This window comes from Panthera uncia, chromosome X (genome assembly GCF_023721935.1).
Source record: "Panthera uncia isolate 11264 chromosome X, Puncia_PCG_1.0, whole genome shotgun sequence".
In the NCBI taxonomy this organism is placed as follows: domain Eukaryota; kingdom Metazoa; phylum Chordata; class Mammalia; order Carnivora; family Felidae; genus Panthera; species Panthera uncia.
In genome coordinates this window covers 32,166,902-32,311,080 of record NC_064817.1, presented here as the reverse complement: position 1 = coordinate 32,311,080, position 144,179 = coordinate 32,166,902, and the positions used below count along the sequence as shown (strand labels likewise).

Genomic DNA, 144,179 nt, shown 5'->3' with positions numbered 1-144,179 from the left:
TTGTAAGTTGAACACCCCTCCTTGAAACTGTTTTTCATAGACACAACTACACTATGGGAAAATAAATTAACTTCTTTCTCTTTATTACAAATATTCATAAAGGAATAACATTATCACACACTTTTCTTTCCTTAAGTTAAAAGCAGAGATAAACTAAAATTTCTCCCAACGTTGGAGATTTGTAGCAAAACTTTAGCATCAATATTTTGCCTGCTCTCGACCCTTGCCATTCAGTGTGGTCCACTAGTAGACCAGTAGTATCAGCCGCACCTGGGAACTGGAAATGCAGACTCCCAGGCCCCACCCCAGACCTTTTGAATCAGAATCAGCATGTTACCAAGTTATCCAGAGGAGTTTGGATGTGCTTTAAATTTGAGAATCCCTGTTTTAAACCCTCAGTGTAACCCAAATTATTCAAGAAATTGCTAGAGTGACCAGCTATCCCCTTCTACTCTGTACTGAGACATTACTCTGGACTTAGGGCTTTTGGTGCTAAAACCAAGAAAGTCCAGGCAAATTGAGACAAATTAGGAACCCTAAAATTGACCTAGGTTCAACGTTAGAATTGACAAGGAAAAAAAATGGATGTGGAGAAATTACACTGTGAGTCTATTACTATGTTCCCACTCACTCATTTTAAGCTTTAAGAAAATAGATGAAACTAGGAACAGCTCTCTGCTCTCTGCGATGTTGAGACCTCACAGCTCTTTATATCCTCCTGCAAATCAAAACCTGGAGTCCAGCGTCAGAGTCCTAATAGGTAAACTCTGTTTGCTTTGTCAGTAAACTTCTTGCCACATGTTAATACACTAGATAGTGTCAAGCAAGACATTTTGTTCTATTCCTTTTCTGGTTTCTCTTCTCATTCAGGATTGTTGAACTGTACCTCTGGCCTGTGTACGATTATCATACAGTTGCAAAACCTCTAAGGAAGGCCACCTGGGATAGAGCTGTTTGCTCTCATTAGCTTGGAAAACAAGGCTCTGTTTATTTCTCATGCTATTGTCAGGGGGACCCTGGTTTAATTCCAACACAGGTCTAAGTGTTGATTTCACACAAAGGGATTAGCTTAGGTGTCTGTGGAAGTTCTAAGGCAGCCTCACAGGAGCCACCTGACTCAACACTGTGTGACTAGGGAAAACTGGGTGTACAAAATACACTGTGTTTTTCTTTTACCACATGTTATTAGCCAACAGTTATGAAGGCAAATCAAGTAAATAAAATGCCAGCAATGCTCTCTCATTTATCATAGGCACCAGTGTTGATTTTGAAATCATGCCTGATAAGTGTCCCTTTTGTACACTGCTCACCCCCCCGAATGTGGGATGGGTGATCATTCACTGAAGCAGATACTTCCCGTGCTCTGCCCATAATTCCTCCAATCCATTTACGATTTTCATGCTTTCTGTCCCTATGTAGTCTTTTGTTCCCAGCACTTGCAGCTAACACTCTTATTTGGCGGACTACCCTTAGGCAGCTGGAGCTAGATATGCTTGGAGACATGGAAAGCTGGAAGTGCCTGGGAATCTATATCCCCTGAGTGTAGCACTTACCCAGTAACTAACAGTGAGGAGAATTAATATTATAGCAACCTTGCCCCCAGATGGGGACAATTCTTAGATGTGTTTTATACTGTCTCCATAACTCCCCTCTGAGATTGACCCAAAGAAATATTCCTTGGAATTTTGCTTGCTATCACACCCTGGCTTGGCCTCCTTTCCTTCCTTGTCCTATTTCTCCATGTGTCTAATGGAAATACCTCCTAACAATTCACTTACACATGAATCCTTGTCTCAAGGTCTACCTCTGGGCAACCTAACTTAAGACACACGTGTTATGTAATTTAAAGAGCATCCATATCTCTCCTCTCTCAAAAAGACATATATGTGTGTGTGTGTGTGTGTGTGTGCGCGCGCACACACACACACACACACACACAAATAGATATGCAAATGCCCCCGAGTGTATGCAAAGATGCTCTACCTTGATCATATAAGAGAAATGAAAATTAAAACTACACTGAGATACTATTTTCACCTGTGAGAGGGGCAAAAACTTTCAGGATTTGACAACATACTCCATTGGTGTGGCTGTGGGGAAACAGACACTCTCATTATGGAGCTATTGGAAATGCAGTTCCTTTGGAGAAGAATTTCTAACATCTCTAAAAAATTACATATGCACTTACCCTTTGTACAAGCAGTCCCACTTCTAGATCTAACAAAAACACAAGTTGACATGATTAAAAAAAAGTGCTCCTTTTATCACTCTATGCAATAGCAAAAAGAATGGAAATAACCCAAATGTCCCTCAGTGAAGGGACTAATGAAGAGTTTTGCTTACAGAAGGAGGGAAGGAATATATGAGCAAGAACCACGAAGGAAGCTAGAACTCTCTGAATGTACCTTATTCTATCATTTTGACTTTGGGATCATAGATTTTTTTTTATACAAAGAAAAACAAAAATTAAATTAAAATAAAAAGCAAGCACCTCAAAAATATAAAACAAACTTTAATGATGGAACTTAGTTATAGATTAATATGGTAGCTTAACCGCAGAAATATTTCAAGTGACTTAAAATGCATTTCTTCTACATTCCTTGAGGGATATATTATAAAGACCAAATAACCCCCCAAAGAAATCTTATACTGCACTCAATAGACTTATTTTTTAAACTATTGTTGTTTGGGGGACAATGATATGTGAAATAGTGTAAGTCAAATTATTAATTATGTTAATTACAAAGAAATACTTTCACTGTAAGAGAAAAGGGATACAAATATAAAATCAAGTTAAGACCCCTGTAACCTTAGATTTTACTCGGAAATGGCAGTATAAACTCATGATTTGTGTTTCGCTTTCTGAAAATGCATCTATTTCTTAATTCTGTTCACTGAAAAAGTATAGGAGCAATGAAAACCCAGTAGGAATGAGGACCCCTAAAATTCCATTTATGATCTCTAAATAGCATTTTCCACAAAAAGGAATCAGAGTTCCTTAGAGTAATGTTTAGTTCCAAGTCTGGGGCAGGAATGTATAAAAGGAGTCAGAGACATCATGTTGTTCTAGAAAGCAAAGAAGCTATCAAAGTATATTGGAGTCATGACAAAAAGGTTCCTGCTGGTGAAATATGGGACAATTTGAGCATCGGAAAGAATAATGAAGCACACCAAATATATAATTACCCACGATCTTACAAAGTTGTAAGAAATCATTAGGTGGAAGTCGACAGGGACCTTGACAATGGAAGGCTCAGGCTGACAGCACCTGAACCCACTGTCATCAATCAAGTCACAGAAGGAAACAATATGACCTTATTGTCATACAGGCCAAAAAAGATAATGAGGATAATTTAATGAAAGGACTATTTACTGAGGTGTGGGCATGGTTAAAGAAAACCAACACAGGGACACCTAGGTGGCTCAGTCAGTTAAACATCCAGCTCTTGATTTCAGCTCAGGTCATGATCTCACAGTTCGTGGGTTCAAGCCCTGCGTCTGATTCCACACTAACAGTGGGAGACTGCTTAGGATTCTCTCTATCCTCTCTCTCTGCCCCTCTCCTGCTCTAGTGTGTGTGCATGTGCTCTCTCTTTCTCTCTCTCTCTCTTTCTCAAAATAAATAAAAACTTTAAAAAATTTAAAGAAAAGCAACACAGAATAATGAAGTACTCAAGAATTTGTATGAGCAGGGGACCATTAACCCTAGGCCTAGAGGGGTAAAGAGAGCAGTTCCTGGAACCTAAAAAGAGAGCTGGAGCTGCAAGAGAAGGCCACCTAATGGCAGCCGTGCCCTTTGGATAATGAAATGTAACCACTGTCAACCTGGGGCAACACAGCAGGGAAGCCATCAGAGGGATAAATACCTTGACTTTACTCCCTTACCATTCTACGATCTATGGGTGCCTATCATTGGATAACCAGGACCCAGAGGACAAAGGAGATTGTTGATGCAGTCTATAAAAGTTGGCTCCTAGGGCAGACAGCAGGATGGAGAAAAGTGGAGAGTAGAACCAGAGGCACCAGTCTAATTCTTTAATAGACCTGAACAAAAGATCAGACTTCATAAGGATGCTCCCAGAATTCAGGATTTCTCAAGTTCTCCCTCATTTTGAAAACCAGTAAGAAGCAGGTTCATGTTGCAGTGAATTCCAATAAAGTCTTCAGAATGAAGGCTGTAGTGACCCTGTTGTTCATCCCATCTGCCAACTGGCAGACTAAAACATCTATGGTAAGAGTCAAGATTTGGTTAGAATCCTGAGCTCCTGGGGCTCTAGAGAAAGATAAACCCTGTAACAAATCTAATTTGTCTGGCCCCTTGCAGTTCCTTTAAGTTGATTTTAAACAATCTTCTTCAACAAAATCTTGTCCAACTTCCAAATCTTTTTTCCTCTCCAACTAATTCTTCCAGAGCTCTTGCTCTTACTATCCATGAAAAGACCTAATTATTTTTGTCACTTAATAACTAGTGTGACCATAATATATAGTTGATATTCATGATTCACAAATGGATTCATGATTCCACATTTAGGAATTTGCCTGCTCATGGGGCGCCTGGGCGGCTCAGTCGGTTAAGGGTCTGACTTCGGCTCAGGTCATGATTTCACAGTTTGTGAGTTCAAGCCCCCATCGGGTTCTGTGCTGACAGCTCAGAGCCTGGAGCCTGCTTTGGATTCTGGGTCTCCTTCTCTCTCTGTCTCTCTCTCTCTCTCTCAAAAACAAATAAACATTAAAAAATTTAAAGAAGTTGCCTACTCACTAAAATTTATTTGTAACACCAAAATGAATTCTGGTGGTGCATTTGCTGTCTTTCACAGACATGTGCAGAGCAGTGAAAATATTAAGTTGCTCTCTCGGCGTGCATGTTCCTAGCTGAGGTTGAACATGGCAATGCTCTGCCTTCTTGTTTCAGATCTCATACTATAAAGAGACATCCTCATTTCAGCCTATGTAATGCCATGTTTTCCCCATTTCTGTGCTTCTGTCAGTGATTTTGTGGTTTAAAATAGCCCTCAAGCATAGTGTTGAAGTTCTGGCTAGTGTTTCTAAGTGCAAGAAGGCTGTGATGTGCTTTATGGGGAAAATATCCGTGTTGGATAAATTTCATTCAGGCATGAGTTACAGTGCTTTGGCCATTAGTTCAATGTTAATGAACCAACAATGTACATGAAATCAGGTAACACTGACTGTCGCACTGGAGAGAATAATTCTCAGGTGGATGACTGGAAGCGTGGCAGAATCCTATGCTTACTGCATCTGTTGATACCCATGTGCCTGCTGCCTGCTGTTAGGGAATAATAGCTCCTCCTTAGTTCCACCTTCAATTTCTGTAATAGCAAAATCTAACTGGGACAAAGGAATTGGGAAAATAGTTTCCAGGCTTTGCATCCTGTGGTACGAGGGAGAACTTAGAAGTTGGAGATCCTACCAAATATCAGTAAACCCGATATGACCTGGAGGAAAAATAACTCTGATATGAGTAAATACCAATGAACTATTCAGTAAATATTTTCTATGTGCCATCTTTGTGCCAGGCACGTGCTATGGGATTTCAAGCAGTAATTTTCAAATTATGGGTGAAAATCTATAATGGGTTGTATTATTAATTTGTTATGTGCATCCAGTGTTTTTAAAATAAAATAGAGCAGAGGCAACTGGATGGCTCAGTCACTTATGCATCTGACTCTTGAGTTTGGCTCAGGTCATGATCTCCTGGTTTGTGAGATCAAGCCCTATGTCAAGCTCTGTGCTGACAACGTGGAGCCTGCTTGGGATTCTCTCTCTCCCTTTCTCTCTGCCCCTCCCTTGCTTGTGTGCTTGCTGTCTCTCTCTCAGAATAAATAAACATTTAAAAATAGAGCAAAGCAGAACAGAATACACATATAAGACTGCATCAAATGTAGTGTGAGTGAATATTGTTTGTAAAACTTTTGTCTCAGATACGTAGATATATATATGTCTACTTGTTTCTGTAGTAAAATGCATTTCTTTGTGTTGATTATAGTCAAATAAAATTCAAGAAAATATAGCTTTAGAGGAAGGATCAGTGAACCTTTTCTTTAAAGGATCATATAGCAAATTTGTTAAGCTTTGACGGCCATGATTCTATGCTACAAGTACTCAAGTCTGCCTCTGTAGGATGAAAGCAGCATAAATAATAAGTAAACGAATGGACAAGGCTTGTTCAATAACGGTTATATAAACCAGGTAGATGACCAGTAGCTTTTGACTCACAGACCTTAGTTTGCCAACTCCTGATTTAGAGCAGTGCTTCTCAAACCCTCTATGGTAAGATGTCAGCTTTTTATTTTTGTGTATTGCTGCCCAGCACAAGTATACAGTTCATACTATATACGACTCATCCCAGCAAGCTCAGCACCCAGTCTGGTCTTTCCCTGTTCAACAAGATGAGTACAGTGGTCATGAGCTTAAAAAATATGGCAATGATGGGATGCCTGGGTGGCTCAGTCGGTTAAGTGTCTGGCTTTGGCTCAGGTCATGATCTCACAGTTCGTGAGTTCGAGCCCGCATTGGGCTCTGTGCTGACAGCTCAGAGCCTGGAGCCTGCTTTGGATTCTGTGTCTCCCTCTCTCTACCCCACCCCTCTTGCACTCTGTCTCTCTCTGTCTCTCAAAAATTAATAAACGTTAGCAATTTAAAAAATATGGCAATGTTAAATTTCTATAAAAGATTATAAATACATATTCTCAGTTTGTGTACTTGTTGCAGACTGGTTACAAAAGAGTTCACAGGCCAGGGACCAATTCTGGTCCATAAAGCACATTTTCAGTAGCACTGCTTTATTGTGCGTGCGTGTGTATGTGTATTTCAAGTATAATTAACATACAGTGTTATAGTAAGGTGTAATAATTTCAGGTGTACAATATAATGATTTGACAATTCTATACATTAGTGTTCACCACAGTAATGGTACTCTTAATCTCCTTCACCTATTTCACCTATCCCTCCACCAACCTCCCTCTGGCAACTACCAGTTTGTTCTCTATACTTAAGAGTCTGGTTTTTTGTCTCTTTTTTGCTTTGTTCATTTGTTTTGTTTAAATTCCACATATAGGTGAAATCATATGGTATTTGTCTTTCTCTGACTTATTTCATTTAGCATTATACCCTGTAGATCCACCCATGTTGTTGCAAAAAGGCAAGCTTTTATTCTTTCTTATGGCTAAGTAATGTTCCATTGTGTATATACACCACGTCTTCTTTATCCATTTATTTATCTGTGGACACTTGGGTTGCTTCCATATCTTGGCTGTTGTAAATAATGCTACATAGGGGTGCATATACTGCTTTGAATTAGTGCTTTCATTTTATTTGGGTAAATACCCAGTAGTGGAATTGCTGGATTATATGGTAATTCTAGTTTTAGCTCTTAGAGGAAACTTCATACTGTTTTCCATAATGGTCGCACCAATTTGCATACCTATCAACAGTACACAAGGGTTTGTTTTTTTCCACACCCTTGCCAACACTTGTTATTTCTTGCATTTTTTACTTTAACCATTCTGACAGGTCTGAGGTCATAGCTCATTGTGGTTTTGATTTGCATTTCACTGATGATTAGTGATGCTGAGCATCTTGTCATGTGTCTATTGGCCATCCGCATGTCTTCTTTGGAAAAATGTCTATTCAGGTCCTCTGCCCTCTTTTAAATTAGATTATTTGGGGTTCTTTTAGTGTTGAGGTGTATGAGTTCTTTATATATTTTGGATATTAATGCCTTAGCAGATATATCATTTGCAACTATCTTCTCCCATTGAGCAGGTTGCCTTTTGGTTTTGTTGATAGTTTCCTTCACTGTGCAAAAGCTTTTTATTTTGGTTGAGTCCTAATAGTTTATTATTGCCTTTATTCCCTTGTTTGAGGAGACATAACTAGAAAAATGTTGCTGATGTCAAAGAGACTACTGCCTATGTTTTCTTTGAAGAGTTTTATGGTTTTTGGTCTCACATTTAGATATTTAATTTATTTTGAGTTTATTTTGTGTATATAGTAAGAAAATGGTCCAGTTTTATTCTTTTGCATGTAGCTGTCCAGTTTTTCAAACACCATTTATTGAAGAGATATTTTTTCCTCCTTTGTCACAGATTAATTGACAATATAAGTATGAGTTTGTTTCTGGGTTTTCTATTCTGTTCCATTGATCTTTGCATCTATTTTTGTGCCAGTATCATTACTGTTCTGGTAACTACCCCTTTGTAATATCTGGGATTGTAATACATGCAGTTTTGTTCTTCTTTCTTAAGATTGCTTTGGCTATTCAAGGTCTTCTGTGGTTTCATGCAAATTTTAGGCTTATTTTCTCTAATTCTGTGAAAAATACTAGTAGTATTTTGATAGGGATACTAAGTTTGCTTTTGGTGAATACAAAGCCAACATAGTTAATGTTGAACGACTCCCATGAATCATGTTTGACACTTTGTTTTGGCCATTATAACCTGATTGAATTAAAATCAAGGTATCTTTCCTTTTCATGAGAAACTATGAAATAAGGAAGAGATAAGTAACACCATCTTAGTCTACAAATGGATGATCTTAGGTGCCAGAGACTGGATGCTCCCACTAGGGTCACTTGGTGAATTGGGTCTTCTGATTAATTAAATTGCAGAGATGGCACGTACCTCCGGTGTGTTTTTGTGCCTAAGAGAATGCCCAGATGATTTTGGCAACTAGATCAGCTATGGATCAAGCTACTGACACTCCAGCAGTCTCTTCATCCTAATATCCTTCTGTGAACCCCAGGATGCTCCCCCACCCCCCGCGGTGACATTACTCTTGAGGAAGGGTCGTTTGGGACTTTTTGTGCTTTGTGGAATGTTTTTCTTTTTAAGTTTATTGACAGAGAGAGAGAGAGAGAATGAATGAACAGGACAGGGGCGGGCGGGGGGAGAGAGAGAGAGAGAGAGAGAGAGAGAGAGAGAGAGAGAATCCCAAGCAGGCTGCACGCTGTCAGCGCAGAGCTTGACACAGGGCTTGAACTCACGAACCATGAGATCATGAAGTGAGCTGAAACCAAGAGTCAGATGTTTAACCAACTGAGCCACCTGGGCACTCCGGGACTTTTTGTGCTTTGAAAAAGATTCCACTCCACCTATGTCCTAGACCCCATCTTCAGCCTCTCCTCTCCTCCACGTTACCCTAGAAGAGTCATACTCTCAGCTACTTTAAGTTGGACTGACATCCGAAGAGATTTCAGACTGAAATCTTTGAAAATAAAGTTTTTATTTTGCTGTTTTGAGGAGCAAAGACCCAGGAAATATTAGCAGGACAAGAGTGGGACAGAAATCAGACAGAGTATGAATCTTGCTTGGGTTCATTTGTTTTTTATTATGCTGTGAACTAGAAAGCTTAAGATTATTCTTGATAACATACCCATGAATAAATGGGTCAGGGAAGCATACTCTGAATCAGTCTTGTCACAAATAAGAGAAGAGGATGTTGCCAGACTGTGAAAGACTCCCCCATGGGTAACAGATCTATTAAGTAGACATTGTCCCCCTCCCTGCCAGCAAAACACAATTAATGTCATGGAGAAAGCTCAAGTATGGTTGGGGAGCACACGTTTTATAAAAAAGCTAACTGTCTAGGGGCGCCTGGGTGGCGCAGTCGGTTAAGCGTCCGACTTCAGCCAGGTCACGATCTCGCGGTCCGTGAGTTCGAGCCCCGCGTCAGGCTCTGGGCTGATGGCTCGGAGCCTGGAGCCTGTTTCCGATTCTGTGTCTCCCTCTCTCTCTGCCCCTCCCCCGTTCATGCTCTGTCTCTCTCTGTCCCAAAAATAAATAAAAAACGTTGAAAAAAAAAAAAAAAAAAGCTAACTGTCTAAAACCTAAAATGTATGTATTTAATTTTCTCCGGAAATGGTTTGTGATCATCTTCCCTCATCACTGCATTTTTCAAGATGGAGAAAGCCATTGTGTTCGTAGTACATTTCAAGTTCTTGGAATGACTGATAGCATTGCTAGTTGGATGATTTGGGAAGGATTTTATTCTCTTTAATATATTATTTTAATAAGTAAATTTAAAGCAGACTATTTCTCTAGTTTAATTGCTTTTGTGACATTCCACTGAATCCCTGTAGTTTATACAATAAGGCTGACTCTGTTGGAAGGGTGACCTGCCCAGCCAAAGAGAAGAGAAATCACTCTTGGGCCTAAATTTATTCCTAGTGTTGACTCATCTTCCCAGATGCATCAGCACAATCTTACTCACCTTGACATGGCAAGAATGAGACCATTGATCTGAGTCAAGGACTCTTCCAAATGCTGTTCCTGGTTCTTCCAAGGCCAGAATGCAAACTCATCATCAGACATATGGGTCATAACCTTTTTTAGGTCACAAAAATTTTGAGTATCTGATGAAAGCTATGTTGATTCAAGTTCTCTAAGGTGGGATTAGCTGTGTAAGAGACTTATTGAGAGAAAGGCCTGTGAGGGAATATGAGTGCGGAGAGCAGAAAAAGGGAGGCTAGGAGAGCTGTCAGACTGAGGATATCTGATCTGACCCCCTATCGAGGAGAGAGGAAGGGAAGGAAGGTTAGGTGAAAGTGTCTTAGACTTCAGTGCAGTTTTCAGAGAGTTCAACAAGGCTCTCCAGGAGTCCTTGAGCCAAAGTTGGCCTGTCATAGGAATCCTACATCTGCCAGGAATATGCATGCCTTTGTATTCCTACTATACTCATTCACTGGCTGGGAGCCACTGGGCTATAGGGTCAATTACACTCCCGACAGTCAGAGGTCTAAAAGGGGCATTCTTATGGCTGCTTGTCTACTTCTTGTGCTGCACAGATCTACCTCCCACAAATTCAGGGAACAGACCCTCCATGGTTATCATGGGCTTCTTTTCCTGAGGGGAAAACACAGAAAAATAGGGTTAGTGGGGCAAATTGTAACCGCCGTTGTTACAGTTGGTCTTGGAGCTCCAATTAGAATTCATCATGTCTCTCCTTTACTGTCTACTCTAAATTTCTCTCACCCTCAATTATCTCTCTAGGTCTTTGGCTTTACTTGACAGTATAACTAAAACTTTCACTCCTGAGATATCTATGCCTTTGGGAATCATACTTTTCTGAAGCTAGAATTGCTACACTTGCCCGTTCATAGTTATACTTGAGTAAGAGCATACCAAGAGGTACCCAAGTGGGAAGTACTCTTCCCTACTGCCATTATGTAGAAGCAGCCCTGCTTCCTCCTGATGATCAGCATCAATTACTCTTGCCGTGATTGTGACTTCTCTTCTTGCTTTCTGATCCCTGGGCACAAGAAGTCCAAAGTGTCCTGGTGTTAGCCATAGCTTATAGTTCAGTGGGACTCTTCCTGCATCCTCTGTAAAAAATGTACTCTTTTTGAGGACCATGACCACCAACCCTGTCATGCCCAGAGTTGATGGGACTGGAAGCAGAGTCCTCCAGTATTAAGTGGAGCCACTCATATTTTTATTCCTTAGTCTCTGGATCCATTTGTTCTTTCTACTGGGGACACAACACCGGATAGAGGTCTCTGATTTAATATATACACTGTGTCCTGAAGGGCACCCTCTTCTTTGGGAATGTTGCCTCAAAACTGGTACTTTATTTATTCCTTTCAAAAGCCAATCCAGTGTTCTGTGAGGCTGATTGCTTCTGGATAGTGTGGTGCATGATACAACCAGTGGATCCCATGGTCATGGGTTCACTTCCACCCCTCCTTTGCTATAAACTGAGTCCCCTGGTCAGTTGCTATGTTGCATGCTTATGGATCAGGCCTTCCTTAATCCCCTGGATAGTGATACTGACTGAAGCTCTACGGGCAGAAAAGATGAACCCACACCAATCCTTTCAAGATGGGTTGACTTAACACCAAATAACCAAGGGATAGTGCCACATCTGGGAGTTCAGTATGGGTCTCTGTTGCCAACAGGATGGACATTCAGAGGCAGCAGTAACTAGATCAGCTTTGGTAAGTGGGAATCCATATTATTGGCCTATATCTTGGTCACCATGGCCACTTCATGAATATGTCTATCATGCCAATTATGAGATGGCTAATGACAAAGGCTAGCTGATGTCAGGTAGCTGAGTCATTTTGCCTCCTTGGTTGTTTGGTGCCTCTTCTGTGGCGTGTGCTTTCTGGTGGACATTTCCACGTGATACAAAGATCTTCACATTTTGTACCTACTCCTCTATTTCCATCCACATTCCTCTACCCTAGAACTTCTGGTGTCTGATCTTTGAGTCTTCCTCCCAGGTCATTGGCCACTGCCCATGAATCTAAATATTCTCATCTCAGACCATCAGTCCTTCCACACAAAGTGGATGACCAAATGCAACACTTACTTTCCACTCATTGGGAACATTTTTCTTCTCATTGTCATTCATGGATACTCCCGAGCATAGCATAATATAGCCACCATCCATTTTCAGCTTTCGTTCACACACTGAACCAAACGATCTGTAAACCAAGCAAGAGCCTTATTCTTTTCCTTCAGCTGTTCGTATAACTTTCCCCCATGTGGCTATAGGTTCAAGCCTTGGTGGGGCACTGGTGCAACTCATATGGGTGACGTGGGGATCTGGGATGACTGCTCATGCAGTTTATTTGTGTCCTCTGGTCTTGCTCAGGTCCCATCCTGGATGTACCATTTCCATATTATTATGGACTGATGCTAGGATTATCTGACTTTATAGCTTGACAGTTCAGAAAGAACTCAACTGAATGGACAGTTCCAGCTACATGGTCACTTAGTACTTATAGTCAAACATTTTGTCTCTACTGGAGCCCAGTGACATACCAGGACTTGTTTCTCAAAAGGCATATCAGTTTCTGCTCTGGATGGCCCTTGCTTCTGATTCCCAGGGCCTGCGTGGCTTTTCTCTTGCTAGAGTTTGCCATAAGTTCCATACTGTATCTTTTCCCACCACTGACACCTATAACACCATAAGGATTGGGCCATACAATCCAGCAGACCTTATGGTGTTACAATAACCTGGACCTGCTGCAGAACGCTTTCCTGCTCTGGACCCTACTTAAAGCTGGCAGTCTTCCATGGCAGAGGAATATTCCTAGGAGGGCATTGTGCTGCCTCCAGAACCCGAAGAGGCCTACCAGATGCTGTGATTCTCTGTGGTAAGGGACATAAGATTCAGCACTCTTTTTTACTTTGGAAAGAGTGTTCCAGCATGCCCCTGACCCTTGGTTACTGGAATAACCACCTGTGAAATCTTTAGCAATTAAGTCACTACTTGGTGCCAAGGACTGGCTATGCCCCATCTACCAACCAGGACAGCGTCATCTTCACCTGCAGGGCAGTGAAGGACCAAGTTTCAATTGCATATCTTACCGCCTATATTCTCAGACTCTCAGTACTACTTATGTAGTCCAGATCTAATGAGAAGTAGATGCCACAATGGAACTAGCCATATAAGAGATTTGTTAGGGACTATGCCTGTGAGAGGTATAGGGAGGGAGCCAGAAGGGGCTGGGAACCTCAAAGCAGATCTGACTCTGGGTGAAAGAGAGAGAGAGGGGAGGAGGAAGATAGGAAGGTTAGGTGGAAGCATCTTAGACTGCATTGTGGTTCTGAAGGCATTCTGTAAAGCTATCAGAGAGCCCTTGAGCCAGGGGTGCCATTGGAGAAGTCCTGCATTGTTGGCTTGGAGCAGGCTGTGGGAAGTATGGCCTTGGCATCAAAACAATGATAAATTTCAGAGTACAACAGCTGGGACCACCAGTCACTTATGGTCCTTGCAGTGGATTTGAGAGGTCCATTTTCATGGCTACCACAAAAACTTTGTAACCCTTCACTGAAAAATACTAATATACACATGGGGAAATGTGTGTTATTTCATGGGGTTCACAGACCCCTTCAAGTCCGTTTCTTGGACCACATGGATGGTTAAGACCACCTGTTTACAGAATTTATGGCTGACCTCATTTAACAAGAATCTTCTGTGGGCCTTTATCTGAAACAACACATCTTCAAAAAACGCTGTAAATTTCTTAAGGATGTATTATAACCTCTTCATTAAAAAGGAAAGAGCCAGGGAGCCTGGGTGACTCAGTTGGTTAAGCTTCCGACTTCGGCTCAGGTTATGATATGGTTTGCGAGTTCAAGCCCTGCATCAGGCTTTGTGCTGATGGCTCAGAGCCTGGAGCCTGCTTCAGATTCTTTGTCTCCCTCTTTCTCAACCTCTCCCCTGCTCATGCTTTCTGTCTCTCTCAAAAATAAATAAGCATTTTTTAAAAAAAGGAAAGAGCCTATATCCTCCTTAATATATAGGTACAGTACTAAATACATTATAGATAATCTGAATATGTTGGATGGGTACCCAATAAAGATCCCAGCCAAAATAGTCCCATTTTGGGGATAGGTTTAGCCCTAGGGTTGGGAAGCAGCAGCGGCTTTTCCATCTTGAAGCCCTCTCTTGTTCCGTGGTTTGAAAGAGCAGAAAGTTGGTGACTCTACCAATTGCAGAAGGTTCAGGCTTTCATTCTAATGAAGACAATGCCCAAATTCTGTAATCAAATAAAATGTTTGCAAAATGTAATTCCACTTTGGTAAGCAGTGTAGTTGAAGCAACGCAGTGAAATATGTGTCTAAATCCAGACAAAGGATGACCTTGGGCAACTCATTTAATTCCTGTGCTTTGGATTCCCCTACCTTTTTTAATGTTTAAAAATATAAATACTGTACATTTATTTATTTTTTTATTGTTGTAATTGAGATAAAATTTATATGCTTCAAAGTACACGAATATCAAAGGAATGGCTCAGTGAGTTTCTACATACACCTAGGTAACCACCAATCAGATCAAGATATAGAACATTTCCAAAACCCCCAAGGCTCCCTCATGCTCCTCCCCAGTCAGTACCCATCCATGTAAAATAACCACTATTCTGACTTCTGTAACCATAGATTAACTTTGCCTGTCCTTTAATTTTATGAGCTCTTTAGTGCCTGCATTCTTTTACTCTGCATTACGTCTGTGAGTTTCATCTAAGTTTCTATAGGTGACTGTACTTCATCTATTTTCATCGTTGTGTAGTATTCCATTGCATGAGTATACTATCATCTTACTGTTGATGGGCATTAGGATTGTTGCCAGTTTGGGGCTATTATGAAAAAAGCTGCTATGGATTGCTGAACATGTCTTTTGATGGACACGAACATTCATTTCTCTTGAGTGCATATCCAGAAGTGAAATTGCTGGGTCATGGGACATATGTATGTTCAGCTTTGCTAGATATTGTCAAATAGTTCTGTAATGCGGTTGCACAAACTTACACTCCCATCAGCGAGGTATGAGAGTTTTAGTTATTCCTTCTCCTACCCTAGCCTCATAGAAAATAGGTATTGTAATTCTTTTAAATTTTAGTCATTCCGGTAGAGATAGTCCACTTTTAAGTAAGACTAACTGGGCTATTACCTAGCAAGAAAAAGGCATATCAGTGCTCTCAGAACCTCTTAGACAGTTTGGCACGGATTTACCCTGGTAGATACACAGGGTTTTGACGTGGACTTATTTTCTTGACTATTTATGACAGTATTCTTGGTCCTTCGGAAGCAGACCTCTAGAAATAACAGTTTTACAATGACAAAGGCTCTTAGAAAAGCCAATGGAAATGATTCCTGGAAACTGAAAGTCGAGTCTATGGTCCAAATAGAAGTGGGATGAGGGGAAAATGGCCACTTCAGGGATCAGAGAAGTGGTTGTCTTCCAAGGAAGGAATGGATCCTGTATTTTATTACTGAGAATAACTGTCTACTCTTACTTAAGTATGTACAACTTCTTCTCAATGGCAATTAAAGGATTAATAATTTAATTATCAAAGAAATTAGACTTTGTTAGGTCAGAGCAACAGATGTTTACATCCATAAGGTTCTGCTGTTACTGAGCTTTTAATGATAAAGGGGAAGGACTGGGAAGCCATTAATAATTATAACTAAGTAGTTTCTCTACCTTATTGTACTCTTAGGCCCGTGGGCAGGAAATATGTTTGTTTAATCTATTAATCTGTAAATCACGACTTGAAGACAAGAAATACAGATCCGGCACCTCCTTTAACCCTTTCCCTTATCTAGTGTTACTTTATAAAACTTCCTTGATTTGCCTATGGGGCTCTATTTCCAAGGTATCAGCATAATTAAAAATGAACAAGTGTTTATTAATTGCTTTCCTTGTGATAGGTAAGGGGCTACGGATCTTTGCATCTATTATTATTATATTCATACTTCACACTGAGTATCTCACTTAAGTTCTTCTCATCCTGAGTAGCTAAGAGATTATATGTTATCAACACTGCTTTAAATATAGAATTACAGAGACACAGAGGTAAAGTGACCTGCTTGTATATGTTTCATAACAATTTCAAGTTCAAACTGTTTATTCTTCTTCTTTAACTTTTAGATTTGATTACCAAGTCCTGTCAGTTTTCTCCTGGATCAAATCGCCAATTTCCCCAGCTCCTACTCCAGTTTAGGGCGTAAAATAGCCATGAAACTAGTTTCTTAAGTAAATCTATACAATATCATCAAATCCTTATTGATGAAAGACTGCTTTCATGATGTCTGTCTCTCATGTCAAACTGTTCAATGGCTCTCCAAAGTCTACAGACAAATTTTTCAGACTTAGTACTTTATTGATGAAGGTGCTCTTCAGTTTTGTACCAACATACTTTTCCAAATACGTCCACACACAAATCCTCCATTTCTGACAATATGGACTATTCATGGACCATCAAATAAGAATTCTCATCTCACACATTCCCATCTCACACATTCAATCACAATCCTGCCAACTTGAATGCCTTTTTTTTTTTTTTGTCTGTCCAAATGTTGCCAGTCCTTCAGTGGATGGAATCATATCCATCCACTGACCTGAACGTTTTCTGATCAGTCCTAAGGGAGGTATTTTTTCCCTTCTCTGAAGTCTTGTGGCATTGCACAGTTGTATTAAGCAGACGGCAAATTATTTCCAGAGTAACAACAAAATGAAAGGTGGCATGGTAGATCTGAAAATAAATTATATACTCCTTGAACAGAAAGAGCTCCAAATGTGAGGTGACAATATAGATGGAAAATGTAATTAAACAATTAAAGATACATTAGTAACATTTTTGAGTATGTGCTATGCAGCAGACCATACACTATTTTCCCTGAATTTGCACATTTGTATCTATAAGTAGGCACTATTATCATAATCTATTTACAGATGAGGAATCTGAGGTTAGAGATGTTATAGGACTTAGCCAAGGTCATCCAGCTAATAAGAGGGGAGGTAGGATTTGAATAGCCCATATTTTATCCCTCAGGCTATGGTGCACTTAAGATGTGTTCTCAGGGAGGAAGAAAGGGAGATTGGGGGAAGTGACCCATTGAAACACTAATGGGAAGATGAATACAGAGAAGCAGAGGAGGGCAAGAATTAACAATGGAGAAATAAAAAGATGGAGTGACCCATAAGCCAATAAAATGAAGTTTAGGACCCTGGAGCGGTTCTGTCAACATTTGTCTTCCAGGGTCCTCCTTTTAGAAGCAGATCTGTTGTAGATTCTTCAATGGCTCGAATTCAGACAGATATTTAGTTCTTAGCTTTGAAGCTGTAGATTGCCATTTTATTGGTTTGTCAATAGTTGAGTAGACTTTTAAGGACTAACTCATACCTACCAAATATCTAAGAGATTGGTGGCTAAACCAGGTAACAGTGTATTCATGTACAATGACACTGTTTTACAATACGTTCAACTCACAGCTGTCATCACAGAACACTCTCAATGGATGTGTCCTGCCATTGGCATTTAGAATAAAAACCAAAATCCTTGCCTTGGCCTCAAGGGCCTACATGGGCTAACCCCTGTTAAACTTTCCAGACTTTTCTTGTGCTCTCTCCCTTGCTCACTCCACTCTAGCTATACTCCTCCTTTTCCAGTTCCTTGAAGAAGCCAAGCCCTCCTTCCCCTCAGGGCCAAACCTGTGTACTATTCCCTCTAGCTAGAATACTCTTATCCTCCATTTTTCCCTTAATTATATGAGGATCAGAAATTAAATACTTTAATTTCTTTTACTGATTTTAGTTAAAGAAATGTAATTTTTACAATTATATTTAATGAAAAGCCTTGAGGGGAGATAATCTTATTAGCATAAGTACTTTGAGAATTAATTCCAAGTGTCATGATGATTGTGCAAGTCTCAGGAAGATAACAAAGAGAAGTCAGAGGACATTTACATTCCAGTGACCACGTCAAAAGGCACTGTTGGAAAATAGCCAGTAGGGGCATAAATTATTGAAATTAGGATATGTGCTCTGTCCCTTGTTAATGGGATAAGATCTTCAGTGAGATGTTCTATGACAAGGCTTGTAAATACAAAATGTCTAGTGCAACCACTTCTGCTCATAAAACTGTTATAGGAACTTGTAGTTCACTAAAGTGATCACATATTTTTGTAATAAGAAATGCAATGCGCTCATTTAAGCAATAAATGAACTTACCAGCCCTAATGCTCAACTTACAGCTATAGAACTGGCATCACCTCAGACAAATCTGATTCAAATCCAAAGAAAAGCCTGTGCCCCCTCCCCCCCGCGGCCAATTATTCTCCTCAGTCAGGGCTCAGTTTTAACATCACGTTCTCTGAGAGGCTGTCTCTGGGCATTGTATTTAAAGCAGCACTGCTCAAATTTTAGAAAGCCACTTGGTAAAACTACAGGGGCCCAGCCTCTCCCTACTTCAATAAGTCAGGGCCTCTGTATTCTTACTAGCTAGCTCTCCAGGTCATTCTGATTCTCACCAAAGCTTGAGAACTACTGATTCAAATGTGTATCCATCCTTTCATACGTTTATTCTCTGTTAGAGCATCCCATTTGTTTCTTTCAGCTCTTATCACAATATCTACTTACACGTGGTGGTCTGTGTCCCCTGCTAGACCATTAGCACTATGTGGGCAGACACCATGTCCTTCTTGTCAATTACTGTATCCCCAGTGCCCAACACAGTGCCTGCCACAAAGCTGGGGGGATCATAACAATAGATGGCTTGTTATGCACAAGATTAATAAAAAGAGATTTCAATGTGGATTTTATCCATAGTTAGCACAACCCAGACTTGCTTTACAGAAGTGAGTCATAAACTTTTTATTTTCCACCAGAATCTTTTTCGGGATGCTACTAATTACAGATAAAATCAGACCACAGTCAGCTGTTCTGATTTAATCAGGAGCGAGTGTTCCAGAGTTCTTCCCACTTGGGCTCCCTTGGATCCCCAAAGGCAGTATAGGACCTTGCTTCACAATGGGTGGTCTCTGGACCGGCAGCATCAATGGATGGTACAAAAGGAATGCTGGGTAAAACTGCTGACACCTTAGCACAAATCAAAGCAGCAGAACTACAAGTCATTTTATTCTTCACTAGCACATTCATGCGGTTTTTTTAAAGGCCAGATTCACTTATGAAGGTCCTTGGTGAATCAGTAAATATTATTAATATTAAATGTCAACCCTTGAGAACATGTCTCTTTAATATTCTGTGTGATGTCATGAGACAAACACATTATGAAATATTGTAACTGTCTGAGGAAAAGCACCTGTGCAATTCCTTGAGTTGTGTGTTAAACTAGTTGCCTTTTGAATGGTACACCAGTTTTAATTGGGGGAAAAAAAAACAACAACTGACAAACTATGGTCACTAGGTCTTGGATATTTGGCAGATGCCTTGAAAATGAATGAGATAAACCTGTCACTTCAAGGAAACTAAGTGACAGTACTTATTGCCAAAGAAAAAATGTGAGCTTTCAAGAGAAAATTAGATTTGTGTAAAGTCTGTATCTGCTTTGCAATTCTTAAAAATTTTTCTAATGAGAGAGGGGGTTATCTTAGTCCATTTGGGCTGCTGTAACCAACCACCACACAACTGGGTAAGCTTATACACAGCAGACATGTACTTTTCACAGTCCTGGAAGTTGGGAAGTCCAAGATTAAGATGCTGGCAGATTCAGTGTCTGGTGAGGGCCCACTTTCTGATTCATAGAAAGCTGACTTCTGGCTGTGCCCTAATGGTAGAAGGGGCTAGGGAGCTCTGTGGGGTCTCTTTTTATAAGACACCTAATTCCACGAGGGTAGCACCCTCATGACTTAAACACCTCCCAAGGGCCCCACCTCCTAATACCATAATCTGGGGGTTAGGACTTCAACATGAAATTTGTGGGGACACATTAAGCCCATAGTAGTGTTGATATTAACAAATGTGATTTTTTTTATTAGTTTTATTTTTAAAATATTTATTAATTTTGAGAGAGAGAGAGAGAGAGAGAGAGTACACGCAACCAGGGGAGGGGCAGAGAGAGAAGGAGAGAGAGAGTCCCAAGCAGGCTTCATGCTCAGCATGGAGCCGGACGCCAGGCTCAATCTCATGATGGTGAGATCATGACCTGAGCCAAAATCGAGAGTTGGACCCTTGACTGAGCCACCCAGGCACCCCAACAAATGTGATTTTTTATATTTTATGTAATATAATATACCATCATTGGGAAGAGCTATATAATTCAGTAAACTGATATTTTCCAAATGACCAATGCGGAATCACATATGGGTAAAAACCTATTTAAAGTGCAAGATAGGCATGCAGTGTAATGTAACAGTGTAGAAAAGTTCACTGATGTGGTTTTAGATTCCAAATTGCAATTAATCTTTAAGGAGCTATCACTTGAAGAGTTTCAGAGTAACATCAAAGAATACCCATGATTATTTGAAAATGCTATTAAGATAGCCCTCCCTTTCCAACTACTTATCTGCATGAGGCTGGATGTTCTTCCTGTACTTCAAACCAACATAGCACCACAGATGGAATGCAGAAGCAGATATGAGAATTCAGCTGGCTTTCATTAAGGCAGGCATCAGAGACATGTGCAGAAGTACAACACAGCGTCGGCCGTTCTATTTGTTAACTTGGTTTTGGAAAACATGTTTTTTTTTTTAATAAAAATACATTGTTTATGGTAACCTGTAATGGGTTTACTATTGTTATTTTAAAACGAATTGCTAAATAATTGTTTCTAAAATTTCTGCTTCTGTTTCTACTGTATATATGGGATACGTGTATCCCACATAAACAAAGGCTCTTTAATATCTTCATGATTTATGAGAGCATAAAGAGGGCTTACACCAAAATGTTCAAGAACTGCTGACTTAACAGGTTTGCAAACTTGTTTCTTTGAGGAATTTTAGCCTCAGAGATGGATAAACCCTGATGAGTTCTTCCTAGTCCCTTTCTCCTTTTATCACCTAGCCCCCAAGTCCAACGATCGCCAAATGACTCTGGTTTATTTCACATAAATGTACATTCCCATTGTGCTTTCCTAAGCAAAGAGTTTAGTTACTTTGATTAGATGTTTGAACTTGTGGGCGTCAATGATTTGGTTTGGCAAAGAGCCAGGTCGCTCATCTGGGTAACATATTCACAAACTGGCTCCTAGAGATACATAGCTCAGTTGAAGCATCCTCTGCTGCGCTCTGCCAAGTTCACGAGGCAAGCTCACTCCTTGCAATTTGTTTTGGACACCAACTTTTCTACTCAATATATTTCTGATAGTGGAATATAATTTTATTGTGAAGGGCCAAAGAAAAATACAAAGTATTAGAAAAAATAGATCAAAAAAAGGGGGCTAATATTTATTTAGCACTTGCTCTCAGCCAAATACTCTTACATATTTTACTTCATCTAATCCTCCCAGTGACTATGAGGTGGGCATTATTATTCCCATTTTACAGATAAGGAGATCAGGGAGATAACTGTTATATAGCAGAGGAGGGATGAAACCCAGGCTGCGGTGGCTCCAAAGACAGTTTAACAGAGGATCAGGGTTGTGTCAAATGCTTTATGGTGGCGCTTTATCGATGTGGTGATGAAAACACCTCAAATAAGTCTTTATGATAGCTTCAGGCCAATGATTCTCAAAGTGTGGTCCCTGGACCAGCAGCATCGGCATCTCTGGGAACTTGTTAAAAACAGATTCTCAGGCCCCAATCCAGACCTGCTGAATAAGCTTTGGGGGAAGTCCAGAAGCAAACGCAAAGGGCAACCAACTAAACTCAATCTATAAAGAGACTAAAATGTGACAGAAATAAACCAGAAATATCATGTCCATTAGCTCGGCTCCACTCTTCTCTGGGGAAGGCAAATTGGTCTCCTATTCCGTGCAGCTAATAAATTCCTTATTATGAATTTGAACATGTGGCAGAAAAAGAATATTTACTATGTATAATGTTCTGTTTCCTTCTAAGGAAGGCTGATCCGGATAACCAGAAAAGTTTTTGCTTGCTAAGCATGACCTCTTCACTATTTTTCCAACGGCTTCTTAACTCTCTACTTGTCCCTTGATGCCTGAAGGATGAGCAGTATAGTACAGACCTCTGCGAAACCTTCTTTGGGGATTATCTTAGATCAGATTCCCTAGAAGCAGAGCCTGAGATGGGGATTCTTGTGCAAGTAATTTATTGAGGAAGCATTATCAGGAGAAGGGACACAGGTTACATAGCAGGGGAAGCTGCCTAAGGATGTGTTCTTAAGCGGATACTAGCCTCAGCCTGATCCCATGGGGAGCTCTGGAGCATGAGTTTTACCAGAGTTGGTCCTACCTGGAGGGAGGGGAGCCAAGTCTTTGTACACCCCTCTGTCAGCCACTCGCTGTGGGCTGCTGGTGGGATGAGGGTTAGAGCCTAATCTCCCAAGCTAAGTGGTTGCTCGTAGCTGAGGATGACGCTTCAGAAAAAGGGGCAGCTGTGAGCCATTAGCAGCCACCCCTGACAGCAGCCGAGGGGTGGTAAAAGGGCCTGGATGGGGCACCAACAGCATTTACTACATCAATATTTTTGGGTCTCTGTTCACATCCCTGGGTATCTATATCCATGCCTGCCTCAAGTGTGAACTCTCCTCTCTATCCCTTGACCTCACAGAACCATAATCCTGGACCGGCCAGCTTTCTATTCCCCACTCAGCCTAAAAGGTAAATCAAGTCAAGTGGCTACATTTGTGGGATCCCTGACAATTTTCAGAGGGAGTCGAATACATGTATTATCCCTCCTTATAGGATATATTTCTATCCTAGGAACATTTTTGTTGTTATTTCCTATTTTCTTCCTCTGCAAAATGAAAGAATAATCTGGCTTATTTCTCAACCTCCTTCCAATTGAAAAATTCATTTGCCTGGGGATACCTGGGTGGCTCGGTCGGTTAAGTGTCTGACTCCTGGTTTTGGCTCAGGTCATGATCTCACTGTTCGTGAATTCATTTTTTGTTATTATTATTTTTTTACCATTCATTTTTGAGAGACAGAGTGTGAGTGCGGGAGGGGCAGAGAGAGAGGGAGACACAGAATCGGAAGCAGGCTCCAGGCTCTAAGCTGTCAGCATAGAGCCCAATGCGGGGCTCGAACTCATGAACCATGAGATCATGACCTGAGCCAAGGTCGGACGCTTAACTGACTGAGCCACCCAGGTGCCCCTCATGGTTTGGGAGTTCAAGCCCTACAACAGGCTCTGTGCTGCCAGTGTAGACTTTGCTTGGGATTTTCTCTCTCCCTCTCTCTCTGTCCTCCCCTGCTCATTTTCTCTCTCTCTATCTCAAAATAAACATAAATACATACATACATACATACATACATACATAAATATTCATTTGCCTGATGGTTTTGCTCCCGAAGGCAGTTGTTGTTTAGGAATGAATTTTACAAAAACATTAATTAAAAATTAAGACTGGTGTCATTGATATAATTCAGGCACTTTTAAAACCGTAAAAAGATTTCATCCTTATTAGGAATTCCCTTCCATTTGCTCCAACCAAGATTTTTTTTCTGATTAATTGACTGACAATAACTGACTGGATAATTATTAGGGATGAATTTTTTTCAAAAGATTAAAGAACTGCAGAGTTGATTTCAAACTCCTGCTTCAGTGATCTCTGTCATGTATTTGCCACACAAAGATAAACAGACACTTTCACTTCCATTGTGAAGTCATCAGGAAACTGGGGCAGAAACCCAGGCAAGATACCAAAACCATCACCAAAACGTCCCTAGGTGTCTTATTTCAATCAAGTCCAAGGTGATATCGAAAAAAAAAATTTAATGTAAATAGTTGATGGTAGGGCCACCCCTACCAGATACTGGCCCTTTGTGTGATTTAAAATAAAACACCTGTTCAGGCTTATGAAATGCGGAGAAGTGTCCCCTCTGGGTGAACAACTTATTAAAAAGTCACTCCTTTCTCCTGGCTCTCCAGCCTGTAAAGAAGCACAAGACTCGGTAACTGAAGTGCAAATCATATTTCAGCACTACTCACACCTTTCACCGGAGACCTTTGCACAGAACGTAACTTTCACGTCAGTATATGGTGTTCCTAGTTGTAGGAGTCTGACGATTGTGACTGAAGCGGTTTTCTGTTCTTTGATGTGACCTTTTATATTTGTCAAAAGACATCAAAATTCCTGAGTGGTGCCTCAACCATCTCTGTAATCTAGGCATTGATGAGAGCTTCCAAAACAGAAAGGCCCAAAGAAAGAATATATTCTGGACACCTTTTCTATATGTATTATTCATTCATTTTTATCACCCGAGGAGATTTGCCTGGAAACTTTGGCACTGGTGCTCTTGCCATTTTAACTGAGGTTCTAAGGTCACTTGCTTGTGCCATCTGCCTGGTGGTTTTACAATAGTCAAATCATTCATGCACTATCCATTAGAAATATCTGATACTGAATTACTTGTCTAAAGGAATTCACCCAGGGGTGCCTGAGTGGCTCAGTTGGTTAAATGTCCGACTTTGGCTCAAGGTCATGACCTCACAGCTCGTGGGATCAAGCCCTGCATTGGGCTCTGTGCTGACAGCTCAGAGCCTGGAGCCTGCTTCTGATTCTGTGTCTCCCTCTCTCTCTGCCCCACTCCCACTCATGCTCTGAGAAATAAATAAACATTAGAAATAAAAGTTCCTAGAAACTTCTCATTGGGAAAAAAAACCTGTTGATTCTTCCTGACACTGAAATTACTGCTGTACAATTACTTCTTGTTTTACTTCCAATGTTACAGTGAAGAAAGACTGGAAGAAAGGAACTCTTTGGCTAGTTATATTTGATAGATAGGATCTATTATGTACACCAGAGACCCAAGGATCATTGCTGGAGTTTTTGTTATTCTTTGTTGAGGTGGTAGTTACATAGGAAAGGTGAACAAGGAGGAAAGTGTAAAAAGAGAAAGGAGGTAAAAAAAAATGGCTTTGGAATCCTTTCTTAATAAAAACCCTTGAGAAAGTCGGGATAGAAGGAACATACTTAAACATCATAAAAGCCATTTATGAAAAGCCCACAGCTAACATCATCCTCAACGGGGAAAAACTGAGAGCTTTCCCTCTGAGATCAGGAACACAACAGGGATGTCCACTCTCACCGCTGTTGTTTAACACAGTGTTGGAAGTCCTAGCATCAGCAATCAGACAGCAAAAATGAAATCAAAGGCATCAAAATGGGCAAAGATGAAGTCAAACTTTCACTTTTTGCAGATGACATGATACTCTACATGGGAAACCTGACAGACTCCACCAAAAGTCTGCTAGAACTGATACATGAATTCAGCAAAGTTGCAGGGTACAAAATTAATCTACAGAAATCGGTTGCATTTTTATACACCAATAATGAAGCAACAGAAAGAGAAATAAAGAAACTGATCCCATTCACAATTGCACCAAGAATCATAAAATACCTAGGAATAAACCTAACCAAAGATGTAAAAGATCTGTGTGCTAAAAACTATTGAAAGCTTATGAAGGAAATTGAAGAAGATACAGAGAAATGGAAAAACATTCCGTGCTCATGGATTGGAAGAATAAATATTGTTGAAATGTCAATACTACCCAAAGCAATCTACACATTCAATGCAATCCCAATCAAAATTGCACCAGCATTCTTCTCAAAGCTAGAACAAGCAATCCTAAAATTTGTATGGAACCACAAAAGACCCTGAATAGCCAAAGTAATATTAAAGAAGAAAACCAAAGCAGGAGTCATCACAATCCCAGAGTTTAACCTCTACTACAAAGTTGTAATCATCAAGACAGTGTGGTATTGGCACAAAAACAGACACATAGACCAATGGAATAGAATATAGACTCCAGAATTAGACCCACAAATGGCCAATTAATCTTTGACAAAGTATGGCCAATTAATCTTTGACAAAGCAGGAAAGAATATCCAATGGAAAAAAAGCCAGTCTAACAAATGGTGCTGGGAGAACAGGACAACAACATGCAGAAGAATGAAACTAGACCACTTCTTACACCATTCACAAAAATAAACTCAAAATGGATGAAGGACCTGAATGTGAGACAGGAAACCATCAAAACCCTAGAGGAGAAAGCAGGAAAAAACCTCTCTGACCTCAGCCACAGCAATTTCTTACTCGACATATCTCCAAAAGCAAGGGAATTAAAAGCAAAAATTAACTATTGGGACCTCATGAAGATAAAAAGCTTCTGCACTGCAAAGGAAACAATCAACAAAACTAAAAGGCAACCGACGGATTGGGAAAAGATATTTGCAAATGACATATTGGATAAAGGGCTAGTATCTAAAATCTGTAAAGAACTCACCAAACTCCACACCCAAAAAACAAATAATCCAGGGAAGAAATGGGCAGAAAACATGAATAGACACTTCTCTAAAGAAGACATCCCGATGGCCAACAGGCACATGAAAAGATGCTCAACGTCGCTCCTCATCAGGGAAATACAAATCAAAACCACACTTAGATACCACCTCACACCGGTCAGAGTGGCTAAAATGAACAAATCAGGAGACTATAGATGCTGGAGAGGATGTGGAGAAACGGGAACCCTCTTGCACTGTTGGTGGGAATGCAAATTGGTGCAGCCACTCTGGAAAACAGTGTGGAGCTTCCTCAAAAAATTAAAAATAGATCTACCCTATGACCCAGCAATAGCACTGCTAGGAATTTACCCAGGGGATACAGGAGTGCTGATGCATAGGGGCACTTGTACCCCAATGTTTATAGCAGCACTCTCAACAATAGCCAAATTATGGAAAGAGCCTAAATGTCCATCAACTGACAAATGGATAAAGAAGATGTGGTTTATATATACAATGGAATACTACCTGACAATGAGAAAGAATGAAATCTGGCCATTTGTAGCAACATGGATGGAACTGGAGGGTATTATGCTAAGTGAAATAAGTCAGGCAGAGAAAGATACCATATGTTTTCACTCATATGTGGATCCTGAGAAACTTAACAGAAGACCATGGTGGGGGAGAGAAGGGGGAAAAAGTTACAGAGAGGGAGGGAGGAAAACTATAAGAGACTCTTAAATACTGAGAACAAACTGAGGGTTGGTGGGGGGTAGGGGAGAGGGGAAAGCGGGTGATGGGCATTGAGGAGGGCACCTGTTGGGATGAGCACTGGGTGTTGTATGGAAATCAATTTGACAATAAATTATATTTAATATGAAAAAATAAAAATAAAATAAAAATAAACACATCAATGGCAGTCATAATAAATGACCAATACAGGGAGAAAAATAAAGAGAAGTTCCTTGAAATACCAGAATTTACTTTCCTTAGAAGGCAGTGGGAAATAAAATATGACAAATTTGCTGTGAGGAAAAAAAAGTGGCTTTGGAAAAATTAAGGCTAGATCAACCTTCCCTGTTTTCATTATTCTTAATATTATAAATTATGTCTTCTTAAGATTAAAAGGTAAGAAAGCAAATAAATTCCTACCAGTTTGGGTTGAGAAAGATGTTAAATCGTGTGTACACACAAAAAAAGAATGCTTTGGGGCTCTTTGAGGTAAAGTGACTACATTTTGACAAGAAAATGATTAGAAGTTCTGATTGAGGGAAGAAGATTATACCTTCCATGTAGTTCAGAGAGTAGCTAGTAAAGAGAAGTCATTACCATGGGCTACCATTTAGAGAGTGGAAGGATACTCAGGATTATGGCCTTTGTATGTAGGCAGTTTGAGGGAGAGCCTCCACAGTCCACATGGCAGCTTCTGGTTAAATCATTCCTATACCCTGCTGAAAGAAGATAGTCCATGAAACTCCACTCTTTCTTTCTTAAGTGTTCCCAAGAAATTACCATAGACGAGAAAGTCAACCTTGACGTTTATTAGAAAATTTGATTTTTCCCTTGTAACATTACCAGGCTTCTTTTCCCTGAAAATGTTTTATTGCATCTTCATTGCAAATCTAATTTGTAATTCATCTCTTACTCATTTAAGTCATAGCTCTCTGCTGAAGAGTATCTGTCAACCAGCCTGGAAGCATTCTTCTAATAGTGGAGGTGGAATGTAAAGATAGTTACTTTTTTTTTTTTTTTCGTCTTCTGCAAAATACATTATTTTCTTACAGTTCCATTTACATTGTTTAGCATTTTAAGTAAAAATTTTCCATTTGTATCATAATAATTGGACAATACATATTCGGGTCACCCACAAAAGCATGTAGCTTTAATTACGTTATAATAATCCAGTGATGCAAATTTTTATTATCTAGAACAGAAATTGGGGAGAAAAGAATGGACTAAGATGTGGCAAGCAGTGGGTTTATAGACCTATCCAGTGTATGGTGTGAGTAGATGCATGATAAGCAGAAACATGAAAAAATTAAATCGCTCCTGCTGGGGAATTTGAACCTACGAAAATATCACTCTCTAATGGATCTTGTGTTCCTAGCTAGGTTTCCATGGTTTTACCACTTGTTCACAAAGGCTTCTTCAGACTTTTGACATTAAGTATTTGTTACAGAGAAGAAATGTGTTCTCTTGAGAAATCCTCCTTCCTACAAATGCCTGGAAAAAACTCCAGAGTTTGGGCACTGTTATCACTGTTTTCTGAGAATTTCATCATTTGCCTCCATAAGTGAATGTCTGTCTACTTCATTTGCCTGAAAATTGTACTACATCGGCAAGATTGATCATTTGGCTTCCTTGTTGGTCCTGAGGGATATAAACACAGCCCACAGATCTACCAGCGGCTGACTGCCTGGTAAATGTTTACTTATAAATTAGCATGGGTGATAATTTATTAAGGTAATAAGCATAGATTACATTTAATGGCTTAGACATTATGCATTATGAACATAGTATTTTATATTTAGTTGAAGCAAATGTATATGACTATTAATATGATACTCAATGTAACTCAGAAATTGTGAATTAGAGAGTTTAAACCAAGTCAATCCATGTATTATAGTGCACTGGCCCTTAAATTAAGGCCTTCAGGAAGGTTTCACGATGGCAGAGCAATATCATATCATTCACCTATACTGTGAATCAAGATTTGTTTATTTCTTAGATTCTCTTCTCCTTCCTCCATATAAACGGACTCATTTGGTCACTGAAGAACGTTGCTTCTCTTTTGACAAACGTCACTGCATCAAAACTTTGGTTTCTGGAGCTGAGGTGAATAATCTGTCAGCAGGGACACCATGACAGCCTGGGAAGACACAACAAAGGAAGAGAAAGAAAGAAATGGGCAAACATTAGCAAGAATCTGTTTAGGGACCTGGCGAAGAGGAACTGGATTGCAGCTTTGAAGACCTGTGGTTAAAATGTGTTTTCCCAAGAAAATGATAAAGGGACAGTTCAGAACTAATATTTATTTTTATTTGGAAGGTCAGGAGGGATCAGGCTGACCCAAGTATATGCACAAACACCATGCTTACTTGGGCCTCATTCCAAGACTGCTGGGTAAGAGAGTTGGAATGAGATACCATGGTGGTAGCCATGATTGGATTTTCCAGTTATAAGTGAAACCTAGATATTGGCTGGTTTTAGAGCAATATAATTCCTCTCATCCTAGTGTTTACACTGTGGTTTGGTCACTTGTAACCTAGAGAAGTTTAGAATCAATCAGATGTAGAGTAATCAAAGTAAATCGTTTCAGCTAACAAATAATGTCTCCCTGAATCTGGGTCCTCATAAAAGAATATTGATGACCAAGGGTAGAGCTTCCCATTAAGCTGTCACCCACAAATGGTAATTTTCACTTTTACTCTCCCCAACTTCCACAATGACTGTAGTAATAGTATCAGAAACAACCATGACAAATGCTTATCGAGTGCTTACCATGTACCAGACTAAGTGCCTTATCACGTGTTAGTCAGTTAAGAAATATTTGCCAGGCACTGTGCTAGGTGCTGCTAGGTGAGTTAGAGAGAAATGTCGATGCATTACCTCATTTAATACCACAGTCTTCTAAGGTAGCTTCTGTTGTTATAATTTATGGATGGGAAAATCCATCCTGGAAACAGCAGGTAGTACACAACTGGGTTCGGATCCAGGTTTCTCTGACTCCACCCTTAGGAGGTAGTTTTACTGCCTTATAGGTACTTACTATCTCCTGTTGACCATAGTGTCCACGTGTCCCTAGCCTATACCAGAAGTGCAAGCCTTATATTTTAAAGGTGTTCATTGAGCAGTTACCATGTGTCAGGCCCTGTACTGAGTACTTTATGTTGGCATCATACCATTTAATATCCTTCCCTACTGCATGAGGTGGTAAGACATATAAAATACAGATGAGGAAGGTGTAGGTTTTTCCTGAGTGATGCAATTAGGTCTGTTTTCATCTCCATTTCCATACGAACAAACTGGACTTAGAGAAGTTGTGGTACTTGTCCAAGATCACACAGAGAGCCAGAATTTTAATTTGATCTTCAAAGTCTGTTCTAGAAGCAATACCCTGTACTGCCTTTAGTCTACAAAAATGTATTGAACACATATTTAGGCTGTCAGGCACCATTCTAGGTATAATGAAGAATATAGATAAGAAAAAATCTCTTACGAAGGACTTTCATTAGGGGGACAGGCAACAAACAAATAAGAAAATATCAAGTCATGATAAATGTCATTAGAAAATAAAATAAAAAATGGGATAAAAGAGGCTGGAGAACCTCTTAAGAGTGGGTGGCCAGGGGGCACCTGGGTGGCTCAGTCGGTTGAGCGGCCGACTTCGGCTCAGGTTATGATCTCGCGGTCCGTGAGTTCGAGCCCCACGTCGGGCTCTGTGCTGACAGCTCAGAGCCTGGAGCCTGTTTCGGATTCTGTGTCTCCCTCTCTCTGACCCTCTCCTGTTCATGCTCTGTCTCTCCCTCTCTCAAAAATAAATAAAACGTTAAAAAAAAATTAAAAAAAAAAAGAGTGGGTGGCCAGGAAAGGCCTTGTAAAATGAATGACATTGGGATCTGAATGACAAGAAGAAACTAGGAAGGCCAAACCCTGGGATAAAAACATCTTCCAGGTAAAATATTTTACACTTTTCTATGGCTTTCTAGGAACACATCTCAGGTTTTGTTTTATTGTTAATGGTAATTGCACGTGTCAAATTTCTTTTCACATGTCAAACTTTAGAAAGTCAACTTGGAGTAGAGTTGGCAGATTTGGTTAAATAAATAAATACTATTAAATAGGCATTTCAGAAAATAGCATTTTTTAAAACTATAAGTATGTGCCAAATATTACACGGGATATACCCATACTAAAAAGTTATTGGTTGCTTACCTAAAATTCCAATTTAACTGGGTGTCCTGTATTTGATCTGGCACCCCGAATGTGGAAATAAAGGACTAAAATACTGTGAACTACATTTGCAAGGGTGTTGTGCATCTAAGGACCGTCCTGATGGCAGTGCTTTGAAGCATCAACTCTGTTGCCTGGTCCCTTTAGGTTACTTTAGCTCCACAGTAAAAGCTGTAGGCAGAGGAAGAAAGCTACCTGACGTTTTATGAGTCCTACAGCCTTACTAATTATTGAAAAATACAAAAGCTTTGTGGGAAGGAGGGGGTGTATTTCAAAACAAAACAAAACAAAGGGATTCAAAGGCCTGTGCACTATGGAGAGAACAATGTGATTACTGGAGTGTTCTGAACAGCATGGCTGGAAATCACCCAGCATGGGGACCTTGAAAAGCTCCTCTAAGTAAGTAGTGAAAGAGTATGCATTTGCTTTAAAAATGCTGTGTGCTTTTAGGACAAGCCCCCCCCCCCCCACCCTGTTTAGTTATATACCTGCCATCAGTCATTGTGGACATGTTAGAACTTGAGGCTAGATTGTACTTTTCCTTTCTTCTTCCATCCTGATTTTAAATGAAATTGTGTGTGGAAATCATTATCTAGACAGGAGTCCTGTCCAGCAGAATGTTCTGCAATGATGGAAATGTTCTATATCTGTGCTGTCAAATACAGATATTATAGCCGCCAGCCCTGTGTGGCTATTGAGCACAAATGTGATTAGTATTTCTGAGGAATTGACTCTTACATTGTATTATATTTTATTTTTATTTTTTATATTTACATCTTTATTATTTATTTTTTTAAGTTTATTTATTTATTTTGAGAGAGACAGAAAGAGCACAAGTGGGGGAGGGGCAGAGAGTGTAAGAGAGAGAGAATCCCAAGCAGGCTCTGCACAGTCAGCATGAAGAGCCCGACTCGGGGCTCGAACTCACTGAACCGTGAGTTCATAACCTGAGCAGAAATCAAGAGTCAGGCGCTTAACCGACTTAGCCACCCGGGCAACCCTATTATTTATTTTTTAGAGAGAGAGAGAGGGGGAGAGGGGCAGAGGAGGAGGAAAAGAGAGAGAGAGAGAGAGAGAATATCTTAAGCAGGCTCCATGCTAAGTAAGCATGGAGCCCAAAATGGGGTTCATTCCCACAACCCTGGGATCATGACCTGAGCTAAAATTAAGAGTCTGGTGCTCAATTGACTGAGCCACCCAGGTACCCACATTGTATTATATTGTAATTAGTTTAAATTTAAATTGAGATAGCCATCTGTGCCTAGTGGTTACTGCTTAGGATATGGACGTTCTAGAGGAAAACAAGTATTGTGCCTTTAGAACATCCCAGAGAAATCTATCTCAGCAGTGTTGAGCCCAAACACCATTCTAAATAAGCTATCTAAGAATAATTTCTTTGCATGTAGACTAGACAATCTCTAGGATCTCCTCTCTCTTGAACATGGCATACTACTATGAACTATACAGGCTGAGTGGGGGCTGCCCACTATTCATTTTTGAAACAATCTCCAGTGCGCAGCGGAGGGACTGGCACACACAATAGGTGTCCAGTATATGATTGCTGAAATGAACTTCACTCAGTGGGGCCCGCAATCATCTAGTTCAGAGGCATGAAGAGTGCAGCATGTGTATCACTACCTCCCTTCCAGATTCCGTGTCAAGTTTCACTAGTCAGTTACGCCCCTTTCTTTCTGAGACCACAGGCAGGCTTAGAATCTTCTGAACATAGGACTCCAAGTAGCCTGTTGGTGAGATTAAGGACCTAATATTAAAAACCAGTTGCCATCTGTATAGCTTGATTTATTTATCTCATACGTGAGGAAACCATGACCTACAGAAGTAATACTTATCCAAGCTGGCACAGCTGACTAGTATGAAAGACTATATAAAGTATATAAAGTATGTGGTATATAAGGAATGCAACCAGGGTGCAAGTCTTCTCACTCCCAGGTGAGTATTCTTTCTATTTTAGATGCTCTGTGTTCATTTTAACATGGCTATGCCTCTTGTTTGCTTTAAAATGTATTTTCCCAGCGGGTGATGGGCATTGAGGAGGGCACTTGTTGGGATGAGCACTGGGTGTTGTATGGAAACCAATTTGACAATAAACTATATTTAAAAAAATAAAATAAAATTTATTTTCCCCTAATGATAGTGGCACTTCAGGAAGGTGGGATATGGAGAGATGGTGGTAGCACTTAGATGGATGGAAAATAGGTAGGCATGAGATTTCACTTTGTGTGTGTGTGTGTGTGTGTGTGTGTGTGTGTATGTCCTTGTAAGCATTTCAACCATGTGAATACAGACGTATTTAATTTTTTTTAAGTAAATTCAATTTAGGGGCACCTGGGTGGCTCTGTTGGTTAAGCATCTGACTTTAGCTCAGGTCATGATCTCACGGTTCGAGAGTTTTAGCCCCATGTTGGGCTCTGTGCTGACAGCTCGGAGCCTGGATCCTGCTTCGGATTCTGTGTCTCCCTCTCTCTCTGCTCTTCCCCTACTCATGTTCTGTCTCTCAATCTCTCTCAAAAATAAATAAACATTAAAAATTTTTAAACAAAAGCTTTAAAGTGAATTCAATTTCAAGATGCGGTTTAATAAGCTCTTCAAAAATGCAGAAGTGCAGAGCATCTCCATAAATGATATTTTAGAAACCTTTCTTTTAGTTTTTTTTTCCCACTGAATTTCTACAGAGGTCATATTTTAACAGATTTAGGTTGATTTATCTTTGTAACTTCAATCATCTTCTGAGAAAGACTAGAGCTTGGAAAACATTTCTTGCCATGTCTCTTCCTGACGTGTACGGTTGGAGAGCTCACATTTTCTTTTGTGTAGTTCTTTGCTACTTGAAATGTGGGCCCCAGGACAGCAGCATCTGCATGACCTTGGAGCTTGTTAGGAATGCTGAATCTTGGGCCCCATCTCAGGCTGGCTGAATCTGAATCTGCACTTTAACGAGATCCCTAGGTGATTCAAATAGATATTAAAGCTTTAAAAGCACTGGTCTAGATTACATAGCAATTGCCGTTTTGGCCAAAGCTAGTGTCCTGAGGTGGCAAGCTGGAAGGTACAGTAAAAAAAAAAATCATCCCTCTTATTAGATATGACAAATTTAGGCCTGATCCATAACTTTCCATTGCAAAGGGAGTCATAATTGGTTTTTAAGCAGCCACAGTGGAGCTTGAATCTCTGCTGGTCACTGTATTAGGTCAACAATGAGGATGATGTTGACGATAATAATTACAATAAATTTATAGTGTATTAGATATGATACTAAATGCTTTACAGGTGTTATTTTAATGCTCACAATAACCCTATCTATTCCCATTGATAGATCAGTTAAAAAATTACCGGGTAGTCTTTTCCAGCCTGTTTTTCTCTACTCCAGAGGTTAAAGGCTAAAAACTACATTTCCCAATGGCCCTTTGTAGCAACATGGATGGAACTGGAGAGCGTGATGCTAAGTGAAATAAGCCATACAGAGAAAGACAGATACCATATGGTTTCACTCTTATGTGGATCCTGAGAAACTTAACAGAAACCCATGGGGGAGGGGAAGGGGAAAAAAAAAGAGGTTAGAGTGGAAGAGAGCCAAAGCATAAGAGACTCTTAAAAACTGAGAACAAACCGAGGGCTGATGGGGGGTGGGTGATGGGTACTGAGGAGGGCACCTTTTGGGATGAGCGCTGGGTGTTGTATGGAAACCAATTTGACAATAAACTTCATATATTGAAAAAAATAAAAAATAAAAAAAAATAAAAACTACATTTCCCAGAAACTAAGGTGCAGGCATGCCACCCAACTGTATCTACTCGAGTCTTAGAGCCATAAGGGTGCAATGTGCAATGGAAGCCATCCTCTGGGACATTGGATCTTCTGCTCTGTATGCAGGTGGGGGTATCTGGTTCAGCCGGGGCGGCTATAATGGAGTGTTTGGCATTTCGTTTCAGGGCCCTTAGGTGCCCCGCTTTGGGGTGGCTGTGTCAGTGGTGGTTAGCTACTAAAAAACCACAATGTTGCTGGGCAGTTGTCTTGCCTGTGTTGTTTCTGAATAAGTGGTATCTGAGAATGATTCACTGCACCTTCTTTCCCCAGAGCTTCTGGGCACTGCTAAATGTCTTTTAATAAATTCCTGTATTACCTTTTTATCTTTCCTAAAGTGGACTCTATTTGCCAGTGAGACCCCAGTAATTGAGATCAGTTAAATTGCTAAAAACTAACAAGCGGTACGAAATTATGGCCCTTGGATATTCAGTTTTCCAGAGAAGAAGGTGATGTTTATAGTATTGTAATGCAGAGATGTGGGGTTAATATTTCCTTGAATAGCAGTAATGAAGATGAAACTTATGTTAAAGGGACCAGTGTTTTCTAAGATTAGTTTTGTTGCAATTCGAGAAAAGTTCAATACCTAAAACAAATATATCCATGTGGCCAAGTCAAGTAGAGAACCAAAACAATTACCTAGGTAACTCATGAAAGGAAGAAAGAGAAGAGGAAGGAAATAAGATTTCTTTGAATGCCCATTTTGTGCCAAGGACTGAATTAGAGGCTTCTGTAAACATTAACAAGGGGATTGTAAAATAAGAATTATACAGTATAATGGTTGGCAGGCAATGGTGGCTGGTGTTCAGGCTGATCAAGAGCAGTCAGAATTTTTATTAAAATCTGTTTGGAAGGGGATCAATTGTACACCATTAAAAATGCAATATAAATGCTAATAAGCAATAATAATCTATTATGAACTTCCTGGGGAAAAAAAAATAGATGCCATATGAGCAAGTCAGGTAGGTGGATAATCTTGGTTGCAAATTACTTACCAAAAGGCATGAATGACCAAGTTAGGGCCGCACAGAGAACCCCTTCTTAGCTTCTGTTCCCTATTGCTTGCTTACCATGATTGTCCACTTCCTGTTTTCAGCCTCTGGGAATACTAGTGATCGTGGAGAATAAAACACTTCATCATCCACTTCTTCTGGCTTTCTGGGCAAGCAGTGTAAAAATGTCCAGTCAGAGGCAGCAACTTTAGCAGTCTAAAAGAAGAGATGGGATAAGACCATGTTTTGACTATAATACGTGGCTACCAAATTTGTCTTGTCATTTATTTATTTTAAAGTTTATTTATTTATTTTGAGAGAGGGGGAGAGAACACGAGCAGGGGAAGGGCAGAGAGAGAGGGAGAGTGAGAGAATCCCAAGCAGGCTCCGCGCCGCCAGCACAGAGCTCGATGCGGGGCTGGAACTCAGGAACTGTGAGATCATGACCTGAGCCAAAATCAAGACTCATACACTTAACCAACTGAGCCACCCAGGTGCCCCTGTCTTCTTCAGTATTTAGATATACATATGGCACTGAGTCAGAGACCAAATGCAAAGGCAGAGACAAAGGGGCAGAGTGATGGTTTAACCTCAAGGCACGGAAGGGAAATGTAAATGGTACTTTCAACGTAGGGAATTTTGTCGTCATTTTCTTTGATTTGGGAGATCATCACTCCAAATTAAACCACTCACTCATTTTATGGTTCTCTGTCTAGAGGGATTGCGGACATTTCACTAAAGAGCCCTGTTGGTACAGTATGTGGCTGATAGCAAAAGTCACCCATTACACTCCCAATATATTTTAAAAGTCGCCCTTAAGGGACTGTGTTCTATTTTGAGCTCATCTCCAAGTTATGGATTTTAGCAGCTGAAGCATACTTCATCATTAATTAAAACACCTTTGAAAAAGAATGCTGAGATAGGAGTGCACAAAGCAGGATTATGGGTAGTATGCACTAGATGTTTCCTTAATGCAAAAGTCCTAACAGTTTTAATTTTCTCCAGCTACTAATTCCTGAAAGCTGCATTTCCTCAGCCATTTCCATTGTTCACGTACAGATTCAAAACTGCATTCCCTCATAATTTCTTACCTCAAAATTACTGCCTATATACTAAAATTTTGTTTTACTTCCCATACTTATTCTAGGTTCAGAACCTTCTGAATTTCTAAAGTAATGGCAGAGGAACATGGAAAACGAGTAACATTTGAACCAGTCATACATCAGTGGGATGAATGTTCTTCAAGCCTGCAGTCCCAGCACCACAAAAATGCCTAAGGCTGGTCAAGGCAAGTGCGAGGTAAACCACAAAGAATTTAGAATTTCTCCATGAACCTGTTTACCTGTTTGCCACATATATGACAAAGGATTCACCATAATATATGAATAATTCCTATAACCAATAATAAAATGGTAAAAACAAATAGGAAATGGGCAAAGGGTATGATAACAGTTTATAGGAAAACACATGGAAATGGCCAATAAACGTGAAAAGATGTTTAACTTCATTAGTAATCAGGGAAATGCAAAATTCTAAAAGCATGAGATATAGATTGTAAAAATGAAAAAATGTATGTAACAACTAAGGATGGAAAGAGTGCAGAGAGAGTATAAATTATCGATTCTTCTTGGATGGCTATTTAGCAGCATTTATCATATTTTTTAAAGTATATACCTCTTTACCTAGAAATTCTTTTTCCAGGGATCTATTCTCCAATAATACCTGAACGAAGAAATCTGTATAAGGATATACATTGCAGCATTGTTTGTAGTTGGGATAATTGGAAATAGCCTAGTTTATCAACATAAATCATGGTCCACTCATACTTTGGAATTTTATGCAGCCACTAAAAAGAATGAGAATTGTTTAAATAAATGGACAAGAAAATCTAAGATTTGTCAAGTGGAAAAAGTAAGAATAATATATCTAATATGCCTTTTATGAGAAATCAGTAGGGGTGTGTGTGTGTGTGTGTGTGTGTGTGTGTGTGTAGGCATATATAAATACGCAGGAAAAAAATTTTTTTTTTAATTTTTAAAAGCCTGGATGACTCGGTTAAGCATCCAACTTTTTTTTTTTTAATGTTTATTTATTTTTGAAGGAGAGAGAGAGACAGAGTGTGAGCCAGTGAAGGGGGCAGACAGAGAGGGAGACACAGAATCCGAATCAGGCTCCAGGCTCTGAGCTGTCAGCACAGAGCCCGACACGGGGCTCAAACTCACGAGCCGTGAGAACATGACCTGAGCCAAAATCGGACACTTAACCAGCTGGGCCACCCAGACACCCCTTAAGCATCCAACTCTTGATCTCAGCTCAGGTCTTGATCTCAGAGTTGTGAGTTCAAGCCCCTCATTGATTGGGCCCTGTGCTGGGTGTGGAGCCTACTTAAAAAATATATTTTTTAAATGCACAGGAAAGGTTTGCAAAGAGGCACATGAAACTGTTGAACAGCGGCTACCTCTGAAAATAGTCACTTAAAGGAATGAAGGAAAGACGTTTTCACTTTTTATTTTTCAAATTTCATTCTATTGACATGGATAAATAAGGAGCTTCTATATTTATATATTGCTGGGGCGCCTGGGTGGTTCAGTCAGTTAAGTGTCTGACTTCAGCTCAGGTCATGATCTCACAGTCTGTGAGTTCGAGCCCTGCGTCAGGCTCTGTGCTGTCAGCTCAGAACCTGGAGTCTGCTTCAGATTCTGTGTCTCCCTCTCTCTCTGCCCCTCCCCTGCTCATGCTCTGTCTCTCTCTGTCTCAAAAATAAATAAAAACATCAAAAAAATTATATTTATATATTGCTTTATCAATAAAATACCTATTGCAACTGCTCAACCCCTTTCTCCACCAAAACAGACTAGTTGCTCTGCTGACAAAATCCCAATGTCCACTTGCCTTGTAGAGTATTCCTCCAAAACAGTGGTTCGCAAAGTATGACCCTGGAGCAGTATCACGGGGGAACTTGGTCCAGATGCCAGTTCTTGGGTCCCAACTCTGACCTACTAACGCAGAACCCCCTGGGGAATGGGGTCCTGCTCTCTCTGTATTAACAGCTCCAGGCAATTCTGAGGCATTTTCAAGATTGAGAAGGCTTGCTTCAGATATTAATGAAAGGCATCAGATTAGATAGGATCCCCCTGGGAATGCCCTGGAAGGAGTAAGCAAAACCAAACTGGACTTGAGAGTCCTTAACTACTAGAGGCAAGGACTAGCCTGAAGAACATAATTATGCCGCTTCTCTTAGAGGAGAAATCCGAAGAAACTGCATGCGACAAGAAGTAACAGTGTCTCTAGAGAAAATGCCTCCGTGCCTCCGTTGCTGTGAGAGGGAAAAGCTTGCTTCTTCCTTCTGCCTGGGTTTCAGATTCCTTCACCCAGGACAGAAGTGTCTTTCCAAAGGACATAGCTAATCTTCAGGAGGAGAGAAATCCCTGGAGGATACAGTCAGCGAGTCCTTTACAGGGAATGAAAGAACAGTCTGCCCTCCCCAGAGTGAATGAGTGATTAGATGGTGCTGGCCTTTCTGAATGGAATTAATGAACCTTCCGAGAGGCATCAATCTGTACCTTCATTGTAACCTGGTAACCTTGGAAAGCCTGGAGCCGCTTTTTCTTCTCCTCTTCTTGTCCCATGCTTATCCAAGTGTCTGTAATTAACACGTTGCCTCCACGAGCCGCTTCCAAGGGATCGTGCGTCAGCGACATCTTGGTGCCGTTCTAGCATACACAAGCGTGCCAGTTAAACAACTGGGGCAGAGAAAGGCGATTGTAACTTTACATATAAGGACCATACCTCCTTGGCATACTGCTCTGCCAGCTTGGTTACACTGGGATCCGGCTCATAACCCTGCAGGGGGAAGAATTCAACCGTTTGTTAGGCAATTGTAATGTATTAGGCTGTCTTATATATGTGTTATTTTCCTTTCGACAATATTCTCGCTCTCCTTCCCTTTGTTGCTTTAAGTTGTAGCTCAATGCGCATTCGGCAGAATTTACATCTAGAATGTAAAGCTTAATAGTGCTTTTTGGAATTTAAAAAAATTGGTAAACTGAATAGGTAACCCATCTTTCTTTTATTATCTTTGACAGCTTTAATTATCAAGATAAACAGGGCGTGGCGCTTTCCAGCTCTTGGTAGTGCCTCTTCTTGTCCCTCTAATAGCCTAAGAGGATCGTATACATAATTCTACTAATTATGCTAATGAAATTTTATCTCAGTCTTTCCACTTTGAGCTGTGTGGGTTTTTTTTTTTTAATGCTTTTTCGTCTGGAGTGCTTTTCCCCACTCATTTCTTACGGATAAACGCTTTCGGGTCTCAGCTCAAATACTTCCACCTCAGAAGAACATTCCCAGAGCACCCCAGCGAGGCACTAACAGGCCAAGTGCACACCCCTTATTCTTCTGTACTCACTAGCAAGTGTTCTGAGTGCAGGGCGCGTGCTTAGAAGTGGCATTTACACAGCAAGTACACTACTTTTGCTCAAATATATGTGAATGGGACGGTTTGGTGAGAGCAGGGTCGGGGCTTGGGTGAGACAAGCGAGGTGCCTGGGACACAAAGTCTGAGCAGGCCTGTCAGGGTCTTTGCGGGGACAAATGGTGCACCCTAAGAGCTTTGCTTACTTAGCCTAGTCCCAACTCCAGGTGAGGGGACGTTGCGGGGGCGCTAAAGCCCCCCAGGCTATTCTAGACCCCACAGATACTCTGCTTCCTCCCTCCTCACCCTCCCATCTGCTTTGTACACAGCAGCAAGAATTGTTTTCTCTGAAGCCTGCAGTGTTTACTACTTGTTTCTGAACTCAAAGCTGATTAAGAGTATCAAGGCTCCCCCCACCCCAACCCCAACATTCCCTGTTTCTGTCTCTTTTAATTCTCCTCAACATCTTGCTGCAGGAAAGCCAATCTTATTGTTATCCCTGTACATGTCTTGCCCTTTTCTGCCATCTCAGCCTTTCACCCTTGAACACCCCCCGCCCCCGTCCCCTCCTGGGTGTCTTCATTGGAACATGTCAGCTACTCTTTCATCAAACCTCTAGCCCAGCCTCACCTCTAGACCCTCCGTATGGAGGTCTTTTCAGTCCGAACACCACAATTATTCTCACCGCCCCCTCCATCCTCATTTTCCTCAAATCTTAGCACTTCTTATGAGCTGGTTTTTATAAATTCTCAGCAGAGCATTGTGGTGCACACTGTGATATGCCACTCGGATCCCCGCTTCATGAATAAAGGACCTATTCCCCCAGCTGCTGGGTGTGCTGCCAGAAGGTGGCTTTCAGCCGTCAGCCCTCTTGGGGCACCGCCTCAGCTGCAGATAGCGGACTCATCCAAGGTCACATACCCTTCAGGGGCGACCTTCATTCAATGACTGATTGACAGGAGGGGATGGAAACCCTCCTCCCTCCTCCCAACTTCAGAGCAGCTCTAAATGGCCATCTCAGATCTAGAAGTCTCAGTAAGGCCAGAGGAGGCTGCTGTTGGGCCTGCCCTGCAGCTCGGCTTCTTCCCCTGCCCATTCCTGCTTCCTTCCCTGCCCTTCAGCAGGTGTTGATCTCCAGAGCATGTCCTAATAAATACCCTGTACACCAAACTCTGTCTGAGACTCTGTCTCAGAGTCTACTCCTGAGTACCTCAACCTGCAGCAGGCACGTTAAGGTTTATTCATTTGAAACCAGTTTCTATTTGCACATAATTGTCTACCATAGTTCCTTCTCTCATTACAGAATTCGTGAAAGCAGCTACGCATGATGTTGATGATGATGGCTGCAGACATTTTAGAAGCTATTAACCTCCTCAATACCCATAAATTCTGGAGGTTTTTCTTATCAGGATTTGAGGAAGGTAATTAATAAGGCTTGGCTGATTTAGTAACTAATATCGTGACCATTCATACTGGTAAACATAAATGAAGAGACTTAGCCAATACCCTGTGTGCCTCCTGCCCTGAAAATTTAGCCTTCCCTTTAGACAGCAGGTTTTATACTCCTTACATATAATCATTCTTACAGAAGGAATCAATAAGTACTTAGAGAACCAACAGAGAGGTTTGGGAATTAGAAAATCACCCAACCTTGCACGCACTGGGCTATGACTGAGAATACAAAGAAGAATTCTTTACTCACAGCTCAGCCTTCAATACGAAATCACTCATTGGCTTTTACATAAATCTTAAAACCAGAGAAGAAGGTGATTAACAAACCCAGTTCAGTCTAAAATTCACTTAGAACAATGTTAAAATCATTACCATCAATAGTTTATGGAGCAATTTTACAATCAAGGACAAAATTATGTTTTCTCGAACATGTAAGTTATTCTAGGCTGAAGAATGGGGAAATAGATTAATTATGGCCTTGGGAACTTCAGGGCTTCTTTTTAAAAAAAAAATTTTTTATGTTTATTTATTTTTGAGACAGAGAGAAACAGAGCATGAGCGGGGGAGGGGCAGAGACAGAGAGAGAGACACAGAATCTGAAGCAGGCTCCAGGCTCTGGGCTGTCAGCACAGAACCCAACGTGGGGCTCGAACCCATGAACCGTGAGTTCGTGACCTGAGCTGAAGTTAGACGCCCAAGGGGCTGAGCCACCCAGGCACCTCAAGGGCTTCTTAAATTTACAATAAATCTCCTAGCTTTATCTTTAAAGGAAATAGGCCTACTTATAAATTAATGGAACAACTTCTGTACTATCAGACTTTCCTGAAGGTTTTTTAAAACTCTTACTCCCACCGAAATTTAGCCAAGTTTTAGTACTCTTTATCATTTAAATGAGTTTCTGCATGAGAACAATACTGAAATCACTTTGTAATATTAGAATTTTTTCCTTTGGTGTTAATAAAACATCTTTGACATGCAATGAAATGTTTAAATCATATAGTTCTCTGACAGAATAAAGCCTTTCCAGAAACATCTTCTAGCAGGGAACAATTATTGTTAATATACGTTTTATCTGTAAAAACTAAATACAATAATAGTTTGCATTAATACAGAGCCTTTCTTCAAATTAGAATTATAGCCAGAGTGTGTGCTCTTTCCATAATGTGAAGAGGAACCGCCTTAAGCCCGTGTCAGATCTGACCCTTTATTTCAGTTTACGCTGAAGGAAAGAGAGTGATCTCTCTGAGTCCCCAGAGTTGACTATAAGAGGGCAGCTTCTAATACATGCCATTGTCCATGCCTGACATTGCTTCTATGGCAAGTGTATTAGGTAGAACAATATCCTCCAAAAATTCATCCTCAGTCAGAACCTCAGAATGTGACCTTTTTGAGGAGGGTCTTTGCAGATGGATTAGGGTGGACCTAAATTTAACATGACTGACGTCCTCATAAGAAGAGGGGCATCCGTACGGAGAACATAAAGGAAAGAACGTGGAGGCAGAGACTGGAGGGATGCAGCCACAAGCCAAGGAGGCCTGGGGCTGTGGGGAGAGAGACTAGGAAGGATCGTCTCCTGGAGGCTTCAGAGAGCATGGCACTGCCACCATCTTGCTTTTGGACTTCTAGCCTCCAGAACTGTGAAATAATACATTTGTGTTGTTGTAAGCCCCCCAGTTTGTGGCAATTTGTCATGGCAGCCCTTGCAAATGAAGGCAGTGGGGCGCATTGACTCAAACTGGTTCAGCAAGAACACTGGGGAAAAGCATCTTGTTTTCTTTTTCTTTGGCAGGATGCAGCAGACGATGCTGGTGCTGTACCCAAATGCCATCCTAGGATCCCTTTTTACAGCTTTCCCCCCTCTCCCCATTTCAGTAGGCTTGGAACAGCACTTGCAGCCCTTCTTTGGAAGACAGCGCTCTGGCTTCTCGGCTGCGTGTCCTGCCAAAATCACCAGGGCATTTGCCACTCTACCTCCCCCTGCTGCCCTTGACCAGTGACTGATTCAAAGGATGAAGGCCCACCTTCCTTGCTGGGGTTGAGACAATGCTGGGGCATAAGTTACACTCCCGAGCTCACCCATGGGATCAGGCGGAAGCTTCCTTCTGTGGGATAGTGCCCAACATGGCATTAGAGTGAGCAAATCGTATAGTTTGCCTGGCAGTCTCCCACTTTTAGCAATGATGGTCCAATGTCCCTGGAAAGTCCTCAGTCTTAGGCAAACGGGATAGGTTAGTCACTATAAATGGCCCTCTTGCTTAGATTCTTCCCTTTCTCTGTCCGTCTCCCTTTGGAGTACTTCTTTAATAAGTCCCCTGTACCCAAATCCTCATCACAGGGTCGCCTCGTGGGGAACCTGGCCCAAGACAGTGGTGCAGGAAGGGGTGAAGAGGGCAAAAAAACCTTGGGGATTTGGATATGCCCTATTGGAGAAATTCAGCCATTAATCCACATTGTGTAACTCATGTTCCTGGTGATTGGCAAATAAACATCTCAAACTCAAAAAGAGAAGCAGGGAGTAATTTTTAGGCCTCACACATTCCCCTCTGGATACCTTAGCTTATCCAAGTGAACCCTCACACTGAGTACAAACAGCAAACACATGCCTGGTTAGAAGCACACTAGTGCACATTAAGTGTGAATACTCATCTCTTAATAAGAGGGCCAGTTCTATCTTTTACTTTGTTTCTGAAATGGTTTCTGTTTTGGAGAGTTTTCCCTTCCAAGACTCCTGATAGGATATTAGTAGCCAATCAGAAATATTATGGGGGAAATATCCAGTAGCAATGGGGTATTTAACAGGTTCTGTGGGGATCCTTCAGGACTGGTTTGTGTATGAGTCTCTTGTAGGGTTATTTTTTACCCTCTAAAAGGCCTATTTATTTTGTATGAGGCTGGGGGTATCTTAACAGAGGGCTTCTCCTGGGAGATCTACACTTTTTTATTTGGGTGTATTTACTTATAGATTTATGTCATTATGTAGGTAAAACATTTGCACGTTAAGAAATTCAAACCATGTTAAAAAAAAAAAGAAATTCAAACCATGTTAAAAAAAAAAAGAAATTCAAACCATGTAAAACGATATACCATGAAAATAAAGTCTCCCTCCTTTCTCTGTCCTTGAACCTCCCAGTTCCCCTTCTCAGAGGCAGCTACTGTTACAAGCTTCTTACATATCAAAAGGGTTACTTTGGACCTATGAAAGAAGTCATGCTTCCCCTGCGTTCTGTGTGAGATTAGCAGCAGGGTAGGAAGTATATGGAGGGCACTGTCACAGCCATGAAGGACTCAGATTTAAAAAGCTAAAGGGCTCCTGGAGTTGAGTTTGAAACACTAAACTGATGTAGATGCCATCATTGTGACCTTCACATTAGATTGACATTTTTCTACTAAATTGCAGTATTAGAAAATGACAACATCCTCTCCATGCCTTGGAAGTTGTATGCTGTCTGGATTTCATTGCTTTCTTCAGTCTTTGTGGTAGCAATGCACAAGGATGCCAGTCATCATAATGGCTGGTTTTAGGGCATTCAAAGGGATAATTCAGACAGGCTTTTAAAAAAGACTCACAGGATGAAAGGCATGAGCCAAGATTATCTCTTAGTGTAGAGATGGGAAATTGGGCACTCAAGAGGCCAGATAGCTGTAATAGTAAGGTTGGTAACGTAAACTAAATTTCGTGGCCTCACCTGTGCTTGCCTTGAATGGAAGAGAGGTTTGCTTTCACTGGGTAATTGCATCTGGGATGATTTAAGAGAGAGTCTTAACAAAGAGATTTTCCCTACCTTTGGAGTAGCTGCCTGAAGGTGCATCCCAAATTTTGCGGCACTCATCATGATAGAATGCAAAATGTTGTTCCCATCCCCAATCCAGCTGAGGGTAAGGCCTTTCAGAGAGCCATAGTGTTCCTAAAAGGCAAGCGAGAAGATTATATCCAGGAGGAAATTCACTTATGTGAAACAATTATTAGGGCTAAAATGAAGGAAACATAGCTTTTAATACTTTGTTGGAATGAATAAACTTTTTTTTTTTGCATTATACAGGGCCATTCAATAACATGAATGTGCAATCCCAAAAAATAGCAAAACAACTTAATATCTTAAACCAAGACATCATATGAACTTGTACAGAGACTCTTATACATTTCAAATCTGAATCTTTGTTGTATTTTTTTATTCATTCATTCAACAAATTGAGTGCCATCAATGTCTAGAGGCTTTCCTTGGTCCTGGAGATAGAACAATGAAGAAAGGAGACAAAAAAATATCACTGCCTTTGTGGAGCTTACATTCATTGGTATTAAAAAGGGGAAATACAATGCACCTGGAACAGTGGAACATGGTGGCTGTGTTCCCATTTATACGAAGTTAAAAAACATGCTCATCGATATTCTTGGTTGTTTATGGATACAGATGTGTAAAGTATAAACACATGCCTGGGAATTATAAAAACAAACACCAGGATAATAATTTCTCTGTGGGGTGAGAGGAAATGGGATCAGGGAGAGTTACACAGTAGGCTTCAACTCTACCTGAAATATTTTATTTAAAAACAAAAAAATTCTGGGGCGCCTGGGTGGCTCAGTCGGTTAAGCGTCCGACTTCGGCTCAGGTCACGATCTCGCAGTCTGCGAGTTCGAGCCCCGCGTCCGGCTCTGGGCTGATGGCTCAGAGCCTGGAGCCTGCTTCCGATTCTGTGTTTCCCTCTCTCTGCCCCTCCCCCGTTCATGCTGTGTCTCTCTCTGTCTCAAAAATAAATAAACGTTAAAAAAAATTTAAAAAAAACATTAAAAATTAAAAAATTCTGAAGTTACATTTGACAAAACTATGTAATGGGCCCAAAGGTGTTTGTTTGCTTTTTTTGAAGTGTCTGTAGGTTTCACATATTTTATATATTTATAAAGATAATATTTAAAAAAGAGAAAGGCAAAGCAATTTGGAGTCTGCAGAACTATTAGATGGCTAAGCTAGGATTTAAATTCGAGCCCATCTGATTTAGATTGTGTTCTTAATAAGCTGCTGTTTATTCGTTCAACTCCTGCTTTGAGTATCTTCTATATGAAGGCATCGCACCAGGTTCTACAGGGGACAGTGTGATGGATAGGACATTTGTAATCTAGTAATGATAAAGCCCCAGGCGGAAGCATTAAATTATCTGGCATATATGTAAAGACACACCTGCAAACAGCCACTTGGTATCCTACATTGTTGTATCATCTTTGGATGAATTTTATCCCCATCACCAAAGAGTTTCGAGTTTAACTTCACATTCATATGTGCGTTGCTTATCCAAATAAGGAGGAATATGGACCTATCCAGTTTTCCCTGTCTTCCCAGAATAGTCCATCAACACGGAAACCATGGTTGTCAGGATTCCTGGTGGCAAGCCCATGTAGATTGGCTGTGGCAACCCAAAAGAGATGAATCTTTCCAGGTTATTCAAGTTTCTAATTTAAGGAGACATAGCTGAATTCGCCTCAGTTCTCTAAATTCTACATGTTCTTAACTCCTAAACAATCAGTATATTAAAATGATAGAAAATGGCCTCCTTCTCAGAAAGTGATTTAGTAGTTGACCACTTTGAATATTCAAAGCATACTCTACCAGTCTTCATTCCCAAGCCACAGAGCCTGATGTATGCTGGATTACATAAAGCTTTTCCATTCTGCATGCTCCAGCCTTCCCTGTTCATCCATTGTGTTAAATATGTCACCAAAAAGCAAAGTAATTGAGAGAACAGGGGATGAAAGGGGGGCTAAAAGAGGTTGGGAGTTGGGTTGAGAACAGAAGGATCTTCGGATCTGTTTTTAACAATGTCCTGTCATCCTTGGATATTTGGTATGCACACATATGCTATAATTCTTTGCCAAGATGATATTTGAAAACAAAACATCAATACCATGATTTAAATGGCTCTATTTAGAACTAGTCAGGAACAATTTGATGATTTTGCTCTTGTGGAAGGCAAAGAATGAGCCAACCTGGAGTGTGAGGTAATCAGCCAGGATCTGGATAGGGTGGTACAAATCGGACAGCCCATTGATGATTGGGATGGATGCTTCTTTAGCCAGGATATCCAGATCTGATTGTTTATACACTCGAGCCAGCACTGCATCTGTCATGCTTGACAACACGCTGTAGCAAACCAAGAAAAGATAATCTAAGTTAATTATGCTTATTAATTCCTTCTTTAATACATGGTCTTAAACAGGAATAAGAAACGCTAATAAATTAGAATTTCTACTAAGTTACAGCTACCTATCAACGTGACAGGTTTAAAAGCTAATAGTAAACATGTAGTCATTACAGAAGCCAGATGGTGTTCCAAAGGTCTTATCCAGTGACCGCTAATTTTACTATTTTTTACAAAGCAATTGTGGGCCTAACAGTCATGATGATGAATTATAATTGGTAAGTGGCAGTTGGTAAAGTTTTAAGGGACAAGGCTAAAAACAAGGTACATGAATGACCTTGCATGTGGCTAATTTTCTTTTGCATTATCCCAGAGACAAATACACATATTCACTATAAAATTGAAAGTACCAGTGTGGCAGCCATGAAGGTGCACACACACATTGTCCCACAAGAGAGAACCTTCTGGGAGGAGTCCCATTAGCTGACAAACTCCAGCTGCTGTACTTTTGGGATACACTGCAGTGTTCCCACTAAGGCCTCACTCCCCCCAGGCTGTTCCCAGTGGGGGCACCAGAGTTGAGCTCCAATGGGCACTCTTTGCTCCAAGGTCCCCCACTGGCCTGGCTGAGACTTTCTCAGAGCTGTGCTGCAGTCTCTGGTTCTTTATACCCTACTCCCTCCTTCCTCTTCTTTCACTGGGGTCAGACCTGCGTCGTGCTCTGAAGGCTCTCCCTGCCTACTCCTGCTTCCTCCCTCCTTGATCCTTCACAATTGTTTCCCCCTACAGATCTCTTGCATGTCTCATTCCATCTTGCAGTCTGCTCCTCCATGAACTTGAACTGACACAGCCCACAATAAATTCCTGCAGGGGCTGAGCCTGAGGAGGTATTCAGCCCTTGTCCCTGCACTCTGCATAGCTATCGGCATCTCTGAAAATATCAGAAAGCGCTCAATATCGTAAACACAAAAATCCACCAAGAAAGCAAGACAATCCAAATTGTAGCCATGAATTCAAACAACACACAGAAAAATAGATGTTATTATTCTCATTTTATAGTAGAAGAACCTAAGACACAAAGAGGTAAAGTAACTTGCCCGTTATCATGCAGCTAATCAAGTTGGAGGAGCTCATATTCAAATTAAAGTCAGTTTAACTCTGAAGTCCATTACAACACATTGCCTCAATTTTGCACATGAAAACATCTGGAAGGAGAGCCTTGGATCCAGATTTTAACTTTTTTCCATGTGTCAGAGTGATGGTGGTTCCTCAGCTAAAGCTAACAAACTAGCAAGGATAGCCTTTGGCTTAAAATCTTGGTTTCTTATTATTTAAAGGGAAACCCGCACAATAAAGGCTTCTAACCAGGGGTGCTTGGGTGGCTCAGTCGGTTAAACATCTGACTTCAGCTAAGGTCATGATCTCACAGTTAGTGAGTTTGAGACCCACGACAGGCTCTGTGCTGACAGCTCCCAGCCTGGAGCCTGCTTCAGATCCTGTGTCTCCCTCTCTCTCTGCCCCTCCCTAGTTCACACTCTGTCTCTTTCTCTCTCAAAAATAAATAAACATTTAACAAAATCCAAAGGTTTCTAACCATTTGAATTTTAAAGAATTCTTTTTAATGGCAAAAAAAATTGGAAAACCTCTCATGATAGTAGTTAGAGTAAATATAGTCATAATTATAGAGTATCTGGTTTGGGGTTCCTATTCTGGTTCTATAACTTACTAGCTATGTGACCTTGGACATGTTATTTCATTTCTCTGTGACTTGGTTTCTTCATCTGTAAAACCATAATAATATCTATCCTATTGAGTTATTCTGAGAATTACATTAGATTACCTATTTAAAGTATGTAGTATGATGGCTTATTCATGGTAAGAGATCAAAAAGTGGTAGATATTATTACCATGTCAAAAGAAACTGCAACTCAACACAGTTGAAAAATCAAATAGTCCAATTTAAAAGTGGACAGAGACCTGAAGAGACATTTTTCCAAAGACATACAGATGGCCAACAGACACGGGAAAAATGCTCAAATCACTCATCATCAGGGAAATGCAAATAAAAACCACAATGAGGTATCACTGTACACCTGTCCAAATAGCTAAAATGAAAAACATGAGAAACAGTAAGTGTTGGCAAGGATGTGGAGAAAAAAGAACCCTCACGCACTGTTTGCAGGAATGCAAATTGGTGCGACCACTATGGAAAATAGTATGGAAGTTCCTCAAAAAGAATTAAAAATAGAATTACTATATGATCCAGTAATTCTATTGGGTATTTACCCCAAAAACTTTAAAACACGAATTCAAAAATACATATGTACCCCTGTGTTTATTGCAGCATTATTTACAATAGCCAAGATATGGAAGCAACCCAAGTATCTATCCATAGATGAGTGGATAAAGAAGATGTGGTATACACATACACAATGGGATATTACTCAGCCATAAAAAAGAATGAGATCAAGGGGCACCTGGGTGGCTCAGTTGGTTAAGCATCCGACTTTTGATTTGGGTTCAGGTCATGATCTCCCAGTTTGGTTTGTGAGTTTGAGCCCCATGTCAGGCTCTGTGCTGACAGTGTGGAGCCTGCTTGGGATTCTCTCTCCCTCTCTGTTCACCACCCCCACTCCATTCTCTCTCTCTCTCAAAAAAAAAAAAAAAAAGAATGAAATCTTGCCATTTGCAACAACATGGATGGACCTAGTGGTTTAACACTAAATGAAATAAATCAGAAAAAGATAAATACCATATGACTTCATTCATATGTGGAATTTGAGAAACAAAACAAATGAACAAATGAAAAAAAGAGACAAGTAATAAAACAGACTCTTAAAATACAGAGAACAAACTAGTGGCTGCCAGAAGGGGATGTGGGTGGAGGGATAGGTGAAATAGATAAAGGGGATAAGAGTACACTTATCTTGATGAGGACTGAGAAATGTATAGAATTGTTGAATCATTATATTGTACACCTGAAAGTAATATAACACTATTAATTATACTTGAATAAAAAAATTAAAAACAAAACTTTTTAAATGCGTAAAAACTAAAGCTAGTATATATTCAGTATGGTCTTCATAAATTTGTATTTTTAATTATCACATATATTTGGGAAATTAGTCCCTCTTATATATCTGAGACATTTTTGCTCAATCTTTAGAAAATTATTGGTGCTTGTAAAATTCAAGGGCCACAAAAAACTTCCTTGACCCCAGAGATTAGAGAGTCAAATACTGAAAATCATATTCCTATAACAATATCTCCTAGACTCAGATTTTTTTCAAATTTTCATGGATTTCTCATATCCATAATTCCCAGATTTTCAGATTTCATGGATCAGCAAAATTTCCAAAGCAATATGGAGATCAACATAAGATTCCCAACTTTTTGTTTAGTAAATTAGGGGCATGAAACAGGAAGCAAATATATACATATAATATGTTAATATCTTCATTTAATTAAAGAAAGGACATTTTAACACCCAAAAAGGTGTGAATGACCTAATCTCAAAGAATGATCCTTGGAACTGAATTAATTTAGCTTATGAAATTCACTATATTGTCTTTATTTTTCCTATTTTACCACTTCTGATAAAAACTTCTCATGGCAGGGCATCAGTGGAGGGGTCAAGTTTGGAAACCAGTGCTCTGAACTATCTAATCACATTGTATGTTGTAACATGAAAGAGGTAAATGAAAGAGCCACTTTAGAGTTTTCTCTTGCAAAATAGGTGATAGTTGATGGTTGACTTGAGATGCAGGTTTTCAAATATTTGCTGCATATAAAAGTCACCTGGAAAATTTTTAAAATTCTTGGTGCCCAGACCATAATCTTTATCAATTTTGTCAGAAAAATAGAATCTCTAGGGATAGGTATTTTTTAAAACTTTCCAGGAGATTCCAGTGCGCATCCAAGGTTGACAACCAAAGCTAGCACCTCACTCCTCAGATCAACAACATCACCCTCACCTGGGAACTTGTTAAAACTGCAGAGTCACAGGCCCCACTCAGTTTCACTGAATCAGAATCCGCATTTTAGCAAGGTTTCCAGGTGGTTAATTTGCATATTAAAGTTTGAGATGCCTAATAAAGACAGAATTGAGGCCACCATATTTTTAAAAGTACCATTCTTTTCTTGGAACCCTAACCAGGCCAAAAAAAAAAAAAAATCAAGAGATGGCAGCTCACAGAAACAGAGAATTTTGTCCATAATCTTGCGGCAGGGAGTGCTTTCTAGTTCAACTGAAGGAAAAAGAGCATCTCAAATCCTGAGAAATGAATAATCCACTCCACTAAAGCCTCCTCATTAGAATAACCAGCTGCCCTTTCCCATCGGATGCCCTAAGGCAATGGTCCCCAAACTTTGGTGTGTATCAGAACTAAATCAAGAACTAATAAACTACAGAGACCCACGTTCCTGAAATAGGGGAGAATCTGGGTCTTTGTACTATTACCAAGTTTCCTGGGTAACACAGATAACCTTAAAAACGTTGAGAACCACTCTTCTAAGGCATAGGCTTCTATTTAAAATAGAAGAGTTTTAGGTCTTCTTCCTTTTCTTCAAGATCTTAATACAAATTTCTTCCACAGTACAGATATACTGATGCTTCATACTATAGAATACAGGCTTTTAACGCTATCATGATGGAGTAAGTTAGATGGAGATAGATATCCCACTAAGGTCTATAACTATAATTATTAATTCCTTATTTCAGATGAATTAGTTAATTTTATTATACCTAAAATCCTATGAGAGAGAGAGGTAGCAGAGTGTTTGACTGGAAAAGACTTCTTTAAATATACATCACTTCCTAAAAAGTGTATGCAAATAGGATAAAAAAAAATCTGGATTAACCATTGCAGTTTACCTTCTGGAATCTCATGGAAGGAAAATGGGATTTTACTTCTATTGTAGCTTCTCAAATAATTTTGGGGAGCTAGAACCATGGGTCTCCAACCTCTTATGGTTTCAAGAACTTTACAGTGTATTGTTGAGTTTTGTTAGATTTAGTGTGGTATTGCATGTAACTGTTACCTTAAACATATAGATGAGGAAACCAAGTCCTGGCAAACCTCAAGGTAGTTAGAGCAAGGTTAGAAAAGAATGAAGAAAGATGAGGCTAAAAGAGGGAGACATGAGGGGGCAATTGGAGGAGTCAATGCCCTATAGATACGAATTTTTCAAGAAGATCAAAAAAGGGCTGTTGTAGTTCCCTCCCTTGAACAATCCCAAGAGCTCTCGAAGCAAAGCAGCCAAAAGGGAAACATGAATTTACTTGCCCTGTTTATAATGCAGAGTTGGTATCCCTGGAAACCGTATGGCCTAATATTATGGGAAAGCACCTGGTCTGCTTTATTGAGGTTGCCCAACACCTCCTAGAAAAGAGGTTCTTGACCTTGGCTACCTGTCAGTACTCCCTATGGAGCTGTAAAAATCCTGATGCCACCTTCTGTCCTTTGAAAAGTTAAAGCAGAAGATGAGGTGGGGGATTCACATGAATATTCTTGAAGGTTTCCAAGTCATTCCGGTATGAAGATAAGACTAAGAACCAATGTCCTCAAAGAGAGAAGGAGGGGGACGGTGGGATATCCTGCTGCTGGATGGAACTATGGATCAATGTGGAGGAGGAAAGTCTTAGTAGTTGCTGAAATCTCAAACTATAAGATAAGTAACGGGTAACAGCATGGTATGCTATACTGGAAAGAACAAGATCTCATACACTTATAGAAGTATTTTCCTTTTAGCCCAGTCACTATCAAGAACAGTCCCGTGGCAGCAGCAGTGGCTATAATCTTTTCCCTCTCAACACTTGTAAGTATCCCTAGTGCCTAGAATTTGGTCTTAATATTGTTCTATTAAAAAAAAAAAAAAAAAGGAACCAGAAACTATTACAAGATAGTCAATTCTATGTCCTTGCACTGGACAAAAATCAATATATGTCTGTAACACCCTGTTGTTTCCAGGAAGCAAAAGCAATTTTATTTATTTTTATGTCTTTTATATTTCTTTCTCTTTTTAAAGTTTATTTATTTATTTTGAGAGAGAGAGCAAGAGAGAGAATCCCAAGCATGCCCCACGCTGTCAACCCAGAGACTGATGCAGGGCTCAAACTCATGAACTGGGAGATCATGACCTGAGCCAAAACCAAGAGTCGGACACTTAACCAATTGAACCACCCAGGTGCCCCCCAAAAGCAGTTGTAAAATTGCAGAGGCAGTGCTAAAAGGGAAAAGAATCTACTTAAAGGAGCTCCTATTTGTCAAGTTGTGATCACTAATAGTAATAAAAATCATCAAATACAACAAGTTGTGCTTGTAGAAGTCCATGATGCTTAAGAAAAGGGTTAATATAAAGAAAATGTACAAAAATATAATTGTAGTATCAATGAACAATGAGTATTACCACGTACGCTTCAATTTATTTACTTAAGAAAGTACTTCTATATAACTTCTATATAACTATAGATAGATAGAAAGATAGATATTTTGTGGGCTATTGTTAAGTATATTTCTGTTTATAAAGCATAGATGCATATCATTTTTAATATGTGTAAATCACAAAGAATTGCATTAACTTATAAAGCAAATTCCTAGAGACAGTAGAAACTGTACAATAAATGGACAGATGCCCTCAGCATTTGTGGTTTTATATAAAGTGAGGAAGAGCCCAACAGTTAACTAGCACCAGTTACAATATTCAATTTCCAATTAGAAAGATGATACAACCATTTATTCCAAAATAACTTAGTTAACTGTCCTAAAGAAGAGTCTAAATTTTCAGACACCTCCTGTGTCTCTGGGAATAAAACTTCTTGATGACCCAACTAATTCTAAAACAGTGTCATTAAGAAAGGCATATACTTTAAAATACCACAACCAGGCTAGGTTAATATGTCATAAAAACATTACAGTGGGTCTGCCAGAGATTAAAAACAAAGAAAATCAAATTTAAAGGATACTTTATTTTTGGTTTTTGTAAAAAGTCAGAATTTATATGAAAAATGAAAATCGAGATCCTATGATAGACAGAATAATGCCCCCCCCCCCGCGAAGATGCCCATGCCCTAATACCCAGAACTTGTGATTGTGTTAGCTTAGATGGCAAAAGGAGTTTTGTAGATATGATTACATTAAGGATCTTGAGACAGATTATCCTGGGGTGGGCCCAACAGAATTACAGTGGTCCTCATAAGAGAGAGGCAAGATGTCAGAAAAGAGAGAAGATGCTAGCCGGGCTGCTGGCTTTGAAGGTAGAGGAAGGCTGGAAAGGGCAAGGACTTGGATTCTCCCCTGGAGCCTCCAGAAGGAGCATAACCCCATGGAACCTTTAGACATCTGACCTCCAGAGGTGTAAGATAATAAATCTGTGTTGTTTTAAGTCACTAAATATGTTAAGGCACCGACAGGAAACCCATATAGATCCACGATAAAAAGTGAAAACTATGTCATAAAAAATATATTCAGCCTAGTGGTTAGCAGCTTGAGTTTATTTCATCTTGAACCTACCAAAATTGAGTATTTAGCAACCCATTCAACCTGCTTTCCTAGCCTCCTGAGATGATTTTTTTTTTTTTTTACCAGATGAGCCTGGTAAAATTACATACATAAGTTCTGAAAAGGTATCAGAGTAGTCTTTTGTAGAATTTCTGACAAATCAGCAATTGATAGAAGTTTAAATTCCAGGACCATATAAGGATAAGAATAAAAGTAGGGATGGGGCACCTGGGTGGCTCAGTCGGTTAAGCATACGACTTTGGCTCAGGTCATGATCTCACGGTCCGTGAGTTCGAGCCCCATGTCAGGCTCTGTGCTGACAGCTCAGAGCATGGAGCCTGTTTCAGATTCTCTGTCTCCCTCTCTCTCTGACCCTCCCCCGTTCATGCTGTCTCTCCCTGTCTCAAAAATAAATAAACGTTAAAAAAATTTTTAAAGAATAAAAGTAGGGATAAGAATGTAAAACAACACCTATGATGTCAATAGCGGTGTGGCCAGTTTTGTTGTTAGAATATTAATCAGCTCTGTAATCAATATGCCATTTTATTTATATCTTTTCCTTTTAAAAATGTTTAGAGCATTCAAGGAAATCTGAAATGCTAGGATTATGATTACGTTAAATGTTTAAAAGCATTTGATTATGTTTGCAATTAGTGTTTAAATGGTTGAGGAGACTTGTTTTGTTCATTTGACATGTATTTCATTTATTGGTTAAGTAGTATGTGAATGTTTAAAGAAGTTGTTCTGAAACTTGAACGCGCATCAGAATCACCATGAGGGCTAGTTGGAAAACAGCCAGTTGTGTCTCTCAGTAGGTGTGGGTTGGGGCCCCAAAGAATTTGAATTTCTTTTTTTTTAATGCTTATTTATTTTGGAGAGGGAGAGAGAACAGAGTGAGGGGGGCACAGAGAGAGTGGCACGGAGGATCTGAAGCGGGCTCTGCACTGACAGCAGAGAGCATGATGCAGGGCTCAAACTCCTGAACCAGGAGATCATGACTTGAAGTCGGACGCTAACCAACTGAGCCATCCAGGTGCCCCAGAATTTGCATTTCTAACATACCCCCAGGTACTGCTTATGCTGCTAGTTTGGGGACCACATTTCAAGAACCACAAAGGAATGTTAGCTATTTTATGTTTCAAGGAATGCTAAATGCTTGATAAATTCACGAGACTAATATGTTGGACAGTAACCCAGGTACAAAAAGTAGGTCCATTCCTTTAGGCACAAAAAGCCCCTGGACATTAAAGCATCTATGGGCAAAAGGGAGTGCAAAAAAGCTTGATAGAAAATGTCACTTCAAGGGCACCTGGGGGGCTCAGTCGGTTAAGCATCCAACCCTTGATCTCAGCTCAGGTCATGATTATCAGGGTCTTGAGATTGAGTCCCACATCAAGCTCCATGCTGACTGTGCTTGAGGTTCTCTCTCCCTCTCTGTGTGTCCCTTTGCTCCTCCCCAGCTTCTGCTCTCTCTCAAAAAAACTAAAAGGGGTGCCTGGGTGACTCAGTCTTTGAGCGTCCGACTTCAGCTCAGGTCATGATCTTGCAGTCTATATGTTCAAGCCCCACTTCGGGCTTGCTGTTCTCAATGCATAGCCTGCTTCAGACCTTCTGTCCCCCTCTCTCTCTGTCCCTCTCCTACTTGTGCTCTGTCTCTCTCAAAAATAAATAAAACATTAAAAAAAAGTAAAGAAAATTCCACTTCAATCCTTCCACCACAGAAGCTGATGGTGAAGTGGAATTAATGACACAGGGGAAAAGGAGCCACTCCCAGATTGTTTCCACATTGGAATCACTTTTGGAAATAAAGATGTTAAAGACCTTTAAGTAGACAATTCGTATTTATTTTGCAAATGATGCTGCTTTCTACTTTATGTTTAAAGTTACGATAAATCATAAAGAAATCACCATTCTTAGTTTTCTTCTTCCAAGCTACTAAAGATCTTTAAAAAAAAAAAACTTTTCATTGGAAACAATGACAAACCTATACCTAGAGCTGGATTTACGGGCCCATTAATAGTAATCTGGGATTTTGGTAGCTCTCCATCAATTGAAAACCCCAGTTTTAAACGTTGTAAGAGCTGTGTTGTATGTGCTACAAATGAAAGGCTGACAAGTTAAAATACTCTCTGGCTCTATAATGACTTGATTTTTGTCTGTTTTCATTTCCATTGCCTATATAGAGTTCTGTCTGCCTTCTGTTGCATTCCTGCAGTTTTGTAGACAATCTTGGGCATCTGTCAACAACGGTAGCAAAACAGCCTTTGCAAAATCCAGATTACCCAACGTTAAACTTTCTCATACATATCATTTTCCTCTGGAGGTTTGATAGCCAATATTAGGGTCTAAAAATAATCCACAAGTTAAAATATGTATTCAACTTGATTTTACCTAAATGTTTAAAATGTGGTCTATTCCACACCCCCACCCCACCTCCCCACCTTCATCATCTCTTTCCTTACTGTGTAGAACAAGGAGAAACATGGCATAGGACTTTAAATGAAAAGACGACTCAGGAGATAAAATGTTAACATTGATTACTTCAGACTGATGGCAGTATTGATGGTTCTATCTATATTTTTAAATCTCTTTTAGTATTTCCTACCAAAAAGAGTATTACGGTAATAACCACAAAAAACCTCCTATCTTTCAAAAAAGAAAATTCCCTCCAAACATGATTTTGCAAGTAATTGAAAATGAACTAGAGCTTCTTAGAGCAATGGCTAATTCTTGGCCTTGGTAAAGAAATGAGCAAGATGAGCCTGGAACATCGTGCCATATCAAAAAGCAAGGGAGTTATCAAAGGCTAATAGAGTTATGTCAAAATGACCCAGTAGCCAATTTGAGGACAGATCACATTGGCCAAATGGGGGATAATTTGAGCACCAATAAGAACAATGACGGCAGTGAATTGAAACCTTCAAATATATTAAAATACATGACTTTACAAAGATACTAAAAAACGGAAGAACATGGACAAGAGTCATAACAAGACCAATTTCAACTCAATGTAGAAGAGAACTCTCAGGTGGTTTGTATAAACTCTCATCAGAACAGTCAGACTGCATCAGAATGAAACAAGATAGCCCAGGGTATAGAGTGCCCTGAGAGCAGATGCTTCCATGCAAGCTCAAGGACAATTTTGAGGAAATGGCGTAGAGGCAGCATGAAAGGGATGGCTAATCTAAATAACCCATAAAGACCTTTCTGACTTTGGATTTCTATTATTCTTTGACATTTTTTCCTGTGGTATAAGATCAAAACTTTTTAATGAATTAACTGAAATGCCCAGAAGGCCAAAACAAAACAAAGCAAAAAATACTATAAGCAAAGTCCCCCATGGCCCCAGGAAGGCCTGATGCGGAGTCTGTATGGTCGGGTGAACAGATACGAAAAAGCAAACAAACAAACATAACAAACAACAACAACAAAACAGGAAAAAAAGCCACCAATATATAGTGTTCTGGGCCGGATCTTAAGAGCAAATGTGGATATTGATGAGATGAACAATCACATAACCATCCTGATGCTGTCAGAAATCGAGTTGTTCCTAAACTATTGGAATGTGGTGAATGCATTGCACAAGCCAGAGACAAACATAACTTGTGTTCTCATAGGGTCCTGCCATGCATTCTTCCTTTTGTCCTTATCCTGCCTTAAATCAGACGGTGTGCCCCCTGAATTCCAGTTTGTTACCAGTGACACCTCCAATCAGTTGAATAGCTGACTGGCAAACAGTGGGAGGAATTTTTGGCTGTGCATGACACCACTGAGAACTCTGTAATTATTACAAAATGGATTATTTCCTATTTTTATTTTTTAGTGAAGCAGGCCAAGGCCTTAGAGGAGACATAGACTTTATCCCCAATGTAAATTGGTCAAGGAATAAACTTGTTAACAGAGTCTCCCTCCAGGAGAGAGAACATTCCATGTGCTCTGATATCTCTACCCAGGTTATAATTTTAGTTGTATCAATATAAGAATAATGAGGAAACAAAATAATACCTTTAGCAAACCTAGATGGGCTCCTCTCAAATGGTCTGGTGTGGGAAGAAACCCAGGGATGTTTAATAATTGCCACATGCAATTTACTCATGAAAGCTTCTATAATGGCCAGATTATTTTGACTTGGATATTATGCCTTGTGTTGAGGACCTCGGGGATAAATGGGTAGGGCATGATGGCATTGAGAATGACCTCCTCAAAATGTGCTATAGGAATTTCAGTGTTGGGTCACCGTACGCTGACTAGGGGACCACAGCGAGTGATGTCTCACATTAAATCAGAGCTTGTCCTGGGATTGAATTAGGCCATAATTTGGTTCAATCAGTATTACTTGAATTTATTCTGTGTGCCTGTCCTTCATAAACATTATCTCATGTATCATCATGTAACTCATTAAGATCAGTATTTGTACCTCCATTTGCTAGCTGAGAAACCTAAGAGTCAGAGGCAACTGGTCTAAACCACAAGACCAATGTGGTATGAGCTGTCACATAAACTGAAGCCCAGCTCTGCTTCAAAGCCTCTGCAGTTTACAGTATGGCAAATTGCCTGTATACTATGAATGGTCATAGTTCATGTAGTGAAGGACTGGCTTTTGTTACCATTCACCCAAGGATATACAAATGTCATGCCTGCTAGCTTTTTGGTGACCTCTGTAAAAATTCATGGAGATATCATATTTCCACTATACACACACACACACACCAATTTCTTAGTTCCTAATTAGGTACCAATATTTTAAAACATTTTTTAGAGCGGGGAGGGGGGAGGGGGAAGGGGAGGGGCAGGGGGAGAGGGAGAGCAAGAATTTTAAGCAGGCTCCATGCTCAGCACAGAGCCTGGCATAGGGCTCAATCTCATGACCATGAGATCATGACCTGAGCTGAAATCAAGAGTTGGATGCTTAACTGACTGAGCTACTCAGGTGCCCCTAAAACGTTTTAGTAAGAAACCTAAGAAAGATTGCCTTTTTCAGGCTTGATATCACTGGTATAAATACCTTTAATAGTAGTATTCCAGCTTTCTAAAAACATTCCTTTCAATATGACAGCGGTTCCCTCCACTTGAGGACTGTGTCTCATCCACAAATCCCTCTATAACTTCCAATATTTGAACTGTCAGAATGACGATTTGAAAGCTTTCTGTGTTGTTACAGGGGCATGCGGATATGTGATTATGTAGTGGGTTGAATGGTGTCCCCTAAACTCATATGACGTTCACCTGGAAACTCAGAACGTGACCTTGTTTGGAAGTAGGGTCTTTGCAGATGTAATTGGTTAAGATGAAGTAATACTGAGGTAGGGTGGGCCCTACATCCGGTAATGGATGTCCTCATAAAAAGAGGAGGGGATACACAAAGACATACAGAGAAGCAGCCCACCTGACGGTGGAGGCAGAGTTTGGAGTGATGCAGCTACAAGCCAAGGAACACCAAGGAGGGATTCTACCCAGAGCCTTCAGAGGGAGCATGGCTTTGCTGACACATTGGTTTTGGACTTCTCGCCTCCAGAGCTGTGAGAGAGTAAATAATCTCTGTTGTTTTAAGCCACTAAGTTTGTGCTCGTTTGTATGGCAGCCCTAAGAGACTAATACAGTGGTTTATGCTGCTTTTCCTTTCTACTACTTTTCCATTGGTAGAACACATTCTAGCGATTGCTACCATAAGTAAATTACAGCTATAGGGAAAGTGAGTAGAGTGGAACCAGCATCACGTTGTTGGGCTCTACAGGAAGCCTTTCGTACTCATGGTTCCTGCAGCTGTATGACTAAGTGCCGTATTACAGTGAGATGACTGTGGAGCTATTATGCCCCTTTCACTGATGGACTCAGAACATTAGGCATAAACAGCTGTGATTATGGAAGAACGAGAAAGCCCTGAAACTGGAGTGATAATGCCCCACTGCTGTTGCTAAGTTCCATCCGATTTCAAACTTCTGAAGGATGCATCATCTCAGTCATGCTAAGGTGTCACTTCTGGTGTCACATCTAAAAGGACAAGCCCACAGTGAAGGGAAAAATAGACTAGCCAACTCTTAACCCCAGGAGAGCACCAGAGAATTGACACAATCTGAAAACACCCTCACAGCTGGAGTAAATTTACCTGAAAAAATACGTATCTGTTGTGTCTTCTGGTATGTTACGGGGTGGGAAAGAATTGCTGAGAGAGACTTTTCAAAAGAGGGAATTGAGCAATGCTTGATTCTCTCTGATGGGTGCTTGGCCCTACAGGGATCCACACTGAACTGAGGAAACAGTTCAGATCTTGAGGCTGTCCCCCTATGGGTGCAATATGTGCTCCCTTACCAGTTAGGGTGCATCTAGGTAAAGGATATTTAGCAAACTCCAGAAGAGATGAGAGCTCAGTTGTGCAAAAATGAGCTAACACAGCAGTTCTGACATGGCTGTCTTCGAAAGGCCTACTGACAGGGCTGGCCCTCAGCTGGCGTCTGGGAACTTAGACTTCGGGAGGGTTTCCACCAGTCCTAGAAATAGTAAGGATGGTTCACTGCCTAAATTGTATAAACACTATGGATGATTTTGAACACTTCCCTTCCTCCTGGGAGTCCAGAACTTGGGTTTATGCTAGGCTGAGGGTGCCACGCAATCTAAAGTAACCCCCACGGATGACCCTGCTTTTGCTTCGTCCTAACACTCATCCCAACCTGCTGGTCTCGTCACGCTTTCCTTGTATAGTGAAAGCCCCCTCCCTCTAGAGTATAATTTCCATGCAAACAAGGATTCTGTTTGATTTGACCAGCGTTTCATTCTCAGTGCTAAAACAATTCCTGGAAGAAAACCTAGGCATTCAAAAAATATTTTTGAATAAACGAATAATTAAATCATTTGACTAAATAATTGACACTTTGGAAATTGCACTTAACAGCCTTCGGGAGGCTAGCCCAGTTTTGCCTTTTTCTTTTCTGTTGCCACATTCACTGTATTCCCCCTTTGGTTCTTCTCTCACCAACGGGCGGTCACTTTTTTTGTTTTATTCCACCGGGCCCCCAAAGTAGCCAGACAGGCGGATGGAGAGGCAAGGCCATCAATCAGTGTCAGGTGTGCACTGTTCTCTTGATTTGAAAAGGCCAGCACTGTCATTTAAACATCATCCCATCTCTTCGCATCTTACAAAGTTTAACTTCGACAAAAAGCAAGGAGAGGCAATTGCTATGGATTTCACGGTGCATATTGGCAGGGTAGATGTCATTAAGATTCACTTCCTTGCTTCTCCTGTTCAATTGCTTCTGTGAAAGGCAGTGGACTTCTCCTGTCTTCTTCAGTTTAGATTCATTGAATTTCAGAATCTCAGCCATATCTTGTTTGTCAGATATTTTGGCAGAGGAAGCAGGAACGGGGTATACAGAAGAAAGTCAGATGCCACGGTAGCTACCCTGCCCCCCTTTCTGACATCCCCGCCTTGTATTTCAGCCTCTTTTGTTTATTGCGCTATCCTCAGTCTCCTTGTACCTAAGTATTTCCTCCTGCCCTTCCCTAACTGTGCCTGTCCACAAGGTTCAGCCTTCTGCAGTTGTCCCACAATGCAGTTCTCCCACAGTCAGTTCTACCACTGAGCTTATAGTTCTATTTATCCAGCATTCAACTTCCCCCAAGGTCTATCTCCAGTGGCCTGTGGACATTCATATTGGAAGTTCAACCTTTAATGCATTATGTCTAATACCTAATCTAGCACCCTCTCTCCAAAGCAGACACTCCTTTCATTTTTCTGCTTCTGCTAATGTATCCACAGATATTCTAAGAATAACCAATGTGAAATCATTTTGCCTCCACTATCAACGTACCCTTCACAATCGGTTATCATGAAACCATAGAAATATCTTATTAACTGTCCCTTCCTTACCATTCCTTTAACTCACACACTAGCACAGTAGATTAACAGCACAACAGCCCCGGATTACTACACAACCTTGTAATTCAGGGTTTTGCAAAGTGTGGTCCAGCCACCCAGGCAACAGAATCATCTGAGGGGCTTGTTGAAGTATAAATTCCTCAAAACTATCTGAGCTCTCACCCGCAGAGTTAGAATTTCTGAGTCTGGGCCCAGAATTCTGCATTTGTCTGCATTGGGACACGCCTCTGTTGAAGGCCTACCACTTCATAATCTAATATATTTGCATGCACTTGAGAATATAAATTGGGCCTTAAGGATCAGAATTCCCTCACTTTATAGAAAAGGAAACTACGATCTGGGGAAGTTTTCACCTATGACTCACAGTAGGTAAGTGGCAAAGCTTGGACTAGGTCTCGAGCCTTGTGATTTCCAAGCCATGCCTGACTGCTAGCCTTTTAAAGGCCTGCATGGAAGGCTGGCCCTTGGATGGCATCTGGGAACTTCAATTTGGGGAGGGTTTCCAGGACTGATAAGAGTGGCCCACTGTGCCTAGAATGTTTTTGTTTCTGTTTTTACAAACAATATGGTTTAAAGTGAATGCCCGCTTTCCTTCTGAGAGTCTGGATTTGGGTACATGTCAAATGTGTGACCAGCCTCCAGTGAAAATCCCGGGTACTGAGTCTCTAAGGAGCTTCCCTGGCTGGGAACATTTCACACCTGTTGTCACAACTTGTTACTAAGGGAATTAAACGGGCCCTGAGTGATTCCATGAAAAGGACTCTTGGAATCTTGCATCTGGTTTCCCTTAGACTTCGCTACATGTGCCTTTTCAGTTTGTTGATTGTGTTTGGTGTACTTTCACTGTAATAAGTCACAGCTGTGAGTATGACTGTATGCTGAGTCCGTGAATCCTCCCGGTGAATCATCAAACGGGGGGTGATGTTGGGGACCTCAAGACACATAAGTCAATGCTTTCCATAATGTATTTCACCGTCTCTCTCCTGGATTATATATGAGAGGCAGTAGGGGTAGCCAAAATAGCATGGCCTTTAAAAAAAAAAACCAAAACAAAACGTGATTTAAATGCTGACCTCAGTGCGAAGCTCCATTACTTCTCTAAGTCATGGTTTTGTCATCTATAAAATTGGACCAATAATACTTAATGTGTAAGGCTTTTACAAAGATTTAGAGATAATGTACAAGAGGGCCACCCTTTAGGGAGGAGCTATTATTTTTATTCAGAGTCTTTTGGGTAAGAAGGAATGATCAGAATGAATTCTATGGATCCACTTTTATGTATCCATATAGCCACGTAGCAATGGAACTAATTACAGAGACTAAAAGGTCCCAGTTATGTTGGAACTTGTGAGCAGATTGTTGTTCTCGGGATCTGCGTAGAGCTCCTCTAAGGACTTGCATGGGAATTGTTGTGTGGAGAGCAAACACAGCAAAGAACATGTTTATACTCATTCTCAGCTTTCAACCCACGCTTGGTTATTTGTCTCCTGCTTTTGGGCTCCTGCCCACTCCACTCATTTCCGGGTCCTGAACTTTTTCTGGCTGTCAGTCTGCACCCCTTAACTCTTTATTGGATGTTCAGCTGTTCCTCCAAGTTTATCCTTTTTGCAACCACTACTTCACACATGACTTACCATCATTCGCTTGGTTCTATATGGAAGATCCCCACTGAAACTTCTCCCCGGATGTGCCCCTGGCTTCATCCCTTAACCAGCTTGTAATATTTGCTTAGGAATGAAGTATAGGTCACTTTTGTGGAAGCAGAATTATTAGGCAAATGTAATCCCAGTCAGCGGCAGCATATTTGGAAGAAAAACTTGTTTAGGTTTATTTATTCTTTTTGTTCCATGCATCCAGAAGATGAACACAAATGCTTCTTAATACTAACATTGTCCTATCTGATATAATATCGCTAAAAGGTCTAAAGATGAGTTATTTCAAATCTAGCAATTCAGAGGAGGTAGATTCTCCAGTACATACTAGGGTAGCTTCCATAAAAAGTAGTGTTGCAAGGACACTTTGTGGCATATCATTTTCGGGAAAAAGTCATTAGTCTTTGATATCAAGGGTGAAATATTTAAACAAAGACATTTGCTCTGTAGTTCTCATTCAAACATGCTATAATGGTGACAGCATTTCATGGGGAGTCGGGGGGGGGGGTCTATATTTCAGTCTTCATAATATAATGGTTAAGAGACTTTTCCTACCTCTACTTCTATCTAGATAGGGGTGAGCTACTAGTGCTTGACAATAGAATGTGTGTGCAAGTGATTGTGTCACTTCCCTGCTAAGGTGAGTTTGAAGCAAGTATCCCATCTCTATACTCTCTTCCCCTAGCTCCTGGCTGGATGTAGACACCCAGGATGACCTTGTACACCACACATTGAAAATGGTAGAGCCATTCTCATTTGGAGTCCCTGAAAAGCCACATAAATAATGAATATTTCCCTCTTACTAAGTTACTTACTAATGGCTAACATCCACACTACGTTAGCCATTGACATTATAAAATTTTTGTGTCATAGTAGCTAGTACGTTCCTAATTGTTGCACCTCTTTATGCCAATCTATTTGGTTCGTTATAGGATTAAATAAGTTAAAACAATGCCTAGCACATAATAAATGCTCGGTAAATGTTAGCTGTTAATATTATTACCTGCTCTGATGCTAACTAGTTAGTTATGAGTCACTGAACATGTCAGTTTCCCTGGACATCTGTTTCTTCAACTGTAAAATATGAGTCACACTTGATGTTTTCCAAGTTTCCCTAAGTTTGACATTTTTATAATCAGAAACCTCTTCAAATTGCTAAGGAAAAGAAAATTATCTTAACCCATAGAAACTGACCAGAGGATGAGGAGAGAGGTATTCAGAGCATCAGGTAAAGAGAGGAGGAAAACGGAGAACAGTACAAAGGATGCTGAGGGGAAAAAACCTTATTTAAAGAGAAGCATATTTCCTTTTTGAAATTTATCAATTCTGAAATAAGCTTTGAAGGGAAGAAGATTTACAAACCGAGCTGTGTCCGTGAGACTTTCATTCACACCCAAATGAATATCTTGCGTGGTAAGAAAACAAGGGTGTCCTCCCAGAAGTGCAAAGCCTACAATAAAAGAAAAAAGGGGGGGAAAGCATTTTGAAAAAGAGAACTAAAGTAGAAAACAACATTGGGGTGTCTGGGTAGCTCAGGTTGGTTAAGCGACTGACTTTGGCTCAGGTCACGATCTCGTAGTTTGTGAGTTCAAGCCCCGCGTCGGGCTCTGTGCTGACAGCTCAGAGCCTGGAGTCTGCTTCGGATTCTGGGCCTCCCTCTCTCTCGGCCCTTCCCCTGCTCATGCTCTGTGTCTCTCCGTCTCTTAATAATAAATAAACGTTAAAAAAATTTTTCAAAAAAAAAACCCCAGAATTATAAGGAATTGGCACCATCTCAATTGAAAAGTCAAAATTTTTAAAGCTCTCTAATGTCTCTGCTAGGAAATTCCCAGGCAGAGCAAAATGAGTGACTGCGAGAGGTAGATAAAATTTTCTGTAAAGACACTCAACTCTCCTTCAGATGGGGGCCCATTTATCTACCCTGTTGTTCAGAACCTTTCAATAATGGGGCATTGTTCCCTTCTGGAGGCTATGCCTGGTTTTGATTCTTTAAAATGTATAATGATGTCCATCCCAGAAAATGGAAAAATAAAGTGTAGTGTGGGATATCATGGATTCCAATGGAATACTACTCAGGAATAAGAAGGAATGAACTCTGAATACAACATGGATGAACCTCACGACAATTATGCTAGGTGAAAGAAGCTAGATACAGAAGAGTAGATAATGTATAATTCCATTTATATGAAGACATAGAATAGGCAAAATTACCATAGAGTGGCAGAAATTAAAAGAGTAGTTGCTTCTGGAGAAGGTGATTGTCGAGGAAGGAGCACTGGTGAACTTTCTAGGGTAAGAGGAATGTTTTAAACTTTGATAGAGTTAGTAGGTTTATAAAAGTTGAGGCGTGCCTGGGTGGCTCAGTCGGTTAGGCATCTGACTTCGGCTCAGGTCATGATGTCACGGTCTGTGAGTTCAAGCCCCGCGTCAGGCTCTGTGCTCACAGCTGGGAGCCTGGAGCCTGCTTTGGATTTTGTGTCTCCCTCTCTTTCTGCCTCTCGCCTCCCCCCCCCTCTCTCTCAAAAATAAATAAACATTTAAAAAATTTTTTTAAAAATTGAAAATAAAGTAAGTAGTTGCTTCTGAAATGGAATGAAATAATTCTATTCTACCTATTTTATGCTAGTTAAGAGTGTTCACTTAAATATGCCCAGACTAGGATTTTAGCTAGAGGGTACTATGTTCTGACTCGCGATGACTATTCCCAGAGCACTACCATGTCCTAGCACTTTATAAACATTCTTCCATTGAAAACTTTACTCTAATAGGAGCACAGTAGATATTATTATAAGAACTTCATAGACAAGGGTTCTGAGAGTCAAGAGTTTAAAAACTTGTTCAAGATTGTTTTTAAGAGCCTATGTATAGCCCCAGGGCTTGCCATAGGGGAGCCAGCCCCTGAGCTAACTTACAAAGGAATTTGCAAAGACAAGACAACATAGTGGAACTGGACTCCGTCTTCTTCATCTGGAAAATGAGGCAATTTGCCTAGAGCCCTTAAGATCCCTTGCGGATGTGATGTGCTACCTCCCAGGTAGAATCAGAGAACATGAAACACGCTAACAATCTTACTTGGTATGGGTCCTGTAATAAAGAGTCTGACTGAATTTATGATGTTTAACTGCTACCAACTTTCAAGCCAACCACCACTCTCTCTTCTCCTTCTGCCCTGTACCTAGGCAAGCTGGTAAGAATGTACAGACACTCCTTCCTTTGGCACTAGCGGGAGGTTCAAACTAAAACCTGGCCAGTGCATGGGAATCTTCACCCCAGCCCCACCTCCTAACCACAAAGCCCAGGACGGTATCATTTTTCCATACTCTGATGCCACTTTGAGACCAGCATGGGAGTCAGTCCTGCTCTACCCAAGAAGCCACATTATGTGATTAATAAACCTTTTCATACCCTCTTGGTGCTTGTGTGGCATCCTCACTGTCAATAATCAAACCAAATTTTTGTGGAGGGCACGTTTTGCCTCTGTGGAGTGACTGCACTAGGCCTTGGCATCACAGCATCGTTCTGAAATTTATGCATTCATTCTACAAAATGTGCCTGGTGCTATTCTAGGTACTGGGAAAAGCATTATAAACAACAGGGTACAAGTGCCTGCTTAGAGTGAACTTACATTCCAATGGGGAGAGAGAGAAGTAATAAATTGAATGAGGAGGCGCCTGGGTGGCTCAGTCGGTTAAGTGCCTGACTCTTGATTTTGGCTCACGTCATGATCTCATGGTTCATGGGGTCAAGCCCCACATCAGCACAGAGCCTGCTTGGGATTCTCTCTCCCTCTCTCTGTGCCCCTCGCCCACTCATGCACCCATGCTCTTTCTTTCTCCCTCTCTCTCTTTCAAAATAAATAAATCAACGTTTAAAAAATAAACTGAGCACTGGGTGTTGTATGGAAACCAATTTGACAATAAATTTCATATATTCAAAAAAATAATAAAAAAATAAAAAAATAATAAAAAATAAACTGAATGAATAAATGAAGTATGTTGTATGTTAGATGTTGAGAAGTGCCATAAGAAAAATAGAACAGGGAGGGGAGATAGGGGATATAAGGAATGAGTTGTAATTTTAGTATGGTCAGGGAAACCACACTGAAACACACCAAACAGTGGAAAGAGCATGTCCTGAGGTCCTCAGGAAGGGTCATGACTGCCGGGTTCAAGGGACAACAAGAAGGTTGGTATGGAAGGTACAGTGTAAGGAGGAGAGCAGTACAAGTTGAGATTGCAGAAGGAAGGTAGAGGGGAAGAAACAACTTTGACTTGTCTGAGTAAGATAGAAAGCCATGGGAGGATTAGAGCAGAGGAGTCACATGATGGACTTATGTGTTAATATAACATCTGTCGTGGGGCAAGGGTGGAAGCAGGGAGACCTGTCACTAGACCTGTCTGCAAAAACCTGGGTGAGAATTGATAGCTTGGACCAGGATGGTAACTGCTGAAATGATGACAAAGCGATTGGATTCTTGCTATATTTTGAAAGCAGAGCCAGCAGTCAACTGAACACCTTGCTTCATACCTCACTGGAAAATGTAGCAATCAGAGAACTTCTAGATTCCACCACCCTGCCTCCCTACCTGCCAGCATCTGTACCCATATATTCTACTTCCCTTCCTCTTAAGCATAGATGAACTTGTCATGCCCCGCCTACTAGAAGCCACACCCCCTTGTGTACTCAAGAACATTGCTGTAGTAATTCTTCCCTTTCTCCCTTACACTACCTTCATCATGAATATGCTATTCTCATTTCTATTCTCATTTTTCACGCATTCGAAAAAGGCACATTTTCTCGTCCCTATTTCCCCCTGCTAAGTATCCCTTTAACTGTTTGCTCCCTTTGCAGCAAAGCTTTATTTTGTCTTTCTCTCTTCAGTTCTCTTTTCTCATTTCCCTCCAACCTATCCCCATAGAGCTTTGGCTCCCCTCCCTCCCAACACTGCACCAAAACTCCTCTCACCAAGGTTACCAATGATACATCAGGTGGCTATTTCAGTTCTCATTTTTCTTGAATTAGCAGAAACAAAGTTGTTCACCACCTTCTGCTTGATAAACTTTCTTCACACACTGTCCAGGACACCACACCTTCTTGCTCGTTCTCAATCTCCATTGACGGTTCCTTCTCTTTTCCTGGACTTCTTAACGTTGATGTGCTCCAGGGCCAGTCCTTGGTCCTCTTCTCTCAATCTATACTCATCCCCTCTATAATCGTATCCAGTCTCCTGGCCTTAAATACCATCTATATGCTGATGCCTCGCAAATATCTCTAGGGCAAATCTCACTCCCGTACTCCAAACTAATAGCCAACTGCCTTTTCATCGTCTTTGTTCATGTGTCCAATAGACATCTCAAACTCAATGCTGCCAGAACTGAACTCTCAATGTCCCCCTCTCTCCTGCTCCACCTAGTCCATCCTGCTCACAGTTGCTCAGGCAGAAACCTTGAAGTCATCCTTAGTGTCTCTCTCTTACCTGCTACATCAGAAATCTTATTGGCTGTCCCTTCAAAATAGATCCAGAATCTGTCCCTCTTACCCCTTCCACTGCTGCCACTCTGGCCCTAGCCTCCATGTATTGTATTCCACTGCTTCTGTCTTGTCTCCACCCCCAATCCCTGCAGGTTGTTTTCCATAGAGCAGTCCGAGAGAGCCTTTTAAAATGCAAGTTAGATCATGTCTCTCTGTTCAAAACCCTGCAAAAATTCCTCATTTCACTCAGAGTAAAAGCCAAGTCCAAATAAGGGAGTACATGTTTTGCCCTCAGTTCCAGGAACATTGTTCTCCTTCTTTCCAACACATTGTATCACCCACTTATTTAGTATGTCTATCGTTTATTGTCTGTGTCCCCGCTAGAACATAAGCTCCAGGAAGGCAGGAATTTTCCTCTGTTTTGTTCACTGGTGTATCACTTTCGAGAACCTAGAATAAATGCTGGTACATAGTAAGTGCTCAACAAGTACTTACTGAGTGAATGTAGGAGGGATTTTGACTGCAAACATCTAATGCTGTTAACAGAAAGAATGGAATTTTCTATTATGTGTGAAGTGAGCTAATGGAATTGAGTGATGATTATAATCACTGATCACTCTTGAGTACTAAATCTGTTTCTATATAGGGAACGTCACCTAAGCAAAGGTGAATACTGCACATTCATCAAGAACGTATTCCTTGTGCACCTACTATGTGCCTTGCACAGAGATGAATGTCGCTGAGGGTTGGAGACTATGGAGGGAGGTTTCAGACAAAGTTTAAGACCTCCTGGCAGGTCTGCTCCAAGTCATGCTGTGACTAGAAGTCATTGTGCTATAACAATGCAGGATTGGGTTCCTGCCTTTTCATCTCTGTCTCTGTGCTATAAAAAAGATTCACATCAAGCCTGGACTGATGAGGTAGGGGTAGGAAGAGGGATTATAGAAAACATTAAGAATAGGAGTCTGAGCCTTCAGCACTTCTCAAAGGAGATGAGATGGCGCGACATTGCTTCCAAGAAGGAATTTCCTCTGCAATTGTGGTCTCTGGTCACAAAGGAACCTCAGACCCCAGTGTAAGAGCACAGCTCAAGCATTTGCCAGCTCACGGGACCCGGCTGGTGATAAGCGCTTCAGGAGGGGGTCAGAGGTTCAGAGAAGCCTCCAGGAGCTGCCGTTGCTGAGGAGAGGAGGGTAGAGGGACAGGGCTCTCCTTTCTCTTTACCCTTCATCCAGAGAAGCCTGCTTTGATCTGTCATTTGTTCATGCACTCAAGTTGGATATTTTTGGACAAAGCGTTTCTTCTGTTAATATCTTAATTTCTTCCTGGGAAAATAAGACTACATCTGATTTTGCCCTTTTCCTCACAGATCGCTGCAAGCTTTGAAAGAAGGGTATAATTAGAATTCATGCACTGGAAATATGAGGGCTCTGAGGGTTCTTGCTGGTAGAACTAAGGCAGTCGTGAACCTCTCTGTGCTTTACTTTCATACCTGCAGAATAGCATCACTTTTTTTATATTGTCACCTTTATATTGTCACCTTTATATTTGTAAAGATGATACATTTGAAATAGCTTAGAAAGTGCCAGCTTCTATGTCACCTTGAAAGTGAGATACCAAAGTTAAATAATGAAAAGAACCATCTCTTAGGATGCCCTGTGCATTTTTTTTCTATCGGCTACTGCACTTACCGAGATTAATAAATGTATCCGTCTATCTGCTCAATTAATTTGCAATAAAAGAATATAATCATCAGTAGGCACACAGGAGAATTGTGCAGCTTGCCTGGCAGGCATACACAAAAGAGTGGATGAGGAATAAATGATCTACAACTACACACAGCGACGTTGGTACATCTCACAAACATAATGCTGAGCAAAAGAAACCACACACAAAAGAACATATGCTGAATGATTCCATTTATATAAAGTTCGAAAACAGGCAAAGCTAATCTGTGATGTTAGAAGCCAGGATAATGGTTACCCTTGGGTAAGGGGAATGGCAACTGGAAGGAGATACAAGGGAGGTCTCCGGGGTGCTATTAATGCCCTATTTCTCTATCTGGGTATTAATTACAAGGATGTGTTTACTGTAAGAATTCATCGAACTACATGTGCATAATGATTTGTGCACTTTTCTATAAGTGTTTTACACTGAATAAAAAGATTACATGAGCAATTAATATGGCTTAAGTTGGGTGATGAATTTTATTCTGTTCCCTCAGATCAGCAGAAATACTGTTGTATCTCTGCAACTCAGGCTTGGGATAGGATCCTCAAGGACTTTCCTATGAGGAGACTGGCACAAATCTGGGGCGATAATAGACAGTTTTAATTGCATCCCATTTTCGTTCTAAATACCAAGATAACATGAGGCTCCTGGGTGGCCCAGTCAGTTAAGTGCCTGACTTCAGCTCAGGTCATGATCTTGTGGTCCGTGAGTTTGAGCCCCACATCGTGCTCTGTGCTGACAGCTCAAAGCCTGGAATCTGCTTCAGATTCTGTGGCTCCCCCCCTCTCTCTGCACCTCCCCTGCTCATGCTCTGTCTCTCTCTGTCTCTCTCTCTGTCTCTCTGTCTCTCTCTCAAAAATAAAAAAAAAAAATTAAAAAAAATTTAAATACCAAGGTAACAGGTTTTGATGGAAAATTGTGCCAAAGGGCAACTCATAAGATGCATATATACATTATAAAAATGCCCTGCCATGGTTTTGGTTGAGGTTTACTGTTTCTGTAAGCATTTAAAGCAACTACTTACTCTGATTCTCCTACTGTTGAGTTTGGCAGGATGCCATATACAATTAGACCCATGGATACTTATTGAGGTTAATGATGAATACTCTGTGAACCATAACTTTTTACGGTCACGTGTTCCTTTTCTCATGTATTCGTCATAACAGGTTGCAATTTTGTGCACGTTTCAGAGCACTTCTGTATGGGAAGCCATCATTTAACAAAATGCTTAATGCCATCCACAGAAACAATTTTGCTGGAACAAAACATGATAATTACCTGTTCAAATTAAATTAGATATTAAAAAAATACATTTAATAATAGCTGCCGATCCTCGGTCTGCCATTTATTAGCTGTGTGTCTGTGGGCCATTTGCTGAACCAGTTTCAGACTATTTTCTTCAATGGTCTTACCCTCACGGAATTGTCGTAAGGATTAAGTGAGATAATCCATGTAATTAATGTAGAGCATTTGGCACAAGGTCTGCACCCAAAGGCTTATGAAGTCTTCACTCTTGGTTTTATTAATAGCTTAACTACCATATAATATATATGAGTGGTAAAACAGATCAGTTATTCGGGGACATTTGATATCAAAAATAGCATTTGAGCAGAGAAAAGTTGTATAAAACACCAACAGCTAAGAAAAATTAATTTAAAAAAACTTAAAATTGATAAATGTCCATGTACTAATCAATTATTTTGATGACTTCAAAAAAGAACACCTCTCTTAAGTTCTGACAAAATAAACTCTGCCCAACTCATAGAGGACCGCTGTTGAAAAGGAGCCGAATTTGAGAATTATTGACTTGTTTATGCAATATTCATTTTTCCTTTGCTATATGTCAGATGTCAACATATTTTGTAAAGGGGCCATCTTAAAAGAGCAAAATGTTCTCATCTGTTTTCTTCCTGGGACTTAAAGACCAGGTGACACCTTACGTGTTTCCCCTCACCCTCCTTTCTTCAGTCAAGGGGCAAGGGGAGTGCATTAGTAAGAACAATGAAGTTTAGATCTGAATCCTGGTGCTCTTTGTTAAGTAAGTGAATTTACCAAGTCACTTAATCCCTTTGAACTTTATTTTGTTACATATTTGATGAACCTCATTACTGGCCATTACAAGGCAAGTATTGCATGAAGTAGTTGTTTGCTTCTAAATCCTAGAAAGCTCTGATACTTGTAGATGGGATGAGCTATTTGAAGAAACAACCAATGTTTTTGTTTGTGGTTCCTCCTACTTGATCCTATCCATTTGTCCATTTGGGCAGTCGTTTTATTGATTCGGGGGAGGTCTGATAAAGCAGAAATGCAGAGAGAAAGAAAAGAGGTGGTGTGTGGCTTATAAGTTTAAAAATGGACTTTTTTGAAACATTACAGAGATAATAGCTTAAGAAAAGAGAAATTTTGAGTTTTAATAGCTTACAATTCCAGGCACAAACAGTAGATTTGAAAGGCATCTTGGCGAGTCAGAGCCAGTTTTTTCTTCCTGCTTTATCACCTAGCCTCCAATACTGGGAACTGGAAGGGGAAAAAGAGGAGCAAGAGAAAGAAGCAGCAGAAGAAATGAAAAGTGATGGACCTTTGACACTGTACCTGTCGTCTGTCCTCCCAGGCCACGTACTGAAGGGTGGATGCATGATGGACATTTCAGATGAGTTTGGGGAACCCCAGAGCTGATACATGTGTGTCTTGCCTTTAAGACAGAGTTCTAGGAGGCAACACATGTTATAGTACTCCGTGGCGCCCAGATTGAGGAAGGAAGGGTTGAGAAAGCCTTGCAGTTTCTCTGTACACAGGATGGCAAGGAGAACTGCCAAGAGGTTGGGAGAGTCAAACCGAGAAATATTTCACGTCTTGTGATGATCCAAGTGCAGCAGACTCCACAGTGAATGGGAGACAGCCAAGGTCCAGTGGGGATACGGAAGTCTCAGCAGACTCCAGTGTGGCCATTTGATGATGATGTCCTGCTGACCAATGACCAGACCCCCACAGCCCTAGATGTCTTACTCGCGTACTCTCCGGGACTTAACCATGACTGTGGGGAAAGGGAGAGGAGAACCCAAATTGACAAAGTAAACCCCGAAATGACTGAGGATTGCCTAACATTGCGAAGATTAGGTTTCCACCATCCTGCAAAATTGGTACAGGCTAGAGAAAATCCTTTACGTGTTGGGAAAATACACATTTCTTGCCCACGTGAGTTTGAAGGCTGAGAATTTGCGTCCACTCACATTTTCTACTGAACATGAAAAGCTCTTGGAGACTTCTAATCAAGTGTTCATGGGATTCCTACAGATGACACTAACCTTTCTGCTTACAGCTTCTTTGAGAATTGGAAAGAGCATTCAGAGGCTTGCCCTGCTACTCCCAGTGACAGTGTTTTCCCTTTGTGGTTCCTAAAGAGACACAAATTCCCCCACTGGATGATTCCTCCCAGATCCTCGCCCTCTGGCCCCCTCTTCAGCACAAGTGTGGCCTTGTCGGTGGACTCACCTGTTTCTGTGGACAGTCTTGTTCGAGTACTTCTTTTTTCAAAAATCATGCCTAAGGACTTCCCTTGTAATAAAGGCAAATACTGAAAATTAAGGACAAGAATATAATTAAAATGAAAAATATATTTTATATCCAGTATCAAAGATTATGTTCCAAAAGTTATTCCTTACATTATCAGAAAATGTAGAAAAACTAATCACTGCCTCCATCCAAATAAGCACTCAAAATGTTATTGTAAAAGTGCATTTAAAGTGTTTTTTGTCATGGGGCACCTGGGTGGCTCAGTTGGTTAAGTGTCCAACTTCAGCTCAGGTCATGATCTCACAGTCCCTGGGTTCGAGCCCCGCATCAGTCTCTGTGCTGACAGCTCAGAGCCTGGAGCCTGCTTCAGATTCTGTGTCTCTCTGCCCCTCCCCTGCTCGCACTGGTGTGTGTGTGTGTGTGTGTGTGTGTCTCAAAAATAAAATAAAAACATTTAAAAATTTTTTAAAAAGTGGTTTTTGTCATGTTCTGTACAAACAGGAGGAAGGGAACAAGAACTACAGATTATGGGCATGTAATTGCAAAATATTAGTTGCTCTGGGTTCAACCTGAACACTTGTTCTGAAGTATGTTAATATTTCTTACTGGAACCGTCTTTTTACCTAAATCCATGGAAATCCCTATCAATGTTCAATGACCTTGAAGACGCTTGGTTCAGAAGTGTTTTCTCAGCTAGAAACAATGCTGCTCTGTCACAACATGGGGCATTAAGACTCCTAAGGATGAAGCCCCAGCTACACTTTTCTCATGCATCCTTGTGGGAGCGCAAAGGCTTTGTTTCTAGAAGTCTTTTGGAAACAATCTGGAGAGTTTGGGTGTGGGGTGGGGCTTTTCCTTCTTCCTCTTCTGTAGATGGACTTCCTGATAGGGTGAGTTCTGGAACAAATAGATTCCTGCCAGCTAACTCTTCTTACACATGAAGTATGAAGAACAGGCTTGGGATCTTGGGGGACCTTTTCTGCTTATTTCAGGTCTTCTATGGGAATGTCAACCCACAGCACTTGGCGTCACTCCTGTTCTCAGAACTTGGAGAGCTAGTGAACTAGATTAAGAAAATCAAGGTTGTGTAAACCTTTCTTGGCCTGGCACCAGCTCTTTAAAGTGCTTTTGAACAAGCTTGGAACGCGTATGCTTTCACAATTAAGCAGTCTAAATGAGACTGCTGCATGAATTAAGCGTGTTTCAAACATAAATTGCTCAAAATGCAGAATAATGCTTACAGCTAAGCACCATATCCCATCTCTTCTCCTACTTGGTTACCACTTAATTGTTTCCTTGCTAATCTGAATTATTTTCAACACGGTAACATCACTGTGAATTTTTGGACATTATCCTAATAATCATATATCTGAAATTCATCCACAATTGAAATTTGTTGCCAGGGGAAAAAAAAAGTATTGTCCTTATTTTTAACTTGATAGAAAACACACAGAGAAAAGAATGAAGGTATAAAAATAAAATCTTTCCAGAGAAATGATTCCTTAGGTTCTGATCCAATTAATAATGAATTTCAACATTCCGCATGAGAGAAGCACAATGACTTGTCATTGAATAACTGATTTTTATGCTTTTTATACGCCTGTACACTCAGTGATAATCAATTACCTTGACTGTGTGGTTTCATTACTTAGCTACTGTTTAGGAATTTTAATATATTTTCTTTTCCCTCTTTCTTTGGAAAGGCTGTCTTTAAAAGGGCTGGTAGTAGGGGAAGGTAAAATGAAAATGCTACATACCTCTCCATTATGTTTTATCCTCAATTTTAGATCTGCCGATAGCCATAACATATACTTAATTTCTTCTCCTGTAAAGTCCTTTAGAGTGAGGAGGTCACGACCCTTCAGCTGTACTTTATTTTGTAGTGGCTGTCCACATCTACACAAAAGAAAAAAGAAAATTCAAGAGAAATAGATATTTAAGAAAAAGACCCCATTGAACTGGGGTGATTTGGTGTTCGATTCTTGAAACAAAGCATAGAAAATCACATGTAGCCTCATGTGTTCCTGCAAAGTGTTAACGCACTAAAATTGATAAGGCTGTGGTTTCCTTTTTTTTTATTTTTTATTAAAAAAATTTTTTTAATGTTTATTTCTTTTTGAGACAGAGAGAGACACAGTGCAAGCAGGGAAGGGGCAGAGAGAGAGGGAGACACAGAATCCGAAGCAGGCTCCGGGCTCCGAGCTGTGAGAACAGAGCCCGACGCGGGACTCGAACTCACGAACCGTGAGATCATGACCTGAGCTGAAGTCGGACACTTAATTGACTGAGCCAGCCAGGAGCCCCTCCATTTTTGATATCCAATATTTTGGATGTGGAGAGAAAAGAAAAATTTGAGGAAAGAGGTTGAATTCTTATTTGCTGGGAATAGCCCTCTTGGTGGCTTAGCCACTTACTAGTAGTGCCACTTCAGGCAGGTTGCCTAACCTCTCTCTGCACCTCGATTTCTCACCTAGAAAATGAGTATAATAATCTTATAGCATTGTGAGGATGGAATGATTTAATACATGCAAAGCAGACGGTGTCTGGCATAGAATAAGCACTTGATAAATTTTAGCTATTATTATTGAAATCATTAGATTATATGAACAGAATTTATAATGTCCATACCATAGAAAACATTTTCATTCTTTTTCCTCTACCACCCTTCAAATCTCTTCTTTGGAGATTTGTTCTTTACTTGTCCCTGGCCAAATACAATGGGCCTTGTGGCTTTTCTGGTAACTTTCAGAAAATTAAAAAAAAAAAACTCTGTGCTTACTTTATTCCCTCCAAAGAGTCTTAGTAAAATAATGCATAATAATAATAATGATTTTTTAACTCTAAGAAATGTACTGCAAGTTAACACCCTTCTTCCTTCCACCTCATGCCTGATTCAAGCCGGCCTCCTCTTAAGGGACGAGGGACCATGAATTGTTTCCTCTATTTCCCACCTTTAGTCGCTCCAAGTAAAGCCAAGGGAAAGTGAGGAGTTAAGGGTCAGGCAAAGTCTGATTCTGTTCTAGCAATTTAGCATTGGCCTAGGTGCTTAAGGCTGACACTTTATCTTCTGGGGTGCTTTTGAGGGTCCTTGGGAGAACTCTGTCATCACTGAAAATTTCTCACAATAGTCCTTGGTGGTGGACAATTACATTTCTCCTGCCATCCAAGGGAACACATCCAGACTCCTTTCTCAGAGATCTCCCCACCCTTCGGGAGGTCTCTTGGCCATCATGTGAAACAATACCATGCTAAGTCTCTTTCTCAATCTGTATTGGTTCATGGGAATCCCTTCATGTACTTTGCTCTGACAAAAGTCCGTTTCTTTCCAGTATGAACGCATCTCTTATTCTGCCATCAAAACAGCTAGGCAGCCTGTCCCTCTTACTCTAGATTTCCTAGGTAGAGACTTGAAATTGGTGTGCAGTGTCCCCAAGCTCTCCTGTTGAACCTATCAGTGCCATTGGAGCCACGTTCCCTAGGCTTGAGTTGAGGGAAGAGTACCTCTCCCTGTCATATACAATGGTAAGACTTTCAAAATCTTCTTCCAATCTACGCCCATCTCTTGGTTTCTGCAATACATTTTAGAAGCTGGAAGTGGTCACCAGTGGGTTGCAAGACTAATTCTTGTGTATCTCCTTTGCTCCTGTTTTAGTGGCATAGCATCTCGCTTTGGAATGAGGGAAGAGAAAACACCTATTGGGCCTAAGCAGAAACCGAGACGGAAAGAGTCCCATTTTAACACTTTGTTACATTGTAATGGCAATAATTATTTTGGGGGGTAATCAGTATCTAAAATTGAAAACATTTATTCTTTTGTCATTCCTAGTGTTATCTCTATTTAACAATAATTATATTGTATGCCATTAGAAATTGTGAATAATGAAGGGCAAATTGTGGTTCACCACATGGGCTAAACATTAATTTTACTAGAAGCAGAACCATTGTCACAAAATGATCATGCTTGAATTCTAGCTTAAGAAAAGAGCTTGTGCTACTTGAGATGAAGAGTAAATTCTCTGGTGGGAATTTCTATATGTCTTTTTGCAATGGTGACAAGATAGGTAGGAAAATCACAAATTCACTCAATTTGTTGTTTCCACTGCATGACATCAAATAACGTAGACAAAAGAATCTTTCACTAAACCCCCAACTTTCTGGCAGAGTTGACTGGTTCGTTTCATCTTCTACAGATGAGTATTTTTTTTCAGTTGATTTTTTGTGATGTTAAGCCCTTCAGAGATTCTAGTTAGTAAGGAAAGGAACTTCCATAAAGATCGAAGTTTTGTGAGTTAGTTGGCTAATGGTTGATTGATTGATTGATTTAATGTAGGATACCAATACCATATTCAATCCGTAGAAATTAGTGTTTTCAGCTTGTATGTGGATCAAAAGTTTGGTCAACATTCCTGCTTCAAAGATGTACCATAGTCTTCAACTTGTAAAAATATGTCATTCATCTACTCTCTAAATGGACATTTCTTTAAGGCAGTGGTCCGCAATTTATTTTTATTATAGACCCATAACATAAAACATTTTGAACATGGATCCACAATGTATGTTTGCTTATTTGTATATGTGTTACTACCCTGGTAGATTGTGTAAAAAACAGAACACACAAAAAATGTAAACGTTTAGATCAAGGAGAACCAAAATTTTAAAAATAAATTCGTAAATATACAAAAAATATCTTGCTGGCTAAAGACGTTTTAGAATAGACCTTCATTTTCTTCCTTCCATTAGAACTCTAGTAAAAATCTTAGAAAACTATGTCCAAGACTTGGATGATAGTATTCAGAAATCTGAGAACTTTAAAAACATGGCCTTTAGGCAGAAAATGTGTTTTTACATTTGCATTTTGGTTATATGTCTGGTTCTGATGTTAATTAGTGATAATACTAAGCAACACTTGGGATATACAAGTACCGATATTGTTAAGAAGTAAACCCTTTGACTGATATTGATGAATTGTTTAGAGTCAACTGGATCTGGGGTCTGTAAACAGTTTATCATGTCTGGCCTGAAATGGAGGCATGGCAGCTTAAACTTTCCCAATTCACATTTAGGGCATGTTTGAAAATATTTTTTTCTTTCTGGAATGAGGTCCAAGTAAGATAAAATCACAGAAGATAAACTCTCCTGACTGTGTGTCTTACAATAAAGCATTAATATTCCATGGCTTAAGACTTCCTCCAGTATTATTTTTAACAGAGAAAAAAACTTTGCTGGAAACCCCTGCTCCCTAGGATTTAAGAAATGTGTGAAACACCACTATAGTTGGTAAACTCACATCCATTGACAACAGGAGAAACCACTGGTATGCTAATTTTGAGGACTTCTTGCCTAGAGCTTAAGTTCAGACTTCTGGCAGTTTTAGAGTCCACAAAAGCTGAGTCTCCAAACTGCAAAACTTAAAGGATTGAACACCTTCCCCGACTCTCAGCCTTTGCAGGCTTGTGTCGTGTCTATCTACTTCCTTCTTTTTTTTTTTTTAATTTTTTTTAATGTTTATTTATTTTGAGGGAGAGGGAGACAGAGTGCAAGGTGAGGAGAGGCAGAGAGAGAGAGGGAGACACAGACTCTGAAGCAGGCTCCAGGCTCTGAGTTGTCAGCACAGAGCCTGATGCGGGCCTCGAACCCACAAACTGTGAGATCATGACCTGAGGCGAAATCGGACTTAACTGACTGAGCCACCCAGGCACCCCTCAATCTACTTCCTTCTAAATACTCTCGGGACTACAAGTTTTATTCAAGAGAATATCACGGATCTTGGAATTGTGGTAGTGGTTGGTGGCGGTGTTGAATCTCAGAGAAAAAGAACTGAAAAAGAAAGGAAAAGAAATTATGCATGGAACTTAATTTTTCTCCTGGGTTCTCATGAAAGGAAGCAGGAAAATAATGGTCAAAGAGGAGACTCAACAACACCTTCAACTACTGCAGAAAAGCTCCAACTTTCAGCTCTCTAAACGGAAGACAGACTAGGAGAAGTAAAAAGTCTCGGGGTCTTTCTCAGATTTGTCCTTATACTCGAAGAAGTTGGGATTAGGGATGGGTTAATGTTCTACTGTTGGGATTGCATTGTGAGATGCATCTCTTGTTATTTCTCCATTGACAGACTCAAATTTAAAAATAAAAAGAAGACACCAACATCCTGCTGGAATCTTCCCTTTTTGTCCGGACCTTTCATTTAAAAATGTGTATAGCAACAGAAACCTTATTTCAAATTCTCTTTCTTAGAGCACAAGTAATCAGAAGAATAACTCTTTGTGACTCCAATCTTCATACGGCAGCCACTGATAATATTGCCTTCACTTTTGTTGTCCTGGGATAGCATCTCCAATATATGTTAGCAGATAAGCTTTAAAAAAATACAGATGAGGTGCCTGGGTGGCTCGGTAGGTTAAGACTCTTGATTTCAGCTCAGGTCATGATCTCACAGTTCGTGCGATCATGAGATCGAGCCCCACATGGGGCTCTGTGCTATCAGCACAGATTCTCTCTCTCCCTCGCTCTCTACCCCTCCCCCACTCATGCCTGCGTGTGCGCACACGCTCTCTCTTTCTTTTTCATACTCTCTTTCAAAATAAATAAACATTTTTTAAAAACCATAAAACGCAGATAGTTCTGGCTTTGCATAGTAGTATGGGACTGTAAATGACCATTAAATTGCAACCATGCAAAGCAACTTTATTAATAAGTGGGAAATATCACAATTGTTCTGTGACTTTTAATTTTTTGTCAAAACATTTAGTACTCTCCTTTTGTCCGTTATAAATGAGTAGGGAAGTGAAAAAATTAGCAAAAGTGAAATATATTTATTATGCCATAATTTAAAACATTAGAAGCATTGAGAATTATAGTGTTTTATTTTTTGTAAAAAATGGTCAAGAGTAGTTTGAACCATGCATGCTGTCTTATTATATAGCATATGTTATAGAGCAAACATCTTGTCTATGCTTTGGTGAATTGCCATACTCTCTACGTTTGGATCACCTGCCAACATTTTATCCTTTGCACTTTCAATATTATAAATTATCTCTGAGAATTCATTTAGTGTGAAGTGCTTTGCTGGTGTCACTTCCTCTGGAACATCTTTACACTCGGTGTCACAACTGCTTTCCTCATTTATGTCGGTAAGTTTGTCTTCACTAAGTTCCTCTGGCTGCATAGCTGCAGCCTTTCAAACAATTAGCAGGGTCAACAATACCACCATAAACTATTTCTTCTATAAATGCATTCCCATTTGATTCAAATTTTACTGCCAGTGTTGTGGGGTTTTTTTTAATTTCTCTTCTGTACGTTGATCTCTGCCAGACAATTCCTCCTTTCGATTATTCATTTTTATAAAGTGGCACATAAGCTTATCATTGGGAAAAAAGAAGCCATCACAACCACACTCGTTGCTGTTTGTAGGTAAACTGAATAACGGATGCCCAGTGAGCAACCACCAAAACTTTGAAAGAAGTCATGCGATTGGTCATTGATCATGATGTGCAGCTCTTATTTACATAGTGATTTGTGGACAAAAGAGCGAGCAGTGAAGTTTTTCCTTTATGCAACTGCTCACAATTAATATACTATGGCAGCTGAAATCAACAGTGTACTCAAAAGACTGGTGTTATTTGACTCAACTGTGCTAATTGAAATCCCTGCATATTGGGACCGTGCAAAGGAAGGACAGCCTGTCCTCCAAAGGCTTTCTCATTGTAGAACTCCTCACATACCATTCTTTCTGTCCGGAACACTCTCCCCTCAGCTCTTGATGCTGGCTTTCTCAGCCTTAGGCCAAGGGCTTAAACACCACCTCCTGGGAGATTCCTTCCCTGACAGTATTGAGTAATCTCCACTTTGCCTTCATGTTGTTCATGCTACTTATCATAATTTTTAAATATGTATTTATATGTCTGTTTATATTACTTACTTTTTATCTTCCCATTAAACTATATGATCCATGATGGCAGGGATCCTGCCTGTTTTATTTATTGACGTATACCCAGCGCTTGTTACAATGTCTGGGATATAGTAGGTATTCAATAAATATTTCCTAGGTAAACGGGTGAATGAATGATATTACGTGTCTGGACAAAAGTAAAACAATTTGTATAAGAATGAATTCAGCAGATTTCTGAGAATTAATTTAGAGAGATTTTCCATGATGGGTTTTCAATGTCCTTATCAAAGTCTGATGACAAAAAAAAGACACCAAGAGCCCCCAAAACAGAATTCATGTTGAGGGAAGAGTATGGGCTGTAGCCTAGGCTGAGCACAAGGCCTGAGTGTCATGGAGGAAAACTGATTGTGGCCTAGTGTGTTGCTAAAGCTGAAATTCCCCAGGGCTCAACGACTCTGGTGTAGTATTTGCACTCCTGGGAACAATAGTTGGACGTACGCACATGAAGCAAAAGCATTATAACCTCGGAACTCAGGCACAGCAGTCTGAGTCAAGTGCAAAAACCTGGAAGACTGGTGAGAGGATCTGGTGGGACAAACTTTTGCCCGCGGCACCCTGAGAGCCAAACCCAAAGTACAGTAATAGTGAACTATACCAATACTTTGGTTCCCTCTCGCCACAAGCCCCTTTTATACTAAGTCCCCAGGGCTCTTGGGGACAAAAAGGGTAGAGAGGTAGATACTGTACATCTGGTTATCATGGTATGTGAGTGATTAACTGGAGATGTTTTTTTAATTGCATCTCAACCAGTGAAGGGGAGTCATACTGTTTACACCATTGAAAAATCATTAGACTAGTCACCGCCTTTCTCTGTTCTATCCGGGAGGTGGGGCAGGAAGTGTTCCCATAGGAAAAATCGCTGCTTTTCATAGATATCAGGAACTAACCAGGAAAATTTATCACTGGAAGGAAAGCAAACACAATGGTTCAAGTTTAAGTTCCTATCCTGTTTACTGTCTCCTCATAGACCTCCTCTTGGCTCTGAAATGGAGCTGCCACACCTCTTTCCTAAGCTGCTTAAAATGTAGAGAAAAGCAGAAGAGGTCCACAGTTGTACCTTTGTGGAAACACCTCTGCCGTAGGCCTCCCCCCGCTTTTTTCCTGGTCTATATCAAGCATTTCTGGCTTTCTGGTGATAAACCCACACACAAATTATCCAGCTAAAACCACTGGCATAAATGGCTACTTATAGAGACCTCATGCTTCAGTTGGAGGCAGCCTACCCTGGTTCTCGAGCGCCTGAACCAGGGCCAGAATCACTATTTTAGTGTTCCCATAAAAATACTTGGTTTTCTCGTACACATAATAGGGACGATCCAATACTGGATGAAACAATGGGAACCACGTACAGATTTTCTGTCAAAACTGTCATTGCAGTCTGGTTAAAGCCAGAGCTTTTGAAAAAGGCAAGACTAGTTCCTTACATTAATTGTATCCCTGGAAGAAATAATTACAGAGATTTCTCAGCCCCAAATCACTGAATGCTAAGAAGTTAAGCCAAGGTAATAGTAGATCTTTGTATTAGCTTTACCCAAATATCTTCCTAGCTAGAAAATGGAAGCATATTCTGTATTGGCAGAATAAAGCCTTTCATTGCAAGAGTCTGCGTTTTCTAACTCTGGTAAATTGTTTGGAGCACGGGAGGAGACCTGGATGTGTTCCCTTGTATAATTGTATTTTGTTGGAAGAGAAAGTGCTTGATTTGAGTAAAATGTGGTCAGTCAGAAACAGACTGCCAGAATAGGAAAAAAAATTCAGTGTTAAGTGATATTTTGATCCCCATGGAAAATTTGAGATGAAGACTTTATCTTCTGGAGGCATAAGGGGGTGGTCAATGGGCCGTATGGCTGAGATTTTTGTGTTTCTTTAATGTGGCAGATTGATGCAACCATTAAGGCGTATGTTCTTGGTTTTATTTTTTCTTTCTTTACTAAGATATCTTGGCTGTGTTTTAAAAAAGGATACTGCGTAAGGGTAGAATGGCCAACTTTATCAGTTTGGAAGGATCAAAATAATCAAAGCAGTGGAATAAAAACAGCAGTGGTTTTAATTATTCAAATTCTAGTCCTAGTCAAACTTTGACCTCGGGACGATCACTTTCCATCTTTGGCCTCAGTTCTTTATCTGAAAAATTAAGAAAATGAACTCAGAATCAGTGATCTGTCTTGTCTTTGTCTTCCGCAACATTCGTGAAGTTTATAAACACAAGATTTCCCATAGGCCGTACTGGAGCCATCTGAATTCTCAGTGGCCTGCCTTTAATTTCATCCCTTTCTTGCCATCTCAGTATTGGAATGCATGCAAGGGAGACTGACTTTACCTTCACAAAACCCTTGAATCTCATCCTACTGATTTGAAAAAAAAAAAAAAAAAAAGCACCAACGGTCCAAATTTCTTTACTTTATTAACAATAATAGTTTATTACTAAAAATTGACTTGCAACCTTTCTCACTGTTGCCACATGCTCACATGTGGTATAAATCACTATTGTAATGGGGGGACTAGGTGGTTCCTAAGATATCTTAGATCGTCAGCCTTCTAAAATGGTGCAACTTCCGCTCATCTGAAAAACGAAGCAGGCTCGCTTTGTGCAGACCTGCTATTATAGGTCTGGAACCCTGACACTGTTGAAAATCTGTAGCTGCCTTACTTTGTCTATCTTAGTTAAATCACTACATTACTAAAAATAACAAACCGGAAATAAACCCAAATTTTATTGTTGGCCAAGGGAAATATCATGACCCCCTTCCATGCCTGATCTCAGACCCTGTATAGTTTTGTGAAGCCGGGAAGTATGTTTTTAACAGGGCGTTCATTTTCAGTTAGGACAGAAGACGTGACTAATCACAGAGGACTGTTTTCTCTCCTCTAGGCAAGAGCACGGATGGCCTGTAATCACTTCATCGGTGTGTCCACACGCGTACAGATAGCATGGGTGTGGGATGAAGGGAGCATAATGAGTTATGTAAGCCCTTAGAGAGGTCTGGAATGAAATACCTGAAAACCAGTCACCTCCGCTCCAATCCATAACCTCCACAAAATTGGGTGGCTTAGCTCAATATTCTCTGAAGAAATTTCTATTTGTGAGATGAAATTGAACTGCACTTACAAATTGGTCTTCTCTGATAAAGAAAGAGATTTTTTTAGTGATTTCTTTAAAAGCTCTAAGTGGTTTCCCTAATAGGCAACAAATCACAGGACACTGTCTATTATCCAAACACCGCCAGGCTCTAGAGCCTTGTTTGTGAGATGAAAAGCCTATGGATTGGGTCTTCTCGGCAGTCTTGGTGTCTGATCCTATTGATTTGGGGGAAAAAAAGAAATCATAATTGACGAAAAATGATTGATTCAGGAGGCTGCATGAATGGTTTCAGCCTCACTTAAGCTGTTATTTTTATCCTGTCCATGGCAATATGGCTGCTCATTTCAAAACGGTGCGGTACCCGTTTTATGGCATTGCCAAACACCGACCACACATTTCTTATCAGTCTCTGGTGTTAAGGTCACATGGTATATTCTGTAGCAAGGTCCCTCCACCCTTCCCAAGAGATATGGGTCGGGGGTGGGGGGAAGAACTCGACTCCCTGTGGAAGGCTGAAAGTCAAAGTACAATACAGGCAGAGTTGACTGGGAGTTTTCACTGTTGTTGAGAGGTCATCAAAGGCCTTAGGTCTTACTGGACCTCAGCAAATCTGAATTCATCTACCTGGCAAGTAGCACGGCTAACGAAAAGAGTTGGAAAGAAAAATACCCACGCCACATGAGAACAACACCGTTTCAAAGTCAGCCCATTTTCATGAGAGGCTTATGCTCTTAAGTTTCTAATGGCATGAGTGATTTGAGGCTCTCATATTTTCAAATAGTAGGTACAGATTTTGGCTGATTTAGCTAGGCTTTAGCCTCAGCCCCATTCACTGTGAGAGACAGCTAGCCAGGACTTTGAGAATTATGGTCTGACTACTGGATGTAGATAATAGCATATTAGTAAATACCAAAGAAGCCTCAACATTTGGCAGATGTTTTAGTTCCAAACATTTAATTTGTGACCGTTATTTAAAAAATCTCTCGTGGTTGGTGGGTTTGAGTCCCGCATTGGGCTCTGTGCTGACAGCTCAGAGCCTAGAGCCAGCTTCGGCTTCTGTGTCTCCTTCTCTCTCTGCTCCTCTCCTGCTTGCACTTGCTCTCTCTCTCTCTCTCTCTCTCAAAAATAAACATTAAAAATCAATAATCACTGTAATTTTCAAAAAAGAGTAGAAGTTTAAGTTTCAAGCTTTGGCTGTTCATTCAGTTGATTATTTTCAGCTCAGTGATGATTCTTTGTTAAAAACTATGGGAAAAAATGTCATCAAACTGTTATCTGATGTAATGCAGTGACATGGAATAATAAAATAATGAACATTGGTCTGTCACTTTACAGTTTTCACACGCATTATCTCGCTGATTATCACTAGACTGTGACTTCATGTGTCTGGTATGAAGTACCTTCTCTGCCACTGTATCTCCAACACCTTGCAAGGAGCATGGCTCGGAAGTAGGTGCTCAGTAAGTATTTATTAAACGAATGGTTGAACCACCTTGTGATGTAAGCAGAGCAGGTATTACTCTTTTTCCCATTTTATAGGGGAAGCAACATTACAGAAAAGTTTAACGACTTGCTCAAGGTGATAGAGCCAGAAAGTGGTGGTACCAGGCCTCGAATCTCGTTCTTTAGACTCCAAAACCTGAGATTTCCTCCACATACTTGGGTTATGTGGTAAAACTCTAGTACTAATTGGTAAACCCCAGAATTTCTCTGGGCCTCATAAACCTTCTCTGTAAAATAAGAGAAGGCTAATAATATTCTGTGGCTCTGACGTCCCACCTAGGTCTAATACTATGAGCTCAATTTACAGTATCATTTACAATGTCATTCTGGCTTCTGAGAGTCTTCTATTCACCAAAGAAATGGTGCTAATGATACAGTCCAGAGAGGTCAGAGCTGCCAGGTGGCCCAGAGGAGGGACTCAGGGCCACTGTCAAAGACCCACTTAGTCACAGTGGGAGAAAACTTCAGACAACGTCAGACTAGAAGCTTCTCCTTTTAGGAAGTCAATGAGGTTGTTTTGAGGTTGGTTGGAAAGAGTCTCTGGGAAAATTCTATGTGATTGTTAACATGCAGTTACTCTAGAAGCTTTCTGGCAACGATGTGCACATTTGATGGCCTTGCTTCCTCAGTTAGCTAGTTGCCCCTATCCCCTTCCCCACAGACACACCCCACACCACCCCCACTGCGTGCTCAATAACTATAAAGCAGGATGTAACTCATATAAAGAATTCACTGGAAACAGCCGCCTTTCACATGCTACCAAGAATTTCAGGGATAGATTCCAAACATGGATTTTGTTTTAAAAATTTCATTATCCTCATCACACATAAGGCTCCTTGGCAGCAGCTTTGTAAATATTTATCTGGTTGTTATTTGGGGTCTCATTTTTTTTAAGAACTGATTAATCCCCACTCCCTAGAATGATGTGTTATTTTCAAGCAAATCCAAATACAAGCTGAAGACCCTGTGTAAATTGGTTCTAATTTTTCTTCAGCCAGGATCCCGTTTAGAACGTACACAAACGGAAGATGTCAAGAACATTTAGCCTGTTACACCCTAGGAGGTTAGTGACGCACCCCCGCGCCCCCTGCTCCCAGCCTGCTCTGAAATCTGATCAGAGGGGACTGAGAAATGAAGGCTCACCTGGAATTAGAGACAGCTGTCTCAAATAAGGGTGGAGCCTGGCACTAAACCCTCCAAAACGACGCCTTTTCGAGGCTGTGCTCCTTTGCAGAATAGAACTTCAGTTATCACCATAGTTCCTAAGTCAGACTCCAATCTCTGGCCATCACTTACCGAAAATTTCGAACCACGAAATTGTGACCATTTCTAAGAGCTGCCTTGTTCAACAGGGTCCTCAAATTAAACAGCATCTTCTTTTGATAATGAAAAAGATGACTGTATGCTCTTGAAAACGCCTCACCAAGGTCGACAGACAGTGGGCTCCACCTAAAAGCTACGAATGCTTTCAACTGCAGTGAGAGAGCAAAGGTAAAATCACCCTTCAACTACCTTATCAAATTCCCCTGGTTAGAGATACTGCAGGTCAGGGTACAGGAATGCCTGCACTTTAAGCCAAGCTCCACCACTGCGTGTGTGTGTGTGTGTGTGTGTGTGTGTGTCTGTTTAGAAGGAATCCTGATTCTTTTGGTGACCAGACTCCTCATTTTTCATAATATATTTATGCTGTCACATACTTGCACAAAATCAATTGACAAGTACTCATTGGGCGTATAATATATGCAGGGCATTGCAGTGCTGGCTGCTGTGAAGGTACTTAGAAATAAGCCACTGAGAAAATGTGAATCGTCAGTGCAGAACCCCAGATGTAGACATGACAACCCGGAGTATTTCCAACGGTATTTCATTTGTAACTCTAAGTCTCAGCTTTCCCGCAAAGCAAACAGAAAGAAATGCCCCGGAGCTATTTTTTTGGTGGCAAAAAGCTGGAGTGGGGAGGTATAATAAAAAGATCTCAGTCCTGGAGCTCCCATTGTGCCTTGCACATAGTAGGTCTTCGATAAGCAAGTATTTGCTTATTAATTCTAGCAGGAACCCACAATCAGTAGAAGTGGGGAGGGGGTACCATACGCTCCTCCCCTGGTAGCCTCTCCAGATCACTAAGAGGTCTTCTAATGCTTTACATTTATTCATTCATCCACAGTTATAAATCAGATATTTTCAAAATCTGTTCTGTGTCAGATATTGGACTAGGCTAGAACTTCAGTGAAGGAAGATGATCTCACTGTCACAGAGTTTACAGTTCAGTAAGTGTGATAATATTTGTAAATAAGCATACATAACACAAGCCCGTAGGAGAGGTCCAGATAAAGCGCTACCATATCACAGGGAAGAAAAAGTACTCTAAGCTGGGAAGGGTGGGAGGCAGGAAAGAAAGGGCTGCATCTTCTGATCAATTTATGTGACTTTAGCAAACCCAGGTAAACACTCGCCAGAAGTTTATGCAATGCAAAAAAAATATGCTATTTAAAAATTAATTATGGCCACTTCAGGAACCGGAATGGTTATGATGTCATAATTAATGTCAGCAGGGAAATAAATCTTATTGCTATTCCCTTCTACTTACAAAGAATGATGCGGGACAGGGAGGGAAAGACTGAACTGTTCAAACCTTTACTAAGTCTTCTGTTCCAGAAAGAATATTCCAGGCAGAGGCAAGTGTTCACAAGGGTACAAGAGTAAGAAGGTATAGAGTGAATGTTCCAAGTGGGAGAATAGAAGTCTGCTTTGTTGGAAAAGACTGTAAAGCATCTTTGAAGAGGCAAAAGAGGCCAGTTGTTGGATAGGTTTCAGACAGTGAAATTGCTCTATGTAATACAAGGAAGGAAATTGAATGTTTGCAGTGAGATTGAGGGAAAAGAGGTCAAACTGTATGCTAGTGTAAAGCCCATATCTCCAGTCAAGTGTGCTACCTACACAAACAACTCGTGTTAGCAATGCTTGGGGAGAAATCAAGTGTCTGCAGTGCTGTGGTGTAGAAAGTAGGTGGCATTTCTGAGATGCCAAAGCGACTCAGAAACCCTTCTAATTCTACTGAGGTAGGAGCTCAGTCCCTCAGAGGAGACTAAGAAAACTGAAACCACCCACAACCCCTAGCGAGATTGGAAGATAAAAGGTGCACCACACGTGGGATGAGGTCAGAGGCAATTTCATTGAATCTCAAAAGACAGTATCTGGGTAACATGTGGAAGAGCACCATAGAGGGTTTGACATTCATCCTCAGAGTTCATGCTTTCGTTGACCCACACCATGACTCCTCTAATTCCATTTCAACTGCGTGGTTTGGCACCCTACCTAGTTCCCTTTCTCCACCCAGCCCTCCATTCACTCATTTTTCTCTTCCACCACCAACAGTTGTGCAGTGATCACAGACTGGGTCTCTGTACCAGGTGGGCTCTGAGGGAAATAGTGATAAATAGGAGTCATCGATCCTTTCCCACTCGGAGTCAACCATTTTGTCTCTGTGCTCTGACGCCAGGCATTCTAACCAAGGGGGAGGGGCTTGTTCTCTGCTTCCTTGCTTCAGAAAAGAAAATGAAAAAAAAAAAAAAGTTCTGCATTGTGGCATTGATGGATTTGTGTCGTGTAAATGCTCCCACCACGGCCAGATCCGAGCTCCCAAAGTGACATCACTGAACACGGAGTTGGGGGAGAGGTGTAGGATGGGCTCTTGCAAGCCATTGTGAGCACAGCACTGCCGACAACTCCTATCCGGAAAGGATTCTCTCTAGATTTGGAAAGGAATATTGGGGCCAGATTGTTGAGGGCCTTGAAAGCCAGATTATGGGGTTAAGAATTTAATCTATAGTCAAATAAGGAAGATTATTAAAGTTTTAGAGCTGGGGCAGACAAGGGGACATATGTTACTATCTGCGCCATATTGTGAAAACATGAATCCAGCAGCATTGTGTAAGAAGTATGGTGGAGAGAATATGGAGGCAGAGACAAAGGTTATTGTGTTAGAACAAGGACGTGAGCACATACTGGGGATGTGGAAATAGAAAACAGAGGATGGGTGCAAGAAAGATTTAGGGATTAGAATGCACCTATCAGAACAACTGATAGGATGTGGAGGGAAGGGAAATGGTAAAGTTAATGAGACTCCAGGATTCCAAGTGTATCCTGTCATTTGACATTTGAGCCTAAAATTCCAAATGGCCAAATGGTACCATTGAGGATATAAAGAATGTTAGTTTCTTGATGTCTTTTAAAAAGTTGTTCTTTTTTAAGGTTATTTATTCTGAGAAAGAGAGAGAGTGTGGGCAGGGGAGGGACAGAGTGGGGGGGGGAGGGAGAGAATCCCAAGTAGGCTCCATACCAACAGTGTATAGCCCAATGCAGGGCTTGAACTCACAAACCCATGAAATCATGACCTGAGCCAAGATCAAGAGTCAGATGCTTTAACCAACTGAGCCACCCAGGCGCCCCTGTTAGTTTATTGACATTTAAAGCTTATAAGCATCATGTATGAACTTGAAATATTCCTTTGAAATTGCTACTGTTTCCCTAGTGAAGCTCAGGCATCGAAGGGGGAATCAACGTGATGTAAAGAATTATGGGAAGGTTGCTTGAAGATCAAATGCCATCTCTGGCTGGGTTGCTAACAGATAGCAAATTTGGCTAAATCAATCACTTGACTGCCCTTTCACCCTCCGGGTCCTCACCTGTCTAAATAAAGGTTTTATAAAGTGAGCTATTACACTACTTGCTAAACTTTAACATGATAACCAGACATGAAGTGCAGTGTCTAACAACCTCAGCATAGCTATTGCCAAAGATCTAGTGCAACTTTGAGCTCTGTACAAATAAGACATATGGCTGTGACTGCAGTGAGAAACTCTGTTTATTTCAGTGTTAGTAATTACATAAATACTTTTTGTAGCTGGTTGTATGGAATCTTTAGAATCCTAGGAAATGTAAAGCATTTGCATGCAGTACACACTTGAGTTACAAGCCCTATGAAATTGTCACTGGTGCTCTCACACTAGATAAGAACAAAAAAAGCACGTATCCCTGTGTGAGACCAGAAACCATCCTGTGACCGTGAGGAGGAGCAGCCTTAGAATGAAGTGTGGTTTGCCAGAGTGCAAGAAAGAAGGAATCTTGGTCATTTATGACATCACTGAGTTGCAAAATCAACCAACCTCATGACCCTCCCTACCACTAGACACCGTGTCCTATAAAATAATAAATGCCCTTTTTGTTCAAGCCACTTTGGGTTTTTTTAATTTAAATTTTAGTTAGTTAACATGCAGTGCAATATTGGTTTCAGGAGTAGAATTCAGTGATCCATCACTTTCATACCACACCTGGTGCTCATCCCAACAAGTGCCCTCCTTAGTACCCATCACCCATTTAGCCCATCTCCCACCCACTTCCCTCCACCAACCCTCAGTTTGTTCCCTGTCATTAAGCATCTTTCGTGGTTTGTTTCCCTCTCTTCTCTCCCCCTCCTTTCCCGAATGTTCACCTGTTTTGTTTCTTAAGTTCCACATATGAGTGAAATCATATGGTATTTGTCTTTCTCTGGTTGACTTCTTTCACTTGGCAGATACATTCTAGCACCATCCACTGTTTGAATTGAGGTTTTTGTTACTTGCAACTAAACGCATGCTAACTCATACACAATTTGGCTTAGGTTTTTAAAGGTTTATTTCTCATATAACAATAGGGAAAGAATAATGTCCTTCAAAGATGTGGGTTCTAGTTCAGAACCAATCATTTATTGATGGAATGACGTTGGGCAAGTCAGTTTCCTTATCTACAAACAAAAACAATACTCTTTTTCTCTTCTTTATTTTTTTAAATTTTGGTTAAATGCACGTACTTCATATATTTTGTAATTAAAATTTTAATTAGCGTGCAGTGAACTTAATTTTTTTTTTTTTGGCACACAGAGATATGAGTTGTAGTGCCTATATAGATTCGTGTAACCACTGCCACAGTCAGGATACAGAACATCTCCCCCCCCCCAAATTCCCCCTTAAATTCTTTTGTAGTCATACCCTTCTCTCACCCCCAACCCCTGGCACACCGATCTTTTCTCTCTCTCCTATGCTCTTGCCATTTCTAGAATGTAACTTAAATGGAATCATACAGTATGTAATCTTCTGAGATTAGCTTCTTTCGCTCATGGTAATGCCTTTGAGATTGATTGTATTACTGTGTTTATCAGTAGTTTGTTCCTTTTTATTGCTGAATAGTATTCCATTGTATATACCATATGGAATACTATTGTATACACACACACACACACACACACACACATATACACACAATGGAATACTATTCAGCAATAAATACACATGGATATGTATATATCACAGTTTGTTTATTCATTCCCCACTAAAGGATATTGAGTTGTTTCCTCATTTAGAATTTCCAAATAGAGCTGTCACAAACATTTATATTTAGGTTTTTCTGTGAACATAAGTTTACTTTCCTTAGGGTAAATATTTAGGAGTAGAGTGGCTGAATTAGATGGCAGGTATACATTTAACTTTTGAAGAAACTGCCAAAATATTTACCAGAGCACCTCTGCCTGTTTGCTATTCCCCTCATAATGCATGAGGGCTCCAATTGCGTTGCCTCCTTGTCAGCATTTGTTATTGTCAGTATTTTTCATTGTTGCCATCCAGATAGGTGTGTGGTCACTTCTGATTGTGGTTTTAGTCTGCATTTTTCTAAAGGCTGATGATGTTGACCATCTTTCCATGTGCTTATTTGTCATCTACATATCTTCTTTGCTGAAGTATCTGTCAAATCTTTTGCCTACTTTTTTTCCAGTTTTATTAAGAAATAATTGACATACATCACTGCATATATTTAATACAACATGATGGCTTGATTTACATATGTTGTGCAATGATGACCACAATAGGTTCAGCTAACATCCATCTTCTCATACACATACAATAAAAAGCATAGAGGGACGCCTAGGTGGCTCAGTCAGTTAAATGTCTAACTTGGGCTCAGGTCACGATCTCACAGTTCGTGAGTTTGGGCCTCTGTCATCTCAGAGCCTGCTTCAGATTCTCTTCCTCTCTCTCTCTACCCACCCCCCTGCTCGTGCTCTCTCTCACTCTCAAAAATAGATAAGCATTTTAAAAAAAGAGAAATAATTAAAAAAAGAATATAAAAGAGGGAAAAAAATTATCTGTGATAAGAACTCTTACTTTTCTACATCTCATATAGAATGCCTACTTTATTTTTTAATTGAGTGATTTTTTATTTAGTTTTGAGAGTTCTTTATATATTCTTAACACAAGATCTTTATTGGATATGTGATTTGCAAATATTTTCTTTCAGTTCGCTGCTTGTCTTTTCATTCTCTTGATGGTGTGTTTTATGGAACGAAAGTTTTAAATTTGGATCAAGTTCAACTTAACCAGTTTTTCTTTTTATGGGCTACACTGTTGATGCTGTATCTATGAGCTCTTTGCCTCACCCAGGGTCACAAAGATTTTGTCCTATGTCTTCTGAAAATTTTACAGCCTTACAAATTACATTTAGATCTATGATCCATTCTGAGTTAAGTTTTGTCTGAGGTATGAGGTTTAGGTTGAGGGTTTTTTTTGCAGGGGTGGGGGGTGGGACACATCTAGATATCCAATTTCCCTTTCCTTAAAAGTCTTCTATGTTCTAGGTCATATCCAATTTGCTGAAGAATCCAAAAACTCCATTTATGTTAATGTCCCTGGAATGCTCTATGAGCTATAAAGCTATGTCCTATTGTAAGAATGTATTTTTATGCTGTTTGGATCTGCATGGGAATTGACAAGAGAAAATAAATTAGAATTATGAGGGGTACCGGGGTGGCTCAGTCAGTTAAGCATCTGACTTTTGATTTTGGCTCAGGTCATGATCTCATGGTCATCATCTCAGGTCGTGAGATCAAGCCCTGCATCCAGCTCTGAGCTGGCCATGGAGCCTGCTCAAGATTCACTCTCTCCTTCGCCCTCTGCCCTTCCCCCTCTTGTGCACATGTGCTCTCTCATACATAAATAACTAAATATTTAAAAAGAAAATAAGCTAGAATTATTATTGTGGAGGAAATCATCTATCAGCTGGCTACTGTTTTTCTCTCCACTTGTATGTATGTCCCCCCCCCGAGTTCCTGCTTTACAGCAAATTTGGAATATTACTTTGTAATTAACAGATAGTAATAGGACTTTGTCAAAATATTGATTCAGGGGTGTTTTCTTGCTGCACCACTACTAAGTATTTGTTCAAACATGCAGGCCCTAAGGGAGGTTGTGAAATCAGTGGAGATTATCTCTGACCCCCTCTCCACCTCTTTTCCCACCATATCCTTTCAAGTGAGGCATGTGAAGAAGGTAGACAGGGTCCTCCATGAAAACCAAAATTCTGAACCAGAGCGTGAAATGCTGATTATCAAATTCAAGTGTAATCTCTCTTTTCTCTTGTCATAAAATCACATTTCCATTGAAGTCAGTCTTCTGTTAATCATTTACTCTGGCAGTTGGTGATTTTAAGCAGGACCTAGCATTTTTCAGAGCTTGGATAGGGACAAAAATCTCAAGTTTTCCTACCTGGTGCTCTTCATTTTGCGGTCTGGTAAATGCTGGCAATGTTAGGAAATGCACACACAATTTGTGAGGTAGGAGAAGGACAAATAAATATGATTAATGATCCAACCTTAGTGTCAGAGGCACATGAGATGCAAAAGGTGAGTTTATCTTTCATGGGTGCCCTTTTATTTGCTTAAGCTCCCACCCAGAATCCTAGAGCCATCTGTTTCCCCATAGGCTGATTCTAATTCCTCCCCTTGGAAGCACAGAGGTCAATCTGTGCATAAAGAAGATTTATTAACAGAGCAAGGGCTATTGGGAATTAAACAAACAGAGAAATCACAGAGGCTGAAAGTTCACCAAGTGCCTCGACAATAATACCTGATGCTCCTTAGGACTGCCAGGTACTTCTAGAGTTTGAGTGATATGGGGCCCCTGAGAGGCTATTGGCATTGCTTCCTGCTGCCCAGTGTTTGGTCTAGAAGCACTGTCCCAATAGTAATTTCCATGGCAATATTCTCACTTGAGCCCAGGACACATTTCCTGGATGTCCTCAAAAATCACTGTGTGGTGAATGCCTTCCCCACCCTTTTCTGGTTCTTGATGAAAGCTACAATCTTCTTTGTGGTTGGTGTCTCTCCCCAGACACAACCTGTGAAGTCCTCTTTATCTGCTCATGATTGTTTTATTTGACCACATCTTCTAAGTAGGGGCTGTGCTCTCACCTTCAGCGACAAGCGAAACCCAGCCTTCTTCTCTTAAGGCTGCTCTCCTGGTAACAATTCTGTGGCCTATAAAGCTAGGACCTAACCAGGGTCCAGAAGAGAAACTCTGAGAATCCTGTCTCAAAAGTGAGAAATAAGTCCTTTCCCTGGAGCTTTGTTGACTATTTGGAGTCTGGGTCATGGGGATTAGGCACTCCCCATGACCAATTCCAGCCTCCAGAATTCTTCCAACATCCTTTCTTCCAAAGAATCAAGGAGTTCGTGGGTTCCCAGGTCATCCTCAATTGTTACCCAGTGTGTTCCCATTAAAATATAAGCAAATCAGGGGCGCCTGGGTGGCTCAGTCGGTTAAGCATCTGACTTTGGCTCAGGTCCTGATCTCAGGGTCCGTGAGTTCAAGACCCACGTCGGGCTCTGTGCTGACAGCTCGGAGCCTGGAGCCCGCTTTGGATTCTGTGTCTCCCTCTCTGACCCTCCCCCGTTATCCTCTGTCTCTCTCTGTCTCAAAAATAAATAAACATTGGAAAAAAATGTTTTTAAGATAAGGAAATCATCTGGGAAGCCATATAAAGAATTAATCCAGAGATGGGGATGAATATGTGATAATGGATGTAGAGTACATATGCTACTGAATACCATACTACAGTACTGTACCTGGCTTTACTGAACAGCAATGTTGGCTTTTATTCGTTACTGGCATTAGAACATGCAGTGAGAACCCCCACACCTTGTCCCAGTTGTTGGTTTATTGTAGTCACTTTCCTGGAACTAAAAGAGAGGTGTCCTGGTTTTTCTCCCCAACATTATCCTCTAAACTAATCAAAATTAAGAAAGAAGCAAAACATGTTTCTCCGTGAGGACCTATGATGTGTTTTCTTCTCTCCTTTCCTTTTCCCCTTAAATGATGGGAAAACCAGGGACTTTGTTCTCCCTCAGTACTTCAACTGACTGACTTTTCATGTTTCTAATATTTTACTGTCTGATAGTATTTTCCTTCTGTACCCTGCCATGCTCACCAACCTATTCCATGTGAGATGGAAATGAGATAAAGTAATTAATGATTAATACAAAGGACTCTGTAAATGCCAATAGTCAGTGTTGCTTTCCAGTATAATGAAACAGTGGAACAAAAATGGATCATTACATCTTTTTGCTTCCATGGCCACTACTCTTCTGCCAGTTAAAATTTATAATTATTGCCTGTTTGTTCAAAGCAACGAGGGACATGAAGACAAGCCAGTCACTATTTTGAAGCAGGTGTCCCCAAGCAATTGAACACAAACGAGTCTGGAGACATCAGCAATACATTTTGCGAAGTTCACGTGATAATAACACATCATGATCACCTTCGGTTTTCAATGACATGACTGACTCTTCCCCCCCCCCACCCACCCACAAGCTCTTTTTCTGCAGTGAATGTGCCGTTCACATCTCATCTCTCCTATGAGTTAATTTACATCACTACCAGGTGTTTTTATGCACCTTGCATCATAGCACAGGACACTGGACAGAGAGGATAAATAATCCAGGTAACTTTAGGTTAGGTAGGGGGCAAAGAGTAAATGCATTATTGAGTTTAGAACAAACTGTTTGATCAGCTTGAAGTAAAAGCTATTTGCTACTTTCCTGTTGTAATTCCAAATGGGACAGCACTTTGGAGTTGCTAGGTGTAAGTGCCACCATACATGGAAGGCCACCTATTTCTTTGTGTTTGGGGAAGCCTGGGGACCTTAGTATATTCTACAAATGATGAAGACATAGCAAAGGATCCAAAGAATTGGGTTTCCATTACAGGGTCTGGATCTATTCACCACCCAGAATTCAGGGTTATTTTGGAACCAAACTCCTATAGAAGTGTGGAACAATTTTGAAATTGACCACAGTTTTCAGAACATTCTGTGCTATTTTTTTCTTCTTCATCCTGACACTACCCTTTCATTTAACAAAGTAATGTTGGCATCTGACACTATTCCTTAACTTTATTAAGTAAGTATAATTAAAAGTTATTTACGTTCAATTATTTGCTTATCTGCTTCTTTGATTGTGCCTTCTCTTTTCATCAATACCAATTTTAGCTTCATCTAATCAAAGTGGTGAAATAATTAGATAGATAAGAGATTTAAAGTAAAACTGATGCATCAACCTTGATAAGACCCTAAGGCTTCCCAGAATATTAACTTGTTTTTCCACTGTTATCCCTAAGGTTCACCTTGATTTTTATGTGCCTCTTAACTTGGGTGGGAGATACTGAGGAAGCTATTAAAATCAACATGAAATGTTGGGGCACCTGGGTGGCTCAGTCGGTTAGGTATCCAACTCTTGATTTTGGCTCAGGTCATGATCTCATGGTTCGTGAGTTTGAGCCCCGCACTGGGCTCTGTGCTAACAGTGCAGAGCCTACTTGGAATTCTCTCCCCCTCTCTCTCTGCCCTTCCCCAGCTTGTACTCTCTCTCTCAAAATAAATAAGTAAACATTAAAAAGTCATAGGAGGAATTCCGTAAATATTATGACTTGCTGATATATGTTGAAGTTTCACGTACAGTGAGAAACTGGGTCAAAATGACCACTTAGAACTACTCATTAGACAAAAGGAAAGACTTGAGACTATGCATTTATTAAACTTTAAAAAAAATTAATGTTTACTTATTTTTGAGAGAGAGCACAAGCAGGGGAGGGGCAGAAAGAGAGAGGGACAGAGGATCTGAAGCGGGCTCTGTGCTGAGAGCAGTGAGCCCAATGTGTCACTCGAACTCATGAACCATGAGATCATGACATGAGCCGAAGTCAGACGCCTAACCATCTGAGTCACCCAGGTGCTACAAAGATGCTCTTTTACTGAGGAGAGTTACCTTGTAAGATGAAGGCAGTTGTCTTCATCCACCCCCACCAATCCCCAAGATCATCAGATCTCATCATAATTCTGGGAGGGGGATGGCAGTGACAAAGTCTGAAGCAAAGAATGGCAAAGAACTTGTGGATCTAGTTTATATTGGAAAAATTCTGGCAAGTGACTATGAGAATAGAGTAAAAGTATGCTTGATCAAGGATGAGACAGGTAATTTTGGATTGGTCTGGATCCAACAGCTGAAGATTCACTGTGGATTGAGCAGCTATATTGACTCTCAGGAATAAAGAAGGGAAATGCTCCCAAAGGGCAAAACTTCAAGTGGTATACCTTGACTCGCATTTCACTTGGAGGGAGAGAAGCCTTGAGGCATGGATCTATACGCATTCATAAGCAGTGGTTAATGGTTTGGCCAGATGATTAAGCACATGGAAGGGACAAGATTAAAGACTGAAGACAAGGGGCGCCTGGGTGGCGCAGTCGGTTAAGCGTCCGACTTCAGCCAGGTCACGATCTCGCGGTCCGTGAGTTCGAGCCCCGCGTCGGGCTCTGGGCTGATGGCTCGGAGCCTGGAGCCTGTTTCCGATTCCGTGTCTCCCTCTCTCTCTGCCCCTCCCCCGTTCATGCTCTGTCTCTCTCTGTCCCAAAAATAAATTTAAAAAGTTGGAAAAAAAAAAAAAGACTGAAGACAAGTGTTTTCCACATGAAGAGCAGCTGAAAAACACCAAAATTGTATTGAGAGAAATACGTGTTCATTGAAGCTTTGGTATGAACAGCCCAAGAGGTTTACGTGTTCTATTAGGAAAACAGTGATTAGTGCATTCTATTGTGTGGACTAATATATATTTTTGGCTTCCCAGCATTTGAACCCTCAAGTAGATTTAAAAATCTTGTTCCTTTCCTACTCTCTCGTGTAAAGATCTGGAGACATAAAGGGAACTTCCTAAGATCAGGGAATGAGGGATGGAAGGAAATGAGAGCGAGAGAGAGAACAGAGAACTGGAAATAAAAACCAAATCCATATACTCTCGCTGATAGTCTTACTGTTACAGATTAATAAATGATACATAAGAGGTCATTTTTTAATTGAGATTTGTCTTTTTTTTTTTAAAGAGGAGACAGAATTGTCTTGTGAGCTCTTTCCAGATACCTAGAAATCCCCAGGTGTGTGAGTTTTGAAAGAAGGCAGCAGCCCGGTTCCCATCAAGGAAACCAAAGGAAGCAATATTCCCTATTCTCCCTCCCCTCGGCGAAAAGGGTTAACTAGTAGGTGAACTAGCCCTAACCAATTGGATGCTTCCACCCAGGACTTTTCTCTCAAGAGTGTGACCAAAAGACGAAGGGACAAGATTAGAAGAACGGTGAAAACAGTGGCTTTGTCTAGCAGTGAAATCCTAGCCAGATTGTTCCTGCTGGGTAGCTTTCCTTGATCTCTGCCTTTTTTTTTTTTTTTTCACAAGCCTCATTCCCCAGTCTTCCATTGATTCTCTGCACTAGTTGATAGCCTCAGGTGCTAGTTATCTACCCAGGAAAGTTGATTTGCATGGGTTACATCAGTGAGTTCTCAGGTCTTCTAGCTTCTGGTTGGATTTGGCCATTGGAACCCCAGCTGGAGAATGGAGGGAGAGAGTAGAATGAAGTCAGAATATTTATGTGTTTAGATATGTAATACGTAATATTTCTGGCTTCCCATGAGGTCACCTTGGGTTGGCTGTTCCTCAACAGAAATGAACTGTTCCTCTCAAGGTGGCCTACTCTACATAACTCTCTCTCCTTCCAAGTTTTTTTTAATGTTTATTTATTTTTGAGAGAGAGAGATCCTTCCGAGTTCTAGTAAGCTCACCATGCCTTCAACTTCTGGGGCCAAGGGATAGTAACAGTTCTATTGCTGTCAGCACTATGCCTTGTGTTTGCCCTAACCCCCTTCCGACCCTTTGGAATTAGTTCCTTTGTAAATAAACCTTTCTCCAATTATCCTAATAAGAGAGTGCCATCTGTTTGTCAGCAAGCTGATATGCCTTCAAGTACCTTCATTTTCTGGTTAACTTTGTGCCAAAGAAACCCAACAGACTTAGCGTTCTGACAAGAGGATAGAGAAGGAGCAAAAGCCTAGAGTTGGGGTCAAAGGTGAAATTTTCAGTGAATGGTAATAAATGAGAGTGAATGTAGCCAAGGGACTCTGTTAGGAAAAAGTCACCCATGGAAAGGCATAGATAAAAATAGCTCGGAATCCACTTACAGTCTTCAAGCCTGACCCCTAATCACATAGGGCAATGGCTCACAGTTGATGTAAAAGGAAGCTTCTGTTCATAAACGTACAATTGCTGAATAGTCAGGCCATTCATTTTTAAGTGTCTGGACAGTCATTAAGTCTGCCCTCCCTCCCTCCCAGTTCCTGTGGTGTTTTACACAAAGGAAAATGCACATAGGTTCTTCCACACGTCTCCTCTAGAGTTTTCTTTTCTGTCAGAGGGACACAGCAGCGCCATGTTTGCAATGATGAGCGTGAAAAAGCTATTAATCTAGCTCCATCTAGATGCACCAAGTCTAACTGCAGGGCTGCCTCCAGCTTCATTGTGTACAAAGTAATGAAATTCTAAAAGCACGGACCGTGAAACAAAAACCGGGAATTCAAGTTATGGGAGAAAGCAAATAATATGTGAAGAGCTTACTGAAAGCCAGGCACCACAGATTGTGTACACATAATCTCATTTAAACCGCACAATCCTGCAAATTAGGAGTTATTCTCCTGATTTAACAGGTGAAGAATCAAAGGCAGAGTAAGCAACTTTCCCAGATTATTCATGGAACAAGTGGTAAAGCCATAATTCACAGCCGTGCTAGTCCAAGCCTAGCTTTGAAACTGAGGTGCGCGGCCCCCAGGGGATGCTCGAGACAACCCATTTTGGTGGAGCAAGCCAAATATTAGAACTTTTGGTTCTGTTTCATTTTCATCAGCTTATCTGAAATCTTTTTGTGCATATTTTACAATATACATAATAATATATGAGTACAGCAGTACATGCAGACAAATAGGTAAATACACATGTATTTCTTCTGCTGGGTAGTTTTCCTTGATCTTTGTCTTTGTATTTTCTGAGCTTCATTCCTCAAACTTCTCACTGATTCTGCATGCCAGCTGGTAGCGTCGAGTGTAGGTATAAACCCAGGAAAACTGATTTGCATTGGCCACATCAGTGAGCTCTCACATCTTCTGGCTTCTGGCTGGCTATAAATGATGTGCGATCTAAAAGGTTTGAAGACCACTGCTCTGCGCCTCTCAAAAGGCAGTATAGGGTAGTTGTTAGGAGGATGGATTCTGGAGCTAGACTGCATGTGTTCCAACCCCAGCTACCACGTTTTAGCCGAGAGACGTTGGATAACTTCACCTCTCTGTACCTCAGTTTCCTCGTCTACAACATGCAGATTTAGATAATTAATACATAGAGTGCTTTGACCGATATCTGACAAAGCTAAGAGTACAAGCCATTATCATCACATTACATGATCCTTCAAAGTAGTCATCTAGGAAAGTACCTTGTCATAGAACTCCTGCCATATTTCCCTTACAACTCTTCTTTAGGAACTGGCTCTTGAGTTAGTCTGTGAGCCACCTGAGATCACCAGATCCCTTTCTTTTAAAAAAAAATTTTAATGTTTATTTATTTTGGGGGGAGAGAGAGAGAGTGGGAGAAGCAGAGAGAGGGGGAGACAGAGAATCCAAAGTAGGTTCTACACTGTCAGCACAAAGCCTGATGTGGGGGCTCAAACCCACAAACTGAGGGATCATAACCTGAACTGAAGTCAGATGCTTAACTGACTGAGCCACCCAGGCGCCCCCCCCCCCCGGATCCATTTCTTAATAGTCATCCTTTATTTGTCACCCCAAAGGATATTGTTCTTCTTGAAAATGTTTTTTACTTTATATCAACTTAAGTTTCATATTATTTTTGAAAACAAATCTATTTTCTAAAATCTAACACAAATGCAAAGATTAAGGGTTTACATTTCTGTAGTTTTTTACAGAAACATACCCCAAGCTCTCAAGTTTCTTCCAAGACTATCAAAGCATGTTCTCAACAATTTCAGTGTCCTCCCAAAGAAGGGGAAATGTCTCATTTGGATGCCTAGTTATGTCTAGCGAAAATAATGGTCATTTTACTGCAAAAAATTAACCATTTTATTAGAACATGGTGTAATATAGGGAGTCCAATCATCTATGTCAAATAAAACTAGGTTTGACTCCTGGCTCAATATTTGCTAATAGAATCACTTACAGATCATTAACATCTATGAAGTGATTTAATAATTCCTTGCTGCAGGTTTGGGGTGGAAAATGAGCTCAGTGAGGTAGAGAGCCAGATGATGTAGTCTGTTGTTAGGACTATGGCTTTTTTTTTTTTCCAGTGAACAGGGAGGGTCTATTGGAGGGTCTTGAGAAAGAAGAAGGCGTGTCATTTTCTTAAAAGGATTGTTCTGATTCCTGGGTTGTGAATAGTGTTAGGATGGAAGCAGGGACACCAGTTAAGAAGTGATGGCAATGGTCCAGGTGAGAGGTGATGGCATTTTAGGACAGGGAGGTGATAGTGGAGGTGATGAGATTGTAAGGAGCTTAGACGTATTTGATAGAGATAGAGATAGAGATAGAGATAGAGATAGAGATAGAGATAGAGACAGATCTCAATCAGGTAGATGTGTATGAAATACAACAAAGGGACACAATCATTACTACTTTATGCTCAAAACTTGTGCAATAATCAATGGATGGCTAGTTCAGGATTGGTGTGAACTAGAATCTTATACTTTTTCCTTCCAGTCATATTTTAATTTTTCCTCAATAGGCAGATAACATAGTCTTCCTGAGAGTTAGGGTTCTGTAGCCAGACAAATATGGGTTCAAATCTTGGCTCCACCTCTTACTAACTGTTTGACCTAGAGGAAGTTACTTAACCTCTCTGTACCTCGGTGTCTTTATCTGTAAAATGAGGCCACTCGATAACATGTATCCTAGACAGTTTTGTGAGGATTCACTAAGTTAATGTGTCTAAAGTCCTTAGAACTGTGCCTGCCACATAATAAATGCTCATTGAATGTTAGCTATTATGATTTTCAGCTTCTATTAGTTGTTTGATTTCTTATTTTTTATTTTGAACCCTTTTGTTTTGATCAAAAAGCAAATTGTGTTAATTATAAAAAAAAAATTAAAACCATACAGATAGGTAGGGCTTAGAAATTAGAAGGCCATGGGGCACCTGGGTGACTCGGTCAGTTAAACGTCCAACTCTTGGTTTCAGCTCAGGTCATGATCTCATGGTTCATGGGATCAATCCCCCAGGTCGTCCTCCATGCTGACAATGTGGAGCCTGCTTGGGATTCTCTCCCGCCCCTCCCCCGTGCGCTCTCTCTCTCTCTCTCTCTCTCTCAAAATAAATAACTTAAAAAAATTTTTGATGACCTCTCTAATTGCACACCCCAGAGGAAACTACTATTAAACAGTGTAGTAAATATTTTTTCAAATTTGTTTAATGTTTATTTATCTTGGAGAGAGAGACAGAGTGCGAGCAAGGGAGGGGCAGAGAGAAAGGGAGACACAGAATCCGAAGCAGGCTCCAGGTTCCAAGCTGTCAGCACAGAGCCCGACGTGGGGCTCCAACTCATGCACGGGGAGATCATGCCCTGAGCCGAAGTCATAGGCTTAACTGACTGAGCCACCCAGGCCCCCCTAAAGAGTATAGTAAATATTGATCCAGATTTTTACCTATGTGTTTATTACACCTATCCATATATGCATATATGTTAATTTAGTTTTTATGAAATGGGATAATACTCTACATATTATTTTGCAATTTGTTTTTATCACTTAAAATTTGATCTTAGATATTTTTCCATTTAAGTGCATGTAAAGCTATTATATTGATTTTCATGATTGCATAGTATCCTATTTTGTGGAAGCCCAATAATTTACTTATTCAGTAGCTTATTGAAGTCATGTATCTGTCTTTATCTATTTATTTATTTATTTTATTCTAACAAACAATGGAGTATTTTGGGTGCACATATTTTCGGTGCAAATTTCTATATTTCTGTAGGAAAAAATTCTGAAAGAACTTATTATAGAAGTGGTTTTGATGAGTAAGAATGATATGCCTTTTTTAAAAAATTGTAATTTATATTGCCAAATGACCTTTCGAAAAGATCATATTTTTGTTGAATTCCCACAAACCATGAATAAATGTGCTTATTCTTCTGCTAACTATATCCTGGCAATCTTTTTAATCTTTGCCAGTTTAATAGGAAAAGTAAATAAGTGTTATGGTTTTATTTACACTTTTAATAATACAGTTAACTGTCTTTTCAAATGATTAAAATTTGAATTTTTTGGTACAAACTTCCTATTTTATCCATTGATTTTTTTTTTTTTTTGGCTGAGATCTTTTTTATTTATTTTTTCCTTTTCTCTCCTTTAAGATTTGGAAAAGGCAAGCTATAGGCTTGGAGAAAATATTCATAATACATAAAACTGACGATAGACACTGGATATCTATCCAAAAGAAGTTTTGGCATTTGTTCGAAAAAGAACCCAAAAAACAAAAACCATGAATAGCCAAAGCAGCTTTATTTATGAAAGCCCTAATGTGGAAATGACTCAAAGGTCCACCAGTAGTTAAATGGATAAATCAATTAAGGTATATCCATAAAAATGAACAAATTACCAATACACACAACAACTTAAAATAATTTCAAAAACAGTATGCTGAGCGAAAGAAACCAGACATGAAAGAAGTTGTACAAAAGACAATACTAATCTATGACTGATGAAAAATCAGAATGGTTTTTTTTTTTTTTCTCCTAGGAGGTGGGAGTGGGGAAGGAAATGTTCATCTGGCTTAGGCTGGTGGTTACATGGTATAAGGGTATAAACATCTGCCAAAGCTCATCAAAGTATGCACTTAAATGGGTGCATTTATTCTATTTCAATTATGTCTGATCAGGTTGACTTAAAAAGGAAAACTCGTTTTGTTTCTAATTACAAACACTTCAATTGTGCATTTAGGAAGAGAAAATAATATAAGTCACTCACATATCCACCACTCTGATCGAAAAGATGTCAACATTTTGCCCTATTTGCTTTATTTTTTTAATGTTTATTTATTTTTGAGAGAGAGAGAGAGAGACAGAGCACAAGTGGGGGAGGGGCAGAGAGAGAAAGAGGAAGACACAGAATCTGAAGCAGGCTCCAGGCTCTGAGCTGTCAGCGCGGAACCCGATGCGGGGCTCGAACTCACGAACAGCGAGATCATGACCTGAGCCGAAGTCAGACGCTCAACCGACTGAGCCACCCAGGTGCCCCTTGCCATATTTGCTTTAGATCTCTGTTATTTTTTTTTAAATTTTTTTAACGTTTTTATTTTATTTTTGAGACAGAGAGAGACAGAGCATGAGCAGGGGAGGGGCAGAGATAGAGGGAGACACAGAATCTGAAGCAGGCTCCAGGCTCTGAGCTGTCGGCACAGAGCCCGACGCGGGGCTCGAACCCACGGACCGTGAGATCATGACCTGAGCCGAGGTCGGACGCTTAACCGACTGAGCCACCCAGGCGCCCCTCTCTGTTATTTTTAAAGAAGCAAACCATTACTGATGCTTGTTCCACCATTCATCCCTTCTTTCCTGTTCCAGAAGAAACGACTCTCCCTAATGTGATGTACATCATTGCCATGAATGATCATATTGCGTATATGTCGCTCTACAAATACTCTATTTTTCATGTTTAAATTCTTTTCAACAGGGGTGCCTGGGTGGCTCTTGATATCAGCTGAGGTCATGACCCCAGGTTCATGGGATGGAGCCCCATGTCGGGCTCCATGCTGAGTGTAGAGCCTGTTTTAAGATTCTCTCTCTCTCTTCCTCTGCCCCTCTCCCCACTTATACACCCTCTCTTTCTCTAAAATAAAATTTAATAAAATAAATTATTTTTGATAAACTAGCATCATATAGTGCATATTGTTTTGTAATCTTGTTTTTCTCAACATTACATTTTTGAGAATTCTTCATGTCCCTACATGTATAACTGGCTCCTTTGTTATAACTGCTATATAATATTCATTCCGGTGTGAATAAACAGCCTTTCCCTTCCTCTACTGGTGGACATTTAGGGTCTTTCCACTTTTTTCTAGGATAAACAGTGCTGCCGTGAACAACCTCATGTATGACACTTTGGGCATAGTTACCTTTTCAACTTTATTTAGTTTGGCAAATTATTTAAATAACGTGACCGTACTAATTTGCATTCTCACTAGCAAGCTTCCCATATTCCTAAATACTCAAACACACTTAAAATTAATAATGTTATTATTTTTGCCAATAATATGAGTGTAAAATGTTATCTCATTATTACTTCTTTTGCATTTTCCTTATTTCCAATAAGGTTGAATATCTTTTTATATGTTTATAGGCTATTTGGATTTTTATTGCTGTGAATGAAATATCCTTTGATTATTTTATATTTCTTATATTTTTGTCTTTTTCTTACTGCTTCATTGGTATTCTATACATACTCTGAATACTAGATCCTTTATCCAACAAATTGTCTATAATCACATTTACCAGCCTGTTCATTTATTGCTTCCATAAACTACTTCTTATGCTTATGAGTTAAACTCTTGCTACATAAAGTGTGATCCATGGACCAGGAGCGTCAGCATTAGCTGGGAATTTGTTAAAATTGCAGATTCCTGAGGCCCACCCACAATCTGCTAAATCAGAAACTGCATTTTAACAAGACTACTGGATGATTTGTATGTGCATTAAAGATTTTAAAATAGCAGATTAAATGATTAAGAAAAGTGTAAATTTTCTTCCCTGAGTAATAGGATAGTCGTCCCCACCTGCCTTCTGCTGCTTTTCTATAAATCAAATCCCCTGGCTTTGGACCCAAATGTCCTCAGTTAATGTATCCTGAAGCTGCACCACAAAATTTCAGCAAAGAAGCTATTAGAATCTGATTTGTAAATGTGGATGTTTATGGGATTTCAGAGTGGGGTTTTCAAAGTGGAGATACACCTGTTTATCTGAGTCCAAAGAAAGAAACAGTGGTGGCAGCTACATTGTTATACAACTCAAAATGCAAGCCTTGGAAGTTTCATTGAGTGCCCCCAAGAAAGGAACTGGTTCCGCGAGGAAGCATGATCCGTCAGCTGTCTTCCTTGTTTGTACATGCCTCTATTTTTAAGTTGACACAAAATGCTCCAGAAATGAAAAACAACTAAAATTAATAGGGGAAATCCAAGAGTTGTGCATATTGTCAGACGTGCGATGACTTCCGTATACCTACATGATTTCCTGAGGCTAGCCACCTAGGAAGGGGCACTGAAAAGAGCACGGGACTGTAGCCAAGAGTCAGAAAGTTATACCTTAGAACTCCCTGCCTTCCCTTTTGGGATGAGCACTGGGTGTTGTATGGAAACCAATTTGACAATAAATTTCATATATTTAAAAAAAAAAAAAAGAACTCCCTGCCTTCTCCAACACGAGGGAGGTGATTCCACAGAAACCATCGGCCTATAGGGATGTGGCAGAGATATTTACCACTCCCTGAATGTCTCAGGTGCTCCCACATTTCACCGCCTGCCTGCAGTTCACAGGGGCACAGCACATGGGATCAGGCCAATGGGTTGTAAGAAGCCCAAACGTGTCACCTGTTGCCTGAAACATTTCATTTCCTGCTTCCTCTCTCTCTTGACCTGCTATGGCAACCAAAGAGGTCAGGAGTCACAATGGTGCCTTTGTAAGGCTGTTGAACCTCCGTCAGTTGTCCTGGCCCCTGAGTGATCAGTGAAAGAGGATCCTCCCAGTGAGCCACGTTGGACATGTAGCATGAGTGAGGAAAAAACATTTTTGTTTGTGTTAAGCCACTGAGATTTGAGTGTTTCTTACAATGCAGCATAGCCTGGGTTATGCTGATACAGGGAGCATAGATGACTCTGCTTTATTAATAACAGCTAACATTGCTGAGTGTTACTTTCTAGTCCAGGCACCGTAGTATAAGTTCTATGTGCATTATCTAGTATCTCACAATAACCTTCGGAGATAGAAAATAGTATTATCATATATTATATGACATATGTGATATGTACCTATACCATATGTATCAGTTTTATATAGATATAATCTACTATGTGTGTGTGTGTATGTATGTACATATCAGTGGTATATTGTACAAGGAGGCTTTCTTCCTTTCCTCTTGTTATGCTAAACATACTGTCTCTCCTTCTAGCTAAGACTAGTCCCTCCACATGAGATCTGGATGCTATCTCTTCCTTATATTATTGGTTATCCTTTCACTCTCTTGAACCTGTGTTTTCTGTCCTATCCTGTTTGCCCCTCAGTATTCTCAAGTCTCCCCAAACTTATCAGAATCCCTCCATCTACCCCCCTTCCTCCTCCTCCAAATACTATCTCCTGTCCCCTCCTATTCCATCTCAATCTCCTGTGTCTAACGTGTTCACCCTCACTTGTTCCTTTCAGCTTCTCCCACTCTCAACTCCAGTATTATTTCTTCCTCCATCACTCTACCCAAACACCTCTTTTCAGCACTACTGGTGATCCCTGCATTGCGAAATTCAGTGGGCAGCTTTCACCTTACCTCATTTCTGAGCGTCGTGTGACAACTGACCACACCCCTCCTGTTGAAACCCTATTCTGTCCAGCTCTCCCTCCGTGGTTTCTCTCTCTTTTTTAGCTTCATCGTCTCTTGCTGGGCCATTAAATATTGGCCTTCATCACAACTCATCCTAGCCTCTCTTTTCTTTCCTTCTATAGTCACCATATAGCCAGTCTTTTATAGTCACTTTTATAGCCAGTCTTTCACCTAGAAGTCTTTCCCAAGGCTTCCTAGACCCAGGCACCCCCAAATATGTGCCTCTATCTGGGACTCCTACTTGCCAATTGGCTGCTCAGCTCGGCACCTCCAGTTGGATGGATGCCTTAGTGTGCTCAAGGCTGAACCATACTGTTCCCTCCGCCCCACCTACTTTACTCCACCCTTCCTTTTCTTTCCTCAGTGTTCCCCATCTTGGTGAATGGCACCACCCTTCCCCTATTTGCTTATGTTGGAAACCCTGGAGGAGAGCTACATCAATACCTTCCGGAATGCTCAGGCACCAAAATGTGCTTTCTCTTTTTGAAATTAAAAAAAAAACAAAACAACTGAAGCATATCATAACTAAACTAAGTGTTTAGAAATTCTTATTTTCCCATAGTGACTATTATGATGCTTTCATAAAGAATATTAACCTTTTCCCAAAATAATTTAGGGCCCTTTGCTGTTGTTGTAAGAGCTATTTGGTAGCCCTGCACTGCCTAAGAGTCAATAGTCAGACACCATTCCCTGTTGGTTCTGCCTCCTAAGGTATTTTCAAATCTGCCTGCTCCAAATTTGTCAGAACACCATATGCCAAGCCATGGTGACTGTTATCTGCACTAGCCTCTGAACCCTCCTCCTTGCTCCAATTTACTCCCCACATCAGCCAGGTAGAGTGATCCCAGGAATACACATGGCTGATCCTGTCACTCCACTGCTTAAAACCCCTCAGTGGCTTCCCATTGTCCTTAGGATAAAATCTCAGATCCTTAACAGGCCCAAGACCCTGCCACTTTGCCATGAGCCAGTGTTATCTCTTTGAGCTCCTAGAAAGGGCTACACTTTTTATGAGTCCTTGCCCACAATTTACTTTCTTCCCAGAGCTGTCTCACCTCTCCCTGCTTCTCCTTCTTCAGTTCTTAGATTTAATGAGGTTTCTTTAGAGAAGCATTTCTTAACCTCTCACACTAGGTCAATGCTCCCCCGTAAACACTTTCTTGGTAACTCCCGCTTGATTGTGTATTGCATAGTTTAATCTCTCCTTCCCATTTTAATCAGACTCCCTGAGAAAGCCAATAACATGCTCTAGTACACACAAGATCCCTGAATCCAGCTTTGTTTATTTCTAGAGTCCGTGACCACAACTACCACATGTGCATACATTTACTCCTCCTGGAGGATGGCTTTGTGCCTCTTTGTTTTATGATGAATGGGAAACTAAAGTTAGTAGAAAAATACAACATTTCTGGATGAATTCTAAAGCAATGATGTGCTGCTGTTGGCGAATCTCTTTGTGGATTTTCTGTCAGTAGCAGATTGCACACCTCAGCCATCTTCTGTGGGAGGACAGAGGGGAACACTCAAAGGACAGGTTGGGCAGGCTAAGCTAGACCCCAGCTCTCCCCCATTGTATGACCTCCACATCCATAAAAGGGAGTAACATTAACTACCTTACAGGACTGCAGTAGGGCTCATTAATTCAATAAAGATTTAATGAGCATCTAGTATATGCAAGGTCTCGATTTATATGCTGGGGATACAAATGCCTTTTGTGGATATTTAACATAGTGCCTATTTCATTTACAGTTATAGATGGTCACTTATTACTAGTATTATTACATTTGTGTGTCGACGTTTGCCTGTGTCACACAGCCTGAGTGAGACAGCAGGTGATATTTGTGACGTCTGTCACTACCCTTTAACAGGACCCCGCAGGGCCTGATCTCCACATCCTCACTGAACGGCGTGGCCGCCCCTCCCCTCCTGGCCACCAGAGGGCGCGCGGCCTCTACCGCCCCGCCCGCAGCGTTTGCGCCTGCGCCTGCGCCGCGCCGGGCGCCCGGCGCCAGGCCTCCGCCCCCCTTCCCCAACGGCCGCCCCGCCTTCCGCCCCAACGTTCCGCCTCCGTTGCCCCTAGCGGCTGTTTGTTGACTTCCGGGAACGCGGCAGTTGCCGATGTCCGGGGTGTCGCTATGGGGCCCCGGGGGGCTTCCGCAGCCCGCGTCGGGGCTGAGAAGCTGCCGTAGACCCCGCGGAGTCGCCCCCGCCACCTTCCCGGTTCAGGCGCAGGCTTCCCGCACCGCCTTCGGCATGGGGGAATCCGAGGAGGTGGTACCCGGTGAGTCGCGTCCGCGGTGGTGGCGGCAGGCCGGGAGGGAGGGTCCGCGGGCGGGCGGGCGGCCAGGTCCCGCCTCCGGGCCGCCCCGTTGGGGGAAAGGCCCGGGCGGCGGCCGCGGGACTGGGTCCGGAGTTCAGGCCGTGCCCGGGCGCAAGAGTGAGAGGAGCAGAAAGGAAGGGGGGGAGCACGGGGAAGCGGTATTTGTGTTTCTTCTTTCTTTTGAAAGAAGCTTTCGATGAGTTTCTCGAAGGCAGGGGCAGTTTTTACCTCCCAATAAACTTCCCAAAGTACCTCCTTCGAGGTCTCCAGGACGCAGTTGTGTATTGAATGCAGTCAAGAGTGGGTGACCAGGGGGTCGGGTGTGGGGTATAAAAGCTGTTAGCGAGTGCTCGGTGAAGACTACTTCCCTCAGTTCCAGAAATAACGTTTGACATTGTGACCCTGTACCATATGTATAGTGTAGCAGAAACAGACGTTTCATGAAGTAGTGCTTATTCTAACCACTTGGTCTGTACTGGGATCTTTTCTATAGTACATCCCTTTAAAAATGCTAATCGTGACCTACCAAATTGATTTTCTGACCCACTAATGGCTCAAGAACAAGAGTTTAAAATAACACTGGATTACAGCAGAATCAAGTATTCACTGAAATAAGTAAATATGTATTGTGTTTTCTGCCATGCTCTTGGGTCTGACATGATTAGATTTCTGACCTCCTGGACTTCACAGCCTAGTGAGAGATACTAGAAAGTAAGCAAAATGACAATACCATTTCACAGTAAAAACCAGTGGACAGAGCACAGCCACCCAACCCTGTCTTGTGGTGAGGGGATCAGGGCGGCTATCTGGAAGGCCAGAATCGGACAAAACAGTTAAAATTATTCATTCTAGGAAAACCCAGAGCCTGTTCTAGAACCTGGCCTCTCACATCTCAATTATCAGTTTGAACTGACACGCCTCACAGTTGTTCTCAAAAGATTTCTTATAGTGTCTAGTCTTTTGTATATTATTATTTATTATTAATACTTATGTTTGTGTGTTACTTTTTGGTACCCATTAGTTTCTTTCTGTGTGATTATTCTTGAGATTTCCTCAGAATCTGGATCTGGCCTATCTGGGTGTGTGTGTATGTGTTTAAATGGTTATTGGGAACTAGTAGAGATTTTTGGTCTCTCTCCAAAATGGTACTGAACCAAAGTAGTTTGTGAATACTACACAGATCAGGTAGTGTTCATTCATTGAGAGCGTTAAATCTCAACATACTGTATTGACAGGATGCTGCTGCTGAAACCATTCTGTCCTGTCCCCACGTGTGGAGAAAAGCTTTCATTGAGGGCCTGGACCATGAGGTGTCAACCAGGGTTAACAGCAGGGGTTGTATCAGCTCATTCCAGGGAGCAGATGGTCTACCTGGGGACAACAGGACTTTTAGTAATGGATGACTGCCTTATTTATTTATTTATTTTACTTCACACCCGTAAATGAATAATACATATACAATTTAGCAGATTTCATAAATAAAAGTCGAATCAAGTCTGAGGAATAAGACTGAAGTAAGGTAGAAAGAGAGCATAAACAGTGCTGGAGTGGAAGCAAAGCGGACAGGAGACATGGAAAATGTCTTTTAGTAACAGGCCGCGGAGTGAAAGTTGTAAAATAGAAACTGTCGTATGTTTTTGCAGATTCAGGTGCTGTGTTTACTTTTGGAAAAACTAGATTTGCCGAAAATATTCCCAGCAAATTCTGGTTTAAAAATGATATACCTACAGTTCTTTCCTGTGGAGATGAACATACTGCAGTTGTTACAGGTTAGTATTGAAATCCTAAAAGAAGATAGTAAGGCTTAGAGCATCCTGAATCTTAGAGATGTGCTGTGTTTGAAACATGTTGGATATATACTCTGCTTTACCAGAAATGTGATTTTTCTTTCTTTTACCAGAGAATTCTTGACAATTTGATTCATCAAGAGAGTGTTTTAAATTTTAAATTCCCTGAGTATATTTAATTATGATTTTCCATACACACTACTTTCTTGGAATATATTTATTTTACTGTATCTATATAATCAAAAGTGATTACTGTATAATCTTAGACACTTTTTACACCTAACAGAATCTGTAGATGGACAGTTAAAATAATTCGTTTTAACCTGGGCAAGGTAACCGGTTTCAATATGGAAAAGCAATACAACTCTTAAGTATAGCTTTTTTTATTGCTTTGTGATGACTTCATCTCTCGTCACTTTATGTTGAAAATGTTTCACTTTCTCGTGTCTTTTTCCTTCCCACCAGGAAATAATAAACTTTACATGTTTGGCAGTAACAACTGGGGCCAGTTAGGATTAGGATCGAAGTCAACTGTTAGCAAGCCAACGTGTGTCAAAGGTTTGGGGTCTTTTCTTCTTTATTGCTTGAAATACTTAAACTGCATACAGTACTTTTATGCTGATTGTAATGTTCTTTAATATCATATTAAAAATAAAAACCTTTAGTTCTTTTATTCTCTAGTATTTACTTGGCCGTTATTGGTGTTTAGCTTTATTTTTTATGTGATATTGGGAACTACTTTTATATGTTAGGGTCTAACCATCACATTGATTTTAAACCCAAAGACCACAAAGGAAGTGATGATTCTTCAGTATTGCCCTTGAATATCCTTTTATTTTGCCTGTTTGTAAACCTACTTAAATATTACTGTTATTATATATACAAAGAACAACCAATACAATATATTAGAATTTTGAGCTCTCATTTGTTACAAGCTGTGGACATCATGGTTTTATGTAATTGCTGGTTTTAGAAGTTCTACTTTACCCTGCGGTATATAGTGAGTAGATGTACTGAGTGAGACATTGGGACTAGGGGTTGGTTAATACTGGTGTCCTTACAAGAACAGGACAAACTATTTTAAATCAGGACTGTCCTCAAAAACGTGGGGCGTATAATACCTTTACAAAGCTTTCTTGACATTATGTGCGAAACTTCTGTTTGGCTATAACCTGTGGACATCAGCTAAGCGTGAGTGGTGATGGAGATTCCTTGGAATGTGACACCAGCAGTATTCTTTATCTTCGTAGCCAAATTTTTAATTTCAGCTCCAAATTGCAGTGTAATTTAGCATATCCATGCTATTCATGGAAGTTGTTACGGAGCTTTCACAGTATTCCACTTGGTCAAAAAGTATTTATGGAGCACAGTCTCCTAAACCCTGGGTTTATTCACAGTCCTTATGATCTTTACTCTCAAATATCTAATACATGAGGTGACAGCATTGTCTAGACTGAGATCCTTGACACCAGAGGCTCTGTCCTAGTGATCTTTGCAGCCCCTATGCTAAGCACTTAGAGGGATAGTCTGTAAATTTTTTTGAATATGTAAATGAATGAGTGAAGAACTTTAACATAGGTGTATGCCTATGAACATGGGACTTGTAGCATCTCATTGTGTGAGGTAGAAGGCGACCTTGCTGATGGTGATAGCAGATGAGGGAATAGATGAGGTTGGTGGGAGGCATCATAACAGCGCAGTGGATCTCAGTACTTATTAATTACCTGTTTTGAAAAATATGTAGATGCCTAGGCCCTACCTCAGACCTACTGGTGCAGATTCTCCAGGGGCGGGGCTGAGCTATCTGCATTCTCGAAGCTCCGCTGGTTATTCTGATGCACGGCCAGTTCTGAAAACTTTCGGTTCATTCATCAACATCAACTCGGGAGTCCGACAGGCCTGGGTTTAAATCTTACTTCTACGGCTTAGTTACCCTTGGACCTGGGTTATTTATCGTTCTCATAACCATAAAATAGTTTAATTGTCCTATCTTTTTATATTTTTAGCTTTAAAACCTGAAAAAGTGAAATTCGCTGCCTGTGGAAGGAACCACACCCTAGTCTCAACAGGTATAGTATTCAATCTGTACGACTTGCTGCCCTGAGGACTGAGGTCGCACTGCAGTAACATTTGCGACTTTGTAAAGTTAATAGAAATGGTACCTTGGCAACAGTAAGGTTAGGATTTTTAAAAATGTAAATGGTTGGTATACTTGTTTGCCTTTGAAAATATGTATTTCAGTGTTAAATGGCTGAAGAAAATCCTCTTCTCTTGGATTATGTCAAGGGGCAGATCTCCTTACCTGTGTGCACACCTCAAGGGCCACTTGCTCCTGGTCTTGCCTTTCCCTCTTTTCTGAGGGTTAGTGGAAGCCGCCCCTGAAAGGCTATTAATGTGAGCACAATTCCAATCAAAATCCAAACTCTGTGTGTGTGTGTAGAAACTGACAAGGTAATTTTAAAGTTTATATGGAAAAGCACAGGACCTAGAATAGCCAAAAGAGTTTAGAAAAGAACAGAATTGGAAGACTAGCACTACTGATTTCAAGACCCGTAAAGCCACAGTAATCAAGACAGTGGGCCATTTGCAAAAATAGGGACAAAGATTCACAGAACAAAACAGTCCAGAAGTAGACCCATGCGCGTATGCCCAACTAACGTTTCACAAAGGTGCCAGGATAATCCAATGGGGGAGAAAGTCATCTTTTCAAACAAATGCTGCAGGAACAAATGGAAACCCAGGCACCGATCACCGAGCCTCCTTTCCTACCTCCCTTCCGTGTTCAGGTTATTCTCACTGCCTCCAGCTTCTCCTGGGCTCTGTGCCCTCATTCATACTTTTTCCTTGCTGAAATGTCCTTCTCTTATTCAGGTTCTTACCGTTTAAGATCAGTATAAGTCTTCTTCCATGGAAGTTTCCGTGGCTATTCAACTTTGACTCATGCAGCTCTCTGAACTGCTTTAGCATTCCACCAGCTCTTGTTCATGCCATATGTGTTAAATTGTGTCATCCTATTCCACTTGGCCTTCTAGTATGTTCCATTTGAAAGCTAGTCTTGCTTCCTCAGTTGGGTTTCATTTTTTTCCTAAAATTCTTTGAATTTTTACTGATTCAGGCTGATTTTGCCCTCAGTTTCCCCTATAATTTCACGTGCATTTTTATGACTAATTTTTAATGCATGTATGTTTTTAAAAATCTACTTTAGAGCTTACTGGCAATTTTTATTATCTAGGCATGATATACTTCATAATTAATGAAGTAAACATTTATATAGTACTTACAATGAGCCAAGTGCTGTTCTAAGAATTTTATGTCAGCTAATTTAATCTTTATAACAACTCTGTGAAGTAGGCAGCATTTTTATCCCCATTTTACAGAGGAGGAAAATGAGCCACTGAGAGGTTAAGTATAGCTTGCCCTAGGTCACACAGCTGGTAAGTGGCAAGCTGGCGTTTATACCCAGGAAATCTGGCTCTCCAGTCCTTTGTCCTAAACACAATACTATACTGCCTTCCTATTTAGCTTGAAAATTAAAATAATTACACAACATAGAGTTTTCATGTTTCTAATTATATTCTTTGAGGATTTGCCTCATTTTACTTGTTACATATTATATCTTAACTTTAATGGGCATGGAAGTTAAAATTAATGAACCACATCTCTTTTAAAATAGTTAGATTTGGATTATAAACTAATTTGGAAATTACTTTCCCCTTTTTTGCTCTGAATTAATAAACTGCTACATTAGCAAGGAAATATATTCCTCACATTCTGTGCATTTCAATTGCTACTTAAGCTCTAGACTGATTTAGGAAATCTCACAAAAATATATAACCCTGCTTGTTTTGCTTCGTTTTTGACAATGAATTGAAGTTCAGCAAATTGTAGGAAAGTGTCATCTTTCTTCACTGTTAACAGAAGAAATATCTGGTAACTGGCCCATCTTATAAAGATGGTGACTCTGGTATACTGATGTTTTCTTTTCCGTGTGCAGAAGGAGGCAAAGTGTATGCAGCTGGAGGAAATAATGAAGGACAGCTGGGACTTGGTGACACCGAAGAGAGAAACACTTTTCATCTAATTAGTTTTTTTACTTCCCAGCATAAGATTAAACAGCTCTCTGCTGGATCGAACACTTCAGCTGCGCTAACTGGTGAGACTTTGTTCCATTTCAAGCTGGGATCCATCCCTTTCCTTTAGACCAGGTTTTACCAACTCAGTAAACTGACAACAGCATTGCTATTTAGTTTTCTTTCATTAACTGTGTTTTCGGAAGACATTTAAAATCGAACTTTGAGTCATGACATATATTACAGTTTTGTGCTTAGAGTCAGACGTCAACACTTAGCTGCTGTGCCGTCCATCTACCCCTTTAGATGTTCTTAGATACTATCTTCATTGTATAGTGAAAGTTTTATTTGCAGCTTAATGAAGTTGCTATCAGAAACATGGAAATCTATGGGATGTATGTTACTAAAATACGGTCTGTAACGGTCATTGTATCTCTCTGGCCTCCCTCTCGAAAGCCCATCTGAGAAATGTCTTCAAAATTGGAGCCAAGATCTCCCTGGTGCCTGTGAGGGAGCTGCCGGCGGGCTTGTGGGCTCCTGTCGGCAGAGCCGGTGACTTCCCGCCCGGCTCCTGGCTGTCAGGAAGGCCAGGCTCAGAGCCGCAGCCCCACGCCTCCATCTCTGTCTGCCGTCCACTTAGCAATTTGACGTCCTTCTTTTGGTTCTTGTTCTCAGTTTTCCTTTTATTTGCCTCATTATTACACCACTTCAGAGATTTAAAAAATTTTCAATTTAATGAACAGACATAGGTCTTGATAATTTCCTTTCTAAAGTATCATACCCCGCTTAACTTCTTCTTCCATCGAAACCCTTGTCAGAAAGGGTTTGCTGTATGTCCTAATTCTCTGGAGCTGTGTTACATGTTTTCAAGTATAAATTATATTAAAAAAGTGAAATATATTTCTATGTATTTTTGTCTTCCTTTAAAACTTCATTTTTCACAGTGCTCTCAAGAGCAAGGTCCTCCAGGCCCTTTTGACCTAGGACTTGCCCAGGAGATGTCCAGTGCCAGTCATGCTGTCATTCAGCTGCAGGCAGACTGCTTGGAAGGAGGAACCATTTTCTGTTTAGAGACGGTACACTAGGAAAAGGTTCTTGTAGGGAAAAACACTCTGTCTTTGCTAGTGAGATCAAGATATGGACACGATTTGCATCACATTATTCTCTGTCCTTTACCTCATAGAAGCATTTCGTAATAGAAATTGAACTCTTAAGTAGCTAGCTGGTGTGAATACCTTAGCATTTTCTCTCAAGACACGTAGTTTTTCTAAATTAAAAAATCAATGGTGTGTTGGAAATAGAGTGACTTGATAGCATTGCTACCTCTTAAAACCTTCTTCCTTGTGTTTTCTTTATAGAGGATGGCGAGCTTTTTATGTGGGGTGACAATTCTGAAGGGCAAATTGGTTTAAAAGATGTAACTAATGTGTGTGTCCCTCAGCAAGTGACCGTTGGGAAGCCTATTTCCTGGATCTCTTGTGGATATTACCATTCAGCTTTTGTAACAAGTAAGAAAGGACATTTTGGATTTATCATGGTCTCTCCCATTTCTAAGTGTTTACTCAATAATAAAATGAGCTAACATTCTACAGTTCTGTGGAAATGAGGCCATGGCCGTCTATTTAATGAAATAATTTTGGCCTGTTTTGGGTCACAGTGTTTCTCCCTTTTAGTGATGAGAGTTTATAATTTCAAGCTCACTCTGACAGGCTAACTTTTCAGTGAATATTAGGTCTGTGAGAAAAACAAAATGCAGATGTTAGAAACTCTTCTCTACTTTGGTTCTCAAACTTCTTGGATTCCTTGGCGTTGGAAATGAGACCTATGGGCCGGTTTCCCCTGGGTGCATTTGCCTGTATACTTCGACCTACTCTACTCTTGTCCTGATAATTTGCTTTTATTTCAGCAAGAGAGTCCCAGGCTTTCACTGTGAGAGCAGGGATATAGAGTAGATGAAAAAAGAAGATTGCTCAGTATGGGATATGATTTCCTTTGCTGGGACTTTGCTCAGTATCCACAGTCTCTCCCTTTCCAGGGCTCCCTGGCAACCCTTTCTGCCTTAGTTAAAATATTTAAAATGTTTTCATCTGCACAACACCAGCAGTATTGAAGTATGATCCTTCCATCTTATCAGAGGTTTTTCTAAGCACGAAAACACCTAGAGGAAGTAGTTTTGTGGCCCCTCTTACATATCTCTAAATCTTTGTTTTATACATTTACTCCGTTTTTCGTGCACATCAGATTCAGATTTAGAAAGTGCTTATTGACCCATCCCGGTGGCTCCAGATCTACCAATGACTTGGTAGCATCATGGTACCAAGAGAGGGCAAACTCCCAACTCACCTGGCATTGTTCACCACTATATCAGCTTGTGTCTCGAACAAGCTAATAATAAATATCACCGAATGAGGGAGGGAGTGAATGAACAATTAGTTGTGTTCCTTGGGGCAATGCTACCTACCAACTTACTGGCAATTTCTGGGCTTGTGGGGTGGCTCTAGTCTGTGCTCACTTTATGAGACAAACAAAAAGAGCACACAAATGGAAAAACAGTCCAAACAAAAACCCCAGGCAAAAGCATGGTCTTATATTTAGATTTTAATAAAAGTGCCAGATTCAATGTTATGAGCAAACTCTGCTTTGGCCAGTAGGAAAACAAGGGGAATTGCTCGTCATAACCAGCAGGCATTACACTGAGCATTTTTGTTTTGTTTGTATTTATGCCTTTTTATTGAGTGGAATTTAAGAAACAAATGAGCAAAGGGGAAAAAAAGAGACAAATTGAGAAACGGACTCTTAACTATAGAGAACAAACTGCTGGTTACCAGAGGGGAGGTGGAGGGGGTGGGGATGGGGAAAATAGGTGAAGGGGATCGAGGCGTGCACTTGTCGTGATGAGCACTGGGTGATTTATGGAAGTGTTGAGTCACTATATGGTACACCTGCAACTAATACAACACTGTACGTTAACTGGCTGGAATGAAAAAACAATTTTTTTAAGTCAACAGACACAAAACCAGCTTTATTGACATGTAGCTCCCATACCATACAATTCACCCGTGTTAAGATGTGAGGAACAGCAGGAAATTTATAGACAGAAGTGGAAAGAAACTCATTTGGACTTAGTGACTCTTTTCATGTGAGAGGCAAGAGGCACGAGAAAAGAGGAAGGGAGCTGACATATGGGACACTTCTATGCCAGCATTTGCTACTTGATTTTCTCTGCTGATCAGTCCAGAAAACTGGTACAACTATCTTTGTAGTATTTGATCAAGTTTTAAGTGGTGCATACCAGGCATGTCCCACAACTTCCCTAAGTTCTGATTTACTAGAAGGACTCTCAAGCTTCAATAGCAGGTTATACTCACGGCTAACATTTATTACAGCAAAGGATACAGAGCAGGAACAGCTGGAAGAAGATACCTGTCTTCCAGAGAAGTCTAGCATACGCTCCCTAGTCCTTTCTCTTCTGAGGCTGCACAGGACGTGCTTTCTCTTTGGCAGTGAGCTACAGGGATGTGTGTGTGATGTCCCTGCCCAGAGAAGCCCACTGTATTCTCAGGGCCTGAGGCTTCTTTGTGGGGGGCTGGCAGTGTAGGTATAACCTGCTGGCAAGTAGTCACAGCAACTGAAACTCAGGTCCCTCGACAATGAAACCAGGTGCCCTAAGGACCCACGCTGGCATAAATCGCTGCCTCAGGTATACAAAACAAAAATGTCAAGCACTAACAAAGAATACTCCAAGGGCCACATTCCCCGGGGTTGGTCCGTAGTCAATCGTGGTTCTCTTGGAGACATGCAAGTGATAAGCAATCAGATGTACCGTGTTCCCTCTTTGCTCACACCAGCGGTGATATGTTCTGTGTCAGATTACATTATATATCTACAAAGATTTTTAAGTTCCTGCCTTATAGAATTCAATTATTATCCATTTACAGAAATGGGTAAAACAAATGTACCTGCCTTCAAGAAGCTCATAGTCATAGTGTGATAAGTATAGCAGAAGCAAGTCAAGACTACTAGTACGGACAAGACAGTGACTAAACATCAAGAGTTCCTTGATAAGAGAATCTTTCTGGAGGAAGTGCCATCTACTTGAGTAAAATCTGCTATCTTAAGGCTTACTCAGCATATTTACTTCACACATAAATGAGTTTTTTAAAACAAATTTCATAAAACATTTAACAAGTATTCATTAAATATTTCATATACTGGACACTGCTAGGTTCTTGGAATACCAAAATGGACAAGACAAAATCCATGTCCCTATGTGGGCTTAATGTCTAGTCATTTTGCTTTACTAAAAGTAAGTGGAAGTAAGATGGTCTTCTCTATGTCTTATGAAAGAGCTAAAATCATTTTCTAGTTCATTAGTAGTGATGGTTGTGAATTCATGAACATTTTGGGTTAGAATAATCAAGGGGAAAAGAAAACCTTAGCTTTATTTCCTTACCATGCAGTAAGAATATCTCAAGAAAGGTTAAATTTATCCAGTTGTCATTGAATGCATTTTTGGTTGAACGTGAGAACGCGTACCTCAAAGACCAGTATTTTGTCCGTAGGTCTGTCATCATTGACTACTGTTCTTTTCCTTCAATAGCGGAGGGAGAACTGTACACGTTTGGAGAACCAGAGAGTGGGAAGTTAGGTCTTCCCAATCAGCTGCTTTGCAACCACAGGATGCCCCAGCCGGTGCCTGGAATTCCCGAGAAGGTGGTCCAGGTAGCTTGTGGTGGAGGGCACACGGTGGTTCTCACAGGTACGTGTGGAACTCGCTGCTGCGTTCCCAACTTTCTGTGCTGGCTAATGAAAAAAACATTTACGTTCATTTTCTTTTATTGTGATGAGAAAGCTTCACACCTGATCCACCCTCTTCACAGATTTTTAAGTCTGTAATACAGTATCGTTATCTCTAGACACAGTGTTGCACAGCAGATCTCTAGAACTTATCTTGCGCAACTGAAACTTTGTACCCATTGATAAGCTGCAACCCTTTCCCCCTCCCAACCCTGGCAACCACCATTCTGGTCTCTGCTTCTATGAGCTTGACCGTCTGAGATACCTCACATAGGCTGGCCTTGCATCTGGTTTTTACTAAGATCCCCACCTTTGATTTCCATCGTTAACACACATTCCTGGCGTATGGAAGAAATTTGTAAGTAGAAAAAAATGAATCTTTTTGAATTGTTTCGAATCTTTTGTTTGAATAGTGGACATTTTCATGATCTTAACACCTTTAACGGCAGCAGATAACATTGTTTTAGCTTGTTTTCAAGGACCGTTTTCCTCGCCCACGCGTGTGTGTATATATATTCCATATTTATCTAAAATTGACATTATTTTTCCTGAAACATTTTCTTTTCCCTGTTCATGCTATTTTCTACATGTCATTGATGATTCTTTTCTTTGTGATATTCACAATGTAGAAGTTGGTCATTTCTTTGTGATTTTTATGTTCTGTTATAGTAATTCATCAAAAAATGTTAAGTTTTAAATTCTAGATAATAAAAGAAAGTTAGAGCCTTAAACGCAATGTCACTTTTGGCTTTTGAATTTCGTGTTTGGTATGACATGTCACTTTTCAGGATGCTAGTCAATACGGTGAAATATATGTACTTCTTGATAATACACTTACTAAATTGCTGCCCCTAAATTTGTTCAGCATCAGATTTTTTTATGACGAGTAGTATACAGGTAATACAGTCAGTGAATTATTATGGGTTTTTTTTGGTCAAAAAGAAATGAACAGTTTCTGAAGTTACCACTTAATCGTCAAGTAACCCAAAGTTAGCATTCTAGACAAATTTTGAATAATATCCAATTCTCAGATGATCTGCTTAATGTTGCAAGGTGATTGAGCAACATTTTACCTTTAGATTTCCCTCCCTTCTATCACTTTGCCTTAACTTTTTGGTCTAAATCCCAGTCATGGTTATTAAGCTATGGTTTTCCAGAATTACAGTGCCCTGATGGGATCCTTTTTCCAGGTTAGAAATAATTTTTTTCCAAGACCTCCACTCTGAATTTTGGAAATAATTCTGGGGTTTAAGATTTCTTTGAATTTCTGCTAACAGAATGAATTTTCATATGTTTTTGGAAAGATTTATTCTAGCAGAGCCTGGGTGGCTCGGTCAGTTAAATGTGCAGCTCTTGATTTCAGTTCAGGTTATGATCTTCCAGTCGTGAGAGTGAGCCCCTCATCTGGCTTTGTGCTGGACATGGAGTCTCTCTCCCTCTCCCCCTCCCTGTGCCCCTGCCCTGTGCACATGCTCTCTCTCTCTCTCTCTCTCTCTCTCTCTTTTTCTCTCCAAAAAAAAAAAAAAAAAGATTTATTCTAGAAATTACACTTTTAAATTAATCTTTATAAATTATCTGAAAATGTATTCTATAGGCAGAAATACAACTTATTCTTTATGTGTCATATATTTTCTATAGTTTCTACAAAGATTATAGAAAGAATTTATTAGGAGACTGAAGCTTATTCTAAAGGACACAAATATTGATTATATAATAATAATGTCATTCAGCCATATATTATAAAATACTGTTATAGAAAATGAGCACCCAGATAATCCATAACTTTTAATTATACTTAAAATTTAAAAATGCACCGAAGCGTGATATTTTCTTGCAGGATTATAGAAATTTACCTTTCTGTGGATTTAATTTTGAGGTTAAAAACTTTGCTGCCAGAAATTGTTCTCTTTAGATTCTTGCAGCCTTCAGGATGTCACAGAGCAGTAAAGTTTTCATATTTAAAATTTTTAATTTTGTGAAAAGAATAGGAGGACCATCAGGGGTGCCTGGGTGGCTCAGTCAGTTAGGTGTCCACCTCCAGCTCAGGTCATGATCTTGTGGTCCACGAGTTCGAGCCCCCCGTCAGGCTCTGTGCTGCCAGCTCAGAGCCTGGAGCCTGCTTCGGATACTGTGTCTCCCTCTCTCTTTGCCCCTCCCCCACTCACACTCTGTCTCTCTCTCAAAAATAAATAAATAAATAATAAACAAATTTTTAAAAAAAGAATACAAGGACCAACAGACAGTTGCCATGTTCTGATTTGCATTTGGCTAAATATGGACATTGCATAAAAAATGTAAGCGTTCCATCATTATACCATAAATAACGGGCATTTCAAAACAAATATTAATAAGCTCTCAATTCTATTGTAAAACACACTCTCTTAAATTATATACATTTATCTGTATGGAAAAGTCACTACTTTACCTGTTTTTCACATATCTCCACGGACCTGTGACAGCTTTATTATGATCCAGCCCTGGTGAGAAACCTGTGTCCCGGAGTACAGTGTGGACAGAAATGTTTAGTCCTAACTGATGAAGAAATGGACCTGAAGCATGTATTGATTATCGTTGACTAAGTGCTAAATTGAATACTTGAGAGCTATAGAATACTGTGCAAGACCTTAAAGGAAATAATAGCTAACCATCTGTTCCAGACCATTCCCTTCACTAAAGGAAAGGGCTTGGATTAGGTGATTCTATGGGGTCCCTCCCTAGCATTCTTTTTCCTTTTGTCTGTAACTCTGATCTTAAAAGCTGTTTGGGTATCATTCATTAAAATACTTTAAAGGTAATTTCAATTAGTTCATTGCTGATGAATTTATTTAAAACATAATGTTTCTACATTGACTGTAATAGGTTAGAAAATGAAACTACTGGTTGTAGTGAAGGTATGATTAGTTTCTTCTTAGAATCAGGGAGACAGTGGACTCCTGTTGAGAAAGTGTCCGCCTGGAACTTGGGATACACTGAGTGAGACCGAGTGATAGATGTAATCTGGTATGTCGTCCACAGCGTTCCCGACAAACAAAACAGTCCTGCTTATAAGATGGGGTCCATAGTGAAGTCACTACAGGGCAGCAAGCTACTAGTCATGAGATCAAGTGTATTCTGAGAAATCAGAATACTATTGAAGCTAATAAAACTGGTTTTCCTAATAGGGTATTATTAATCAGCGTCAAATTACATTGTTAAATGTTACAAAGGTGATATGACCAAAAATATATTAGTTGCGAAACGTAACGTCCTTAGGTAAAAGAGTCTTAGGTCATTTTTTAAAAAATGGAAACTGTTGTCATTGCTAATCATCCAAGTACCCAAGAGCGAACCCAATAGGGTAAGGAGCAAAATTTGTGTAGCGTGATTCAGGCTGCCGAAATGGCTTCATTTCCCAGGCTCATCTCAGTCTGCGCAAGCTAGAGTGATTATTGGCCAGCAAGAGATAGGCACTTGTTTTTTTATGTTTATTTATTTTTGAGAGAGAGAGAGACAGACAGAGTGTGAGCAGGGGAGGGGCAGAGAGAGAGGGAGACACAGAATCTGAACCAGGCTCCAGACTCTGAGCTGTCAGCACAGAGCCTGACACGGGGCTCGAACTCAATGGACCCCAAGATCATGACCTGAGCTGAAGTCAGATGCTTAACCAACTGAGCCACCCAGGTGCCCCTGGTGACTTGTAATTCTCATGCAAATTCTCCTCTGAAATTGTTTTACAAAATATATTACTCTGTTAAACTACTTTTGAAAAGTAAGGAGTTTTTCTGGAGGAAACACTACTCATGTTTTTATTTTAAGGCAATGAAAGGAATTAGCTTAATGACAACTGATGCTATTTTTAAAAAGCTGAGTGCTAATTATAAGGACATGTTAGGTAGTTCACTGAGTTACGTGTCTTTAGCAATTCTTCTTATGGTTGTACGTAAAAGATAAAACCAGGCCCATGCCCTAACTTTTAGAATTGTGTGCCTTGTCATTTTTCTCTTCCTTTGTCATTGAGAATGTGTACCTAAGTATTAAGCATTCTTATATGGGTATTTCAGAGGCACTTAACTTTCATCATGAAAGTTGGTTGTGACAGTTTTTCTAGCTATAATGGTGACTGTGTCTGCTTCCCTGCAGTCCTTTTCTTATATTTATTTGCTCATTCCCTTTCAGAGAAAGCCGTGTATACCTTTGGGCTGGGACAGTTCGGTCAGCTGGGTCTTGGTACTTTTCTTTTCGAAACTTCAGTACCCAAAGTCATTGAGCATATTAAGGATCAGAAAATAAGTTCTATTTCCTGTGGAGAAAATCACACAGCTCTGATAACAGGTACAGATGAGAATTTCTGTTACATATTTATAGAACTGGGTATGTTTTAGTACAAAATAAAAACTATGTGGAATGATCGTATCTAACTTAAGCAAAGGAATCAATAACTGACAAAATAGAAGTTCTTGTTTAATATGCCAAAGTGTAAAGTTGTAAACTCTTTTTTAGTATTTGTTCAATTTAAAATCAGTGTAAATGATCCAAAGATTTAGAACCTCAAAACAAGTCAGTGCTATAGTAGTATTATACTCTGGCAGAAAGCTGGAATCTTTTTGAAATTGCATCAGTTTGCAGGCTCTTAACTCTGCTCAGGCCAGAGGAAAAAGTCTTATAAGAAAGAACCTACTATAAAAGAGTCTCCACGTTCAGTCAGACACAGCTATATTCTGGCTGAGTCGGTTCCTACGAAGCTTTTGCCACTAGGAGGCGTTTTCAGGAGTGACTCTGGTACTTTCTCCCCAGTGATGGAAGGGCACCTCAAAGGCTGCTAAGTGGACACCTGAGTCCTCGAGATCTTTCGCTCTGTACTTTCTCCATTATCCATGGAGACTGCTTTGGGCCTACTTCTCAACCTTAGAAACCATGTGCTGCTAATATGGACTCAATATAAGATTCTCCCTTAGAAATGACTCCCTTACTTTACCTGTAGGTAATTGATATACTGCACAATTATCATTGCTTTGGAACAAAAGCCTCTGTAATTTCAGTCTTTCTGGCTCACATTTCTATCTAAAAATGAAGTCAAACATAAAAAGGCAGAAATCATACAGTGTTTTGAAATAAACCAGATACTGGTATTTCCACATTTGTTTCCTTCTTTCTAAAAAAGCTACTGCTAAATGAAGCTCATCTAATGGTATCTAGTTGGGGGAACTGGTAATCTGCAAACACAACGTACTACCATGCATTGCCCTTCTTCCCCAAAGAGCCTTTCAGAGAGAACTACCTGCCCATTTTCAAGTATCAATGTCCTTGTTAATGTAGCATGAAATCAAACTATATAGAACATAAAGAATTATTATTCATTCATGGTCCCACAAGGGTTGTTGATATGTATCCCTTACTGCAGGGTCTTTATGTCAGTTTTTCATCAACTGTCCTTACTGCTGTTTTTCATCAACTCTAAATTGCCATAGATGGTAAATACATACTTTTTATGGATCATCTAACATACAATTAGACTATTTGGTTAAATTTTGATACTACCTTTCCTCCTGATGGAAGAAGTCATAGCACAAATAATTGAACATTAACTTGGTTTGTCTTTTTGCTCATGAAGCCTCCTCAGGGGGCAGGTGTTATGAATTTTTTTCTTCCAGGACTAATGAGAGGTGTGTAGTGAGTTATCTGTAATTTCTTGCCAGTTCCCCATTATGTAGCCAGTGGCTTATGTTTTAAACAGCTCTCAAGCTGGAAGTACAATAAAGTAGCTTGGATCAGAGTTTATTTTTTCTGGCTATAGATCATCAAGTTAAAACACAGAGCCTAAAAAGCACTTTGGATAAAGAAATGAGGGGTCAAAAGAAGAGGAAGAAGGGAAAAGGATGATAAGGAGGGTATCTAAAGAAAAGAAATTAGCTAATACTAAGTATTATAAGAGCCTAAATTCAGGGTGTAAATACTGCTTATTGCTTATTTATGGTTTTTGAACTTGACACTTTACTGCATAATGTTATTTCTCATTTTTCATTTAGTTCTCTTGAATTTTCTTAGGATGACATTACTTTGCCCTCTTAAACTAGAAGTTCCCAAATGAGATCTTAACATGTCCTAGCTCAAAACCATTCATTCAGGGGCGCCTGGGTGGCTCAGTCGGTTAAGTGTCCAACTTTAGCTCAGGTCATGATCTCGCGGCTTGTGAGTTCGAGCCCTGCGTTGGGCTCTGTGCTGACAGCTCAGAGCCTGGAGCCTGCTTCTGATTCTGTCTCCCTATCTCTCCGCTCCTCCCCTGTTCTCTCTCTCTCTCTTTCTCTCTCTCAAAAATTAATAAACATTTTGAAAAAATTTTAAAAAACCATTCATTCAGTTTATTGCCCTTAAGATAGAGTTTAAAAATTCTTAATATGAACTAATTGGGTCCTCTGTGGTGTGGTTTCTTCTTACCTCTTCAGACTCATCTCCTTCCATTAGTTGCCTTTCAGCTTCTTGACTGTGTTATGTTTTCTCTTGATTCAGAGCCTTTGGATGTGCTCCTTTCTTGCAGCTAAAATCCTAACCATCCTGTAGGTTTCAGCTTGAAAGCCTTCCTAACCCCCACACTAGAAAGAAATCCCCTCCTGCCCCCCTTTCCTTTTGCTTCCATGACCTTTTCCCCCACCTGAGGGAGAAAGTGTGAAGGAGGGCTTGAGAAGAGGAGCAAAGGTTCAGAATAGCCGCTGTGGCAATGGGCAAAGGGTTAACTGCAGAGAAGCAGCCAGATGACTCCCCATCATCGAAGGGGTCCTCGGTTATTGGTATAGGGACTAGTCCACTTGGTTGGTTTACGGCACTTCCTTCAGGGGCATTCCACGGCCCAGGGACCGAATTAGTAAAAGAGACAGTTGGATTGGTCCAAGCTAGTAGTTCTCCACCGGTGGTGATTTGTCCTGCAGGGACACATGACAGTGTCTGGAGACATTTTTTTCTTGTCCCAACTGCAGAGGCAGGGTGTTTTCTGGACATTTAGTAGGGAGAAGCTATGGATGCTGCTAAACACTCCACAAAGCACAGGACAGACCCACACAGCCAAGGATTCCCTGACACCAGATGTCAGTGGTACCCAGGCTGAGAAACCCTGATGTAATCAGTGGCCTGAGGGGGAAAAAATAGGTTGCATTGGAACATAGGGGGCTCAGAATACAAAAATCTCTTTCCCCTTGAGAAGATGGCGCACATCACAAGATCGCTCACACTGGGTTGCTGCTGTTGCACACAGTGCCTCACACGACCGGGCTTCAAATTCACAAGCCGCCAAGGGCTTAATGATTTTTCTCAGAGTATCTGTTGCCTAACGTTATGTGCAGGACCACGCAGACCACATAGGGTGTGGAAATATCAGTGAGTCAGAGTAAATATGGTGTAGAATTTGAGGGGGAAAATCACAATTGCAATGTAAGTAAATATATCTGTCTATTTATAAGTAGATCCATATAAGTAAGCCTTTTATAATTCTCTCTTTTTTTGCATTTTAGATATAGGTCTCATGTATACTTTTGGAGATGGTCGATACGGAAAATTAGGTCTCGGACTGGAGAACTTTACCAATCAGTTCATTCCCACTTTGTGCTCTCATTTTTTGAGATTTATAGCTCAATTGGTAAGGGCACCACATTTCCATGTTTACATTTTCATATTGTAATACTTGAGTTTCAGTATTTCATAGAAACTAAGGAATTTTATGTTTGTATAAAAGAATATCATGCCTATATCTAATCAGTATATTCGTTTCCTAAAAGCCAAACGTCAGACATCATGCCACTTGGAAAATCTGTCCCTTTCCTACTTTCCCTCCCGTCAGCATCTTCCTTTTTGCCCTAATCTGGACTCTTCTGCTTCGTTCTCCTGTGTCTCTTGAGAGCCAGAACAGTGCCATGCCTGGAAGCTTTGTGGCCTCTGCCAGCGCCCAGCAGAGTATCTGACAGTAGTCCACTGTCAATATTTGTTGAATTAGATCTTACTGAGTCTTATTTGAAATGATAATAATTTCAGGGCCCCTGGGTGGCTCAATTGGTTAAGTGTCCGACGTTGGCTCAAGTCATGATCTCGTGGTCCTTGAGTTGGAGCCCCACATTGGGTTCTGTGCTGACAGCTTGGAGCCTGGAGCCTGCTTCGGATTCTGTGTCTCCCTCTCTCTGACCCTCCCCTGCTGGTGCTCTCTCTCAGCATAATAAGTAAACATTAAAAAAGAAATAATAATTTCAAAATATTATGAAGTAAAGGTTCAGAGTATGCTATTCTTATAACCACCACGTTGAACACTATAAAGACACTAAAAATCTGTGTCTTGCAAATGCTACACAATGGTGGTTTAGGCATTTTATTGAAAATCAGCTATTTCTGAAAATCCTTTGGATGTTGGTTTCATTTTTCATTGTTGCACCATTGTGCATGCTTACCTTTCACTCTAAGGACTTTGAAGCATTAAAATAAAAAAAGTGTTCATGTAAAGAAAAAGGTTTGGAGATTTAATTTCCCCAAGAGACTGATTTATGCTTGGATCACTTTTTTCTAAGTAGAACTTCTCGGAGTAATTTTTTCAAGGTGTTAGTGTTGTTCCCAAATTAAAATAATGTTTTCTAACTAGTTAGGAGAAATGTAATGTGCCAAATAGTTTTTTTCTCTATACTCTATAAAATTGGAAGTAAAATGGTACGTTAAACTTGTTCTCATTTTCAATTGCAGTGTTTAAATTATATATATATTGCCATCCGTGTGTGCGTATGTAACTTGGGAGGGGGGCAGACTGACTGACTGACTACCTAGGAAGTCTACCATTAAGTAAACGTTTTGTGGCTGCCAACTGTTAAAAACCCCTTTGCATTTGAAGCCGGTGTTGATTGATTTATCTGTGGTTTTATGCTGCAGGTGTCTTGTGGTGGATGTCACATGCTAGTTTTTGCCGTTCCAAGACTTGGTGGGACAGAAGAAATTGAGTTAGAGGAAGTTAAGGATGCTTGCTTCCATGCAGCGGCTTCTCTGCCCCTCAGCGATCTGAACTCAGGAAATGTTTTGCAAACAACTCTATCAGCACGTGTGCGGCGACGAGAGAGGGTACAAATTGTGGCCAATTCTATATCATGGCACTACAAAGAAAACAAAAAAATTCATTTTCTTTTTAAATCAAAGAAGGGTCTTTTAAGACAGATTTACGAAATAAAATGGTTAGAGTTTCAGGCTTACAAACTTGAAGCAAATTCAGAGTTAAGCTGTTACACACACAAATGAGAAAATTCAAATGATCATGGATAACCTTGACTTACCGAGAGTGGATACAAAGCAAGGATACAAAGCGTCCTTTTAGAGGCCTATCTCAGCTCTTCACGTTGAATGCTGAATTGTTTTCTCACCTCTATGTGCATTGATTCTACTTTGCTTTTTATCTGTTGGCTATACCTCGTGAGCTGTGGAAGGTTATCCATTATAAACAATGAAATGTAAGAAACAGAAATAAGGACTTCCGTTCGAGATAGGGAGTGTTCTTTCTCATTGAGATTTAAAGGTTCTCATTCAGCTTTAAAATGATTATTTCAATAACAATATTTAAAAAAAAGAAAATGTCAAATAATTTTAAAGGAGACATTCCTTTTTAAAAAAATTAAGTTCCAAAAAAAAGAGGTTAGAGTGGGAGAGAGCCAAAGCATAAGAGACTCTTAAAAACTGATAACAAACTGAGGGTTGATGGGGGGTGGGAGGGAGGGGAGGGTGGGCGATGGGTATTGAGGAGGGCACCTTTTGGGATGAGCACTGGGTGTTGTATGGAAACCAATTTGACAATAAATTTCATATATTAAAATAAATAAATAAATAAAAATTAAGTTCCAAAACATTTTCCTTTTGAAGTAAAAAGGTTAAGTTTGACTTTTTGTTATGAAAAAGCATATATAGAAAGATTGAGAAATATCAGTGTTTTGGAGTTACTCTTTTTGTTTAGGCCTCATGACTGATTTTTTGTTTCCTAGCAGAGAAAATACATATACGCTTTTCCCCATCATGTGAAAAACAGGCTTCTAATTTAACAATTTAGAGCAATTTAGATACAGAGATAACAGAACAAAACATTTTTGAGTTCTTGGGGATTATTTAAAAATGAATGTGGGACAGTGGGTAACTTTGAAGTCTCTTTCTTAAATATGTTTAGCAACTGGAGAACAGTTTATATCAATATTAAAAACATCCTCTGTTTATTTAACCTGTTTATTTTAAAGGAGAAATCGCCTGACTCTTTTCGAATAACACGAACACTACCTCCACTTGAAGGGAATCCTGTGCCACCTGTTTGCTTTTCCCCCATTCCAGTTCCTTTCCATATGTCTGCAATTAATCTGCCAGAGACCATGATACCTGAAGATGAAGACCTCATGCAGCCAATGGAACCAGGTAACATCTGATACTCTGCAGGCTCACACAAGAAATGTACCTTTTATTTCTGTTGTTTTCATGTTTATCTTAAGATGTTTTTGTCAATTAGTTAAATTGTCTTCCTAGTTAGAGGCTGACATCTCTTATCTGAGCTCAAGTCCAGGAATACTCTTACAAATACAGAGCATCATAAGTGACCCTAGAAATCCCGTGTAACAATAACAGCGTATTTTTATAGAGCAATGTATGATACACATAGTACCTTCTCTTATATCATCTCCTTTAAATCCTGAAGCAATTCCATGAAATAGGTGGGAGTTAATAAATTTGTTATTTTTATAGATAAGAAATGCAAGGTTTGAAGAGACTGAGTGACTTGGTCACAGCCACTCAGCTTATAAATGAAGTGAGCAGGATTCGAATACTAGTCTTCTGGTGGACCTATGTGAAGTCCTGCGTTTAGATAGTATAGCATAGTGGTTAAGAGCATGGGGTATGGGGTTCAATTGACCCGGAGTGGGATGTCCGCTCTGACATTTATTGACTGTGTGATTTACTTTGGGAAAGTTACTTAATTTCTCTGAGACTTAGTTTCCCTATCTTTGAGATGAGTCTAATACTTCTTTAGAGAGTGATTGAGATTAAATGAGATACGGTATATAAAATACTTAGCATTGAGCCTAGCACCTCTAGGAACCTCTTTGTAAGTATAGTCTTGGTTATTATTAACACCTCTACCTCACTGCCTATTAGATATACATTTTATGTTTTATTTTTTTAACGTTTATTTATTTTGAGATAGAAGGAGAGCGCGAGCAGGGGAGGGGCAGAGAGAAGGGGAGAAAGAATACCAAGCAGGTTCCGTGCTGTCAGTGCAGAGCCCGACATGGGGCTTGATCTCACGAACCATGATACCATGACCCGAGCCAAAATCAGAGTCGGACGCTTAACTGACTAAGCCACCCAGACACCCCCATTTAATGTTTTAAATTGTAATCCCAGCTCCTTGGCTATGTAGTCCTCTTCTAAGTAATTTTGTTTACAGGTATTTGTGTATCTTAAGAGGGTATGTATGTTACTGCAGGGAATGTGCATGGATAGTAGGGGCAGGGTAAGAATCCAGGACCCAAGAGATCAGAGTAAGCAGTAGGTTTGGAATTAAGATAATTTGGGCATCTGGAATTAAGAACCATGGCACAGAGAATTTGTAGTGTCTTTGGGATCAAGAACCTAGACAAGTTGAGGTCATAAAAGCAAGAATTGTACGCCATGAGAATAGAATATTATCTACAACCAGGACCTTCATAAGGAGCTGGTTTCTTGCATCTCACACACAATTTTTGTATGATCCCTTTTGAGATAAGAATCACTGGCACCATTCTGTCCTGTACATGGAAAAAGCCGAGTCTGACAACAGTGTGTACAAGGAAAAGAGAAGTTTACAGTGTGGGGGAAGTCGTTTCCTACCTTAAGAGATTTGAATGTGAACATGTACAGAGTTTTGTAGCTACATCCAAAAGAAAAGTGATCCCTTATCTTTTTGTGGCTGTTTGCTAAAAGTGTCTACAAAGTATTCTGAAAGTTATGTCTAACATATAATGTGACTTTTTCTAAATTATTTGCAGACTTCAGTGTTTATCGGGGAGGTAGAAAGGTCAGAGAAGATCTTGCTGAGAAGGTGACATTTAAGCTAAAACATAAAGAATAAGAAAGACAGCCACATGAAGAGAGAGAATGATATGCATTTTAGGCAAGGAAAATAATGTAGGCAAAGGTTTGGAGGCAGTTTATAAGAAAAGGAAGGAAGACCATTGGAGCTAGACAGTGGGGAAAAGGCTAGAAAGATGCTGAAGAAAGAATGGGAAAGTATTCATGATTTTATAGGCTATGAGAAGCCTATTTTATTTGAGTGTTTTTCTTAAGTGCAATAGAAAGTCATTAAAGGGTTTTAAACAGTGGAGTGATGTGCTCCAATCCAATTTACATTTTAAGATGCTCTGTTTGCCTCTGTATGGATTGTAGGGAGGAAAGACCAAAAGTAGGAAGAACATTTAGCAGCCTTTTGCAGGAGACATCAGTGTGTGGTCCAAGGTGTTTGCTGTGGAGATGGAGAGAAGGGGGCAGATTGGACATACATTTTAGACAGAACTAACTGGATTTGCCAACCTTATTAATGGATTACACATAGATGTGAAGGAAAGGGAAGAATCAAGGATGGTTCCTAGGCAAGAAGATGGTTGGCAAGCTTGAAGGAAAAATTAAAAATTGAGTTTGAGATACCTGTGAGACATCGAAGCAGAAATATCAAGCAGGCAGTTGAAGATGCAAGCCTAAAGTTCAGAAGAGAGGTCTGAACTAGAGAGAGAACTTTGGAACCCAGACAACACAGAGATGGTATTTGCAACCCATGGGACTTGGTGAAATCACCTGATAGGTAGAATCACCTACTAGCTAGAGAAGAGAGCCCAGGATTTCGCCCTAAAAACATCTAACATTTAGAGTGTTTGGGAGGAAGAGCCAGCAGAGAAGCTCCATCAGCCAGTAGGGTAAGAGGGAAATCAAGAGAGAGTAGGGTCCTGAATTCAAAGTACTGCTCAGAGGTCATGGAAAAAGCTCAAAGAAGCATCCCATGGATCTGGCATCGTGGAGAACACCGGTGATCTTGACACAAGTAGTTCCAGGGGAAGATGAGGGCAGAAACCAGAGTGTTTAGAGTTGAGGCATGAATGGGAAATGAGGAAGTGAAGAGATGGGGTGTGTAGATAACCCTTTTGCATATTCGTCATGAAGAGGAGTGGAGAAAAGGGCTGGCAGTTAGAGGGAGATGTGGGGTCAATGGAAAATGTTAGAGCATTTTTGTATGCTAATGGACACGAGCCAGTAGTCCCAGATGGATTGGTAGCACACGAGAGCGATAATCCCCAAAGTGCAAAACTCTTGAGGAGAGTGGGGCTGGCATACCGAGCAGTCTTTGATAAGAGGAAAGACACATCCTATATTTTAACAGGAAAGTGGAGGTAAATGTGTCCATTTGTTGGTGGGAAGATAAGGCAGATCAGGTCTGACGACTTCTATTTTCTCAGTCAGGTATAAGGCAAAGCTTAAATGATCTACTGTCTCTTTTCCAAACCTCCATTCTCTGCCGTCTCCAAACTATCCTGCTTAGCATTTCCTATGTTAACCTTCCTCAGGCACAGTTCATTTCCTGTCTGTTCCAGTGTCTTCTGAGAATCCCTAATATTTTTTTAATTAAGTGTAAGTTTCCCCATATAACTCCCAACATGCTTTTCTAGCTTCATCTGTCAATAGTCTTTTTCTTATAACCTTAATTTAGGTCACAGGTCTGTAATCTACAGCTCATGAGCCAAATCTAGCCAGCTGCTTATTTTTGTAAGTAAAGTTTTATTGGAACTCAGTCGTGCCATTCCTTTATGTATTGCCTATGGCTGCTTTTCCACTACAGTAGCAGCGTTTGAGTCATTAGGACAGAGACTATATGGCCACAAGGCCTAAAATGTTTGCTATGTGGCCTTTTACAGAAATAGTTTACCAGCTCCTAATCTTGATCAAACTGAGCTCTTCATAGTCAGACTTAGCGGAAAAGCTGTGAAGTCAAGACAGACCTGACATTGACACTTGGCACTTAATAATTTGTGAAACGGAGATACACTACTTACCTCTCTTGTTGTCATGGAGGTCACTCAACATGTATGAAGGCGTGCGCTCCCAGCACATGGAAAGCCTTCATTACAAGTCATTCTGCCACTTCTCTTAGCGCTGGGCTTCCTTTTCTTCTCTGCCCACTTCATCTACTCCTCTCAGAATTCTGCTCACTCTTCCCTGCACCTCCTCAGTGAAATATTTCCTGATTCCCAACATTCGGGTGTGATTTCTCATGCCAATATATCACATATTTTATATTCCCTTCTAGACTGTAAGTTCATTAAGAAATAGTAGTTACTTAAGTTGATTATCTCCCGCATAGTACCTCACGTGGAATAAGCACAAACTGGTTATTTGCTCATTTGAATTGAATGTATTTACAAGGGACAGATCAGTGGGGACTGGTGTTTTCAGCGAAGACTTCATTCAGGAGTTCCTCTCAAATATGTATACAGGTGCTAAATGCAGGCAGAGTAAATGAGAAAAATGTAAGGTCAAGTAGAGCTCATAAGTCTTTTTTTTTTTGGTGTTTATTTTTGAGAGAGAGGGAGGGACAAAGTATGAGCGGGGGAGGGGCATTGAGTGAGAGGGAGACACAGAATCCAAAACAGGCTCCAGGCTCTGAGCTGTCAGCACAGAGCCCGACCCGGGGCTTGATCCCACGAGCCGTGACGTCATGACCTGAGCCGAAGTTGGACGCTTAACTGACTGAGCCACCCAGTGCCCCAAGCTCATAAGTTTTAATGATCTGCTTTATGATGTAATAACCTTACAGTTTTCCATGCAAGTTTGTAGGTGCTTGTACTAGTTATCTTTTTTTACATAACAAGTGACCTTAAAACTTATCTAAGAGTTTGTGAGGGCCAAGAATCCAGGTGCAGCCCAGCTGAGGGGTTCTGGCTCAGAGTGTTTCCTGCAGTTACAATCATGCTGTCAGATGGGGCTGTAGTCATCTGAAGGCTCAATTGGGGCCGAAGGATCCTCTTCCATGTTCACTCATGTGGCGATTGGCAGGAGGTTTTACTTCCTCAGCATGTGGACTTCTCCCTAGGAATGCTCCTAGCATGGCTTCCCCCAGAGAAAGGGATGCAAGAGAGAAAGACGGGGCAGGGGGACCAAGATGTAAACTGCATTGACATTACAATTATGTCAGCTTTATTTTATTGGCCATACAGATCAGCCTGGTAAAATGTGGAAGGGAACAACACAAGGGCACACATACCAGGAGGATGTGGGTCACTGGGGCCCCTTTTAGGGACTGGCTGTCACAGTGCTTGATACCTGGGTAGTACATCTCCCAAAGGAATAGTATTTGCCCGTTCATATGAATGTAGCAGTTGTTATCATCAGCATCAAAACCTTTCAACTTTCAGAAAGAGACTTTAAAACCTGTTATCACTATGAATGAATTCTGTTCAGTTCCCTAAACATGAAGTTAAAGGACTTTAGTAATATTATGCCTGCACTTTACATTATGGAATAATTTGTTATCTAGTTGTCTTTCAGTTTTCCATTGAAATCTGGTTTTCCCTTTTCCCTTTGAATCAGATTATTTTCAAGATAAAATGACCACAGAGAAAGAGACAGACATTTCTTCAGCAACAGATTCAGAAAGCCTTGGAGAAACTACTGATGTTTTAAATATGGTAATAGTTTTCTTATTTATCTGTATAGATTTCTTTGAATTTTAGTTCATCATGTATTCATATGTGTGTATACTTCCTATACTGTTAAATGCATCACAAAAGCTTTTGATTTTGGTTTTGTTTTCATTTTGCTTGTTATTTTTATGTTACACATTATTTTATTGAGGTACAGATTTCATACAAATACAATTACTTTCAGTCCTCATAACATTAGTATGCAATTGAGAGTTGATTATATTACTATCTGAACTGTTTTGTGTTAATTTCATATATACATTAGAATGTGTAAATGTGTAATTCTATACATAGTATTCTTTTTAGAACATATTTTTTTATTTATTTCAGACACATATGATGAGCCTGAATTCCAATGAAAAGTCATTAAAATTATCACCAGTTCAAAAACAAAAGGTAAAATATGGAGACTTATTTTCATTATTGTGGGTAAGAACAGTTCAAATTACATTTTTTGTTGAAAGGTTTCTAGAAAGAACACATGAAAGATAAGTATTCATTTACTTTAGATTTTAACAGACACAGGAATACATTGTAGATAGCCTCAATTTGGGTCTGTTCTGTTGGAATATATTTCCTGTGGTGCAGAAAGGGTGACAGAATTTCATTGGTATCACTAACAAGTCTAATAGCAGTATTTTCTTATCATCAAAGCAAAGGATTATTACAGCACTTCCTAAATACTGGAAGAGGCTACTGTTTATCAGAACAATTCTCAGACTTGGGTTGAGTAGGACTTTGGTTGAGTTACCATGCTGACCTAAAAGGTCTTTTCTAGCTCTGAAATTTGCTGGTTTTAGTGAAAATACTTGATAATTGCTTTTCCAATGTGTGGAATGAGTTTTAATCTGTCAAGGAATTGCTAGCATAAAAACAGAATTAAACATTTGGAAATTAATCAGAAACCATGCTTGGGTGATAAAGGGACGCTTTTAATGAATAACAAATGAATAGCAAAAGGAAGGGATAGCCTGGTTTTCACAGCCCTGTCAAGATAAAGGCCTGCCCTAAAATCCTTTGCTTCTCCTGGCTTTGAGGACCAGTGAGGTGAAAGGAAGAGAGGGGTTTGGCGATTAGAAAAGTAAATTGGAGAAATATAAATTGAAGGAAGAAGGCTTATAGAAAACATTTCATTTCCATTTCCAGTGCCTTTGCCACATTAATAAACTAAAACTCCTTAACCAAAATGCAAGAGAGTCTCACTGAATTATAAAAATTTAGTGCCAGTCTTCATTTAGTCTTATCTCTAGTTTGCTGAGAGGCCTGGCCAATAACAACATTCCTTTTGAATATGGGAGAGTTGTTGTCGTAATACACCGAGGAAGCCCAGCGAATGTTGACTGACTATACTTCCATGCAGATATCTTTCCTACGTATTTTCTTCCTTTTTTAGACTCGAGGCTCTCCTCTTCCGTGCTGCCTTACTGTACTAGGGAAATAAAGACACATGCATGTAGAAATCATTTCTGGCATCTGGGCCTCCGTCTCTCTTTAGGGCTCTGGAAAGAATTGTGACTTTGTAAATAGGACTGAGAACAAACAGAAAAGGAAAGCACTTCCTTTTAAACTGAGATATATTTTATACACGTAGTCCTTTTAAGCAGAAGCCTGACAAGACCTATTCTAGTGAACAGAAAAAGATTTATTTTAGTGTTTCCACATATTAATTTTTAACTTGTGCTGTTTTAATAATTTTTTAAGCAAAAAAAAATGACCTCTTCCTAGGCCTAGCACTCATGCCAATTTTTAAAACTTGATTTCATGAGATTTTACAATCCAGAGAGCTGAATTCATCGAATATTTCAATTCGTTAGCTTGTAGAATTTAGGCCAACAATTTGATTTTTACCTTATTTTGTCCAGCAGGAAATTAATTTCATATTCTTAATGTATCATTTGAGTCACAATGTTTAGTTTCATAGCTTTTATAAAAATCTTACATTTTACCTGAAGTATTTTTTCCTCATAGTGGTTTCTTTTACATATGCAAGTTTTTATAATTAAAGAATACAATAGATAAAAGGAAAGGGTTAAAAATTTGAAAACCCAAAGAATTGTTTTGAAAAGAAAGATATTATTATCTAGTATGTGGATAAGAAGATTTGTTGTTTTCATTTCAGATTTTTCTTGTAGAGATAAGCTATTCATTTTTTCTATTTTGTAACAATTTCACATTTTCATTTATTTTGTTTTGGGAAGTTCATGGAATCAAAAGACCAATCACAGTTTGACAATTAAAATACTAGGGAAGGTAGTTGCATTGCATGGAAGAGAAGTGTACATTTTTAACAGTATTCTGCAGAATCAGTCTGGAAGTGTACTCCATTTGAGAATTGATTCAGGATGAGAAAAGGGGTAGAGAAGAAATATCGATGGTACTGTGTGAGTAACGGCCAAATGGAAGCAGGTGGTAAGAATGTGCAGGTTAGACGCAGAGACACGGTACCACAGCAGAACCGGTTGCCCCGTAGACTTAGAGAGTAGCGTAAATCATCTCTAGAGAAAGCGACATCTGAGCAAAGCATCTGGTCCAACTGGACGCTTTTTATTCTGCCAGCGACACTTAAGAGTGATGCAGAATCTTGGCGGTGTTTTGTAGCAGATAAGTTAACCTTTGTCAATTAACAGTCCTATGACAGTTATTTCACAAAATTTGCAGAAACGAGAAACAGTCGAGAAACTGGAGCAGCATACAGCTCACTTTGAAAATGATGGTAGTAAAGAGCGTGCAAGTGAAGAGACGTCCAGAACGGTGAAAGAGGGGAAAGTATATAGACAGCTGGTGGCAAAGGGAACGTACATGCTGCCAGTACCTGGGACTGGGCGCGCGTTTTCATATGAGGACTTAGGCGAGGAGTGGGGCCAGCCGGGGCCTCAGGCTGACACCCATGCCGAGGGTGTGCGCAAAGAGATATTTAGATGTGAGAGCAAGCACGGTATTTACCCACCTGATGGTAGAGAGATAGAACGGGAAAGCGATGGAGGCAAAAGTCTGAAGGACTCAGAAACGGAAGAAGCAGTGTCTGAGAGAGGAGCTGAGCTGCCGGAAATGGCAGGTCTGAAGGATATGAGACAAAGTGAAGAGAATTTAAGATATATGAATATGTTCTTTGACGACTTACCAAATAGAGATGTGGATATTGAGGATGAAGAGAGTGAACGCTTTGTTAAGGACAGTAAGAGGAACAAGCAAGACGTGATCTTTGACAGTGAAAGAGAATCTATAGAGTCAGACAGTTACATGGAAGGAGAAAGTTCAAGTCAGCAAGGTATCGCTGATGGCTCTGAGCAGCCCGAGTCAGTAGAATTTAGTAGCAGAGAGAAAGAGGATGATGAAGTGGAAACTGACCAAAACTTGTGGTATAGCAGGAAATTTATTCAACAAAGACACGAGGAAGAGACTGAACACAAAATGTCCACATTCATCGCAAAATATAATTTTAACTTTGGGCACTTGTCAGAGATCCCAGAGGAGCAGGAAGGCACAGAGGAGTCAGAAGGAAGTGAAATAGAGAAGCAAGAGGTAGATGCAAATGAGGAAAATGTGGAGGTGCCCGAAGGAAAAGAGGAGAAGGAAATAGAGATCCTGTCAGACGACCTTAAAGACAGAACTGAGGTGAGTGAGGGCAAGGGAAAGGCAGGGGGAGAGGTGGAGGAGGATGTGCCTGAAGCTGGAGGTGAGGGGGGAATCCAGCGGGAGGGAAATTCTGGAGTGGAACAGAGTCAGAGTGAGGAGGGGGAAGAGGAGGAAGAGGAGGGAAGAGGAGAAACAGAGAGCCTGGATAAGGGAGAGAAAGACCTAGAAGAGGAGGAGGACCAGGACCAAAGGGAGAGGGAGCAAGACCATAAAGAGATAGGGGAAGGGGAGGGGCAAAGAGATGAAAAGGAAGGGGAGGGGAGAGAAGGGGAAGAAGACAGGGAAGAGGAAGAAGAGAAAGAAGGCAAGGAGGAGGGAGAAAGGAAAGAGAAAGAAGCTCAAGAGGAAGGACAGGGAGAAGGGGAAGAAGAAGGGGAGGAGGAGGAAGGGGAAGGAGAGGGAGAAGCAGA

The 144,179-nt window shown here is 40.4% G+C and overlaps 2 protein-coding genes and 1 pseudogene across 7 annotated transcripts in view; 1 reads left to right on the top strand and 2 right to left on the bottom strand.

Annotated features, from left to right (window-relative positions):
* Window positions 1-28,119: 28,119 nt before the first annotated feature.
* OTC (ornithine transcarbamylase) lies at window positions 28,120-90,156 on the bottom strand. The gene is made up of 10 exons (XM_049643693.1): window positions 89,945-90,156; window positions 77,873-78,011; window positions 76,095-76,176; window positions 66,762-66,849; window positions 48,224-48,377; window positions 46,029-46,151; window positions 40,170-40,223; window positions 39,944-40,093; window positions 36,459-36,596; window positions 28,120-29,482 (listed from the first exon to the last, which is right to left on the bottom strand). Exons 1-10 carry the CDS (start codon window positions 90,019-90,021, stop codon window positions 29,423-29,425), a joined length of 1,065 nt encoding a protein of 354 aa, XP_049499650.1. The 5' UTR covers window positions 90,022-90,156; the 3' UTR covers window positions 28,120-29,422.
* LOC125932311 (thymosin beta-4-like) lies at window positions 62,877-65,450 on the bottom strand (annotated as a pseudogene).
* Window positions 90,157-110,570: 20,414 nt separating the features above from the next.
* RPGR (retinitis pigmentosa GTPase regulator) overlaps window positions 110,571-144,179 on the top strand; it is an 84,653-nt gene continuing 51,044 nt past the window's right edge. For 3 of the 6 annotated variants that reach the window (XM_049643680.1, XM_049643678.1, XM_049643679.1), the window contains exons 1-14: window positions 113,395-113,748; window positions 115,431-115,556; window positions 116,040-116,132; window positions 117,581-117,643; window positions 119,569-119,727; window positions 121,003-121,152; window positions 124,245-124,403; window positions 128,597-128,752; window positions 131,923-132,047; window positions 133,316-133,501; window positions 134,656-134,827; window positions 140,021-140,118; window positions 140,464-140,529; window positions 142,792-143,748. In XM_049643680.1, the coding sequence (XP_049499637.1) occupies window positions 113,586-113,748; window positions 115,431-115,556; window positions 116,040-116,132; window positions 117,581-117,643; window positions 119,569-119,727; window positions 121,003-121,152; window positions 124,245-124,403; window positions 128,597-128,752; window positions 131,923-132,047; window positions 133,316-133,501; window positions 134,656-134,827; window positions 140,021-140,118; window positions 140,464-140,529; window positions 142,792-143,748 (2,673 nt within the window). In that variant the 5' untranslated portion in view covers window positions 113,395-113,585. Of the gene's footprint in view, window positions 110,649-113,390; window positions 113,749-115,430; window positions 115,557-116,039; window positions 116,133-117,580; window positions 117,644-119,568; window positions 119,728-121,002; window positions 121,153-124,244; window positions 124,404-128,596; window positions 128,753-131,922; window positions 132,048-133,315; window positions 133,502-134,655; window positions 134,828-140,020; window positions 140,119-140,463; window positions 140,530-142,791; window positions 143,749-144,179 lie in introns of those variants that run through there. The other 3 variants (XM_049643682.1, XM_049643683.1, XM_049643681.1) reach the window with 3 other exon arrangements.

Excerpts from the sequence above, each read along its gene's own strand:
- OTC (XM_049643693.1), bottom strand. The coding sequence starts at position 90,021 with ATGCTGTTTAATTTGAGGACCCTGTTGAACAAGGCAGCTCTTAGAAAT. Across the intron at positions 40,224-46,028 it reads TTCAGGCAGCTACTCCAAAG|GGTTATGAGCCGGATCCCAG; the intron begins GTAGGGAAAATC and ends TTCCCCCTGCAG. Across the intron at positions 36,597-39,943 it reads GTTACCAGGTTACAATGAAG|ACTGCTAAAGTTGCTGCCTC; the intron begins GTACAGATTGAT and ends CTCTTCTTTTAG.